At 44.8% G+C, this 121,896-nt stretch overlaps 1 pseudogene; it reads right to left on the bottom strand.

The window, feature by feature from the left end:
- Window positions 1-1,420: 1,420 nt before the first annotated feature.
- On the bottom strand, window positions 1,421-86,990 carry LOC141145430 (granzyme A-like; annotated as a pseudogene).
- Window positions 86,991-121,896: the final 34,906 nt, after the last annotated feature.

Genomic DNA, 121,896 nt, shown 5'->3' with positions numbered 1-121,896 from the left:
TTCTACACTGTTTTTTGCTGTGCGTAAAGTACAGTATAGAGCGCCCCATTGCGAGGTAAAGAAAACTAGTTGCCATTAAAAGTCCCCACTACAGTTCTCAGATCAGCAGATGACCTTGCTCAAGAGCACCATAGTTGGCTGATCAGAACTCCCCCAGTGCTGCCACGGATCCCATCCCCCCCCCCCCCGCACTGCCACTCATCCCATTCCCCCTACCAAGGAGTAAGACAAGGAATAAAAATAGAGAATTCATGGAAGGGAGAGGAAGGAGGGAAAGAAACAAAGAAAAAGGATGAGAAAGAAGGTGTTAGGTGGCATGGATAACAAGTTCAAGGCATGAAAAGTTCATAGCTGTTTTTCAAGTTAAATTCAAGGAAAAGGGCACATTTTTTGGGTTATTATTATATACAATTACCTTTCACTTGTTCAAGTATTTTATTAAAGATTATCAGAGAACATCGCATATATGAGTAACGAGAGAAATTTTATTTCATAACATTAAGATAAACTTATTACAGGAAAATATATCTCTAGTCGCATATGACATCATATAATTGTTTAGTTAAGAATTAAATTAAGACAGATCAATGCAGTCAATTAATAGTTATCTATCTAAACAAGAATCCACCTTGTATATACAAATTTATGTAGAGTCGCCAGTATATTTGGTGCTCTTTTCAGTAGTGGAACATTATTGTTAATCTACCACTGATTTGGGGCCTAATATCAGCATAATATTATGGCATGTCAACGAACTATAGTGGCGTTTACCTGAGTTAAAAAGGTAGTATGAATAATAAGCAGGAGAAGGGGTTTACAATTACCTTTCTAACTGTTAACTAAGACTCCTTTCACACTGGGGCTGCATTCGCGTTAAAGCAGCGCTCGCTATAGCGCCGCTTTACTGCTGTTTGCGCCGCTTTTCGGCCTCTAGCGGGGCGCTTTTAACCCCCCAAAAATGTTAAAAACTGCTGTGTTGCAGCGCTTCTGAAGCACTTCTCAGCCGCTTCAGAAACGCTGCCTATTAATTGCAATGGGGGGGGGGGGAGTTTTGTGAGCGCTGTATACAGCGCTCCCAACCCGCCCCAAAGATGCTAATTGCAGGACTTTTTTTTCTGTCCTGCAAGCACACCACTTGGGTGTGAAAGCACAAGTTGCACAGAATGGAAGGCCTAAAAACTTCCTCAGTGTGAAAGGGGTCTAAGTGAACAAATCTTCACTTTCTGAATTCACATTCATCTAAAAATGTATTCATTATATAGAAGAATGAAACATTAGAATATTGTTTATCATATTTATCATACTTTTTTTTTAAATCTTATCAAATAACTAATAAAGACACGAAATACAGCATTTGAATATGTTGAGGAAGTTGATGAGTGAAATAGAAGAAAACATAAAAACTGAAGCCATATAAATGTATGGCATGCAGTTATAGGGCATGCATGCAGTCACAGGTAATTTAAGGGCCACCCCGTAGTTTTTTCTTTATCCAGGTTTTGATTTCCCTGTTGAGATAACTGTACACACTTCAAATAAAAATATATGTGGCGCTATCCTATCCTTGTGTACCAACTCCAAATCTGTGAACTAGATGATCACAGAGTGCTAAAAAATGTATCCTAATCATAAAAGTGCAATGTGCATATACAATTAGGGTGAATAATCAAGTGCACTACGATAATGCCCCGTGATCACAACATGAAGTCTATCACAATATATGGACTATGACTGATCAACATGAATCCAAATAATAATAATACATCAAAATGTCATGTATTGCGATACCTATTGCTCATATATTCAAATTCTTCTAAACTAATACACATAAAAAACGAATAAAGTGTCAAGTGCGCAGTTGATAAACTGGTGCAAAAAATGCAGCTCCTAGTGCGACTGCTGTGACGTAGACATAAAAGTGAAAATGTGTGCAAAATGACCGCAAGGTGCATACATGCGACTGATAATGCAACTTGAGGTCTCACATAAAACCATTAAGCAATAAAAAACATTAACAAATTGACAATAGTGCAATAAAGTTCAGAAAAATTGAAAAATTCCAGTACAGTGCGACTCCTAATGTGACAGCAATGTCCGCAAGGGGGCATCTTCTATTAAAAAAGTGCAGATACAGTGGTGGCAAGTGTCTTGTGATAAATGCATCCGATTCTGTTCCGGTGCGTGACGGTTGTTTCCCCCAGCCTCTCACCTGAAGTAGCGGCCCCCAATGGGCCGAGTCAAACGAAAATACACAGGTGGATGATGCTATGTGCAGAGGATGGGTCTTCAAAGATAGTCACAGCTCCCGGGAGGATGTCCGTGGATATGGTTAACTGCAACTCTCACCACCGCTCACAATGGCAATCCCAGGATGAAGGTAGAGAAGAAGAAATAACCTCCATGGTGTAGGATTTCGAATAAAATTTATTAAACAAACGTAGCAACTTACATATGAAAAAAGCAGCAAACAGTAAGGAACGGAAAACTTCCGGGTTCGGCCGTACCCGGAAGCGACGGCACCTGGCTCCTCCTACTCTGACGCGTTGCGTCACACCACGTGACTTTTTCAAAGGGATGAGGAGTCCGATGCCTGGTCGTCAGTATAAATAATAGCCGCTGTCATGGCAACAGCACTAAACAAACACTAACAGACGATCCCTGTGCATACTAGGGAATAGATGATATCTTCAATGAATATGCTAGATGTCAATTTTTTCAAGACGAGTAAAGCATAAAAAATAGGTCAATTCTAATCCTCTCTTAAGGATGTAGTATCAAAGTAAAATGTATAAGATATATTAAAAACATAAAATGCAAGTGTTTAAAATTGACGAGACAAATGTCGCAACACCTACGCCATCTAGTGGTGAGTAAGAAACAAGCACCTATTGAGCAGGATATATCTAGGGAAAGGACTGAAAACGCCATCCCATGGTATAACAGAAAGTGCTTAAAATTCCAACTCCTCGACTCTCTGCTGGCACCAAATGGGCCCACAATGTCAAATAAGAAATATATAAAATATGTTGAAAGAAATAATGTAGATATTTAAAATAATTAAAATAAACAAGACAAATCTCACAACACCTACGCCATCTAGTGGTACATAAGGATGAAGCAACTACTGAGTAGAATGTATCTAAAGAAAGGAAAAAAATATTATATATCTGTCTTGGAGACTCTCCAATGGTATATCAGAGAGTACTTTATATTCAAACTCCTAGAATCTCTGCTGGCATCTAATGGACCCACAATATGGCTGAAAGAAACATTCCTTGAACAAGCAAAATTGATCGGGGAGAGGTTTGTCCAGAAGGGTTACGATGCAAAGTTTATTAAAGAGAAAATAAATGACGTCACACTACTTGATAGAGGAAAATTAATACAAGATGGGGAAAAAAATCCAACCCAACAAGATAATGTACCTATTATTATGGATTATAATATCCGACATAAACAAATTGAAAAAATTATTAGAAGACACTGGGACATTATTAAAACAGATCGTCATTTAGGTACCATTCTGTCGAATCAACCGAAATTCGTATATAGAAGAGCCCCCACTCTAAGGGATCGCTTGGCAAAAAATGTTTTAGACCCCCCCAAGAAAGAAAAAAATGTCCTTCTTTGAAGGTAAGGGGTTTTATCCGTGCAAAAATTGTTACACCTGCAGGCATACGAAAGAAGATAAAAAGAAGAAAATAAGTTTTACTTTGTGGGCGTGGCCTGACCTGGCTTGAAGATGGCTGCTTAAACCAGTAGCTCCTGCTATCCAAGACCTGCTACCTATCTATCGGTGGTTTTAACGCCCTTTACTCGGCCAAAACATGGGGACTGCGTCCCGGAACACCTCGACCTCTCGGTCCCGCTCACACAGAGAGCAACCGGGCAACGCTGGACACAATATCCCAGAAATGTTCCGGACAGGCAGGGGCAACATGGTGCCTTCCCCCCTCAGCAACTCAGAGGCCGCACCTTCCTCACAAACGGGAGCTCCAACACACAATCTCCCGCTCGCCCAGGCAAACGGAACCGAGGACCGGACACCACCTCAACGAAACATCCAAGACCTGCGGATAAAAGCCGCAGACATCAAAGATACCCTGTCAGCAGCGATCTCAGAGCTCCGTATCGACATCCGCGCCCTCTCTGACAGAGTGCAGGCGGCTGAAAAAATGGCGGATCGTCAGGACCTACAACTGCGCAAAACGACTATGCATGTCGGCACTCACACGCTCCAGATGAGAGACATGCAAAGACACCTTGAGGACCTTGACAACCGTGGCAGACGCCACAATCTGCGGATCAGAGGACTGCCCGAATCAATAGAAGGCGAACAGGTTGAGCATTCTGCCATAAGCCTGTTTAATGGTCTTCTCCACAGACCACTCCAGACACCTATTAAATTAGAAAGGATCCATAGGGCACTGCGACCTAAAGGCAAAGACACAGATCCACCGAGGGATATCATCTGCTGTCTCACAGATTTTCGGATCAAGGAAGAAATACTCAAACAAGCCAGAGCTGTCCCACAAATAGTGCACGAAGGAAAAACTGTCCAAATCTATCAAGACCTATCAGGCATAACCCTTCAACACCGTAGGGACCTGAAACCCCTGCTGGACACTCTGCGCGCTAAAAGTATTACCTACAAATGGAAATTCCCTTTTTGTTTAGCCGCTACCTCACAAGGCCGCACGGCTTTTCTTAGAGTACCTGAAGATCTACCTCTCTTCTGTGACACCCTGCACATCCCGAGGATAGAAGTACCCAACTGGTATGCGGAATTCCGCCGCTCCGCAGTGCGCAGAGAACACCCACCTGAAGAACCCATGGAGGCTTCTCATACAAGCCAAAGGAGGAGAAGATCCCCGTCCATCACACCACCTCATGAAGCACACCGCACTAACCGCCACAACCACAGTCCGAACTCTCCCAACTCAAGGAGGGCCAGGCGGGAACGCTAACACTAACCGCACGCGTTAGTGATTTTCGGGATACGGTATCTCTGTTTTTGCCAGGTCAGACTTTCAAACCTACTGGCCCGGACAAAGTTACTTTTATTTCGGTTATGTTTCTGTTTCAACTGTTTATACACGCTGAAGATTTCGCCTGACCACCACCAAGCGGCAAACACAGACTGTGAAATAGCTGTTGTAAATTACATCTACAGGATGCTTGCAGACAGTTATCACCTTCCTATACATGGATTCCAGAAAGTTGCTGAGTATACTACAATCCCCAGAATGCAAGGCGACAGCTCCCTGGATACAAGTAATTGATCTCCACAACAACGCAGCCTGCTCCCGGCATTCCACATTCTGATACTATCGGTGCGCCGGAAACAGCAAGTAAAGAATGTACTCCAACGTCATCAAATAGCGTCCTCCAGCCCAACAGAAGACGCCTTCAGGGATCGCTCCGATAGTACGGAACTCACGGTTGTAGTCGGATACTTGTCGGCACAGGATGCCAAGCGGTAACACATCTCGATCGGCCTCCCCCGGGTTAAGCGATCCCCGGAGAATCTTCCATGGACCGGAGGCTCGCCTACGTCTCTTGCAATGGAATGACTACGAGAAGAGCGCACTCATTCTTCAGAACAAGGAATCGCAGACGAGACTGACAAAGAACCCGAGACCAATACCTGCAGGAACATATAGACTCCGGCTGTTTTAGAATCCACGAATAACTACGGGAGGTATAATACAGCCGATTCTTCATCCCGCTCAGGTATTTTCCTTCTGCAGCCTGCAGCCAATACTTGGCTTCCCGGTTATAGTTTCGCTGGGTTAAGCATCAATGACTCACCCTTTCTATATACATATCTGTAAAACTGCTATGCTTGTCCAGATACTCAGTGTTGTTATATATACGCATTGGTTCATATTTGGCAAATATATGGTTTTCATGGTTCAAGTTCATGCATAACTAAACAGATAATTTCATGACTGTAATGATCTGATGTTTAATCTGATAGATCTCCTTCTAACTATGCAACCTAGAACGTACTGTTTTCTCGCTTTGCACTCTGGATCCTCTACTGCACCTCCAGGGGGATGCGGTGAGGTTTTCGGAGAGCCGAGAATACTTCTCTATGAGTGTGGCTTGGTGGCTGGACCTCAAGCCGCTCTCATACAGGCATACAGTTCGTGCATATTCGGTCACTTTACATATAAGCTTATTTTCAGTAAAGTGGCCTTCACTTCGACACTCTATTCGTATGGGCTCACGACCTGCCCTGCCATGTCATACCCAACACTCACTACATTATCCTCCTCGCCGAGAAATTATAAATTATAAACTTGCGCACACCACCTTAATCAGAGACCAATAGTCGCAGGATAGTAGGACACACAGGTTTCATTACTTCTCCACACCACAAACTAACTCGTGTCAAGTCTTCACCAACCCTCACACAGCTGCAGTGCAGTGTAACAACCCGGGCTTCTCGGATTGGGGACTGTTATTGCGCTGTATCTTACAGATTTTTCCATTAGTAACGAGACAGCAGGATTGATCAATATCACTGCTACCTCATCGGTCTACTACGTGAACGCTACACACCTTACCATAAGCCACCATCATACACACTTAGCGCACTTTCCCAGAACTTCTTCACCTGATACGTTACCTTCCCCCGACCCTGACGGAGGTCATGGATCCCACTAACTTATCTAATACAAAGACTTCAACATACTCAGCTCTTAACCTACGCTCCATGAACATCCGCGGCCTAAACACACCTGAAAAACGTTCTCTCTTGCTTGCTTCATTACAAAAAAACCAAAACCCACATTGCACTTATCCAAGAGACACACTTTAGATCAGATGCAATCCCCAAACTACAGAACAAACACTTTCCAACTATAGGACTCCTCAGTCTGGGAAGGAGACAGGACTTCTCTGCTAGAGATAAAGACCTTCAGGACAGGTTCCGGGCCCCCCATGCAAGGAGGATACCTTCCGGTGCACAACCCATCTTTACACTGTCATTCATGGTGAGACAGTACAAGCTCTTTTGACTCACCGCCCACGGCTTGTGAGTCCACCGAAGTTGGTAAGAGTATTCTACCTTTCACTTTGATTTGGAGTCTCTTTACTGTGAGGATATCTGCCTTGGGTTCCATTTTGTTTCAACTGCACTATGCAACATATGGACTAAATTATTAAGTCTTTATTATTCACTTGGGATTTACACTTCCCCACCATCATTGTGGACATTTTTTATATTTCTTCACTATCAAAAATGTGGACTTTTGAGAATAGTATTTGTTGATATATTTCACTTTATTTTCACTTTCATGTATATCTGCATCTTTCCTAAAAGAAAGAGCATTGCACCTTTTTATTTAGGTGGTGATATTGTTTGTTTACACACCTATTTGGTTTTGGCCTGGATGGGGTTACGTGCCACTTCAAATGTGGATTGACCTCCCCCTGCTCTAAAACCCCTTTTTTCCACAGCATATACTTTAGCGCTACACTTTTTTGTTTATTTTTTCCAACTATATACCATGCATCCGATACTGAAGCCAAATCGAAAGGTGTATGCATCCTTGTATCAAAGCACTGCCCAATGGTCGAAACTGATGTAAAACAAGACCCTCAGTGTAGATTCCTTTTCATCAAAGGCTCTATCCACAAACAAACATTCACCATCGCCAATCTATACGCGCCAAACACACATCAGGTGACCTTCTTTCGAAACACACTGCAACTTCTCATGACTTTTAGCGCAGGCACTCTTATAGTAGGTGGTGATTTCAATAACCCTCTCAATCCTCCCCTCAATACATCAATAGGGGTTCTCATCCTCTACTTATAGGGCACTACGCCCTATAAAACACAACTCAGAGACTTATTATTACACGACACATGGCGCACACTTAACCCAAATGGCAAAGACTTTACCTTTTTCTCCCCACCGCACTCCAAATACTCACGCATAGATTACTTCTTTATCTCTCAAAATGACCTGCCAATGCTTCAGACGTCCACTATTGACCCGATGATACTCTCAGACCACAACCCTATCACCATGACCCTACACATTCCCAACATGAGAAAACACTCTCCCATCTAGCGTTTAGATACCTCGCTACTGACAGACACTGAAATCGTGCACACCATTTCCCAACAACTGAATAACTATTTCACTGAAAACGGACAGAGCGAATCCTCTCCAGAGGTAGTATGGGCTGCACATAAATGTGTTATAAGAGGAACGTTCTTGTCCCAGGCCGCCCATAGAAACAGACAAAGGAAAGCGAGACTGGAGGTACTGACTAACCGCATATCACAACTGGAACGGAAACACAAAGCATCTCTGGCCTCAGACACCTTGGCTGAACTGACGCAATTGAGAAACGACCTCTTAGATGAATTACACAAAAACGTTAAACGCAAATATATGCTGACAAAAAAATGCTTCTACGAGTTTGGTAACAAGTCAGGAAAGATGCTAGCCAGAGCATTACAGGCTAAAAAGGCTGCCCACACTATTCACTCAATTGTAGACCCCTCGGGTAAAACAATAGTCGCGTCAGAAGACATAGCGAAACAATTTGTACGCTACTTCACAGACCTATACAATCTTCACACCCACCAGACTTCTCCTACCCTAACAGATAGGAATACTGCAATTCAAAATTTCCTATCCCAATACTCTCCCTCACCCCTCAAGGCTGAAGAGGCGGCATCTCTAGATACACCTCTGACAACGGAAGAGATAACACTGGCTTTAAAACATATGAAACAGGGCAAAAGCCCCGGTCCGGATGGACTACCAGTCGGTTACTACAAAGCCTTCCCTGAACTGCTAACACCTCACCTTGTCAAGGCGTTTAACAACCTTACGCCCACTAGTACAACTTCCAAGGACATATTAGAAGCACATATTACTCTCATCCCCAAACCAGGAAAAGATAACAAGATGGTCTCTAATTACCGCCCCATTTCTCTAGTAAATGTAGACATAAAATTATATGCCAAAGCCATAGCCAACTGTCTTTTACCCCTGATTCCTAATTTAATTGCCACTGACCAAGTAGGTTTTGTCCCTGGTAGAGAAGCTAAAGACAACACTTCTAAAGCTTTAAGCATACACTATTGGTTAACCTCCAATGCTACTCAGGGCTTCTTTCTGTCGTTGGACGCTGAGAAGGCGTTCGACAGGGTGGCTTGGGACTTTATGGAAGCAACCCTGCACTCAATAGGCCTTCCGACACGATTAATCAAAATGATTTTGACTCTCTATTCCTCTCCCACAGCCAAAGTAAGAGTAAATGGTGGCTTGTCGGACGCCTTCTCCGTGTCCAACGGAACTAGACAGGGATGCCCTCTATCCCCCCTGATCTTTATCCTGACTATGGAACCCATGCTGCGCAGAATTAGAGAGAACCCAGATATCAAAGGCATTGCAATTAACCAAAAACAATACAAAGTAGCGGCATACACGGACAACGTCTTACTCTTTCTTAAGGAACCGATCACTGCCATCCCGAACCTTCTTAGAGACTTCGCACTCTTCAAAACCCTTTCAAACTTACAAATACATTTTTCTAAATCCAAAGCCCTTAATGTATCGCTACCTAATGAGACAGTTACACAATGCAAACAAAACTTCCCGTTTGGTTGGGAATCACAGGCCATAACGTACCTAGGCATCAAAATCCCAACCAAATTAACGGATTTATTCCGGCTAAACTTCCTACTCATTTTACAAACCATCCAGACTGACCTGCAGAAATGGCAAGCTGGTCCATTTTCGTGGTTCGGGAGGATAGCTATTTTAAAAATGAACGTATTACCTAGGTTACTATACCTACTCCAAACCAACCCGATACTGCTCCCACTCTCTTTCTTCGCTACTTACAAAAAGATCTGTAGGAAGTTCATCTGGCTCTCCAAACAGCCCAGATTGAACTGGCACAGACTGACGATCCCCAAAATACAAGGAGGATTACAGGTTCCGGACTTACAAACATATTACCGGGTTTGCCACCTAGCCAGAATTGTTGACTGGCACGTACACAGCAAAGAAAAAGAGTGGGTACATATTGAAAATGCTTTTACCAAGATCCCGTTGAAACTTCTTCCTTGGATTAACCCAAAACATATCCCGAAAACAGCCACATTAAATCCCCTGATTAACTCCACACTCTTAAATTTTAAAGCGGCGTGCAAAATACTGAAGCTACAACCCACACCAGGACCAATGACCCCTATAGAAGATAACCCGGACTTTAAGCCAAGAGTGTCACTACTCCACCCGACAAATGACCCACAAAGACCCCGTCTCACAGCACAACACATGTTCCTACAAGGATCCCTCCTGACACACCAGGCTATGAATAACAAATTCCCAGAATATAACATTCCTTTCTACAAATACCTTCAGATCCATCACTTTATCCATGGCCTCCAACCCACCGCAAATTTACACAGGGAACTCTCACCCTTCGAACTCCTATGCAACAGTCATGAACCCCAAAGACACCTCATCTCAACCATTCATACACTCTTTTACTCATCATATGACATCAAAGGGGATAAATTACTAAAACAATGGGAAACGGAATTGAACCAAGTCTTTACTCCGGACGAGTGGAGAAATGTACACAATCACATCCATAAAGGTTCAATCAATGTAGCGATACAGGAGTGCAAATTCAAAATATACACAAAATGGTATAGGACTCCCGACAAAATTAACAAATTTATACCAAACATATCCCCTAAATGCTGGAGATGTAACGCAGCTAGAGGCACACTCCTCCACATTTGGTGGGAATGTCCCCTCATTCAACCCTATTGGGCTGATATACATCACTTAATCACTCAAATTACAACATATACCCCAGACTTTACCCCGGCACAATTTCTACTTCATCACACATCCATTCCTCAACGCTTATACAAGAAGTCTTTAGTTCTCCATCTCATAAATGCAGCAAAATTGTGCATCCCCGTTCATTGGAGAAGCACGTCCCCTCCCTCAATCACAGAATGGATTCGGAGAGTGGACAGAGTGGCCGAGATAGAAAATCTCATAACATCAAACTTCTGACACAACATCTAAATTTAGAGAAACTTGGGCCTGTTGGAATCATTTTAAGGAATCACAACTGAAGCAAACACAGGACAATCCTTCCATCTTGGACTCTGAGGGTAATGTAGGCTCGCTCTTGAATGATCATATAACTGTATGAATATATGCCCCATCCTAAACCTCCGTCTTCCCATCATTCCCCTCTCTCCCAATCGCAACTTCCCGGCAAAGTACAGATCCCAAGCACGTAAAGCTCGCAATAGTTCTTGGCGAGAGAGGTACCCCACCATATCCTACATCTAGAGCCGACATGCCACACAATTACACTAATGTATACACTCTCACTGGGCACAGATAGTACCCATTAGGGGTGCCCAGGGGAGAGGGTTGAACTACTATGGTTGGCATTAACAATGAATATTGCACCTACCCCTTATTACTTTACTTTTCTATGTGATAAGTGAAGTACAACCTCACATGGTTAGTCACAAGATCAATGTTATCTTATTCTGCACGGTTTACATGACAATCCTAGCTAACAACTATAAGTGTTTTCACCGTATTCCGAAACTTCTCAAATCAAATGAAAAGAAATGCTAATAACCAAAATGTGGTATTAAAAACATTCTTCAGTTCTGTTCTTTAATAATTTCTCAAAGATACCGTGTTGCTCATTTTTTGAGATAAATGTCTACTATGGATAACACTTTTCTGTATCAATACACTGAGCTTTGTATATCTGTGAAAATTCAATAAAAATATTTAAAAAAAAAAAAAAAAACGTTTTACTTCAACTGTAACTTCACAAAACTATCTAGTAGAAGACTTTATTTCATGCCAGAGTGAAGGGGTGGTCTATCTATTGGAGTGCCCCTGCCACATTCAATATATTGGTAGGACAAAGAGAGCACTATGGATGAGATTAAAAGAACATGTACGAAACATCAAAAAAAGCTTTGATAAGCATAGTCTATCAAAACACTATGCAGAGCATCATAATAGCGACCCTTCGTCACTGAAAGTCTGTGGTATAGAAAAGTATAAACCCCATTGGAGGGGCGATAATAAAATCATTAAGATTAATCAAGCAGAATCAAGATGGATCCACGAATTACGTACTTTATCGCCTCTAGGACATAACGTAGAATTTGACCTGAATTGTTTTATTTCTAATTTGTAAATATTTTGCTAATTGGTTATTTGAGGCTTAGTATACCATTGTGTTTTAAATACCCCCAATAAGAATTCTATGTTGGTTAGCTGGTGCGTACTATTAGTCGGATTGTGTTTTTCTCCCCTTCTATGTAGAATTGGATTATATCATATTATTTTAGATGTTATTAATTTGTTCGAGAAACACCTAGATTCATCTCCGTTTCCCCTGGACACTGGTTCAGCCATATTGTGGGTCCATTAGATGCCAGCAGAGATTCTAGGAGTTTGAATATAAAGTACTCTCTGATATACCATTGGAGAGTCTCCAAGACAGATATATAATATTTTTTTCCTTTCTTTAGATACATTCTACTCAGTAATTGCTTCATCCTTATGCACCACTAGATGGCGTAGGTGTTGTGAGATTTGTCTCGTTTATTTTAATTATTTTAAATATCTACATTATTTCTTTCAACATATTTTATATATTTCTTATTTGACATTGTGGGCCCATTTGGTGCCAACAGAGAGTCGAGGAGTTGGAATATTAAGCACTTTCTGTTATACCATGGGATGGCGTTTTCAGTCCTTTCCTTAGCTATATCCTGCTCAATAGGTGCTTGTTTATTACTCACCACTAGATGACGTAGGTGTTGCAACATTTGTCTCGTCAATTTTAAACACTTGCATTTTATGTTTTTAATATATCTTATACATTTTACTTTGATACTACATCCTTAAGAGATGATTAGAATTGACCTATTTTTTATGCTTTACTCGTCTTGAAAAAATTGACATCTAGCATATTCACTGAAGATATCGTCTATTGCCTAGTATGCACAGGGATCGTCTGTTAGTGTTTGTTTAGTGCTGTTGCCATGACAGCGGCTATTATTTATACTGACGACCAGGCACCGGACTCCTCATCCCTTTGAAAAACTCACGTGGTGTGACGCAATGCTTCATTGTAGGAGGAGCCAGGTGCCGCCGCTTCTGGGTACAGCCGAACCCGGAAGTTTTCCGTTCCTTACTGTTTGCTGCTTTTTTCATATGTAAGTTGCTACGTTTGTTTAATAAATTTTATTCGAAATCCTACACCATGGAGGTTATTTCTTCTTCTCTACCTTCATCCTGGGATTACCATTGTGAGCGGTGGTGAGAGTTGCAGTTAACCGTATCCATGGACATCCTCCCGGGAGCTGTGACTATCTTTGAAGACCCATCCTCTGCACATAGCATCATCCACCTGTGTATTTTCGTTTGACTCGGCCCATTGGGGGCCGCTACTTCAGGTGAGAGGCTGGGGGAAACAACCGTCACGCACCGGAACAGAATCGGATGCATTTATCACAAGACACTTGCCACCACTGTATCTGCACTTTTTTAATAGAAGATCCCCCCTTGCAGACATTGCTGTCACATTAGGAGTTGCACTGTACTGGAATTTTTCCATTTTTCTGAACATTATTGCACTATTGTCACTTTGTTAATGTTTTTTATTGCTTAATGGTTTTATGCGAGACCTCAAGTTGCATTATCAGTCGCATGTATGCACCTTGCGGTCATTTTGCACACATTTTCACTTTTATGTCTATGTCACAGCAGTCGCACTAGGAGCTGCATTTTTTGCACCAGTTTATCAACTGCACACTTGACACTTTATTCTTTTTTATGTGTATTAGTTTAGAAGAATTTGAATATATGAGCAATAGGCATCGCAATACATGACATTTTGATGTATTATTATTATTTGGATTCATGTTGATCAGTCATAGTCCATATATTGTGATAGACTTCATGTTGTGATCACGGGGCATTATCGTATGGCACTTGATTATTCGCCCTAATTGTATATGCACATTGCACTTTTATGATTAGGATACATTTTTTAGCACTTTGTGATCATCTTAGTTCACAGATTTGGAGTTGGTACACAAGGATAGGATAGCGCCACATATATTTTTATTTGATTTATTCTCTGTCAGGGTTGTGTGAGTACACTGATTTATGTTGGCAGCTCCTTATCTGGTACAACTAGTAGTGTGGTTTTTGCGCATTAGTTCTCACTCATTTTGCATCTTTTTGTTTATTCTCACCTTCACTAGTGCTGCACACCATGGAAGTTTTTCATTTCTTAGATAATAGAACTCTAGACATAGATCTAGTTTTTTCCAAACAGGAAACTAACCAGGTAGGAGACATTGAGAATGGTTTCAGAAAGATAGGACACCTAATGGAGAAAAAAAATTAATGCATGGTGGGACATGGTAACACATGAAAAGTACATTAAAGATAAAATAGTACCCAGGAGACTCCGCTGGGATGTACCCATAAATGATGGCTTAGTAGATAAAGAATCTACAGACGAATGGTTCCATTTCTTCAATGGTAAAGGCCTAGAGCTACTTGAGTTCCTTAGAAAAAGAAAACAAAAAAAGATTAGACTTTTGAACAAAACCATTGAAGAAATTAAGGCTACTCTGGAACCTTCTAAAGAACTACCAGAATTCATTGCATTATCCAAACAACTAAACCGTGATATGGAATAAAGGGATAAAGAAACAGCTGCACAAAAAAGAAAACAATATCAGAGAGATATAAAAGATTTTAATGATGACCTTGTTTTTAAATGGCAAAATAAAATTGAAGAGACAATCATCAATTCCAACAATAGTACCCCTGTAAAAGAAGTAAAGATGATTGAGAATTGAAATGAAAGAAAAATTGAGGGGACTCTGCCAGTAAACAGGACCCAAGGAAATGATAACACCTATAATACTCCCCATCAAAAACAGAGGTGGAAAGGTAACAACTGGAAAAAACCCTTCTGGAGGAATAATGGATATACCAACAATTATCAAGGAAGACTCTACCATCAGCGGTAGAAGATCGCCCCATCCCATTTGGAAGGACTATGTGAATAATGGAGAGAGAAACAACTACTATTCAGATAGAATAAGAAGAGATGAAAGACCATTCAGAGATGACAGATATTTCCAATATGATGATAGGAGAGGAAGGTCTCCCCCATACAATGATCATTATACTGTCCCGACACAAAATAGATTTGAACAGCTACGAAGATATGATGATGGAGGGAGATCTCCCTGGCATCCAAAACATCAACCTGACAGATATGAACGAGAAAGAACACCTCATCGTTTTTTAGAACAACACCATCAGGATTCTCCGAGACGTCAATATCGAGAAGATCCTCTGCGGAGACATGACAGACGTACCTCAAACCCCAGTCCGGACAGAAGAAGAAGGGAGGACAAGAAACAAGAAGGACAGAGGGACCAAGACAGGGGGGGATATCAAAGAAATACACCGAGAAGATCTGTAGAAAAAAGGAAAGGAAAAAAACGAAAAACGAGAAGAGGATGCCGAGCAGGAATCAAAAAACAAAAGGAAAAGAGAACACTAGGTGAAGGTATCATTAATATCAGTGGGATGGAACTAACACAGGAAGAAATCAAAGTGTTGGATAAGGGATTCAAATTTGCCCCAAAGAAGAATCTTAATAAATTGAATGCATATGTGGATATTAATAAATTCATCAGGAGTCTTAACATAAAAAAATATATGCTCAGCAACCCAGGAGAAAGAAGAAGAAGTGCAAATATGTCTGAAAACAATGGGATTTTATTTAGTAATTTGCGGAACAAATCTCTTTTTAATCCACCTACTGGGAAGGATGGACATATAGAAGTTTTTAAAAAAATGATTTTAAGAGATTTACAAGATTTAAAAATAAAAAACGTATGTGATTCAAGAAGTATAAAAAGTGGGATAAAAAATTAGAAGCAAGAAAAAGACATCGTAATAAGACAAGCGGATAAGGGAGGAGCCATAGTTATCCAATCCAAAGTCGACTATAATGAAGAACTTAATCGACAATTAAATGATATTGGAACATACCAGCTACTACCAAGTGATCCAACGTTAAGAGACAAAAAAGAATTGGCTAAGGTAAAGAAAGGATTTGACAAAGGCCCCCTGAATAAAAAAAGAAGCCACATATCTACAGCCGAAAACCTGTAAGGTACCTATGATCTATACGCTACCAAAGATCCATAAGGATAAGTGCAAACCCCCAGGGAGGCCCATAGTGAATGGCATCAACTCGGTGGGGGCACGAATTGGAGAATATATTGACTGTTTTTTACAACCAGTAGTGAAGACTACGAGATCATACTTGAGAGACACTAAACATCTCATCCAACTCCTCAATGACGTTACCCTGGGTGATGGTCCCGTATATCTGGCAACCGCCGATGTCTCATCCCTGTATACAATCATCAATCACGATGAAGCTGTACAGGCAACTAAATGGGCTCTAAGAAATCTGAGCAATCTGAAATGCAAACAAAGGAGATTCATATTAGATTGTCTAAGATACAGCCTAGACTCTAACTATTTCTGGCATAATAACAACTACTACAAACAAATCTGTGGAATTGCGATGGGCGCGGAGTATTTGCCCAGTGTCGCTAATCTGTATATGTAGAAATGGGAGGAGGAAGCACTTTACAATAATCTACCACACCAGCTGACATTTTTTAAATGTTTTATAGATGATATTTTTATAATCTAGAGTGGAAATAGAGAAAGCCTCACTGATTTTTGTTTTAATCTGAACACTAATAATACAAATATTAAATTAACCTGGGAAATTAGTGATGAGAAAATCAATTTTTTAGATCTCCTAATAAAGAAAGAAGGAACAAAGTTATCCACCCAGACTTATTTTAAATCTGTAGACAGGAACAGCTATCTGCCTTTGGATAGCTGTCACCACTCGGTGTAGTTAGATAATATAACAAAAAGGCAACTAATTAGACTAAGGCGAAACTGTACCAAGAAAGAAACATTCCTTGAACAAGCAAAAATGATCGGGGAGAGGTTTGTCCAGAAGGGTTACGATGTGAAGTTTATTGAAGAGAAAATAAATGACGTCGCACTACTTGATAGAGGAAAATTAATACAAGATGGGGAAAAAATCCAACCCAACAAGATAATGTACCTATTATTATGGATTATAATATCCAACATAAACAAATTGAAAAAATTATTAGAAGACACTGGGACATTATTAAAACAGATCGTCATTTAGGTACCATTCTGTCGAATCAACCGAAATTCGTATATAGAAGAGCCCCCACTCTAAGGGATCGCTTGGCAAAAAATGTTTTAGACCCCCCAAGAAAGAAAAAATTTTCCTTCTTTGAAGGTAAGGGGTTTTATCCGTGCAAAAATTGTTACACCTGCAGGCATACGAAAGAAGATAAAAAGAAGAAAATAAGTTTTACTTCAACTGTAACATCACAAAACTATCTAATATAAGACTTTATTTCATGCCGGAGTGAAGGAGTGGTCTATCTATTGGAGTGCCCCTGCCACATTCAATATATTAGTAGGACAAAGAGAGCACTATGGATGAGATTAAAAGAACATGTACAGAACATCAAAAAAAGCTTTGATAAGCATAGTCTATCAAAACACTATGCAGAGCATCATAATAGCGACCCTTCGTCACTGAAAGTCTGCGGTATAGAAAAGTATAAACCCCATTGGAGGGGCGATAATAAAATCATTAAGATTAGTCAAGCAGAATCAAGATGGATCCATGAATTTCGTACTTTATCGCCTCTAGGACATAACGTAGAATTTGACCTGAACTGTTTTATTTCTAATTTGTAAATATTTTGCTAATTGGTTATTTGAGGCTTAGTATACCATTGTGTTTTAAATACCCCCAATAAGAATTCTATGTTGGTTAGCTGGTGCGTACTATTAGTCGGATTGTGTTTTTCTCCCCTTCTATGTAGAATTGGATTATATCATATTATTTTAGATGTTATTAATTTGTTCGAGAAACACCTAGATTCATCTCCGTTTCCCCTGGACACTGGTTCAGCCATATTGTGGGTCCATTAGATGCCAGCAGTGATTCTAGGAGTTTGAATATAAAGTACTCTCTGATATACCATTGGAGAGTCTCCAAGACAGATATATAATATTTTTTTCCTTTCTTTAGATACATTCTACTCAGTAGTTGCTTCATCTTTATGCACCACTAGATGGCGTAGGTGTTGTGAGATTTGTCTCATTTATTTTAATTATTTTAAATATCTACATTATTTCTTTCAACATATTTTATATATTTCTTATTTGACATTGTGGGCCCATTTGGTGCCAGCAGAGAGTCGAGGAGTTGGAATATTAAGCACTTTCTGTTATACCATGGGATGGCGTTTTCAGTCCTTTCCTTAGATATATCCTGCTCAATAGGTGCTTGTTTATTACTCACCACTAGATGGCGTAGGTGTTGCAACATTTGTCTCGTCAATTTTAAACACTTGCATTTTATGTTTTTAATATATCTTATACATTTTACTTTGATACTACATCCTTAAGAGATGATTAGAATTGACCTATTTTTTATGCTTTACTCGTCTTGAAAAAATTTACATCTAGCATATTCACTGAAGATATCGTCTATTGCCTAGTATGCACAGGGATCGTCTGTTGGTGTTTGTTTAGTGCTGTTGTCATGACAGCGGCTATTATTTATACTGACGACCAGGCACCGGACTCCTCATCCCTTGAAAAAGTCACGTGATGTGACGCAACGCGTCAGAGTAGGAGAAGCCAGGTGCCGTTGCTTCCCAGTACGGCCAAACCCTGAAGTTTTCCGTTCTTTACTGTTTGCTGCTTTTTTCATATGTAAGTTGCTACGTTGGTTTAATAAATTTTATTCAAAATACTACACCATGGAGGTTATTCCTTCTTCTCTACCTTCAAACTGGGATTACCATTGTGAGCGGTGGTGAGAGTTGCAGTTAACCATATCCACAGACATCCTCCCGGGAGCTGTGACTATCTTTGAAGACCCATCCTCTGCACATAGCATCATCCACCTGTGTATTTTCATTTGACTCGGCCCATTGGGGGCCGCTACATCAGGTGAGAGGCTGGGGGAAACAACCGTCACGCACCGGAACAGAATCGGATGCATTTATCACAAAACACTTGCCACCACTGTATCTGCACTTTTTTTAATAGAAGATCCCCCTTGCGGACATTGCTGTCACAATAGGAGTCGCACTGTACTGGATTTTTTCAATTTTTCTGAACTTTATTGCACTATTGTCACTTTGTTAATGTTTTTATATTGCTTAATGGTTTTATGCGAGACCTCAAATTGCATTATCAGTCACATGTATGCACCTTGCGGTCATTTTGCACACATTTTCACTTTTATGTCTATGTCACAGCAGTTGCACTAGGAGCTGCATTTTTTGCACCAGTTTATCAACTGCACACTTGACACTTTATTCGTTTTTTATGTGTATTAGTTTAGAAGAATTTGAATATATGAGCAATAGGTATCGCAATACATGACATTTTGATGTATTATTATTATTTGGATTCATGTTGATCAGTCATAGTTCATATATTGTGATAGACTTCATGTTGTGATCACGGGGCATTATCGTAGTGCACTTGATTATTCGCCCTAATTGTATATGCACATTGCACTTTTATGATTAGGATACATTTTTTAGCACTTTGTGATCATCTTAGTTCACAGATTTGGAGTTGGTACACAAGGATAGGATAGCGCCACATATATTTTTATTTGATTTATTCTCTGTCAGGGTTGTGTGAGTACACTGATTTATGTTGGCAGCTCCTTATCTGGTACAACTAGTAGTGTGGTTTTTGCGCATTAGTTCTCACTCATTTTGCAACTGTACACACTTGCATCTCCAGGAACACCACATTCAGCTGCACCAAAAGATGTTACTCCTCTGACTGTTCCATTGCAGACTAATGGTCCACCAGAATCTCCCTGAAAAACATTATTTAAAACATTGTATAAACTTCAAAAAGGAACTCAGAGGAGAAGAGTATAAACCATTGGGAATTTTGTAAAGAAGGTAAAACAAAACAAAAGGATCAGTCATTAAAAATGATGAATGTCTTATTCGTCAAAAGTCTGACATTTGCTGAAAGTGAAATAAAGTATAGATGTAGAACTGTAACTGATTTTAGGATTCAGTAAGAAGATACTGCAAACTAGAAGCGAACTTAAATTCTCCTCCAGGCTTAGCAGTGACTAAAATGTTAAAAAATACTTTCAATTGAAGAAATAATGACAAATACACAGATCTTCACAGGTTACACTGTAGTAAAGCTCTTTGTGCCTCTCATGCTGCATCTTTACTTAGCCTTCCCTATCTCTATCCTTTCTTTACAAGGGACTTGGTTCTCCACCCTTCTTTGTATCACACTGATTGTTCCCTTCCCTCTCTCCCTTTAGATTGCTTTTAGTAGGCCTGTTCTAATTTGTATCTCCCTTTCCCTGCATTTAAAAATTAGAGCATAATCTTCTTCAACCCCCCAACTGTGAACTGGTTGATCTTGGTTGAACACACTATGTTTGTCTGTCATTTCTGCCCTGAGATCAAGAATTATTTATCCCTGACGTCAGCATTTATCTTACAAACACTTCTGTTTTTTGATGACCACTTTTTCTGTTGGTCTAAGTTTTTCCTTCATACCTTTTTCCCTGTGGTGTTTGCTGGGTTGTCCTTCACATTTTTTTGTTGAGGTCCATTATGATTTCAGATAACAGTTTTCCTCTAGTGGTGGTATTTGTCCTGCTTTAGAATGCATTTCTGGTACTTTTCCTTATAGCAGAATATTTCTGTATTGCTCCCTATTTTCTCATTGGCTTTTAAACTGGCCAATAATTTCTTTAGGTATGCTTCTACTAAGATTTCCACTTTTGTGGGGTCTCTCAGTAGCTGTTTCCCAACCCTCAGTTGCATGCTTTTGGATGCTCCAGTCATCTAAGATTTACTATATCCCTGTGTCCCTTAATCGAAAATTAAGAAAATAAGAATTTTGTAGCTAGGTTTAGAACAAATTTTACATGTTCGGAGTTTGGCAAATGGCTGGAGTCAAACCTCCAGAGGCAGTGGAAAGTGAATCCTTTAGGACAAGTATTACTATCACTGCTACACGTGACAACCTCCCCGCAGGCTGGTTTAATAAAGCCTAGGATTTTTTGTTTACTTTTAGTGGCAAGGGCCCTGGGAGATGTCACTTAGGAAGAGCGGATTACATCGATGGTCACTGGATTTTTTACTTTCATCAGGAGTCATTCTATGATTGATGTGGATCTTCATTGCTGGATAACTTAATTGATGATGGGTTTACATTGTGGGCCTTTTTTTTTCTTTCTTTCTTTATTTTTAGCTCTTATTTACCTCTTATTTAAAACTGTCAAAAATTGTCAGTGTTTATTTACTTTTTACCTCTTACTCATTCACATGGGGAAGTATACTATTCCTCTAAGCCCTCCACCTGCAGACCCCCACAATCACTGGTCCAGGATTATGGGTAGGGATGAGCCGAACACCCCCCTGTTCGGTTCGCACCAGAACATGCGAACAGGAAAAAAGTTTGTTCGAACATGCGAACACCGTTAAAGTCTATGGGACACGAACATGAATAATCAAAAGTGCTAATTTTAAAGGCTTATATAAAGTTATTGTCATAAAAAGTGTTTGGGGACCTGGGTCCTGCCCCAGGGGACATGGATCAATGCAAAAAAAAGTTTTAAAAACGGCCATTTTTTCAGGAGCAGTGATTTTAATAATGCTTAAAGTCAAACAATAAAAGTGTAATATCCCTTTAAATTTCGTACCTGGGGGGTGTCTATAGTATGCCTGTAAAGGGGCGCATGTTTCCTGTGTTTAGAACAGTCTGACAGCAAAATGACATTTTGAAGGAAAAAACTCATTTAAAACTACTCGCGGCTATTGCATTGCCGACAATACACATAGAAGTTCATTGATAAAAACGGCATGGGAATTCCCCAAAGGGGAACCCCGAACCAAAATTAAAAAAAAAAAAAAAAGAACGTGGGAGTCCCCCTAAATTCCATACCAGGCCCTTCAGGTCTGGTATGGATATTAAGGGGAACCCCGGCCAAAATTAAAAAAAAAAAATGACGTGGGGTTCCCCCTAAATTCCATACCAGACCCTTCAGGTCTGGTATGGATTTTAAGGGGAACCCCGCACCAAAAAAAAAAAAAAAAACGGCGTGGGGTCCCCCCAAAAATCCATACCAGACCCTTATCCGAGCACGCAACCTGGCAGGCCGCAGGAAAAGAGGGGGGGACGAGAGTGCGGCCCCCCCTCCCTCCTGAACCGTACCAGACCACATGCCCTCAACATTGGGAGGGTGCTTTGGGGTAGCCCCCCAAAACACCTTGTCCCCATGTTGATGAGGACAAGGGCCTCATCCCCACAACCCTGGCCGGTGGTTGTGGGGGTCTGCGGGCGGGGGGCTTATCGGAATCTGGAAGCCCCCTTTAACAAGGTGACCCCCAGATCCCAGCCCCCCCCCTGTGTGAAATGGTAAGGGGGTACATAAGTACCCCTACCATTTCACGAAGAAAGTGTCAAAAATGTTAAAAATGACAAGAGACAGTTTTTGACAATTCCTTTATTTAAATGCTTCTTCTTTCTTCTATCTTCCTTCATCTTCTGGTTCTTCTGGTTCTTCTGGCTCTTCTGGTTCTTCCTCCGGCGTTCTCGTCCAGCATCTCCTCCGCGGCGTCTTCTGTCTTCTTCTCCTCGGGCCGCTCCGCACCCATGGCATGGGGGGGAGGCTCCCGCTCTTCTCTTCTTCTTTTCTTCTCTTCTCTTCTTCATTTTCTTCTCCGGGCCGCTCCGCAATCCATGCTGGCATGGAGGGAGGCTCCCGCTGTGTGACGGCGCTCCTCGTCTGACAGTTCTTAAATAAGGGGGGGGGGCGGGGCCACCCGGTGACCCCGCCCCCCTCTGACGCACGGTGACTTGACGGGACTTCCCTGTGGCATTCCCCGTGACGTCACAGGGAAGTCCCGTCAAGTCACCGTGCGTCAGAGGGGGGCGGGGTCACCGGGTGGCCCCGCCCCCCCCTTATTTAAGAACTGTCAGACGAGGAGCGCCGTCACACAGCGGGAGCCTCCCTCCATGCCAGCATGGATTGCGGAGCGGCCCGGAGAAGAAAAGAAGAAAAGAAGAAGAGAAGAAGAGAAGAAAAGAAGAAGAGAAGAGCGGGAGCCTCCCCCCTATGCCATGGGTGCAGAGCGGCCCGAGGAGAAGAAGATAGAAGACGCCGCGGAGGAGATGCTGGACGAGAACGCCGGAGGAAGAACCAGAAGAGCCAGAAGAACCAGAAGAACCAGAAGATGAAGGAAGATAGAAGAAAGAAGAAGCATTTAAATAAAGGAATTGTCAAAAACTGTCTCTTGTCATTTTTAACATTTTTGACACTTTTTTCGTGAAATGGTAGGGGTACTTATGTACCCCCTTACCATTTCACACAGGGGGGGGGCCGGGATCTGGGGGTCACCTTGTTAAAGGGGGCTTCCAGATTCCGATAAGCCCTCCGCCCGCAGACCCCCACAACCACCGGCCAGGGTTGTGGGGATGAGGCCCTTGTCCTCATCAACATGGGGACAAGGTGTTTTGGGGGGCTACCCCAAAGCACCCTCCCAATGTTGAGGGCATGTGGCCTGGTACGGTTCAGGAGGGAGGGGGGGCCGCACTCTCGTCCCCCCCTCTTTTCCTGCGGCCTGCCAGGTTGCGTGCTCGGATAAGGGTCTGGTATGGATTTTTGGGGGGACCCCACGCCGTTTTTTTTTTTTTTTTTGGCGCGGGGTTCCCCTTAAAATCCATACCAGACCTGAAGGGTCTGGTATGGAATTTAGGGGGAACCCCACGTCATTTTTTTAAAAAAATTTTGGCCGGGGTTCCCCTTAATATCCATACCAGACCTGAAGGGCCTGGTATGGAATTTAGGGGGACTCCCACGTCATTTTTTTTTTTTAATTTTGGTTCGGGGTTCCCCTTTGGGGAATTCCCATGCCGTTTTTATCAATGAACTTCTATGTGTATTGTCGGCAATGCAATAGCCGCGAGTAGTTTTAAATGAGTTTTTTTCCTTCAAAATGTCATTTTGCTGTCAGACTGTTCTAAACACAGGAAACATGCGCCCCTTTACAGGCACACTATAGACACCCCCCAGGTACGAAATTTAAAGGGATATTACACTTTTATTGATTGACTTTAAGCATTATTAAAATCACTGCTCCTGAAAAAACGGCCGTTTTTAAAACTTTTTTTTGCATTGATCCATGTCCCCTGGGGCAGGACCCAGGTCCCCAAACACTTTTTATGACAATAACTTGCATATTAGCCTTTAAAATTAGCACTTTTGATTTCTCCCATAGACTTTTAAAGGGTGTTCCGCGGCATTTGAATTTGCCGCGAACACCCCAAATTGTTCGCTGTTCGGTGAACTTGCGAACAGCCAATGTTCGAGTCGAACATGAGTTCGACTCGAACTCGAAGCTCATCACTAATTATGGGGAAAAGGCTTTTGTGCTCATCAACATAGGGCTAAGGTATCTCCCAAATTGAGGGCATGTGGCCTGGTATGGTTTGGGGGATGGGCACACACTGGTCCCCCCTCTTCCCCAGCCTACCAGACCGAATGATAAGATATGTGTCTGATATTGGGGGGTGGACCTCATACTTTTTTTCTTGTTTTTTTGTATTGGCCTTTGAAATTCATACCAGATCCAAAGGTTATCAACAGATGCTTTGTTTACAAACAGAAGGAAGCAGATGGGAGTTATCATTTGCTGGCAATTTAAATGCCATTTTTATTTTCTTTGTGAATGTCAGTTTTGCTATAGTAGGTTCATGCACTGTACAGATGCGCCACTTTACCAGCAGGTTCAGGGCATCCCTCAGTCATGTTATTTAGAGAAATTATGAATTTTTAATGTTTCAGTATTATTAAAATTGTTGCTCATCACCAAATGGAATTTGAGAAAAATATTTTGCTTTGGTACATGTTCCAAAGAGCAGTGCCCAGCCCTCTATATAATTTTTTTGCCTATTAGCTTAGAAAATGGCCTTTCTGCTCCTATTGACTTCAGTATGGTTCGGATTCGGCACTTAACCGCTTCAATACTGGGCACTTTTTCAGGCCAATTAAGCGGTCATGCAACGCTGTATCCAAATTAAATTTGTATCATTTTTTTCACACAAATAGAGCTTTCTTTTGGTGGTATTAAATCACAGCTGGGTTTTTTATTTTTTGCTAAAAAAAATGAAAAATGGGCAAAAAATATTTTTTCTTAGTTTCTTTCAGAAACTTTTGTAAATAAGTAATTTTTCTCCTTCACTGATGTGCGCTGATGAGGTAGCACTGATGGGCACTGATGGGGTGGCACTTATGGGCACTGATGAAATGGCACTGAAGGGCACACTGATGGACACTTATGGATGGCAATGATGGGCACTGATGGTGCACTGATGAGCAGGCACTGAAAGGCAGCACTGATGGGCACAAATTTACATCACAGATGGTCACTGACTGACATCACTCCTGGGGCTTCACTGATAGGGAACTTCCTGTACAGGTCTCCCCTGCGAGGAGATGCCGCTGATCGGCTGTCCTCTCCTTGCCTCACACTCTGTCAGTGAGAGGCGGGGTGAGCTGATAAGCGGCACTTCCGTGTTTACATGTGATCAGCTGTTATTGGACACAGCCGATCACATGGGTAAAGAGCCGCATCATCAGCTCTTTACGGAGATCAGGGTTGCGCCATATCCTAGGGATGCGGCGTACCCGCGATTTCCGTGATGTGCGCCCCCCACAGGAGCAGTGACGCTGGGGAGACGTCATATGACGTCGTCCCCGAATGAGAGGGGATCCTGCTCACCATCATTTTACTATATGGCTGGTGGTAGATGGTTAATCTTTAGCAATATTTGCCAAACCCACCTGGAGCCGAACCCGGTTACATTCAGCTCATCTTTTTTTTTTTTCACTAGCTGAAATACTTTCTGTCTACCAGTTCCAGTTAGAGAAACTATAGCCCAAGAGTACACTATTACAAACCAAAAACTCTTTTTTTCTAATGGCAACTAAAATTGAACAAGTGCTCTTTTACTCACTCAGGAAACCTTATGCTGAAGCTGTTAAGTTTTTTATTTGTGGCAGCCCACATTCTGAAACAGATGGGCAAAATGTGCTCTATAGATTTGCTGTGTAAATGCTAATATGACATGTTGTGCTGTCTGATGAGGTTTTAGGGACCCCACATTTTCTGCCATCTGACTGACTAAGTGACATGCTCAGCAAGTTCATTTTAAAAGTATAAACTTCAGAGGATTTTCTGTGAAAAAAAAAAACTTCAGAGGACATGTCCTGACAAGATAGGATATCTGCAGGAAATAGTTGGTCTGAGTGAGATTTACAGAAAACATGTAAGGTTTGGACTTCACCAGCAATGAGATGCAAACCACAACTTTACAGGAAACCTAGAAATATGCACAGTTCTCATTACTGCACCAGGATGGAAATATTGCTCTGTTGTCCATGACAAAATTATAACCCAGGGACTATTTAATATAATGAATTTGCGAATGGGTGTAACATTCAAAACAGGGAGGGGTAGGAAATACTGTAGTTTATTGCAGGTTGATGGATGGATTAGGGTTAGGTGAACATGGCAGTTATAGGGTAGGCAGAGGACACTCACATTTTAATGTCACACCTAACTTACAGGTAAAGGTCTCTGCGTGTTCCCCTAGTATGGATCGGAATGAAAATCCCTTTTTACAGTTTCATTTTGCATAGAATGGGGAAGCATTAACATTTTCTTGCAGATACAGTAACTTAATTCCTGAACTTATTTGTTTTTGGTGTCTTTGTATGTATGGATTACATGGGTTGTTAGCGAGATGTGGTAAAAATGTCATGTCAATAGCACCTTTAGAAATATATTTACCTAGAAAAATGGTGACGTGCTCAATACTTATTTTACCCGCTGTAACTATTGCTTAATGAATTTGGCATATACTGTATGCACGCTCACCTGTTGTAGTAAACTATGTTTTGAAAATAATATATTTATATAGGATTGTTTTTATGTATGTTAAGGGAGGACCCAGCCTATTTAAAAAAATGTAAATAGGAATTTTAGCTCCTTAGCCCTATTGGTAAAGATCATATACTGTTTAGTTATATTCAACCCATTTTATTTATGTACAAAGGATATTTAAATACACACTTATGTAGCACCCTGCTAGATAGGTGCTAGGTTATGTAAATTAGTTCTTAGCTCACTGTAATCAGATGAGCTGTGTGTGATTATTTTGGTCTGTGTTTCAGTGGCTGCATGGTTGACTGCTCTCCCCTGTCTGTCTGGAAGAAGTCTAGAAGATAGTGGGCTGAAAGAGTCAAACCAGCAGCTGCATATGTTTGCAGCCATGGCCAATCTCTGGGAAGAGTGTGCCTGGGTGGTGGCTGGGAGGGTGTATAAATACTCTGAGACCTGGAGCAGAGGGGTCTTGTCCTAGAGAAGGAGATCTCAGCCCTGAGGTTGTGAACTGTTTGCCCTCCTGGGCAGGTCGGCCATATGACTGCTGATCAGTAAGGTCCCAGCTAGGCTAGCTGGGGGCCTATTCTGCTTAAAGTTGCTGGAGCTGACTGAGGGACTGTCATCTGGGGATCTGGTCTGGTATTACTGGAGAGGTGTCTGGAAGATATTGGAAGGAGGCATCCAATTATCCAAGGACATTAGTGAGTGCAGACGATACAAGTGAAGAATCCCTCTTGTGCTAGAGTCAGCGTGGGTCAAAGGGGACATTGTTTATGGTGTCCTGGTATAGCTCAGTCCTATATTTGCTTGTGCAACAACTTTTTTTTAGATTTCTAGGAGGAAGATTATTGTCTTTAAGTTGCTGTTAAAGTTACTGGAGTATCCCACAGTTACCCTGAACCAACGCTGTATCTTGGCCTAGACCGACAAGGCCCAGGCCTAGGGCAGCACTTTGCAGGGGGGCAGCACGGAAAGAGTCCCCGCCAGCTGTTAGTGTAGCGCCAGTCTTATGGGGCGGACTGGGCTGAGAGGCAAATTAGTCTAGCGCCCCCATAAAGCGGCCACACTGCTTCCGGTATGCGGGCCGCCGGCAATCCGCAACTGGGGAGGGGGGGCACCGCTTCTATTTTTGACTGTCCTATCATCCTGGACCACAAACCTTCCTTACTGTGCTATATGTTTTCTGCTGCATCATTGGCAAGGTTATATCTTCTTAGTCCTCTCCATAAAATTATCAGAAATGTATGCTTAAAGTAGAACTATGGGCAACACTTTTTTTTTTCATTTTGGAAAGAGTAAGGGAGGGTTAAAGCCCCTGTCAGTTTATTTTTTTACCATCCCTGTCCCATTGGAGAGATTTCCCTTTACTTCCTGCTCCATAACCAAACAGGAAGTGAGAGGAAATCTATGCAAATTAAGGGAATCCATTGCCCCTCCCCCCAGGCCCTCAGAACTAGTGTACCCACTCAAAAATTTCAGAGCAGGTCTTAAACAGCAAGGGGTGGGTCATATTTAAATTAGGGGTGCACGAGTTTAGTCAGGCCTGGGGCAGCACAAAGCCTGAATACACTACTGCCCTGAACCTATCCAAGTTCAAGTTCTGCAATAAAGCATTAGAAAAGCATGCCCCTAGACTGTTCATTGAGCCAAAGGAGTGACTGTGAGGGTGTTCCTGGCTGTGGGTACAACTAAGGGGACCCTAAACTGTGGGCTCCTGCGGGAGTGAGCACGACATCAATCCATTTGAATAAAATATATTGTACTGTAATTGTTAATATTTTAATACTGATATATCAACAAGACCCTGCTGCAACTCAGATGCTAAGGCTTTCACTTAATCTCTAAGGTGTGTTGCTTTAAAGCATTTTTTCCCCATTAAAATGTGCTGTTTTAGGCAGCCCTTTCAAAATGAATGAGCTGCCAATGCACCTCAACAACCCAAAGAAAATGTGCTTGTGCCTTTGCTTGCAGTGCACAACACCACTAGGCATGTTAGTCCATCAGAATGACTGGAACCACATTGCACCAACACAAGTAGAGTGCTGTGCTGTGCAATGCGGGAATGTGGAGGGGACACCTGTGTTCTTGCAACACAAAATGTGAATGCAGCTATATGTTGCATGCATGCAATATCGTGCCACATTTTTACAAGTTTGCGTGAGTTCTTTCAGCATTTGTATAGGGCAGCTTATTGATTTCAATGAACTGCCCTATATACAACAAGCACAACAAAGTAGCTCATGTACCTTTTTGACTGTCAAGCTTTGTGCATTTTTTTACCCTGTGTTGACACATGTTTTTTTCATGTGAAAAAAAAACACTTTTTATGCCCTGTGTGGGAGCAACACAAGAACAACAGGCATTTTTAAACATTTCATAAATGTAAAAATGTGAATTGAGGCTATCCTGGAAACTCGCACTTGTTATCTGCTGGCTAACGTGGTATGCAAATAATAATTATTTATATTTAATAGGTCACATTTAGCTGGCTAAAAATAAATAACACAAACACAGAAAATCCAAAGCAGCTCTGTATGCTGTCAAGCCAAATTCCAAACCCTGTATGCTCCTAGAGATTGTATAACAATAAGAAAAAAACTCACCCCACAGGTTCCCTTGCTGGTCTCCTCTTGGGTGCAGATCAAATTGCGAGTTATGTTTGTACTTTCTTCTTTTTTCATTTGCCAGATATGAGCACATGCTCGTCTGCCCATGACTGTTACATTGACTTCCATTAATTTGTCTGACATTTTGTTATCACAATTTGATGTAAAACCCCAACCAGCTGTTTAACAAATACTCCTAGGTCTTAAAAATGTCTGCTTTTTAGGCAATGGCAAGACATTCACATATGTTCCAAATTTTGCTTTTTCGGTTAACTGAAAAAATAGGTAATAACAATTGTAGCAATAAATTATCTTTGTAAATACATCAGAATCAAATAGCTTAAAAGGTAACTCCACTTGCATTGAAAAAATTATAGCAAATAAAAAAAAAATAATACAGCATATGCAATTGCGATACAAGGCATATTGAATGTTATTAAAAATTACCTTTCCTTTTCAATCTGCAGAGCTGTAGTTTACTATAAAATGCAATGCAATATGGCAACCTGGCAGTGTTCTGTACACAGAATGTGTACAGAACACCCCCCAAATATGTAATTTCCTGCTTGTGTGATTGGCTCACTGATTTTCCCAGAAGTCTGCATTATTATTATTATTATTATTATTATTATTATTATTATTATTATTATAATACAGGATTTATATAGCGCCAACAGTTTGTGCAGCGCTTTACAACGTTAGGGCAGACAGTACAGTTACAATACAAATATAAGATACAAGTCAGATTTTTGGCATTCCTGCACCAAAAAGTAATTTTTGGTGAGATATTCCCAATAGGAAATCATGTCTAAATGGATGCAGATCCTGCCACTTTCCTTATTAGAGCCCTGCAAGTGCAGCAGCTGATTGATCATTATAAAACCACTCCCATTATATTGCACATGGACACAGACAAACAAACATCTCTTTCTTTAGAATAACAAAAGGTAGGACTCTGCAACAAAGTTTGTTAACATGCTTGAAATGTATATAGATCACCCAGAGGGGAATGTTTCTTTCTCAACAAAAGTGGAGTTACTCTTTAAATGGATACAGCAGTAAAGCAGAAAAATGTATTTATTGTGACCGCTGTGTTTAGTTTTTTTTCTCTTGAAAAAACAAACTCCCATTCATTAAGGACACAATGAAGTTTGACCTACCTGTCTCAGCCATTTCAAATGTTTGTGTCCTGAGCACCTTTTTCTACCAAAAGCTCAGTGCATACAGTAGAGAAAGCTAGTTCGACAGCTTGGCCAATGTCTCATGGCCAATGTTTTGGCAAAAGCTCAGATGGTGTGTTGAGGAGTAGGGGTGAGCTCAGGGATGTTTATACATTTATTTCAGGTACTTTACATATACATTGTACATTGACATAAGTCCCTACTCTCAAGGAGTTTACAATCTAAAGTCCCTAACTCACACTCATACATACTAGGGCCAATTTAGACAGGATCCAATTAACCTACCAGCATGTCTTTGGAGTGTGGGAGGAAACCGGAGTACCCGGAGAAAACCCACGCAGGCACAGGGAGAACATACAAACTCCAGACAGGTAGTGTTGTGGTTGGGATTTGAACCAACGACCCTTTTGCTGCTAGGAGAAATGTTTGAACAGTAACCCAAACCCATCTGAGATATGCCGCCATGAAGCTGTCACTGTGGACCACCAATCATAAGCTTTGAAGACATTCCCTGCTCTATACCTGCATGTATACAAGGGACATGTATTCACTAAGCTGCAAGGTGGGCAATACCACCGCCGCTTATGACTGGTGGTCCACAATGACAGAAGATAGCTCAGGCAGGGTAGGACCAGCATCCAAACACATTTGAGCTTATACCTACTAAGGATTAGTGAGATGGTGTGTTCAGGGTGATGTGCCGTGTTAGTTGTCTGCCACACATAGCGTTTTGCTTTTAGGCCAAAAAGTTTGATTTTGGACTCATCTGACCAAAGCACCTTCCACGTGGCTTCTTGCAAACTGCAAACAGGACTCCTTATGGCTTTCTTTCATCAATGGCTTTCTTCTTGCCACTCTTCCATAAAGGCCAGATTTGTGGAGTGCACAACTAATAGTTGTCCTGTGGACAGATTCTCCCACCTGAGCTGTGGATCTCTACTGCTCCTCCAGAGTTACCATGGGCCTCTTGGCTGCTTCTCTGAATAATGCTCTCCTTGTCTGACCTGTCAGTTTAGGTGGCCGGCCATGTCTTGGTAGGTTTGCAGTTGCGCCATACTCTTTCCATTTTTGGATGATGGGTTGAACAGTGCTCTGTGAGGAGAGATGGTGTGTTCTGGGGAGATGGTGTGTTCAGGGTGATGTGCCATGTTAGTTGTCTGCCACACATAGCGTTTTGCTTTTAGGCCAAAAAGTTTGATTTTTGGACTCATCTGACCAAAGCAACCTTCAACGTGGCTTCTTGCAAACTGCAAACGGGACTCCTTATGGCTTTCTTTCAACAATGGCTTTCTTCTTGCCACTCTTCCATAAAGGCCAGATTTGTGGAGTGCACGACTAAGTGCAGTTGTCCTGTGGACAGATTCTCCCACCTGAGCTGTGGATCTCTACTGCTCCTCCAGAGTTACCATGGGCCTCTTGGCTGCTTCTCTGAATAATGCTCTCCTTGTTGGACCTGTCAGTTTAGGTAACCGCCCATGTCTTGGTAGGTTTGCAGTTGCGCCATACTCTTTCCATTTTTGGATGTTGGATTGAACAGTGCTCTGTGAGATGTTCAAAGCTTGGAATATTATTTTATAACCTAAAAAATGCTTTAAACTTCTCCTCAACTTTATCCCTGACCTGTCTGGTGTGTTCCTTGGCCTTCATGATGCTGTTTGTTCACTAAGGTTCTCTAAAAAACCTATGAGGGACTCACGGAACAGCTGTATTTATACTGAGATTAAATTACACACAGGTGGACTCTATTTACTAATTAGGTGTTTTCTGAAGGCAATTGGTTCCACTAGATTTATGTTAGGGGTATCAGAATACAGGGGGCTGCATACAAATGCACCCCCCACTTTCCAGATATTTATTTGTAGAAAATTTTGATAATAATTTATTATATTCCTTATACTTCACAACTGTGTGCCACTTTGTTTTGGTCTATCACATAAAATCCCAATAAAATACATTTACGTTCTTGGTTGGAACATGACAAAATGTGAAACATTTCAAAGGGTATGAATACTTTTTAAGGCACCTTATTTTTGGATATTTCTTTTTCCATATCTGTTCCTCTCCAATGCGGGATTATTTTTTTCTATCCCATAAAATTTTAAAACACTCAAGTCTCTATTATGTTTTAATTTAACATGCCTTGATATGCTATGATTTTTCTAGAAATTTATTAATATTATTGACATGCTCCCCAATATATTGCTTGTAGCAAGGACATTCCAAAATGTATACTACACCAGTGGAATCGCATGTAATACATTGTTTTATGTCATATTCTTTACCTGACTGTGTGGATGTAAATTTCATTTTCTTTTTCTCTTTTTTTGTTAACTTACAAACTTTACACCATTACACCTATGAAAACCATTTAATTTAAAAAACATTTTTGGATTTTGGGGTGCTCTATGACATTGTGTACTATCTTGTTTCTTAAAGTTCTGTTTTTAAGTGTTCTTGCATAGCAAGACCACTTACTGTTATCTCACATATATATTATTCTTATTATTATAGCCAAATTTACCACCCTAACTCCTCCCACAGTTTTTACACTACATAGACAAGTAATATACCGAAACGTGCGGATTGTTCCCGAATGGTGTGCTATTACTTTGTGGAACGTTTCGCCGAATGGTTCACGAAATATCGTCGTTTTTGCGGCGAAATTGGTCCCATAGGAATGAATGGGGAAACTAGAGTGGGAGATGACAAAAGCTGGAAAATCAGAACATGATTTCTAAACTGCCGCCACTCCCTCATTTTCAAGCCCACCTACACAAATCTTATATCAAAACGTTCAGCTATCCCTGCTGCCACTAAACATGTCCACGGCTAAGCCATAGACCTGATAGTTTTCACAATATGACCATTTGTTTGCAACTCACGCCGTCCATTGACATTCATTGAAACTACACTCTAGCCCCCTCCAAATTTGAAGGGCAATTTCTAAACTGCGACTGTGCCTTCATTTTTAATATTTCAGAGACATACTATGTATCAAAATCTAGGTCTGGGTCTTGTGATTCTCACAATATAAAGATCTTCACTGTAGGATGTATAGTTTTTAAAATACGGCCATTTGTTTAGAGGTCATTTCAGGAAATTTTAGCCATTAATCAGAGTGTACTGTTAGTGTTTGTTTTGTTGCCATGGTTACCAAAGCTTCTGTTATACACAGGGGGGAAGGTGGCTGGAGCATCTCAGCTGATTACAGAGCCTGGGGGAGGGGACAGACACACCATGTACAGATTTATAATAGAGGAATATGATGGGACAGTTTTGATGGGGTAATTCTGATGGGGCAGTTTTGATGAAGCAGTATTTGGGAAGCATAAACAGGGCATGAGCGTTGCTAGGAAACAGTGGTTGTAAACACAAGATGCTGAGACACTCCAAATGCATGTGACTTCATCTGCTAGACTTGATAATGCTTGTAGACCCCTCCCACAGTTTTCACACTACAGAGACAAATAATATACCGAAACGAGCGGATTGTTCCCGATTGGTGTGTTATTACTTTGTGGAATGTTTTGCCGAATGGTCCACGAAATGACGTTTTTGCGGCGAAATTGGTCCCATAGGAATGAATGGCTAAATGTTCAAAACTAGAGTGGGAAGTGACAAAAGCTGACAACCCCATGATCAGCCAAAACATTATGACCACCCCATGATCAGCCAAAACATTATGACCGCCCCATGTAAAAAAAAAAATATTTTTGAAAAAAAAAAATATTTTTGAAAAAAGTAAAAAAATTATTTTTGAAAAAAGTAAAAAAATAATTTTTGAAAAAAAAAAAAAATATTTTTGAAAAAAAAAATATTTTTGAAAAAAAAAAATTATTTTTGAAAAAAAAAATATTTTTGAAAAAAAAATTACTTTTAAAAAAAAAATTATTTTTGAAAAAAAAATATATTTGAAAAAAAAAAATATTTTTGAAAAAAAAAATTATTTTTGAAAAAAAAATTACTTTAAAAAAATAATAATTTCGAAAAAAAAAATATTTTTGAAATAAAAAAATTCATTTTTGAAAAAAAAAATTACCTTTGAAAAAAAAAATTACTTTTGAAAAAAAAAATCATTTTTGAAGAAAAAAAAATCTTTTGATTAAAAAAAATTCATTTTTGAAAAAAAAAAATTACTTTTGAAAAAAAATGTTCAGCTCTTTCAGCGAATGATGGAACTTTTTTACTACTATTTATACTTTTTACAATATTAAGCTTTTTAACACTTTTCACAGTTACTCAAGCCACTCCACCCCACCCAGTTACCCCGCCCACTCCAGTTGTAGAGGCAAGAACACTTTCACAATTTCCCCAGAAATTGTACCTTTTCTAGTTTCTATATGTAATACCAGGTTGGGCAGGCAAAATCTTTTTCAGTACTTTATCCTTCAAAATAATTGGCCAATATTTTTTCAGCATTTCTCTACTTGTTTATATTCTATAATTTAGTTATAGCAACTTTTTAATTTTAATCTTTGAATATGCACTGTCGCTCTGAATATTCTGCTATGTTGAGACACATGTATTTTAAAAAAAAATAATGACAAAACACGAACTTAATGAGGTATGAAATAGGAGATAAGTATTTTAATGTATACAGTATATGAGAAGGTTTTTGTGGGTTATGAATAGCCAAGAGAAAGCAGACTGTATTTAGAGCTGTAGTAAAAGCCGCCTGGTAATTTTTACCTACAGGTAAGCCTATGATAAGACTTACCTGTAGGTAAATGAATACCTCCTAAACGTGCACCATTTAGGATATATTCACCCTGTATGCAGCCAGTGACATCACCGATGCATGCTCCCTGAAGGTCCTGTATACCTTGCTGGAACTTCAGAGCTGTGTGCCGGAAATGGAGTGCTCCCACGCGCATGTGCAGGAGATACGTCATAGCGGCTCCGGCCAATCATATAGCTGTATGAAGCTGCACATTGGAACATACTTGAACATTCCAAAATGACAATGATCCAAAACACAAGGCCAAGTCGACCTGTCATTGGCTACAGCAGAATAAAGTGAAGGTATTGGAGAGGCCATCTCAGTCTCCTGACCTCAATATCATTGAGCCACTCTGGGGAGATCTCAAATGTGCAGTTCATGCAAGACAGACCAAGAATTTACAAGAACTGGAGGATTTTTGCCAAGAGGAATGGGCAGCTTTACCATCTGAGAAGATAAAGAGCCTCATCCACAATTACCACAAAAGACTTCAAGCTGTTATTGATGTTATAGGGCGCAATAAACGGTATTAAGAACTGGGTTGTGCAAACTTTTGATCAGGGTCATATGGGTAGTTTCTGTTGTGAATATGATTTAAAAAAGAGTAAACACAGTTGATTGATAATAAAGGGCTTCAGCCAAACACTAACCATGAGTGAAAAGAAAGGTTTTTGTGTTATTGTTCTGTCCACCAGATGTTTTATACTGGCTATTTGTACCTGTGTTGTTAAATTTACATGAAAAATGTGTAATTTACTTAAGACAATCATATGTGGTGTGCAGGCTTCATCTAGCGTTTCTTTTTGGTATTGCTGCAGTTCTGTTTATTTCTTTAATGTATGTGTAATTAAGGAAGTTGTCAGCAAGTAGGGAATTTTGGGTAGAATCTTAACAGGAAGTGAACCAGCCACTATTCTTTCCAGCACATTGCAGGAAGCAAATCATGTCTTTCTCAATCTATCGTCATCACCCCTTCGAGAACTTAAAAAGTGAGTTTTTATTATCTCATCTTGTACTGTATATCGTTGTTTATCGTTGCAATGTATGCAATGTATGCTGTATTGTATTTGATATTGTACTTATTGAAGTCTATTTCTGTTATTTTGTAGTTTCACCTGGCTTGTTCTAATAAAATTGAGATCAAAGAGATATGGTATCTGAAGTTATTAGGATAGGAAGGTTTATCTATCTGTCCAGAGACAGAACATTCATATTCTCTGAAAAATGGGCAAGAAATCATAAATTCTGCCATGATATGTAAACTTATGAGCACAACTGTGTATGTATATATATGTATATATACATATATATATATATATATATATATATATATAGATATATATCTATATATATAGATCTATATATATATATACATATATAGATTTAGATATAGATATATATATATATCTATAGCTATGTATATATAGATAGATATATATTTACACAATCATACAGTATATATATATATATATATATATATTTTTTTTTTTTGAGGAGTCTACACTATATTCACCATTTTTGATATCATCAAATAACATAATGATTTAACTTGCTTAGCACTTTAGCACTTTAAAATGAAAGAGGCTCTGTACTTTGCAGGGGGAGGGGGCTTTGTAATGTAAAGGGGGCTGTGTACTGTGCAGAGAAAGGGGTCTGTGTAATGTAAAGGGTGGTGCAAAATGTGCAGGGGGTCTGTGTAATGTGCAGGGGGTCTGTGTAATGTGCAGGGGATCTGTTTAATGTAAAGGGGGCTGCGTAATGTGCAGGGGGTCTGTGTAATGTAAAGGGGGCTGCATAATGTAAAGGGGGTCTGTGTAATGTGCAGGAGGTCTGTGTAATGTAAAGGGGGCTGTGTAATATGCAGGGGTCTGTGTAATGTGCAGGGAGCTGTGTAATGTGCAGGGGGTCAGTGTAATGCACAAGGGGTCTGTGTAATGTGCAAGGTGTTTGTGTAATGTGGAGGGGGGTCTGTGTAAAGGGGGCTGTGTAATGTGCAGGGGGGCTGTGTAATGTAAAGGGGGTTGTGTAATGTGCTGGGGGTTGTGTAATGTGCAGGGGCTGTGTAATGTGCAGGGGTCAGTGTAATGTGAAGGGGACTGTGTAATGTGCAGGGGGTCAGTGTAATGTGCAGGGGGCTGTGGACATTTTTTCTGAAACCTCCCTCCTAAAATTAATAATAGTGCGTGTTATACGCCGATAAATACAGGGTCATTTTTGGTTTTGAATTTAATACCACTTTGAGCTGAATTTTATCTGTTTGCCTAGACTTGAAAGTAATCAGTGGACCATGAGCTAGTAGCCTCACCTGTAACAGCTGGATGTCATAATCAAATGTCATTGCATTAAAAAGCTCATGCATGCTCATGACATTTAGAACACCAAACTTCTGTTTTTTCTGGTTCAGCGTTCCTAATGGAATGGGCTCCAAGAGTCACTTTTGCTTTACTATTACTGGAAATAAAATGCATATACATAAATGTAAACATTATATGTTATGTTACTTAACTAGAACAGTATTGCATATTAATAATGCATTCTTCATTTGAGGTATAAGGGCAGCTTCACACTACCGCACTTGACTTTGGGCAAAGAGCAGCTAACCCACAGTTTTCGTGTGGATCAGTTGCACTTTCCTGTAGATTTTACCTATGTCCCGTGGTTTTGGTGTCTATGGGAAAGCGCAGCTAACCCGCATAAAAAACATGGGTTATCTGCGCTTTGGCCAAAACACAGTGGGGCAGTGTGAAGCCGTCCTTATGCCGCGTACACACGACCGGTTTTACCGTCGGAATAAACTCTGAAGGTTTCTCCGACGGAACTCCGACGGAATTCCATTCAAGCGGTCTTGCCTACACACGGTCAAACCAAAGTCGACCGTCCAGAACGAGGTGATGTAAAACATGTATGACGGGACTAGAAAAAGGACGTTCAATAGCCAGTAGGCAATAGCTTACATCTCGTACTTGCTTCAGAGCATGCGTCTTTTTGGTCCATCGGAACAGCATACAGACGAGCGGTTTTCCCGATAAGAATTGGTTCCGTCAGAAATATTTAGAACATGTTCCATTTCTAGGTCCGTCAGAACACACGATCAGAATAGACGATGAAAAGACTCCGTCTGACTTTTTCTGCCAGACATCCCGCTCGTATGTACACGGCTTAAGACATCTTTGGACAAATAAAGCTGAGCATACTTTCAAATTAAATTCAAATTAATTGCATCAGATTTTAATTCAGCATACTACAAACTTCAAATTTGTTAATGAAAACTGAATACTGTGCAGAAAAATTAGACAATCAGATTCAAGGCTACACTACGCTGTTAATTAAAAATCACATATCTTAGCCGCCCTAATTGTGCCCTTACATATCTTGTTGCATTCTTTGTAAAGTCTGAATGCTTATGATGATCCCTCAGCCTTGTATTTTTTTGAAGGCCTTCTCTTTTGCTTTTATATGAATTTTTACATTAGAGTTAAGCCATCCAGGACTTTTGTTCGCTCTTTTAAATTTATTTCCCAATGGGATGCACTGGCTAATGCCCTTATTTAATATGCTCTTAAAGCAAACCCATCTCTCCTCCGTGTTCTTTGTTTCTAAGATTTCATCCTAATTTATATCTTCTAGCAAGGTTCATAGTTTAGGGAAGTTGGCTCTTTTGAAATTCAGTGTCTTTGTGTTCCCCTTGTGTTTCCTATTTGTGTGATTTATACTGAAGCCAATTGACCTGTGATAGCTGTTTCCTAAATTGCCCCGTATTTCCACATCCATGATCAGGTCTGTATTGTTGGTAATCAGTAGATCTAGAAATGCCTTGTTTCTAGTTGGTGCGTCTACCATCTGGCCCATGAAATTGTCCTGCAAGACATTTAGGAACTGGCGAAACTTAGACGAATGCGTGGTTCCCTACGCTCAGTCTGGATAATTAAAATCCCCCATTATGATAACACTTCCCATCCTTGCTGCTAATCCAAATTGTGATAAGAGGTCCATCTCCCCCACTCCCCCAGGTTAGGGAGCCCTATAGCATAATCCCAGTATTATTTTCCCCTGAGCTTCAACCCTTTGGAGCTCTACCCATAAGGATTCCACTGTAAGGTACCTGGTAGGAGAGCCTGACTGTAGGAGAAGACCTCTCATACAACGCTGGTTCAAGAGCCACTGGAGTGGGGACAGTGGTCTCCTGAGCGCAGTGGGGTAGGAGTGCCTGTATAGTCTCTGATGTGGAGGCAGAGATCCCTCCTGGGATGGCCGAGCTGCAGGTGAGTGGAGACTGGAATAGCAGTAACTTGACTCACTGGGTTGCAGGTGAGAGGAGACTGGAACGGCAGCAGGCTTGACACACTGGATGGCTGAGTTGCAGGTGAGAGCAGACTGGAGCGGCAGCAGGCTTGACACGCTGGAGGGAGAGATCACTGAAGCTGAAGCTGAAGGTGCAACAGCAAGTGAACAGTAGGCACAAGCAGAGTCAGACAGTCCGGGTCGGCAGGTAGCTGGCACAGGTAATAACGGCAGACTAGGCAGAGTCGGTGAACAGGCAGGGTTCGGCAACGGTAGCAAATACGGACAGAAGAGTAGTCAGACAAGCCGGATCGGGATAGGAGCAGGTCGGGTGGTCAAACAAGCCGGGTCAAGATCAGGTAGCAGACAATCAGGATACGGGTCAACAGATTCACAGAGCTGAGACGAAGCAGCGACGTCCTCATGGAACAGGGGAACTTTTATGTGCTAAGATGGCGCCAAACCGGCGCTAACGCGAACGCGCGCGCGCCCGCGCACGTGCACGCGCGCACGCGCGCGCACCCGCGCCGCGCACCCGCGCGCGCCCGAGCGCCGTGCTGATGCACAGCAGTTTGATGCTGTGTCCGAATGGGAGCGCGCCGACGCATAGGCGAACGCAAGTGTGCTGGACTGGTGCTGGTGGATCCCTGACATTGCCCCCCCCAAGGGGCAGCCTCCGGATGCCCAACAACCTCTTCTTCTCAGGATGAGTAGAAAAATAAGCGCGCACTAGACGCCTGGCATGCACATTACTGTCCGGTTCCCATGAGTTACTTTCTGGGCCGTAGCCCTTCCACTTGATTAAGAACTGGTTTTGCCCTTGCCTTCTTCTACAATCAAGGATAGCCTCGACCTCAAATTCCTCACTGCCATCAACTACAACAGGTTCAGGGGGTCTTGTGCCCCTAGCAGGAAAGGGATCAGGTACAGCAGGTTTAAGCAGAGATACATGGAATACTGGATGAATTTTAAATGAATCAGGTAACGTCAACTCATAAGATACCTCATTGATTTTCCTTCTGACTGGAAAAGGTCCCATGAATCTAGGTGCCAACTTCTTGGAAGGACATGCTAATTTGATGTTAACAGTAGAAAGCCATACCTGGTCGCCAATTTGCAAGTTCAGCTCCCCCCTTCTTTTCCGGTCGAAGATTCTCTTACCATCAGCCTGAGCCTTGGATACCGTTTCCTGTAGCAACCGGCTGTTGTGACTGAGGAACTCCACCGTACTTTGTACTGCTGGAACCGAAGACTCTGAAAGGAAATCAGGTAGAAAGGTTAGGTGAAAGCCATAATTGGCGTAAAAGGGAGATTGACCGGTGGCAGAATGTTTGGCATTGTTATAGGCAAATTCTGCTAAGGGTAATAGAGATACCCAATCATCTTGTGTGAATGATGTGAAGCATCTGATGTATTGTTCCAGGGTCTGATTAGTCCTCTCTGTCTGACCGTTTGTCTGAGGATGGTATGCCGAGGACAAAGCCAATTCAATCTTTAAGGTTTCACACAGGGATCTCCAGAAACGTGAAGTGAATTGAACCCCTCTATCAGAAACTATGTTTGCCGGTACTCCATGAAGTCTGATGATCTCCTTGGTAAATATGCGAGCAGTTTCGGAGGCAGACGGGGTTCCCCTTAAAGGTAGAAAATGAGCCATTTTGGTTAGACGGTCTACAACTACAAAGATAGCTGAACATCCTTCGGAACATGGAAGTTCCACAATAAAGTCCATAGAAATCATTTTCCACGGTCTGTCGGGTACGGGCAATGGTTTCAATAGACCCCAAGCTCGATTCCTGGACGACTTATTCTGGATACAGGTGGGACAGGAACTAACATACTTTTCGCAAAAGTCTTTCAGATTGGGCCACCAGAAAGTACGCTGCACTAGTTCCAAGGTCTTGCGGACCCCAAAGTGGCCTGCCAATGGGTGGTCGTGGAGAAGTGTTAAAACCCTGACCCGAATGTCTTCAGGAACAAAAATTTGGCTTCCTTTCCAGAACAGACCATCTCTACTTACTAAAGAAATTCCAGTAGGCCTGGCTGATTCAGAGGATGCTTCCTTAATCAGGGAAAGTAAATCTTTTTGCAGCAGTAAAAAACTGTTTGAGGGTAATATGGTGTCCGGAGTGGATAAGTCCTTAGGATTGTCATGCATACGTGATAATGCATCTGGTTTGATATTTTTAGAGCCTGGACGGTACGTGATGTGGAAGGAGAAACGTGAGAAAAACAGAGCCCAGCGGGCTTGTCGAGGCTTCAGACGTTTGGCAGATCGTAAGTACTCTAGGTTTTTATGGTCAGTATAAATTAGTACTGGATGCATAGCCCCTTCCAACAGGTACCTCCATTCTTCTAGAGCAGCTTTTATAGCGAGAAGTTCACGGTCACCGACGTCATAATTCTTCTCCGCGGGGGAGAGTTTACGGGAGAAGAACCCTACAGGATGCATTATCTCTTTGCTACCTTTGCGCTGTGAAAGAATCGCACCTACCGCAATCTCGGAGGCATCAACCTCTAAAATAAACGGTAGGGATGGTTCAGGATGACTGAGGATAGGTGCTGAAGTAAACAGCTTCTTGAGATTTTCGAAGGCATCTTGGGCAAGTTGGTTCCAGGAAAAACGGATATTTTGTTTGGTTAACTGCGTGATGGGTGCAATTATGGCTGAGAACCCCCTGATGAATTTCCTGTAGAAGTTTGCAAACCCCACAAACCGTTGAACTCCTTTCTTGTCCAAGGGTACCGGCCAGTCCAGCACAGCGGACACTTTTTGTGGGTCCATCTTGATGCCTGTTGCGGAGATGATTAACCCCAAGAATTGGATGCTCTGTTGTTCAAACTCACATTTCTCCGCTTTCGCGTACAGACTGTGTAAGCGAAGACGACCCAACACCCTGCGGACATGTTCCTGATGCAATTCACGGGACTCCGAAAAAATCAAGATATCGTCCAGGTATGCAATTACAAACACATCTAGAAAGTCCCTGAGGACGTCGTTAATCAGGTGTTGAAAAGTTGCAGGGGCGTTGCAGAGCCCAAAGGGCATGACCCGGTATTCATAATGCCCGAATCGGGTTCGGAATGCTGTCTTCCACTCATGTCCAGCCCGGATGCGGACTAGATTATATGCCCCTCTTAGGTCAAGCTTGGTGAAGATGACGGCAGTCCTTAATTTTTGAAAAAGTTCAGGTATCAAGGGTAGGGGATACCGATTTTTGACCGTGATCTTGTTTAGCTCACGATAATCGATACACGGCCGGAGCGACTTGTCCTTTTTGGTCACAAAAAATATTCCGGCACCAGCTGGAGAGGTAGAGTGACGTATAAAACCTTTGGCCAGATTCTCATCTATATATGTTTTTAGTACTTCCTGTTCCTTCTCGGATAAAGGAAAAATGCGTCCGAATGGTATCTCGGATCCAGGCAGCAAATCAATGGGGCAATCGTAGGGCCGATGAGGTGGAAGAGAGTCTGCCCCCTTTTTACTAAAAACATCGATGAATTCATGATATTGTTTAGGTATGACCTGGCAGAGTTTCTGGTCGGTGTCTAGACAAAGTAGAGTAGATGAAGAATCCGAATCTTCCTTTACACAGTGTTCAAGACAGTAAGAAGATGAGAATTTCACTTCTCCAGATGTCCAATGAATGTAAGGGTTGTGGGCCTGCAGCCAAGGAATGCCCAGGATGATGGGAAACATAGGGGAGGAGATGACATCAAGAACCAGCAGTTCCTTGTGTAGGGAGGAAGTAGAAGCAGGCAGAGGCAGGGTTTCTTGGGTTACTTGTCCCGATCTGATGCGGGAACCATCAGCTAGAAACACAGCGAGTCCATGGGTCTTGGTTTGTAATGGAATGTTATGCTGGCTGGCAAAGTTTGAGTCAATAAAGCAGCTGCATGCTCCGGAATCAATGATGGCGTTGGTCGTTATTGTCCCTTCTTGCAGCTGTAAAGACAGAGGAATGGCAATGTGGGTAGAGTTCGCAGACAGAGCAGAAAGACTGGTATACACAGAGAATGGGCACTTACTTAATTTGACTGGACAGTTCAGGACATAGTGCCCAGTCCCACCACAGTAGAGGCACAGATTGAGTTGCCGGCGCCGGGCCCGTTCTTCAGGCGATAAGGCGGGTCGCATCAGTCCCAATTGCATAGGCTCCACAGGATCAGGCATAGCATTAGCTGGATTAGAGCTGGATGGGGGTAAGTAGCGTGTTGCCGGGAGTGGTGCTCTGGCTGTCATCCACATCGGGCGGGATTGTAAAGTGGATCGTTCAGAACGACGTTCCCGGATTCGCCGGTCAATTTGGATAGTCAGATTAATTAATGCTTCAAGAGTGTCTGGTACACCCACTCGGGCAAGTTCATCCTTTAAACCTTCAGACAGACCTAAGCGGAACTGATGACGCAGAGCCGCGTCATTCCACTGAGTGTCTGCACTCCAACGTCTAAAGTTCATGACATAATCTTCCGCAGGTCTGCCACCTTGCTGGAGCGTGAGCAGTGCTGATTCAGCTGTTGCAGTCTGTTGAGGGTCCTCATAAATTTGTGCCATGGCTTCAAAGAAAGAGGATAAAGACTGGGTTAGGACGGAGTCCCCCTCAAGTAGCCGATGAGCCCAGATCTGAGGTTCCCCTTGTAGGAGGGAGATCACAAACCCCACTTTGGTGGCCTCCAGTGAAAAGGTTCGGGGCTGTAACGCAAAGAAGAGCTTGCAGGCGTTGCGAAAGGCCCGGAACTTGGACCGGTCTCCAGAGAATCTATCAGGAGTAGGAACCTTTGGTTCAGGTGGAAGCATTACAACAGAAGGTCCAGGAGCCGTCTGTGCTGGGGTTGTGGCTGAAGAGGAGGCCAAGGGGTTAGGGCCTGCTAGGTTCTGGACTTGTCCCTCCAATCTGTTGTAGTTATCCTGAAGGGATTGTACGGCTTGAGTGAGGGCCGCAAGGTGGGTGCATATTTCTTTCAAAGGAGAGGTATCTCCTGCAGGCTCAGTCATGGCTGCTTCGTACTGTAAGGTACCTGGTAGGAGAGCCTGACTGTAGGAGAAGACCTCTCATACAACGCTGGTTCAGGAGCCACTGGAGTGGGGACAGTGGTCTCCTGAGCGCAGTGGGGTAGGAGTGCCTGTATAGTCTCTGATGTGGAGGCAGAGATCCCTCCTGGGATGGCCGAGCTGCAGGTGAGTGGAGACTGGAATAGCAGTAACTTGACTCACTGGGTTGCAGGTGAGAGGAGACTGTAACGGCAGCAGGCTTGACACACTGGATGGCTGAGTTGCAGGTGAGAGCAGACTGGAGCGGCAGCAGGCTTGACACGCTGGAGGGAGAGATCACTGAAGCTGAAGCTGAAGGTGCAACAGCAAGTGAACAGTAGGCACAAGCAGAGTCAGACAGTCCGGGTCGGCAGGTAGCTGGCACAGGTAATAACGGCAGACTAGGCAGAGTCGGTGAACAGGCAGGGTTCGGCAACGGTAGCAAATACGGACAGAAGAGTAATCAGACAAGCCGGATCGGGATAGGAGCAGGTCGGGTGGTCAAACAAGCCGGGTCAAGATCAGGTAGCAGACAATCATGATACGGGTCAACAGATTCACAGAGCTGAGACGAAGCAGCGACGTCCTCATGGAACAGGGGAACTTTTATGTGCTAAGATGGCGCCAAACCGGCGCTAACGCGAACGCGCGCGCGCCCGCGCACGTGCACGCGCGCACGCGCGCGCGCACCCGCGGCGCGCGCCCGAGCGCCGCGCTGATGCACAGCAGTTTGATGCTGTGTCCGATTGGGAGCGCGCCGACGCATAGGCGAACGCAAGTGTGCTGGACTGGTGCTGGTGGATCCCTGACATCCACATCCTCCCTAGCTCCCTTATTGATGTCATCTCTCACATTCACTTGTACATTATCCTTGATATATAGGCATACCCCTCTCCCTTTTTTACCCTCTCTATCCCTGTGATAAAGGGAATACCCTTGAATGGTTGCCAACCAATCATGAGAGCTGCTGAACCAGGTCTCTGAAATTCCCACGTCTAAATCCTCTTCTTTCAACAGTATCTCTAGTTCACCCATCTTGTCTACCAGGCTCCTGGCATTGGTGAACATGCCATGTAGTTTAGACCGGTCGCATACTGTCCTTTTATTGGGTGTTATCTGTCAGAAACCTTGAAATCGGACCGAGACAGAAGTACAGTTAAATCACACTTGTTTAATAATAAAAGTAAAAAGTACAAACGTAGTCAAAACATAGCCAAAGTTCAGTAACCGGAACGGATCATCAGCCAAGCCAGGAGTCAGGGATCAAAGTAGTGGAACAGCAAGCAAGATCTGTAGCCTGAAGGGATGTCAGCAAAACCAGTCTTTAAACAGGAACGCAGGAGATAATTTCTTGTGATGTGACCAAGGGGGAGGCAGAGCTCCTCTGGATTGGACAGCTTAAGTAGGCAGGACTGACGAGCAGGATCAACAACAGCTGGGTAACTGTGGAGAGAGATGGGAGGACCACCAGGCTTGGGGGGAAACGTCTTTGGAAATCACAGAGGAAGACAGGGGCATGTACATCCGAGGATGAGACCCAAAAGCGTTCTGCCAGACTGTACCCTTTCCAATGCACTAGGTACTGTATGCGCTCATGGAACCTACGGGAGTCAACAATGGACTGTAGTTCATACTCCTCATGGTTCTCAACCTGTACAGGGTGAGGACATGGCACCGAGGTGGTAAAGTGGTTGCAGATCAAAGGTTTTAATAAGGAGACATGAAATATATTCGAAATACGCATATTAGAAGGAAGGTCTAATGCGTAAGCCACTGGATTAATCCTGCAAAGAATACGGAAAGGCCCAATAAACCGAGGTGCGAACTTCAGTGAGGGAACACGAAGTCGAAGGTTGCAAGATGACAGCCAGGCCCTGTCCCCAACCTGGTAGGAAGGCACAGGCAGGCGTGTCATGTACCAGATAAGACCAGAACTGTGTGGACTGCAACAGAGGAAACCCAGACGTGTATAAGTGAAAAGATAAATGATTTATTAAGGATAAGTGAATAAATATAACACAACCACCTCCAATATCACTTAGTGCACAACATCCAATACCAAACAGAACCCCACAAATAATAATTATAACAGAACAAATATATACAAGTAAGGGAAATACCGAGATCATAAACAGAGTCAGGCCAGGGTCATCAACGGGAGGTCAGCAGCTGGGGAAGGGAAACAAACAGGACAAAGAGAGGATGGATGGCTCACAGGAGGCATGGGTCAGATACAAGGCTCAGGGTCCAGGGTTCATTAAACAGACAGGGAACAGAATAAACAGGTTCCAGGAATCAGTAACCCCCCTTGAAGGAGCGACCTCCGGACGCTCCAACTAGCCGTTGCTGGGGAAAGTCCATGGTGCCCAACCAGGCAGCGCGCACTTCAAGCTGGACAGCGGGCACTTCAAGCTGGGCAGCAGACAGCGGCACATCAGGCTGGATAGCAGACTGGAACACACCAGGCTGGGCAGCGGACAGGAACACATCAGGCTGGGCAGCGGACAGGAAAACACCAGGATGGGCAACAGATAGGAACACATCAGGCTGGACAGCAGACAGGAACACACCAAGCTGGGCAGCAGACAGGAACACATCAGGCTGGGCAGCAGACAGGAACACATCAGGCTGGGCAGCAGACAGGAACATGTCAGGCTCAGTAGCAGACAGGAACACGTCAGGCTGGGCAGCGGACAGGAACACGTCAGGCTGAGTAGTGGACAGGAACCCGTCAGGCTGGGCAGCGGACAGGAACACGTCAGGCTGGGCAGCGGACAGGAACACGTCAGGCTGGGCAGCGGACAGGAACGCGTCAGGCTGGAAGGTGGGCACATCAGGCTGGAAGGCGGGCACATCAGGCTGGAAAGCGGCCCATTAGGCTGAAAGGCGGGCACATCAGGCTGAAAAGCGGGCACATCAGGCTGAAAAGCGGGCACATCGGGCTAGAAGGCGGGCACATCGGGCTGGAAAGCGGGCACATCAGGCTGGAAAGCGGGCAAATCAGACTGGAAGGTAGGCACTGGCTCTTCGGGCTGGAACACTGGCACCTCCGGCTGGAACTCTGGCACCTCCGGCTGGAACTCTGGCACCTCAGGCTGGAACACTGGTATCTCAGGCTGGAACTCTGGCACCTCAGGCTGGAACTCTGGCACTTCAGGCTGGAACTCTGGCACTTCAGGCTGGATAGCAGACAGGAACACACCAGGCTGAGCAGCGGACAGGAACACATTAGGCTGGGCAGCGGACAGGAACACACCAGGATGGGCAACGGATAGGAACACATAAGGCTGGACAGCAGACAGGAACACACCAAGCTGGGCAGCAGACAGGAACGCATCAGGCTGGGCAGCAGATAGGAACACATCAGGCTGGGCAGCAGACAGGAACACGTCAGGCTCGGCAGCAGACAGGAACACATCAGGCTGGGCAGCGGACAGGAACACGTCAGGCTGGGCAGCGGACAGGAACACGTCAGGCTGGGCAGCGGACAGGAACACATCAGGCTGGGCAGCGGACAGGAACACGTCAGGCTGGGCAGCGGACAGGAACACATCAGGCTGGGCAGCAGAAAGGAACACGTCAGGCTGGGCAGCAGACAGGAACATGTCAGGCTCAGTAGCAGACAGGAACACGTCAGGCTGGGCAGCGGACAGGAACACGTCAGGCTGAGTAGTGGACAGGAACCCGTCAGGCTGGGCAGCGGACAGGAACACGTCAGGCTGGGCAGCGGACAGGAACACGTCAGGCTGGGCAGCGGACAGGAACACGTCAGGCTGGAAGGTGGGCACATCAGGCTGGAAGGCGGGCACATCAGGCTGGAAAGCGGCCCATTAGGCTGAAAGGCGGGCACATCAGGCTGAAAAGTGGGCACATCAGGCTGAAAAGCGGGCACATCAGGTTGAAAAGCGGGCACATCGGGCTAGAAGGCGGGCACATCGGGCTGGAAAGCGGGCACATCAGGCTGGAAAGCGGGCAAATCAGACTGGAAGGTAGGCACTGGCTCTTCGGGCTGGAACACTGGCACCTCCGGCTGGAACTCTGGCACCTCCGGCTGGAACTCTGGCACCTCAGGCTGGAACACTGGTATCTCAGGCTGGAACTCTGGCACCTCAGGCTGGAACTCTGGCACTTCAGGCTGGAACTCTGGCACTTCAGGCTGGATAGCAGACAGGAACACACCAGGCTGAGCAGCGGACAGGAACACATTAGGCTGGGCAGCGGACAGGAACACACCAGGATGGGCAACGGATAGGAACACATAAGGCTGGACAGCAGACAGGAACACACCAAGCTGGGCAGCAGACAGGAACGCATCAGGCTGGGCAGCAGACAGGAACACATCAGGCTGGGCAGCAGACAGGAACACGTCAGGCTCGGCAGCAGACAGGAACACATCAGGCTGGGCAGCGGACAGGAACACGTCAGGCTGGGCAGCGGACAGGAACATGTCAGGCTGGGCAGCGGACAGGAACACATCAGGCTGGGCAGCGGACAGGAACACGTCAGGCTGGGCAGCGGACAGGAACACATCAGGCTGGGCAGCAGACAGGAACACGTCAGGCTGGAAGGCGGGCACATCAGGCTGGAAAGCGGGCACATCAGGCTGGAAAGCGGGCCCATCAGGCTAAAAGGCGGGCACATCAGGCTGAAAAGCGGACACATCAGGCTGAAAAGTGGGCACATCAGGCTGGAAGGCGGGCACAGCAGGCTGGAAAGCAGGCACATCAGACTGGAAGGTAGGCACTGGCTCTTCAGGCTGGAACACTGGCACCTCCGGCTGGAACTCTGGCACCTCCGGCTGGAACTCTGGCACCTCCAGCTGGAACTCTGGCACCTCAGGCTGGAACACTGGTATCTCAGGCTGGAACTCTGGCACCTCAGGCTGGAACTCTGGCACTTCAGGCTGGAACTCTGGCACTTCAGGCTGGATAGCAGACAGGAACACACCAGGCTGGGCAGCGGACAGGAACACATCAGGCTGGGCAGTGGACAGGAACACACCAGGATGGGCAACGGATAGGAACACATCAGGCTGGACAGCAGACAGGAACACACCAGGCTGGACAGCAGACAGGAACACACCAAGCTGGGCAGCAGACAGGAACACATCAGGCTGGGCATTAGACAGGAACACGTCAGGCTTGGCAGCAGACAGGAACACGTCAGGCTGGGCAGCGGACAGGAACACGTCAGGCTGGGCAGCGGACAGGAACACATCAGGCTGGGCAGCGGACAGGAACAAGTCATGCTGGGCAGCGGACAGGAACACATCAGGCTGGGCAGCAGACAGGAACACGTCAGGCTGGAAGGCGGGCACATCAGGCTGGAAAGCGGGCACATCAGGCTGGAAAGCGGGCCCATCAGGCTGAAAGGCGGGCACATCAGGCTGAAAAGCGGGCACATCAAGCTGAAAAGCGGGCACATCTGGCTGGAAGGCGGGCACATCGGGCTGGAAAGCGGGCACATCAGGCTGGAAAGCGGGCACATCAGACTGGAAGGTAGGCACTGGCTCTTCAGGCTGGAACACTGGCACCTCCAACTGGAACTCTGGTACCTCCGGCTGGAACTCTGGCACCTGCGGCTGGACCACTGGTATCTCAGGCTGGAACTCTGGCACCTCAGGCTGGAACTCTGGCATCTCAGGCTGGAACTCTGGCACTTCAGGCTGGAACTCTGGCATTTCAGGCTGGGACAGATTTGTGGGTATGGAGGCAGGTTGGGTTAATGGCAGGATCGCCTTGGTTGGGAAAAACTTTCATTTTTTCTTGGGTTTAGTCACTGAGGCTCTGTAGGTGGGGGGTGCAGCAGGTTGGAAAGGAGGATTGGGATATGGCAGAGAAGAGGTAACAGTAGCTGGGGGAAGTTTTTGTGGATTAGTGGGCAGCTGAGAAGAGGCAGGTGGATGGAATGCAGGATAGGTACAGGGAGCAGAGATCGCATATGAGTATCTGGTTGGGAGCAATGTATACTGAGCTGCAACTGAGTTTGGCATGGGTAATGGGGAGACAGACTTGTGGGTAGGTAGGTGTCTGATGGCAGAGGTGGTTTGTTGTGGATTGGTTGGGGCTGGTTTTAACATATCAGACCATGCTGAAAGTATTGGTTGGACAAAGGACGGATCACATGCTACCTGTCTAACAAGGGTCTGTACTGAGTGAATACACTCCAAAAGCTTCTGCTTAGAACAGATGGAATAGTGCTCAAAAAAGCATACGGAATCATCCTCTAACAGCCACAGCCACACCAGAGACTCCAATTGATCAGCACTGAAAGGGGGAGAAAAATCATCACTGGTCTTAGGAACACAGGACAGGGCTAGCTCAGCACATATTTGGATCAAAGGCTGCACATCCCTAAACAACATACAGCCCTGGTCAACCATTGAGTGGGCCAAACGGATGATCTCAAGCAGCTGGTCATTGGTCCACTCTTTTAGTGTCTGGTGGAGATACTCGCCACTTTCTGACGCCAGCAGAGCATAGTATAGAATCACATTGGGATTCATTCCAGCAAAGCCAGCAGAACCAAGATGGTTCCCCTGCGCAGCCACTTCTGGTCAGGGATGGCCTTGGTATTATGTCATGTATCAGATAAGACCAGAACTGTGTGGACTGCAACAGAGGAAACCCAGACATGTATATGTGAAAAGATAAATGATTTGTTAAGGATAAGTGAAAAAATATAACACAACCACCTCCAATATCACTCAGTGCACAACAACCAATACCAAACAGAACCCCACAAATAATAATTATAACAGAACAAATGTATACAAGTAAGGGAAATACCGAGATCATAAACAGAGCCAGGCCAGGGTCGTCAAGGGGAGGTCAGCAGCTGGGGAAGGGAAACAAACAGGACAAAGAGAGGATGGATGGATCACAGGAGGGATGGGTCAGATACAAGGCTCAGGGTCCAGGGTTCAGGAAACAGACAGGGAACAGGATAAACAGGTTCCAGGAATCAGGTTTCAGGTACAGGAATCAGGTTTTCAGGATCAGGGTAACAGGATGCAGGCTGCAGGTCAGGGCTCAAGGACAATACCAAAGCAAGATGTGTGTGCACTTGCCAGGTATTTATACTACAGCTGCTAATTAAAGTCAGGTGATGCCTGTCTGCAGAGGGTAATACCTGCTCCATACTGCCCGGATCCCTCCGCTTGTGGACGCCAGTATTGCGGCCCAAAGATGACAAAATACCAACAGGAAAAAAGCTCTCCTGACAGCTCCAAACTGCCAGGAGACACCTGCTGGTGGACCTCAGTACTGCACGCCAAATGATCGATATTACCAGCGGAGGGGACCTTTCCTGACAAGGCGTCTGCGGTCAGCGAAGAGTCTGTACCTATCATTAGCATGGCGCAAAGCCTCCTGGATTTGTGCGCAAGTGAAACGAAGACCACGGAGATGCTCCTCTAACGCAGGAATACTCTGCGGAGCAAACAAGTCAGGCAACATGAAAGGTTGGAAACCTTGCCCCTGTTCAAATCATTAGTAAGACCTCATCTGGAATATGCAGTTCAGTTTTGGGCACCAGTTCTCAAAAAGGATACCGGGGAACTGGAGAAAGTGCAAAGAAGGGCAACCAAACTGATAAGAGGCATGGGGGAGCTCAGCTATGAGGAAAGATTAGAGGAACTGAATTTGTTCACTCTTGAGAAGAGGAGAATAAGGGGGGATATGATCAACATGTTCAAATATATAAGGTGTCCATATAGTGAACTTGGTGTTGAGTTATTCACTTTACGGTCAACACAGAGGACAAGGGGGCACTCTTTACGACTGGAGGAAAAGAGATTTCATCTCCAAATACGGAAAGGTTTCTTCACAGTAAGAGCTGTGAAAATGTGGAATAGACTCCCTCCAGAGGTGGTTCTGGCCAGCTCAGTAGATTGCTTTAAGAAAGGCCTGGATACTTTCCTAAATGTACATAATATAACTGGATACTGACATTTATAGATAAAGTTGATCCAGGGAAAATCCGATTGCCTCTCTGGGATCAGGAAGGAATTTTTTCCCCTGCTGTAGCAAATTGGAGCATGCTCTGCTGGGGTTTTTTGCCTTCCTCTGGATCAACTGTGGGTATAGTATTGGGTATATTGGATTGTACGATTTTTTTTTTTATGGTTGAACTGGATGGACTTGTGTCTTTTTTCAACCTGACTAACTATGTAACCATGTAACTATTATTCACCATAAACAGGGACAATCGGGAAGCAGAATTCAAGGCACTGTTATGAGCAAACTCTGCCCACAGTAATAGGTCTGACCAGTTGTTATGATAACCAAGAAAATCCCGGACTGCTGCACTCTGAAGAACGATCCTCTTTATTCCATGATAAAATCAACAAGAGTCATCAAATGCAGACAGGAGATAGCAATAGCTAACGCGTTTCACATGCAGAGATGCTTACTCATAGCTATGAGTAAGCATCTCTGCATGTGAAACGCATTAGTATTGCTATCTCCCATCTGCATTTGATGACTCTTGTTGATTTTATCATGGAATAAAGAGGATCGTTCTTCAGAGTGCAGCAGTCCGGGATTTTCTTGGTTACATAGACTTGTGCACAATCTGCACCTGATTTTCATCAAGGGTGGAAGAACCTCTAATCCTTGGTCCGCAGGGCTTGAAGAGCGGCATTCCCTTTGCAGTTGTTATGATGGTCAGAAATATAGCAATGTAGGAATTGCTCCAAGAACTGATTGGCTCGTTCTGTGGCCTCATTAGACTGCGGGGGATACGCAGAGGAGAAAGCAAGCTGAATTCCCAACTGTGCGCAAAAGGCTCGCCAGAACCGGGACACTGACTACCCCTGTCCGAGACAATCACCTTGGGTAGCCCATGTAAGCGAAAGATCTCCCGAGCAAAAATGGAAGCCAGTTCCTTAGAAGTGGGCAACTTAAGTGGAATGCAATGACATATCTTTGAGAACCGGTCAACCACCATAAGTATAACAGTGTTGCTTTGGGAGTTGGGTAACTGCACAATGAAATCCATAGACAAGTGTGTCCAGGGCCTCTCTCCATTGGGTATAGCAAAAAGGGGCACAAGGGGAAGGAACGGGATAGGATACCAGTTCCGCCCAAGGAAAAAGAATTCTTCAACAAGGAACCAGCAAAGTAGCAAAAATATAAATGAATTTATTTTAGAAAAATAGCTCCACATATACACCAAACAAAGAATCAAATAATATGACAATAAGTGAACCAGCAGAGGCCTTTCTTTCTCTCCCAAATCAGGGATGAATGAGTTTGAAGTATATAAGGACATCTCCCTTTACCTCAGAAAAGTAATCTTTAGATATTGGCACTCATCTAAACACACTGAAATTACCGTATTTATCGGCATATAACACGCACAGGCGTATAACACGCACATTCATTTTAAGAGGGAAGTTTCAGGAAAAAACTTAAATATTAAATAAGGAACTTTGAAGCAAAATAAGGGTCAGTGCCCATCTGCAGCCTCACCATTGCCATCAATGCAGCCTGATTAATGCCCACCTGCAGCCTCACAAGTGCCATCAATGCAGCCTTATTAGTCCACATCAATACAGCCTCACTATTGCCATCAACGCAACAGCCTCGCCATTGCCATAAATGCAGCAGCCTCGCCATTGCCATAAATGCAGAAGCCTCGCCATTGCCATCTATTGACTTCCTATTACAGAGGCCGCCAAGTAAACAGGAGATTCTCACTGTATGTAATCTGACGGCGCCCCGCCCCCCCCCCCCCGTTGCCTCCGAGGCAGCTGAAATTGAAGTATTGGCATATAACACGCACACGCTATTTGCACTCGATTTTCATGGTGAAAAAGTGAGTGTTATACGCCAATAAATACAGTAATCAAAATGCACAAAATAAAGAAGAACTGGAGGCCCTAGATGCACTTATCTCTCTTTTACAAGAGAATGAGGACTCCGATTTGGATACAGAGATGCCCTCTGAGCAAACTGCATCGACACGCTCAGCTAATCTGTCCATTAAATCAGTCAAAATGCCCCCGTTATCCAAACACAAGTCTATTGAATTCTTCTTGGCGCAAGTCAAGAGAGATCTGTCTAAGGTTAACTGGAAGTACAGGGGCATAGATAACCTCTCTAAGGAAGAAAGAAAGGCCCTTAAAGAACTAGAGGAGACTCCCGGTATTGTAATCAAGGGTAGTGATAAGGGAGGTAACTTGGTTCTCCTTACTGAGGACCAGTATGGAAATGAAGTACTTAGACTTCTTGGTGACAAATCCACTTATCGCAAACTTGATTCAAACCCATTTCCAGATATTGTTAATGAATTAAAAAATTAATCAACAGAAAGGAGTTTAACTTCCTACGGATATCTCAGTTTAACACACCTACCTTCTATATCATTCCGAAACTCCATAAATCTTTACAAAATCCGCCTGGTAGACCCATTGTGTCCGCGGTGAATGGTCCACTTGAAAAAAACGGCAAGTTTATTGATGCACTAATTAAGGAGCTGGTCCATGACCTGCCTTCCTATGTGCAGGACACAGGGGATGTATTGTCCCAAGTGGACACCATGGCTCTACCGGAAGGATCCCTTATGGTGGGTATAGATGTTGAATCTTTATATACATCGATTCCCCACCGATGGGGGCTTAAAGCTGTCCAATTTTTTCTTGAGAAGAAATTCCCACTCCTTGGGCATCAAAATGAGTTCATAGGCGATGTACTTACCTTTTTGCTGGAACATAATTGCTTCCAGTTTATGGGGACCTACTACCAACAAATCAGGGGTACTTCAATGGGGGCACCCTCGTATGCCTGCCTTCATCTGGGCATGTGGGAGGAGGAATCTGTCTATCGGTCGCCAATGTACCTCCGCCACAGTCACCTGTGGCTGAGGTACATTGATGACGTGCTTATGATTTGGGGGGGCACGGAGCAGGAGTTAGTGCTGTTCATGGATGAACTTAATACAAATGACCGTAACATCAAGCTTACCTACACTGTCCACCAGCATACCCTCTCCTTTTTAGACTTGACCCTGATTGCTGATAATGGGAAGATCAGTACCAAAACTCATAGGAAGCCTACGGCAGCGAATAAACTCCTCCAGGCCACAAGTGACCATCCAAGATCCCTAATTAGAGGTATACCCGTAGGCCAGTTCCTCCGTATTCGTAGGAACTGCTCTAGACAACAAGATTTCGATACGGAAGCTAGGGACCTATATGGAAGGTTTAGGGATAGAGGTTACTCCCACTCATCTATTAGAACGGCTAAGAAAAGAGCTTTCCAGACAGAGCGTCAGCAACTTCTTATTAGAAGGGATCCCACGGCTTCCAAAGATAAACATGAACCCCCCCAGGATTATTACCAAATATGGTGCCCAATGGGAACAGATTAGGACCATTCTCAACAACCACTGGCATATCCTTTCTGGCTCCCCTGCTCTCGGTGAGATAGTGGGAGAACGCCCTCTTCTCACCGCTTGACGTTCTCGGAATCTTAGGGATCATTTGATCCATTCCGAATTCCCAAAGATCCCCTACCCACAATTGGCTTACCCAACTTCCACCCCTGAAGGGTATGTTTAAATGTGGTAGATGCGCGATTTGCAAGTATGTTGAGCACACGGACGTGTTCACCGATTCTGACGGTAAGCGACAGTTTAAAATCTACAATTTTATTAACTGCAACACCACACGAGTAGTTTATATGCTCACATGCCCATGTGGCAAAAAATATGTGGGTAAGACTAAAAGGAAACTCAAGATCAGAATCGGTGAACACGTCCAAAGCATTCTCAGTAAAGATGACGAGCGCCCTATCCCCTTACATTTTCTTAAATTCCATGGTGGGGATCCCACTGGGCTTACTGTCAAGGGTATCTACAGGTTGAATCTTCGTCTTAGAAGGGGTGATTTTGACAGAATTCTCTGCCAGAAAGAAAAAATGTGGATATATATACCCTTGACAGTATGTCCCCCCATAGGTTAAACAACGAATGTAACCTGTCAGTGTTTTTAACACCCTAGATCCCCATGAAGATTTCCTATGTCTCCCTGTCTTCACCAATGTGGCGGAATGTTTGTTTATGCCTGATCCCTCTATTTATCCAAATTCCTTATTGCTTTATTCCAGTACTGCTTTCCACTTTACTCTAATTTCCTTTTTTTCATCTTTATATAATTTCTGCATGACTCTGAGAGGGTGGTGCACCCACGGACGGGCCTGTTCTACCTATATTTTCTGTTGTCTTATGGTATGAATGGCAGTCTATTTGTTGCGCTGTTGCCTGGACAACCGTTAGCCGGCGTATCCACGTCTGTAAGTGGGAGGGCTATATAAGTTGTCTGCTCTGGCTATGGCGCATGCTCGGAAGAAATCCCTGTGACGGATGAAACGCGTCAGTATGACGCTATCACGCTCAACCTAGCATACACACAGATTCACCCACAAGCCCTGGGTATCCCGTCCGCCCGTTTGTGAAGCCCCTCTGTATGGAACCAGGAAGTGGATGATGACCTACACCGCACACAGGCGGTACGCCTCAACACGCCTCCACTTCCCATAATCCTTGCTGGTATCTGATTACACAGACCCACGAGTCACATCAAGTCGGCCTGAGAAGGACCCAGCTGTCCTGCACAGCCTGAGATGGTTTGAGTAGGATCGGATTACCCTGCATGCCTGTCGTACATCGGTGTCCATGGATTGGTGAGACTGTATCTGTTTATTATTTCTTCAATTCGTGACCGCTGCCACTACAGCAGCTCAGCAATCACGCTGTGACTAATACCGATGCAGGCACGCTCCCATCTTCATTTACGCACAGCCTCTACATAGCATCTAACCCACACTAGCAGCTACTGCGGGGTATTTAGCTGCTAGTGCTATAATCAGCTACCCTCATGGCCCATACCACAAGACTCACCTAAGGTCTGTTACTGGCACCCTGCAAGGCGGACTCCCATCATCTACGGCTGCATACACTTACCCCCTGGCCCCTACTTTTTCAGATACATACTTATGAGACTGTACTTTTTTGTTTCTTTCCAATTACTGATTCAGCCGGGTGTATGTGTGTTTCTAGTGGTGGCCATCCGTGTGTTGTTCTGTTTTTGGACAACATTGTCTATTTTATCTTTTCAGTGGTGGTTTTTGGTTCACTTATTGTCATATTATTTAATTCTTTGTTTGGTGTATATGTGGAGCTATTTTTCTAAAATAAATTCATTTATATTTTTGCTACTTTGCTGGTTCCTTGTTGAAGAATTCTTTTTCCTTGGGCGGAACTGGTATCCTATCCCGTTCCTTCCCCTTGTGCCCCTTTTTGATATGCTTCTTAATTCAGAGGAACACACCCTTCTGTGATTAATAGATCCCCTGGGTGTTCGCAATTAGCTTTATGTGTATACAGATGCTGCAAGGGTATTTCCTTTACCTGTTGTTACTTACATTGAATTAAGCAAAGCCTTTTGGTTCATAAGTTCTCTCTTGTTTATTTACTTAATCCATTGGGTATAGGTTGTAGGAGCCCAATGGAAGGTGTCGTGGAGTCTTACTCTGAGCACACATGGAACAGACAGCTATGAAGGCAGTTACATCAGCACGTAGGCTAGGCCACCAGAATTGTTGGGAAATGGCCCAAATGAGTTGATTCTTCCCAGGGTGGCCAGCTGCCTTGGGAGAATGGTAAGTCTGGAGCACGGTAGTATGGAGACTCTCTGGGACAAAGCAGCAGTCACAAGATTTCTCAGGAGGAGCATGGACCTGAGCAGCAAGAATTTTGTCAGCCAAAGGAGAAGTGAGACTGGTGCGAACCATAGCCGGAATACGATCAGGAAAAATCATAGGAACCGAAACCGACTCGAACTTGGAAGTGGAGGAAAATTGTTGTGACAAGGCGTCAGCCCTTACATTCTTAGTACCGGGTAAGAATGAGACAATGTAATTGAAACTTGACAAGAAAAGAGCCCATCGCGCCCTTCTGGGAGGGAGGCGTTTAGCCTTAGACAAGAATGTGAGATTCTTATGGTCAGTAAGAATGAGAACTGGCACAGTGGTACCTTCGAGGAGATGTCTCCATCCTTTCAGGGCTAAAATGATCGCCAACAGCTCTCTGTCACCAATCTCGTAATTGCACTCCGCAGGTGACAATCTCTTGGAAAAGTAGCCACAAGGATGCATAGAGCTCTGAGGTACGACGTTGAGACAGAAGGGCGCCAACACCAGTCTCAGAAGCACCAACCTCAAGGATAAAAGGTAACATAGGATCAGGATGTGCCTTTAATGGACTCCATAGACCAACTCTGTGGGTTACCATCCTTTCTGGTCATATCAGTCAGGGGCTTGACCAGAGACGAGAAGTTACGAATAAACTTCCGATAATAGTTGGCAAAGCCCAGGAAAAACTGCAGAGGATATAAAACTCACAGGTTGAGGCCACTGTAGGACTGGCGGAAGTTTCTCTGGATCCATCGAATAACCAGCAGTGGAAATGACAGGAATGTATGTGTAGTCTAAAGAAATAGGGGATTGGCGCTGTTCACTAATAGAGAATGATAATGAATAAATCAATAAACTATATAAACTGCTAACAAAAGGAAAACATAACCCCTCAATGTTGGGTGGATAAAAAGTGTAACAGAATACAAATAATTATTGAAAATTGTGCTAAGAATGGTCAAAGGATGTGCAGAATACCTAAGTTGCAAAAATTGTTATCACAAAATGAAGTTGGTAAAATAAAACACCAAGCATTAATAAAGGTGAATGATCAATCAGGTAAAAAAAAAAAAAAAAAAAAAATTTTTTTGTGTGCAATGAAAGATATGGGTGGGTATACCTAAAAAAGGGCAAAACACCGTGTTGCCCACTAGAAATAAATATGTATACTGGTAAAGCTGAATCGTGTTGGAAAATTTATATGTGAAAAAATGTGAAAAAATGTAAGAATATATATAAAAATGTGAAAATATGTATAAAAAGAAAAAACAATCGGCATGTGATGTGCAGACAATCTGAGTGCACAAAACATGCTCATTACCCCTGCAGGGGTTGGGCACTCTGGTGAGTGGGGGCACTAGAGGGGACTCCACACGGGACAACATATATTTATTGGGATAGACCTATCCGCAACCTTTGAAGATATATCTGCTGGCTGCATAAGAACTGTTTTTTATTCACGGATATAAAGACTTTCTATATATATTTTTTAATAATTGATCTGGTTGCTGGGACTCTTATTTTCCTTTTGGTTTTTTCACTTTTTTGTTTTTTGTGCACTCAGATTGTCTGCACATCACATGCCGATTGTTTTTTCTTTTTATACATATTTTCACATTTTTATATATATTCTTACATTTTTTCACATTTTTTCACATATAAATTTTCCAACACGATTCAGCTTTACCAGTATACATATTTATTTCTAGTGGGCAACACGGTGTTTTGCCCTTTTTTAGGTATACCCACCCATATCTTTCATTGCACACAAAAAATTTTTTTTTTTTTTTTTTTTACCTGATTGATCATTCACCTTTATTAATGCTTGGTGTTTTATTTTACCAACTTCATTTTGTGATAACAATTTTTGCAACTTAGGTATTCTGCACATCCTTTGACCATTCTTAGCACAATTTTCAATAATTATTTGTATTCTGTTACACTTTTTATCCACCCAACATTGAGGGGTTATGTTTACCTTTTGTTAGCAGTTTATATAGTTTATTGATTTATTCATTATCATTCTCTATTAGTGAACAGCGCCAATCCCCTATTTCTTTAGACTACACAATTATTGGATTGCACCATTGGTGCTTTCTCTTTTAGGGGGGCTGCAGTTCGGTTATAAGCCCGTCCTAAGCGCGGAACACTATTATATATATAAATGACAGGAATGTAACCTGTTCACGATGGAACTCGCACTTCTCCAGTTTACAATAAAGATTGTTCTCTCTTAGTTTCTGAAGCACATGGCAGACATCTGTGTGGTGGCTCTCCAGGGACTTGGAAAATATGAGGATATCATTGAAATAAACCACCACACATAACTGCAACAAATCTCGGAGAACATCGTTAATAAATTCCTGGAAAACTGCCGGGGTGTTACAAAGGCCAAAAAGCATTACGAGGTACTCATAATGGCTTGTTCTGGTATTAAACGCAGTTTTCCACTCATCGCCCTCCTTAATCTTCATGAGATTGTATGCCCCTCTCAAGTCAAGCTTTCTTGAGGCGGTCAAACAACTCTGTAATCAACGGAATCGGATAGGCATTCTCAATCGCGAAACGATTGAGACCCCTATAATCAATACAAGGTCTCAGTTCACCGCTCTTCTTCTTCAAAAAGAAGAAACCAGCACCAGCAGGAGACAAGATTTTGCAGATTAAACCTCGAGAAAGTGCGTCTGCAACATACTCCTCCATGGGCTTATCCTCCAAGACTGACAAAGGGTAAACCCGGCCACAAGGAGGTATGGCACCAGGTTGAAGGTCAATTGCGCAATCATACGGCCTGTGTGGAGGCAAACTACCGGCTTGACCTTTGTCAAGACATTGCTAAAATTGCGGTAATCCTCCGGCAGGGAGGAGAGTGAAGAGGTGCACAAGACCTTGGCTACTTTCTGGAAGCATGTCTCACTGCATTGTGGTGACCAGGAGAGAACCTCATCACAGAGCCAATCAAAATAGCGGTTGTGCCTCTGTAACCGAGGATAACCAATAACCAGCGGAAACTTAGGTGAGGAAATAACTTGGAATTGGATTATCTCATGGTGAAGAGCCCCTACGGCCATGGACAATGGAACCGACTCATGAGTCACATGGGCAGGCTGTAGAGGTCTCCCGTCAAGAGCCTCAATGGCAAGTGGAGCGTCATGCAGCTGCAGCGGAATCTAGTGCTTCTATACAAAGGCAGCATCAATGAACAGGCCTGCAGCCCCAGAGTCGATTAGAGCCTGTATCTCAATGGATGACTCAGCCCAAGAAAGGGTGACCTTCTGGATTGCTGGGGATGAAACAACACCCCCTAAGGTCTGTCGGTGACAGGACCTCAAGGTTCGGGCACTCCCTGGACGGGTAGGACAAGACTTCAAAAAGTGACCTACCTGTTCACAATAAAGGCACAATCTCTCCCTCCTCCTAAAGGTTCTCTCATCTGCAGAGAGACGCGTGAAGCCCAAGTGCATGGATTCAACTTCACTGACCGATTCGGTACCAGTAGGCATGGGAGGTGAGGGAGGCAAACGTACAGGAGGCTTCTGCAAGCTCTTCTTAAAAGAGAGTCTTTCTCTGAGTCTGGAGTCAATGAGGATGGCAAACGTGACCAACTTCTCCAGCTCAGTGGGTATATCTCTGGCTGCTATCTCATCCTTGATGGAATCCGAGAGACCATGAGAAAAAGCAGCCACGAGGGCCTCATTGTTCCAAACAACCTCTGCTGCCAGAGTACGGAATTCAATGGCGTAGTCGGCAACATTTCTCGTACTCTGTTTGATCAATATGAGGCACTTGGAAGCAGAAGCGGAGTGTGCAGGAATGTCAAATACCCTTTTAAAGGAGGCCACAAACTCAGGGTAACTCAAGACAACAGGTTTTTGTGTCTCCCATAGAGGGTTTGCCCAGGCCAAGGCTCTCTCAGAAAGCAAAGATATCACAAAACCTACTTTGCTTCTGTCCGTGAGAAACGCCTGGGGGAGCATCTCAAAGTATATCTCTACCTGGTTGAGAAACCCTCTGCATTGAACTGGATCGCCCCCAAATAGCTGGGGAAGCGGAGCGGAACCAGACATACCTCTTATAGAGGTAATACTCGAGGCAGGTACTTGCACAGGGACTGGCACAGCAGCAGGGATGGCCTGCAACTCAGGTTGTACCGGAGCAGCCACAGTGGGAGATTCCAGGTGAGCCGTGCGACTCAGGAGCGTTTGTAACGCTATAGCAAACTGATCTATGCGGTGATCTTGCTCATCCAATCTGGAAAAAATATTACCAACGAGTAGATTGACTGTATCTTTTGAATTCATGGCCTTCGCCTACTGTCAGAAACCATGAAATCAGACTGAGACAGAAGTACAGTTAAATCACATTTGTTTAATAATAAAAGTAAAAAGACCAAACGTAGTCAAAACATAGCCAAAGTTCAGTAACCGGAATGGATCGGCAGCCAAGCCAGGAGTCAGGGATCAAAGTAGTGGAACAGCAAGCAGGATCTGTAGCCTGAAGGGATGTCAGCAAAACCAGTCTTTAAACAGGAACGCAGGCGATAGTTTCTTGTGATGTGACCAAGGCGAAGGCAGAGCTCCTCTGGACTGGACAGCTTAAGTAGGCAGGACTGATGAGCAGGATCAGCAACAGCTGGGTAACTGTGGAGAGAGATGGGAGCTGGCAATTAGTCAACAGCTGAGTGGCCAGCTCTGAGAAGGAAGGGCTGAGCCCAGCCCTGACATTACCAGATTGCAAATAGGACTTGTTACTATACTTACCTCAGGTTTATGTGCTTTAGTCAACCTACCACTAATGCCCCAAATACTACCCTCTGGAATATGTTCATTGCTGACTATCTCTAACTCTGGACCCTCCCCTCTGTCACCTAGTTTAAAAAACCCTCCTCATTGTATGTAAAGACATCAGAATGAAGTGTGAGAGGAGAAGGCTGTGGAGCGAGGAATAAGGTAAGTAGTAGTAGTAATAAAGTAAGATCTTTTTTTCTGGTACTCGAGGCAAAATGAGAATCTAATCCTAGCAGTGCCAAGGTAGTTAAAAGCAAAATCTTAAAAGTAGATTATTGCACTACATAGTTGTTGGAAGAGCTAAAAAAATTGGACAGCCAGATTGTAGAATGTTTGGTGATTTTAACTGCATACAGTCAATTTATTGACCTCTGCCGAGTTAGCCCCTCCATATCAAAATTTTAGAAAAAATCTTATGCAGTTTGTCAGATCTTTGTTAGATCAGGTTAGATCAACCGTTGTTTGCGTTAGATCTCACACAGAAGAAGCAATATTAACAGTTATTTGCTGGGGGGGCTAACCCGTCATCAGCCCCCCCTTATCAAAAATTTGACCAAACAGTTAGTTATTTTGGAAGCTATTTGTTAGATCCTGTAAGATCAAGTGGTTTTAACGTTAGATCTCACATAATTAGAGACTTATTAAGTGATTAATGAGGGGGGCTGGCCCCCCCTTATCAAGTTTTCTGGTCAAAAATCATTCATATTCCACATCAAAATAGAGATATTAGGTGGTACATATGGACAGGTTAGCCCCCCCATGCAATTTTCTGGCCAAAAATCATTCAGACTAATAGATATTTGTTAGATCCAGTAAGATCATATGGTTTTAACTTTAGATCTCACATAATTTCAGAGATATTCCATAAAAATAGAGATATTAGGTGGTACAGAAGGTACATCCATCTTCAACCGTCTCTGGATGGTCTCTGGAACCTTCTTTGCATGGTTCTTCAGCGGGTGCCTGTAGTCTCTCATTACACCTCTGTTCTCCTCCCTGCCTCATGGTGATCTCTCCTCAGACCAACAAGCTTAAGTCTTTAGCTAGCCCCCCTTCTTGCAAAGCAGGCTGGGCTTGGTAGTTCCACCCCCTGTAGAAATCAATGGGGCTGTATTGTGGGCTGTGGTCCTCTGCTGCTGCTTGATTGGCTTCCTCTCCCTGCCAATTGGGACACAGGAAAAGGAGAGGGAGGGGAGAAATCCCCCACAGGGACTGACAGGTGTGCTCTCCCTCAGTGAGTGCCTGTGTCAGTGTCTATTCAGTCCGGCGGCCACTGGCAGGAATGGCGGGAGGTGCGGGAGCATAGGTAATAGAGTAGCCCCCACTACACACTCCCCCCACCAAAGAACCTTTGGTCAACCAAAGGAGGTAAAGAGTCTATGACCTGTTACATGCTTTTGATATACACAGGGAAAAAAAAACAGGTTAGTGTGCACAGGAAACCATACAATTTACATCTGCATAAAACCCTAGCAAAGGAACATCCCAACAATTAGCATAGGAGGGGAGGTTAACTGGAATGGCCCAGCTAGATGTGCCAGGGGCTGAGTGTCAGAAACCAAGAAATCAGGCCGAGACAGAAGTACAGTTAAATCACACTTGTTTAATAATAAAAGTAAAAAGAACAAACGTAGTCAAAACATAGCCAAAGTTCAGTAACCGGAACGGATAGTCAGCCAAGCCAGAAGTCAGGGATCAATGTAGTGGAACAGCAAGCAGGATCTGGAGCCAGAAGGGATGTCAGCAAAGCAGGTCTTGAACAGGATCGCAGGAGATTGTTTCTGTGATGTTGACCAAGGTGAAGGCAGAGATCCTCTGGACTGGATGGCTTATGCAGGCAGGACTGACGAGCAGGATATCATCAACAGCTGAGTAACTGTGGAGAGATAGGAGCAGGCAATTATCCGACAGATGAGTGGCCAGCTCAGAGAAGAAAGGGCTGAGCCCAGCCCTGACAGTGAGTTGGGATTGTCCACCACCAAATCTGCAGTGGAAGGGTCAGTTTCTTCAAGAGTCCTTTTTGCAATGAGAACGACCTCCTCCCTCAGAGCTTTCACCCAAAATATCATATATTAGTCTTTCGGGAGGGTGAATAACCCTTCGCTCTCGCTGTTCTTTAGGTTTTGGGGTTGCAGGCACACTGGTCTCTTCTTCTTCTTGCATATCAGATTCAGCTTCCTCAATGAAGGATGGAAAGTCTTAGGGGTCTGTTGTCAGCAGGGAAGATTGAGGGTCTTCCAACTCTTCAAAAGGTGGACTTTGAGGTACAAACTCAGGAGCCTCTGGCCTGAGAGTCACCTCAGTCACCTTGGGAGGAGAAGAAAGGGGGGCTGGCAGGCCCTGGCATTTGAGATGGCCACAGACAATCTTTCTCTTCATCTTCAGCAAGGGGTACAGAGTGAGATCTAGTCACTGGCTGGGATCTTTGAGAGGCCGTGGGTGTGGACTGTAAATCTGGCTGTGGTGGCACATGAACTGCTTCTGACAGAGGCAACAGATGATTGTGATGCTAAGTCTTCAGCAGACCTGTTCTTCCCTCTGGCCGGATTTGATATACTGGGTGTCTGGGCAGATGCTTGCAAATGACATAGGGCTGCGACTTTCAGCAGTTAGCCAACTTGTGCTTCCCAGGGACACCCAGATTTCTCAGCAGTACCTTGTCATCCGGCTGTAGGTCCTGCACTCGTACCCTAAGGTCAAAGTTTATTTTGTTTGTCTGTCCTCAGGCATATGAGGCAGCTTGAGCCTTATAGGTGGTTTTCAGACGTCTCTGCAGGCGATCCACAAACCCTCTGTGGAAAGTTGCTAAGGTATGGTCGAGGGATGTGCCGAAGGCCAAGTCTACTGGCAGCCAGGCCTACGGTCTGAACATCAAACTATAGGGAGAGTAACCTGTAGCATCATTGGCGGTGCTGTTATAAGCATGCACAATAGCCACTATACTATGCTTGCTCCAGTGCTGCTTTTGTTCTGAACTTAGAGTTCCAAGTATATTCAGGAGGGTTCAATTGAATCTCTCTGGTTGAGGATCTCCTTGAGGATGATACACGGTGGTTTTAGACTTCCTGATGCCCAACAGGTCTGAAAGTCTCTTGATGAGACTACTCTTGAAATCTCTCCCTTGGTCAGAGTGGATGCGTTGGGACAGACCATAGTGCACAAAGAATTTCTCCGCCAAGATCTTGGCCACCATGGATGCTTGTTGGTCCCTCGTGGAAAACGCCTGGGCATAGCGAGTGAAATGGTCAGTCACTACCAGGATATTTCCCTGCCCGCTCAGATCAGGCTCCAAGCACAGAATGTCAATGCACACCAGCTCCATGGGTCCTTGACTCTGAAGATGGTCCATTGGGGCAGCTCGGTGAGGCAAAGTCTTCCTTTGGATACATCTGATGCAGGAGTGGCAATAGTCCTCAAATTCAGCCTGCATGCAGGGCCAGTAGAACCGGTCCCTCACCAGGAGAAAAGTCCTCTTGGGCCCTAGGTGGCCATGGTTGTCATGTAGGTGTCAGGGCTGGGCTCAGCCCTTCCTTCTCTGAGCTGGCCGCTCAGCTGTCGGCTAATTGCCAGCTCCCATTTTTCTCCACAGTTACCCAGCAAGTCGTCCAGCTCACTTGATTTCTGCCTTCACCTTTGTCAACATCACAGAGTCTTTCTCCTGCTTTCCCGTTGAAGACTTGCTAGGCTGACGTTCCTTCTGGCTCCTGATCCTGCTTGCTGTAATACTACGTTTATCTCTGGCTCTCTGACATTTGCTTGGCTGACTACCCGATCCAGTTACTGAACTCTGGCTTGTTTTGACTACGCTTACTCTGTTTACATTATTATTATTATTATTATTATTATTATTATTAAAGAAGTGTGATTTAACTATACTTCTGTCTCGGTCTGATTCATGGTTCCTGATAGTAGGACAGTTAATACTGTCTCCGTATGTTTTTCAGGTAGGAATAGCTGCCATTTTTCTTCAGAATCGTCAGAGGGGCCCCTTCGGTAGACCAACCCTCTGTGCACCTGAAACCGATCCTGCTCTTGGTGCAGCAGATGGGTTTTCTTCGGACTCAGTGAGGAGCAAGTCAGGGCATTGGCTCTCCAAGGCCTTGAATGCCAAGCTACAGGGAGGGTCCTCCAACTGGTCCCTCCGCAGGTCTTTGACAGCTTGGGCAGACCTTCAGCCCCGACTTGGGCGACATTGCAATAACATCTGGGGACACCAACGGCTCCGACCTCTCTGTCCTGGATCCTACTCCAGGTTGATGTTCTGCTCCTTGACATAAGGTACCTGTACCCTTCAGGTGTCAATTGGGCCTATTCTTCTGGAGGGTCTCTGGAACAATGGGGCTTTCTTGACAAAGCATCAGCGTCTTATTTCCTGACCCCGGTCGATACTTCAGGCTGAAAATAAACCCTGATAGAGCAGCCAACCATCTGTGACCCGTGGCGTCCAACTTGGCGGTAGTGAGGATGTAGGTGAGAGCATTGTTGTCGGTCTTGATCGCGAACTCCGCTTCATACAGGTAATCCCTTAGCTTATCCACCCACTTCAAGGCCAGGAACTCAAGTTTGTGCATGGGATAGTTCTTCTCGGTGGGGGCCAAGTTCCGACTCACGTAGGCAACAGGCCGTAGATGGCAGTCATGTTCTTGATATAGCACCCCACCTAATCCATCTCGACTGGCGTCAAAGTGTAGCTCGTATGGCCTGGTTGGATCTTCATAGGCCACGACTGGAGCGGTTGTTGGGCTTCACTTCAGCTGCCTAAAACCTCTTCACACTTCAGAGTCAATTGTTCCTGAATGGACTCTCTGGGTTTTCTGGGCCCTCCAGCTGGTCTGACAGGCTTCGCCAGATCAGGGTCAGCGTCTTAGTGAATCCCTTGACAACTCTTCTGTAATAAGAGCAGAATCCCAGAAATTACCTAAGCTCAGTCACGTTGGTAGGCCTCGGCCAGGAGGTCAGTGGCCACTTCATCAGCAGACACAATGTGACCAAGGTAGTTGACCGAGGGTTGATAAAACTAGCACTTTTACAGAGACAGCTTCAACTCCCTCACCATGGAGTCTCTTAAAGACCTTCTGCAGAAACTCTTCGTGCTCTTCCAGGGTCTTGCTGAAAACGATGATGTTGTCTAAGTACACCAACACCTCGAACAGTTTCATGTCACCCACGGTCTTCTCCATTAGCCTTTGGAAGGTGGCTGGGGCACCAGACAGGCCTTGATGCATACGGTCAAATCCAAAGATCCCCTGCGGGGTAATGAAAATGGTCTTCTCCCGATCCTTAGGGTGCATGGGGATTTGGTAATACCCACTCTTCAAATCCAGCATGCTGAACCACTTCGCTCCTGACAGGCTCTGCAAGGCATCTTCTATCCTTGGGGTGGTATATTGGTCGGGAATGGTCCTTAAGTTCAGCATCCGGTAGTCAATACCCAGCCTCAGTGACCCATTCTTCTTCTGTGCCACCACTGTTGGGGAAGCGTATAGACTTTGGGACTTGGATGATACCTGCCCTCTTCAACTCTGCCAGTTGTTCATGCAGATCCTCCAAGTCCCCTAAAGGAATCCATCAAACTCTTTCCCTGAATGGCTTATGCACTCGAAGAGATGGATCTGGTATTGGGCACTTTTTGTACACCCCACATAAAATTCACTCTTGGAGTATGCAGCCTGCCATCTCAGGAGCTGAGTCTTGGCCCTTTCTTTCCATTCAGGCAAAAGGGGAGTATTTTTTGGATAGAGCTCCTCCACAGAGATCCCATCCTTTGCTCCCCCCACCAAATCAGACGGCGGGACTGGGGTGGCCAGATTCACTTGTCCCAGCAACATCTGACCCTGGATCTTCACTGGCGAGGCTGTTATGTTGCGGACACTAACCAAGATCTTCCCGTGACTTCTTTGCAACCACCTCGGGAATGGTTGAAAACCACCTCGGGAATTATCTCCACTCCTATCTCTTCTCTCTGTCCGTCTGATTCAAGGACAATGAAAGGGCCTGCTTGCTTCCAATTTAGCTTGACAGATGCTCGTAAATAGGCCACTCTACCAGGCTGTAACACCTTCTCACACTGGCCCAAGCACCAGATCTTTCCCTTCTGTTTTTGTACCAGGTGCTGGTAGGTTTGTCTCAGCATGGGGTGCAAACTTGTAGTTGAAGTGCCCGGCTCCAGAACAAGAGGTGTCAACAGCCTTCTGACAAGATCAGTATTGGTCTCTATGATGGGAGTACTCTTACTGGCCCCTGGTGGGTGAGGACAGACCACTACCTGAGTTTCAAAAGTCTCGGCTTTACCAGCCATGGAGGGATCGAAGGTCAGCTTGACTGATAGATAGCCATCATAGGGGAAGTTCTGAGTCACAATGCCTCATATCTGCAGCTCTTCCAACTTCTGCAAAGGCAGGTGCTTGAGGTGCCTGTCATAGAAGTCTCTGTAGAGAAGAGTCACTTAAGCTCCAGTATCCAGAAGTGCCTTGGTGTAGACTCCCTTTACTTGGATGGGAACAACAGGAGAAGGTCCCACCAGCTTGTCAGGGAGCATGGAGGAAGTGGTGGCCCTGGCCTGTTCGGTGGTTTGTATCCGCGCTCCTCTCTGTGAGGTTCTGATTGGGCTTAAGTCTGTGCTAAGTTCTGGGAGTCTGGTGTGCATTGACTCTCCGACACCAGGCAGCATTTGTCAAAAGAAACAGGACACTGGGTTGCTTGGAGGCAACAACGGGGGGCCCTCTGCAAGGGTTTGGACTTTCGCTGCTGTTTATTCGTGTCATTGGTTTTGAGCCAGCTACCGTAGATGGGCACATGGTTGATTCCTTCACCAGAGCCTTCCGAAGTTTCCCTCTGGCTTCTGGCACTGTGCTTCAGGCTTCACTGGGCTTGGACACACCTGTCGATTAATGTCCCACATAATTTCAGCATACCTCGGTATGCTCAATGGCACTCCTCACTGGTACATGTGAAAATGCTCATCACCTCCTTCGATATAGACACTAGTATGGATATACGTGCATCGTTACCAAATATCCATAATATTCCTGTAATTATGGATAATCAAACATTAAAATCACTTGATCTTACCGGATCTAATGAATATCAATTAGCCGGGGTGATTTTTTGGCCAGAAAATTTAATAAGAGAGGGCCCCCCTCATTACTCACTTAACCACTTGCCGACCGCCTCACGTCTATATACGTGAGCAGAGCGGCACGGGCAGGCAAAATCACGTATCTGGTACGTGATTGCCTTCCCGCGGGCGGGGGGTCCGATCGGACCCGCCCCCCGGTGCCATCGGCGGTCGGCATTTGGTTGGGAGCGATGAGAGACGAGGGGGAGACCATCCGATCGTGGCCCCCCCCTCGCGATCGCTCCCAGCCAATGAGAAACATCCCCTGCCTCTGTATAGTACACAGAGGCAGAGGATGTGATGTCATCTCTCCTCGGCTCGGCAGTTTCCGTTCCAGCGCCGAGGAGAGAAGACATGTAAGTGCACCAACACACACACACAACACAGTAGAACATGCCAGGCACACTAAACACCCCCGATCCCCCCCCGATCGCCCCCCGATCACCCCCCAATCACCCCCCCCAGTCACAAACTGACACCAAGCAGGTTTTTTTTTTTTTTTTCCTGATTACTGCATAGTGTCAGTTTGTGACAGTTAGCAGTGGTAGGACAGTGAGTGTTAGCCCCCTGTAGGTCTAGGGTACCCCCCTAACCCCCCCTAATAAAGTTTTAACCCCTTGATCACCCCCTGTCACCAGTGTCGCTAAGCGATCATTTTTCTGATCGCTGTATTAGTGTCACTGGTGACGCTAGTTAGGAACGTAAATATTTAGGTTCGCTGTCAGCGTTTTATAGCGACAGGGACCCCCATATACTACCTAATAAATGTTTTAACCCCTTGATGGCCCCCTAGTTAACCCTTTCACCACTGATCACCGTATAACTGTTACAGGTGACGCTGGTTAGTTCGTTTATTTTTTATAGTGTCAGGGCACCCGCCGTTTATTACCAAATAAAGGTTTAGCCCCCTGATCGCCCGGCGGTGATATGCATCGCCCCAGGCAGCGTCAGATTAGCGCCAGTACCGCGAACACCCACGCATGCACCGTACACGCACCGTACACCTCCCTTAGTGGTATAGTATCTGAACGCATCAATATCTGATCCGATCAGATCTATACTAGCGTCCCCAGCAGTTTAGGGTTCCCAAAAACGCAGTGTTAGCGGGATCAGCCCAGATACCTGCTAACACCTGCGTTTTTCCCCTCCGCTCGGCCCGGCCCAGCCCACCCAAGTGCAGTATCGATCGATCACTGTCACTTACAAAACACTAAACGCATAACTGCAGCGTTCGCAGAGTCAGGCCTGATCCCTGCGATCACTAACAGTTTTTTTGGTAGCATTTTGGTGAACTGGCAAGCACCAGCCCCAGGCAGCGTCAGATTAGCGCCAGTACCGCTAACACCCACACACGCAGCATACACCTCCCTTAGTGGTATAGTATCTGATCGGATCAATATCTGATCCGATCAGATCTATACTAGCGTCCCCAGCAGTTTAGGGTTCCCAAAAACGCAGTGTTAGTGGGATCAGCCCAGATACCTGCTAGCACCTGCGTTTTGCCCCTCCGCCCGGCCCAACCCAGCCCACCCAAGTGCAGTATCGATCGATCACTGTCACTTTTTTTTGTAGCGTTTTGGTGAACTGGCAAGCACCAGCGGCCTAGTACACCCCGGTCGTGGTCATACCAGCACTGCAGTAACACTTGGTGACGTGGCGAGTCCCATAAGTGCAGTTCAAGCTGGTGAGGTGGCAAGCACAAGTAGTGTCCCGCTGCCACCAAAAAGACAAACACAGGCCTGTCGTGCCCATAATGCCCTTCCTGCTGCATTCGCCAATCCTAATTGGGAACCCACCGCTTCTGCAGCGCCCGTACTTCCCCCATTCACATCCCCAACCAAATGCAGTCGGCTGCATGAGAGGCATTTTCTTTATGTCCTCCCGCGTACCCCTACCCAACGAACCCCCCCAAAAAAGATGTTGTGTCTGCAGCAAGCACGGATATAGGCATGACACCCGCTATTATTGTCCCTCCTGTCCTGACAATCCTGGTTTTTGCATTGGTGAATGTTTTGAACGCTACCATTCACTAGTTGAGTATTAGCGTAGGGTACAGCATTGCACAGACTAGGCACACTTTCACAGGGTCTCCCAAGATGCCATCGCATTTTGAGAGACCCGAACCTGGAACCGGTTACAGTTATAAAAGTTACAGTTACAAAAAAAGTGTAAAAAAAAAAAAAAAACACTAACAAAAATAAAAAAAAATTGTTGTCGTTTCATTGTTCTCTCTCTCTCTATTCTCTCTCTATTGTTCTGCTCTTTTTTACTGTATTCTGTTCTGCAATGTTTTATTGTTATTATGTTTTATCATGTTTGCTTTTCAGGTATGCAATTTTTTATACTTTACCGTTTACTGTGCTTTATTGTTAACCATTTTTTTGTCTTCAGGTACGCCATTCACGACTTTGAGTGGTTATACCAGAATGATGCCTGCAGGTTTAGGTATCATCTTGGTATCATTCTTTTTAGCCAGCGGTCGGCTTTCATGTAAAAGCAATCCTAGTGGCTAATTAGCCTCTAGACTGCTTTTACAATCAGTGGGAGGGAATGCACCCCCCCCCACCGTCTTCCGTGTTTTTCTCTGGCTCTCCTGTCTCAACAGTGAACCTGAGAATGCAGCCGGTGATTCAGCCAGCTGACCATAGAGCTGATCAGAGACCAGAGTGGCTCCAAACATCTCTATGGCCTAAGAAACCGGAAGCTACGAGCATTTTATGACTTAGATTTCGCCGGATGTAAACAGCGCCATTGGGAAATTGGGGAAGCATTTTATCACACCGATCTTGGTGTGGTCAGATGCTTTGAGGGCAGAGGAGAGATCTAGGGTCTAATAGACCCCAATTTTTTTAAAAAAGAGTACCTGTCACTACCTATTGCTATCATAGGGGATATTTACATTCCCTGAGATAACAATAAAAATGATTTAAAAAAAAAAAAAATGAAAGGAACAGTTTAAAAATAAGATAAAAAATCAAAAAAAAATAAAGAAAAAAAAAAAAAAAAAAAAAAAAAGCACCCCTGTCCCCCCTGCTCTCGCGCTAAGGCGAACGCAAGCGTCGGTCTGGCGTCAAATGTAAACAGCAATTGCACCATGCATGTGAGGTATCACCGCGAAGGTCAGATCGAGGGCAGTAATTTTTGCAGTAAATCTAAAGTGGTAACCTGTAAAGGCTTTTAAAGGCTTTTAAAAATGTATTAATTTTGTTGCCACTGCACGTGTGTGCGCAATTTTAAAGCATGTCATGTTTGGTATCCATGTACTCGGCCTAAGATCATCTTTTTTATTTCATCAAACATTTGGGCAATATAGTGTGTTTTAGTGCATTAAAATTTTAAAAAGTGTGTTTTTTCCACAAAAAATGCGTTTGAAAAATCGCTGCGCAATTACTGTGTGAAAAAAAAAAATGAAACACCCACCATTTTAATCTGTAGGGCATTTGCTTTAAAATAATATATAATGTTTGGCGGTTCAAAGTAATTTTCTTGCAAAAAAAAAAAATTTTTTCATGTAATCAAAAAGTGTCAGAAAGGGCTTTGTCTTCAAGTGGTTAGAAGAGTGGGTGATGTGTGACATAAGCTTCTAAATGTTGTGCATAAAATGCCAGGACAGTTCAAACCCCCCCAAATGACCCCATTTTGGAAAGTAGACACCCCAAGCTATTTGCTGAGAGTCATGTCGAGTCCATGGAATATTTTATATTGTGACACAAGTTGCGGGAAAGAGACAAATTTTTTTTTTTTTTTTGCACAAAGTTGTCACTAAATGTTATATTGCTCAAACATGCCATGGGGATTTGTGAAATTACACCCCAAAATAAATTCTGTTGCTTCTCCTGAGTACGGGGATATCACATGTGTGGGACTTTTTGGGAGCCTAGCCGCGCACGGGACCCCGAAAACCAAGCACCGCCTTCAGGCTTTCTAAGGCCGTAAATTTTTGATTTCACTCTTCACTGCCTATCACAGTTTCGGAGGCCATGGAATGCCCAGGTGGCACAAAACCCCCCCAAATGACCCAATTTTGGAAAGTAGACACCCCAAGCTATTTGCTGAGAGGTATAGTGAGTATTTTGCAGACCTCACTTTTTGTCACAAAGTTTTGAAAATTGAAAAAAGAAAAAAAAAAAATGTTTTTTCTGGTCTTTCTTCATTTTCAAAAACAAATGAGAGCTGCAAAATACTCACCATGCCTCTCAGCAAATAGCTTGGGGTGTCTACTTTCCAAAATGGGGTCATTTGGGGGGGGGTTTGTGCCATCTGGGCATTTTATGGCCTTCAAAACTGTGATAGGTAGTGAGGAGTGAAATCAAAAATGTATGCCCTTAGAAATCCTGAAGGTGGTGCTGGGTTTTCGGGGCCCCGTACGCGGCTAGGCTCCCAAAAAGTGCCACACATGTGGTATCCCCGTACTCAGGAGAAGCAGCTGAATGTATTTTGGGGTGCAATTCCACATATGCCCATGGCCTGTGTGAGCAATATATCATTTAGTGACAACTTTTTGTAAATTTTTTTTTTTTTTGTCATTATTCAATCACTTGGGACAAAAAAAATAAATATTCAATGGGCTCAACATGCCTCTCAGCAATTTCCTTGGGGTGTCTACCTTCCAAAATGGGGTCATTTGGGGGGGGTTTGTACTGCCCTGCCATTTTAGCACCTCAAGAAATGACATAGGCAGTCATAAACTAAAAGCTGTGTAAATTCCAGAAAATGTACCCTAGTTTGTAGACCCTATAACTTTTGCGCAAACCAATAAATATACGCTTATTGACATTTTTTTTACCAAAGACATGTGGCCGAATACATTTTGGCCTAAATGTATGACTAAAATTTAGTTTATTGGATTTTTTTTATAACAAAAAGTAGAAAATATCATTTTTTTTCAAAATTTTCAGTCTTTTTCCGTTTATAGCGCAAAAAATAAAAACGGCAGAGGTGATCAAATACCATCAAAAGAAAGCTCTATTTGTGGGAAGAAAAGGACGCAAATTTCGTTTGGGTACAGCATTGCATGACCGCGCAATTAGCAGTTAAATCGACGCAGTGCCGAATTGTAAAAAGTGCTCTGGTCAGGAAGGGGGTAAATCCTTCCGGGGCTGAAGTGGTTAATAAGTCTCTAAATATGTGAGATCTAATCTCATCCTTACGTACTACCACCTAATATCTCTAAGGTTAAAACCACTTGATCTTTCCGGATCTAACGAATATCTATTAGCCTAGATGATTTTTGGCCAGAAAATTGCATGTGGGAGGGCTAACCCGTCCACATGTACCACCTAATATTTCTATTTTGATGTGGAATATCTCTGAAATGATGTGAGATCTAACGTTAAAACCACTTGATCTTACCGGATCTAACGAATATCTATTAGCCTGAATGATTTTTGGCCAGAAAATTTGATAAGGGGGGCTAACCCATCCATATGTACCACCTAATATCTCTATTTTTATGTGGAATATCTCTGAAATGATGTGAGATCTAACATTAAAAATACTTGATCTTACCGGATCTAACAAATATCTATTAGCCTGAATGATTTTTGGCCAGAAAATTTGATAAAGGGGGGCCAGCTCTCCTCATTAATCACTTAATAAGTCTCTAATTATGTGAGATCTAACGTTAAAACCACTTGATCTTACCGAATCTAATGAATATCTATTAGCTTGAATGATTTTTGGCCAGAAAATTTGATAAGGGGGGGCCAGCCCCCCCTCATTAATCACTTAATAAGTCTCTAATTATGTGAGATCTTACCGGATCTAACAAATTACTTCCAAAATAGCTAACTGTTTGGTCAATTGTTTGATAAGGGGGGCTGATGATGGGTTAGCCCTCCTAGCAAATAACTGTTAATATTGCTTCTTCTGTGTGAGATCTAACTCAAACAACGGTTGATCTAACCTGATCGAACAAAGATCTAACAAACTGCATAAGATTTTTTCAAAATTTTTGATATGGGGGGGCTAACCCGGCAGAGGTAATTTATTGAGCTTCACCTACTCTGAAATTAGCACCATACATTTTTTAAAGGACACACCATTAGTAAATTACATTATTGAAACACAATTATAAGTAACCAGTTCACTACCAGTTCATGTACATACATTGGACAATGAGCAGCAGTTAGTACCCAGTTTAATCTAATTAAAGTGCCACCACATATTCCTTTTTCTGTAGTCCTTATAAATGCCATGTATGGCCGAGAATGGGGTATGGCCTCCCTTCCCCCAATGATGTCCAAGCACACATCTAAAGTCATACAATTAAGAAAGAAGAACAGTGTTAAACATTTAACAGCATATGTACCTATAAATGCACAGTATTAGAAAATAAACCTAAAATAAGAACCAAATGATAGCTAACTGGTCAGTATTTCTGACCTAGAATCATGTGTTCAATGCCCACCAGGTATACTTCATTAACCACTTACCAACCGGCCCATAGCCGAATGACGGCTGCAGGGCGGTTGGATAACTCTGGGAGGACGTACTATGACGTCCTCCCAGAATTCCCCTCTCGCGCGCCCCCTGGGGCGCGCACCCGAACACATCCGTGACCGCCGGGTCCAGAGGACCCGGCGCATCACGGATCCCGGTAAATGGCCGCTGATCGCGGCCGTTTACCATGTGATCGCGCCGTCAAATGACGGCGCGATCACATGTAAACAGACCGGCGTCATCTGATGACGCCGGTTCCTCTCCTCCCCTTCTGTGTACCGATCGGTACACTGCGGAGGAGAGGGAGATGGATGGCTGGCTGCAGCGCTGTGGGCTGGATGTGTAGTGCCCACAGCGCTGCACAGAGACATCCAGCCATCCATCCATCCATGCTCAGCCATCCCTACTACTATGCAATGCTGTGCAATACTCTGCAATGCCCCCACAATACTCTGCAATGCTGTGCAATACTCTGCAATGCTGTGCAATACTCTGCAATGCTGTGCAATACTCTGCAATGCCCCCACAATACTCTGCAATGCTGTGCAATACTCTGCAATGCCCCCACAATACTCTGCAATGCTGTGCAATACTCTGCAATGCTGTGCAATACTCTGCAATACCCCCACAATACTCTGCAATGCTGTGCAATACTCTGCAATGCCCCCACAATACTCTGCAATGCTGTGCAATACTCTGCAATGCCCCCACAATACTCTGCAATGCCCCCACAATACTCTGCAATGCTGTGCAATACTCTGCAATGCCCCCACAATACTCTGCAATGCCCCCACAATACTCTGCAATGCTGTGCAATACTCTGCAATGCTGTGCAATACTCTGCAATGCCCCCACAATACTCTGCAATGCCCCGACAATACTCTGCAATGCCCCCGCCATACTCTGCCATGCCCCCGCCATACTCTGCCATGCCCCCGCCATACTCTGCCATGCCCCCACTATACTCTGCCATGCCCCCGCCATACTCCGCAATACCCCGCCATACTCCGCCATACCCCGCCATACCCCGCAATACCCTGCCATACCCCGCCATACTCTGCAATACCCCACCATACTCCGCAATACCCCACCATACTCCGCAATACCCCGCCATACTCCGCAATACCCCGCCATACCCTGCCATGCTGAGCCATGCTCAGCTGTACTCGGCCTCTGTATGTGGCCAGGCTGTGGAAGTCTCACACATGTGGTATCGCCGTACTCAGGAGGAGGAGGAGAATCTATTTTGGGGTGTCATTTTTGGTATGTACATGTTATGTGGTAGAAATATTGTGTAAATGGACAACTTTGTGTTAAAAAAAAAAAAAAGCGTTTTAACCACTTCCCGCCCGTCGGCCATCATACAACATCCTTGACTTTGTGCGGGGATATCTGAATGATGGCTGAAGCTACAGGCATCATTCAGATATCATCCTTTTCAGCCGGCGATTCCCTACACCATGAGAATGATCATAGCAGCTGTTCCACTGCTTGATCATTCTTACGGGAGGCGAGAGGGGATGTCCCCCCCTCCCGCGCTTCTACCGACTCACCACTACGATCGAAGCCAGGATCGTTTTTTTTTTTTTTTTTTTATTTCAGGCTTCCCAGCCTAGAGGTGAGATGTGGGGTCTTACTGACCCCATATCTCACTGTAAAGAGGACCTGTCATGCCATATTCCTATTACAAGGATGTTTATATTCCTTGTAATAGGAATAAAAGTGGTCCAAAATTTTTTTTTTGGAAAAAAAGCATCAAACTAAAATAAATAAAGTAAAATGAACAATAAAAAAAAAAAAAAAATTTTAAAGCGCCCCTGTCCCTGTGTGCTCGCATGCAGAAGCGAACGCATACGTAAGTCCAGCCCACATATGAAAACGGTATTCAAACCACACATGTGAGGTATCGCTGCGATTGGTAGAGTGAGAGCAATAATTTTGGCCCTAGACCTCCTCTGTAACTCAAAACATGTAACCAGTAAAAAATTTTAAAGCGTCGCCTATGGGGATTTTTGAGTAGCAAAGTTTGGCGCCATTCCACAAGCGCGTGCAATTTTGAAAGGTGACATGTTGGGTATCTATTTACTCGGCGTAACTTCATCTTTCACATTATGCAAAAACATTAGGCTAACTTTACTGTTTTGGTTTTTGTAAAGCACAAAACAGTTTTTTTTTCCAAAAAAAAGCGTTAAAAAAATTGCTGCGCAAATACCGTGCGAGATAAAAAGTTGCAACGACCGCCATTGTATTCTCTAGGGTCTTTGCTAAAAAAAGATATATATAATGTTTTGGGGTTCTATGTAATTTTCTAGCTAATAAATGATGATTTTTACATGTAGGAGAGAAATGTCAGAATTGGCCTGGGCACTCCAGAACGCCTGAAGGTGCTCCCCTGCATGTTGGGCCTCTGTATGTGGCCACGCTGTGTAAAAGTCTCACACATGTGGTATCGCCATACTCGGGAGTAATAGCAGAATGTGTTTTGGGGTGTAATTTGTGGTATGCATATGCTGTGTGTGACAAATAACCTGCTAATACGTGGGGAAAAAAAAAAGTAAAAAAAAAACCTTGATTTTGCAAAGAATTGTGGGAAAAAATGACAACTTCAAAAAACTCACCATGCATCTTTCTAAATACCTTGGAATGTCTTCTTTCCAAAAAGGGGTCATTTGGGGGGTATTTGTACTTTTCTGGAATGTTAGGGTCTCAAGAAATTAGATAGGCCGTCAGTACTTCAGGTGTGATCAATTTTCAGATATTCGCACCATAGCTTTTGGACTCTATAACTTTCACAAAGACCAAATAATATCCACCGATTTGGGTTAATTTTACCAAAGCTATGTAGCGGTATAAATTTTGGCCAAAATATATGAAGAAAAATTACTAATTTGCAAAATATTATAACAGAAATGAAGAAAAATGTATTTTTTTACAGATTTTTCGGTCTTTTTTCTTTTACGGCGCAAAAAATAAAGAACCCAGCGGTGATTAAATACCACCAAAAGAAAGCTCCATTTGTGTGAAAAAAAGGACAAAAATTTCATATAGATACAGTGCTGCATGACTGAGTAATTGTCATTCAAAATGTGAGAGCACCAAAAGCTGAAAATTGGTCTGGTTAGGAACGGGGTTTAAGTGCCCAGTTGTCAAGTGGTTAAGGACTCTGGATGACCGGTGCTGCATTTGCCAACAGTAAAATTGTAGTTCTGGCTGCCCATTGCCTGGCAGAGTGATATACTGCTGCTGCCTCACTCCTGCTCTCTCAGTAAATTCTGAGGTCAGAGTGCAGGGCTCTAAGAGCGGGATTAGAGAGGTCGGTAGCGGGTGGGCACACAAACTAGTGACACCAGTCCAGACTAGACAGTGCACTTTTTTATGGCAAGAATCAATCTGGAAGTAGACAGTATCGCACTGTATACTATTATATGCCTTTCACACTGTTGCGCTTTTGCAGTGCATCGAAAGCACACCTTCTATAGAAATCAATCGCAATGCACCAAAAATGCATAAAAAATGCACTGCATTGCTATTTTGGTGAGCTTTTTGAGGTCACATGTCAAATTGTTAAATACTTGGCACCCAACGGCACCCTAACAACCAGTGATTCATCCCTGCTCTCAACAACAGGCATAAGTAATTGGTTGTTAAGGAGCTGGTACCTGCCCACATCCTAACCACCAATGACTCATCCCTGTTGAAGGCTGGGTAATCTCCAGCTGACAGCAGGGATGAGTCATTAGTTGTTAGGATGCCAGCAGGTACCAGCTCCTTAACAGGGATGGGCCGAATGACCCCCTGTTAGGTACGCACCAGAACTTTCGAACATTGTGAAAGTTCGGAACCGAATAATGAACCCCATTGAATTCTATGGGACCCGAACTGGAAAAATCAAAAGTGTTATTTGTGAAGGCTTATATGCAAGTAATTGGGCATACAATAGTTATCGGGGTCTGGGTACTGCCCAGCACACCCTTCCCAGCACACCCAGGCACACCCAGGACACCCGGCTCGCATGCCTATGGTTGCAAGGTACTCGGTTTCTTAATATCCGATAGTTGAAAAAGTGTTTCGTATTGGTTCAATAGATTCTGTACCGAGTACTAGACATGTGCGGTTCATTTCGTTCCAAATTAAAACTCGGACAAATTTTCATTTTTCGGAAATTCGGATGAATCCGAATTTCCAAATTAAGATAGTTAGAATAGTTTTCAAATTCAAATTTGAAAACTTTTCGAATTCGAATAGTTTTCCAATTTCCAAAGAAAATAAAATAGAATAGAAAATAAAGGAATAAAATAGAAAAAAAAAAATATTTTTTTTCTATTCTATTTCTTTATTCCAGCAATGCTACTCTTAAACTCAGGGGTGTACCTAAAGCATTTGGCAGATCCTATATCTGGCACCCCCCCAACAAAATCGCAACGTGCGAAGCTTATCGCTCATAAAGGAGCAGGAGCTCCTTTTGGGCATCAGTGTCACACGTTGCAATTTACCACCATTGCAGCATGATTTATCATGAGAAAACTGCGGCAAAATTGCACCACGATTGGGGAGCCATTAGGAGTAATGACATCGCAAATGCATCCTGCATTTTGCCATGATTCTGGCAATAATACACCACCAGAGGGTTGGTACTGTGGGTGTATAGACAATGGTAAAAAGTGCCACATCCTAGTAACTGAAATTGGATACATAGAGAGAAATCGTGGATTTTATAGGCACCAATATATTAAAAAAAACAATTTTTTATTATAAAACATTTACAAAATATCTTAAAAGCATATAAAAAGTGAAAACAGACTTATACAAACAATAGTCAACATAACCAACTCTAACCGCTGGGCCAGGGTTGATAGATGTAACAACCACTGGGAGTATCCCTTAGCAGAGTGGAAGCTTTTAAGATATTTTGTAAATGTTTTATAGTAAAAATACATTTTTTTTAATATATTGATGCCTATAAAATCCATGATTTCTCTCTATGTATCCAATTGCATCTGATGGTGCCCGCCTAGTTCTGGGCCAACGCCACTTGGCAGAATCAGTGACATGACACCCAACATTTTTCTATGATGGCTGATCTGCTTACCAATGACTACTGCTGAATTGGTAATAGCAGGGGTTCTCCAGATTGGCTCAAGGTTTGAGAAAGGCTAATCTAAGAAAAAAGGAGAAGGAGATCAGCTCCACGCAACAATCACCTTTGCTTTAGAGCAGGGGTGTCAAACTCAATTTCATTGTGGGCCGCATCAGCATTATGACTGTCCTCAAAAGGGCCGGTTGTATTTGTAAGATTAGATGTCCAGCGCATCCCCTCCCCTTACATTAGATGTCAAGAGCCACTCCACCATCAGAAGTTGAGTTTCCTACTCTCCCTAACATCACAGTGCACCCCCTTTCCGTATGCTGCTGCTGGGAAGAAGCTGGATGCATTGCTTGAAAGCAGAAAGTAGGGGACTGGAGGAGAACCAGAGGAGGGCTGGAGCTCTCCTGCAGCTGCAGGAGAGGTGCGAGGGCCACATGAAATGGCCTGGAGGGCCGGATTCGGCCCGCGGGCCTTGTGTTTGACACCTGTGCTTTAGAGTATGTGGCTGGGGGGACTATGCACGAGGGTGATTTTTTAGGAAAAACATAGACCTCCCCAGGACCTGATGACTTCAAAGAAGCAGTGTGGCTATGGGCACTCATTGTTCACAGATAGACTGATCTACAGAAGACAGTTATAAGAGAGACCTTACAAGTGTGAAGTTTATGTAGCTCCAAGCATTAGCAATCATTTGCACACCCCCCGGGGCTGCAATGCAGGGGGGTGGTGGTGCATAATGTGCTCTCACCTGATCGCCCTTATTGGGGTGCTGCTGTCCCCCATATCTACAGTCAGTCTGGGTACATACTTCCAAGGAAGGATAAATACATTGCGCTGTCCAAAGAAAAGCCAGCTCCAGCGTGTCAGGTCCTCTTCATGCACCAAGAAACATCCTGCACATGTCAACCAGCAGCGATCTCCAAAATAGCAATCCAGGCAGATTAAGTGTAGTATGGAGGGTAGTACTAACCAAGGGTAGTGAGGGGGAGTAGTCGATGATCACACACAGGCTCCAATGTATGGGGGGCACTCTTCCCGCTCTGCGATCTTCTCTCCGGATTATCCCACACTCCACATCCCTGGGTTGACACCCCTAAGCGGTGCCGGCCTGACACCCCCCCCAATGTGTGGCACCCGTGGTGGAACCCCCCATCCATTGGTATGCCACTGTTTCAACTGATAGTCAATTTAAGTACATTTTTTTGGTTTGTTTTATTATGCTTTAAAGTAATACTAAAGGAATAAAAAAATGTTGTATTTACCTGCTCCATGTAATAGTTTTGCACAGAGCAGCCCTGATCCTCCTTTTCTCAGGTTCCACAGTGGCACTCTGGGCTCATCCCCCCTGCTGAGTGCCTCCATAGCAAGCTGCTTGCTATGGGGGCACTCATGCATGCTCACTCCCGAGCCCTACTTTATGTCCATTGACACACAGAATGGGACACAGCCCCACCCTCGCTCCCCCTTGTTGACTGTGATTGACAGCAGAGTGAGCCCATGGCTCCTATTGCTGTGTTTAAACCAATGAGGAGGGAGAGAGCCAGGAGAGCAGCTGCCCTCATACATATCGCTGGATCGAGATCCGGCTCAGGTAAGTTTTAGAGGGGGCTGGGGGGAGCTGCACACAAAGTTTTTTACCTTCATGTATAAAATGCATGAAGGTAAAATACTTTCAGCCTTTAGTACCACTTTACCTATATTAAACTGCCCTGTACATTGGAGATACTACTGCACAGACAATTACTGTTCTCCACTCAACAAAGCTCATTTGCAGAATTGTTGATTGGAGGACTGCTCGGGGTGCATGTCAGACCACCTGAGATCCAGACCACAGTAGACTATGTGGGAGTAGCAGTTTAGATATCCAGTGTGTGGCTGGCAAAGGGCAATCCAATATGATGCTAAAGCACTAACACATTTAAAAAACCCTGATATTTAAGCCAGACTGTCTGCATTGTACTATTAAAATATAAAGTCTCAATTGGGCTTTAACAACATAAAACAGCACAAACGCCAATAATATGCAGTAAAACTCAGTGGTGGCTGATGCCCAAATGTTTTTTTTTGGGGGGGAGGGCGCAAACAAACGAAAAAATTCTGAAAAAAAAACATCAATTGCAGCCTCACTGTGCCATCAAACGCAGCCACTGTGCCCATCAATTGCCGCCACTGTGCCCATCAAACGAAGCCACTGTGCCATCGAACGCAGCCACTGTACCATCAAACACAGCCCCTTTTCCCATCAATAGCCACCACTGTACCATCAAACGCAGCCACTCTGCCCATCAAACGCAGCCACTGTGCCCATCAAAAGCAGCCACTGTGCCCATCAAAAGCAGCCACTGTGCCATATCAAATGCTCCCACTGTGCCAACAAATGCTGCCACTGTGCCCCATCTAATACAGCTACTATGCCCATCTTATGCAGCCACCGTGCCCATCTTATGCAGCCACTGTGCTCCATAAAATGCAGCCACTGTGCAGCATCGAATGCAGCCACTGTGCCCATCATATGCAGCCACTATGACATCATATGCAGCCACTGTGCCCATCAAATGCAGTCACAGTGCCGCGGTGGGACAGCTCCTCAATGTCTTCTTTCGTCCTCTCTTCCCGTCCTCTGCTATGATTGGACACCTGATAGGCGTCCAATCACAGCGCCTGTTGTTTCAGCCAATTAGGTGACAGGTAACAGATCCAAGCACCTGATTGGCAGAGAGGAAGTTTAGTGTTAGGAACGCAAATATTCATTTGCTTTTCTAACACAGCATGGCGCTCGCAGGTCACCTTTTTTTACGCCTATTAGAGCCTATGGCTCTAATCAGGTGCTTAAAAAAAAAACCCTGCCGCTGTAATTCAGGCGCCCGGCGACCGAAAAGGGGCCGAGCGCCTGAATAGGGGGTGGCAGCGGCAGCCATAGATAGATTCATGCAATGCATGAATCTATCTATGGCTGCTAGAGGGGTGGCTGGAGAGAGGGGGTGGCGTCTGTGCGCCCTTATGGACACACTGTCACTGGTAAAACCACCACAAAAGTTCACTTTTTTTGCATAATAGATTTAAAAAGCTAGAGTTAATAAATGCAGCTACTGTATGCATGAACAGAACGTTTTCTTGTAAATGGTTTTAATATTAAACTTTTTTCAGCATTACCACCTTTATCATGGAGTAACTGATACAAGGAAACAGCTTTTCATTGTACAGGAGTCCCCGGGTTACATACATCTGACTTACATACGACTCATACTTACAAATGGAGGGAGACAACAGGAAGTGAGAGGAAATCTACCCCTAGGAAGGGAAATTCACTTCTGTAAAAAAGTGGAGGTTATTTACTAAAGGAAAATCCACTTTGCACTGCAAGTGCACATGAAAGTAAAGTCGCTGTAGATCCGAAGGGGACATGCAAGGAAAATAAAAAACAGCATTTTAGCTTGCACATGATTGGATGATAAAATAAACAGAGCTTCCACTCATTTCAGATCTACACCTTAGATTTAGAGCGACTGCACTTCCAAATGCACTTTCAAGTGCACTTGCAGAGCAAAGTGGAGTTGCGTTTCGTAAATAACCCCCAGTGTCTCCACTGAAGCTTTATCACCAATCCTTCTTTCCACAACAACCCAAAATTTTCAAAATCCAATTGTCATTCAGACAAAAAGTGAGGTGAAATCTTCTGAACAGGGGCACAGACAGGAAAACAAATTTTACAGGGGTGTTCCCTACGCTATCCAAAAAACTTAAAAATATATTTTTTGCCTGGAGCTACACCTAAAAAAGTTACCTGTTTCAACCTACATACAAATTCAACTTAAAGTGGAGTTCCACCCACTTTTACAACTCTTCAGCATCCCTCACTAAACTGTGCACTGTAAACGAATTGGATATTTTTTTATTTTTTTTCTCAGCACTTACTGTATATCTGCTGTATTAATTTTTCACTTCCTCCTCCCTGGCCGCGGCCCATCGCATCATTTCCTGTTTGCAATGCCTTCTGGGAAGGGGCGGCAACTTCCTCTGAAACTGCCGTTGCTATGGAAACCTGACCTGAAACCTATTACACTGCTTGTGCTGCACTGAGCATGTGCGAGATCTGCAAGGATGAGATCCAGGAAGAAATGCAGTATGGCTTCAGATGCCCAGACTTAAGATGGCCACGGCCTGCTATAAGTTTATAAAATAACAAACTACTGCTATAAACTAACAAAACAGACCTTAGTTTACAGACTAACTTTACTAGAATACATTAAGCTTGTGTATTATAGGGGTATTTTTATTTAAAAAGTATAATTTCGGCCGGAACACCACTTTAAGAACAAACCTACAGGACCTATCTTGTTTGTAACCCGGGGACTGTCTGTATATGTATCATCCTCCTTTTTTCCTGTATTTATCAAAATCATCTCATATAAGGTTATTTACACCTTGACACATAAATAATGTAAATAACATATAATAAGACAGGTTAGGACAAGTAAAATGAAGGTAATGGTTGTGTGTATACAGACTCCAATGATGAAAATATGGCCTTGTCGTTACACTTATTAAATTAAAAAAACATATTTAAATGCACTTATGTAAATCTTGACTTTCTTCTGATATTTCCATTTTTGTAATTTCATATATGCAGCACGCATAACTACTTACAAACCAGTTTATTGCTCATATCTCTATTGCACATGATTTTGATACAATAATAATGACTGACGTTTACGGCCATGAATGAACAAGATAAAGTAAAAGCAGACAGTGACAGGAAAAGTTTCATGATGACTAGATTGATGCTTTTCTGGTGTGGTTAGTGCACACAGAAGAAGAAGAAGCCTTTTAAGTCTCTTACAACTCTGCCTACCACAAAGGAACATGATACATTTGCAATGATTGGTCATTTAAAATAATGGCATAGCTAAGCAATATGTTCAGCTGAATTTAAAAGAGAAGGATAAAAATGTTTCCTTTGTTCAGTGCTATATAGGCTTATGTCAAGGTCTAGGACCCAGGTTTAGAAAGAGCGGCAAACATGCTTTTCTTGACCATTGTATAACAGATGTACTATACTTCCATACTGCCTGACCAACCCTTGCTACAGCCCCCATACCATTTCCAACTAATAGAGACCACACCAAGTTGGTGTAAATTTTGGCCGTAGCAGCCCCTTTATTAATCAATAAATTTAAATGAACATAACCATAAACATCTGATATTCACGTTGGTCTTTGCAGGCACTCCACATACCATCTGTTTCATAATATTGCACTGCAGTATCTTTTATATATGATAATAGGCCTCTAGCCGACATACTGGCTCGGAGACAACCAACTGACTGCAGTGCACCCTTTAACCAAATTCCAGCTAAACCACGTCAGCTGGAATACCACCATCGGGACCCATACCGCCGATGGGTCCCGAACTCTCCTTATCCGAGGTTTCTTCATTCACACGCAAAGACCAACACCCGCCAGCTGCAACGACATCCTGAGTACACACCGATCTGTGGAAAAAAGACATATTTAACAAAGATAACCAACAGGGAGTGTGGGTGGGAAGCTTATTCCTGTACGCTGCACTGATGCCGGGGGGAGGGGCCAGCTCCTGTTTACTCTCCTGTCCCCTCCTCCCAAAGCTACTCCAATGAGGTAAGACCTCTTCTGTCTGTACCCTGTTAATCCTGTCATGCCAGCCCTGCGCTATTTCTTCATTTTATTTCTTTTTCGCTCCGGGCTTTCCTTGACCATTGTATAACAGATGTACTATACTTCCATACTGCCTGACCAACCCTTGCTACAGCCCCTATACCTTTTCCAATTAATAGAGACCACACCAAGTTAGAGTAAATCTTGGCCGTAGCAGCCCCTTTATTAATCAATAAATTTAAATGAACATAACCAGAAACATCTGATATTCACATTGGTCTTTGCAGGCACTCCACATACCATCTGTTTACCCCCTTCCTGACCAGTGCATTTTTTGCGATTCGGCACTTCATCGCTTTGACTGACAATTGCGCGGTCGTGCAACGTGGCTCCCAAACAAAATTGACGTCCTTTATTTCCCACAAATAGGGCTTTCTTTTGGTGGTATTTGATCATCTCTGCGGTTTTTATTTTTTGCGCTATAAACAAAAAAATAACCACAATTTAAAAAAAAAAATGCATTATTTTTAACTTTTTGCTATAATAAATATCCCCAAAAAATAATTAAAAAAACATTTTTTTTCTCAGTTTAGGCCGATACGTATTCTTCTACATATTTTTGGTAAAAAAAATTGCAATAAGCGTGTATTGATTGGTTTGCGCAAAAGTTATAGCGTTTACAAAATAGGGGATAGTTTTATGGCATTTTTATTAATAATTTTTTTTTACTAGTAGCGATCAGCGGCGATCAGCGATTTTTATTGTGACTGCGACCTTATGGCGGACACATCGGACATTTTTGACACATTTTTGGCACCATTGTCATTTATACAGCAATCAGTGCTATAAAAATGCACTGATTCCTGTGTAAATGACACTGGCAGTGAAGGGGTTAACCACTAAGGGGCAGGGAGGGGTTAAATCAGTACTAGGGATGTGTTCTTACTGTAGGGGGGATGGGCTGTGTGTGACACGTCACTGATCTCTGCTCCCGATGACAGGGAGCAGAGATCAGTGACACTGTCACTAGGCAGAACGGGGAGATGCTGTTTGCATCAGCATCTCCCCGTTCGTCCTCTCTGCGAGGCGATCACGGGTATCCCTGCGTCGATCAAGTCCACAGGACCCGCGATCCGACTCACGGAGCTCCCGGCCGGCGCGCACGCAATGGCACAGCGGGAAATTCAATGGACTTACCTGTACGCCCATTTGCCCAGCCATGCCATTCTGCCGGTGTACATCGGCGTGCGCCGGTCAGGAAGTGGATAATAATGCACTGCGGTACCTTTTATATATGATAATAGGCCTCTAGCCGACATACTGGCTCGGAGACAAGCAACTGACTGCAGTGCACCCGTTAACCAAATTTCAGCTAAACCACGTTAGCTGGAATACCACCATCGGGACCCATACCACCAATGGGTCCCTAACTCTTCTTATCCGAGGTTTCTTCATTCACCCACAAACACCAACACCGGCTACAGCGCCCAAGGGGAAAACCTTCCCCTTGGGTGCCCCGCCAACCCCAACGCTCTCTAGATGCCACCGGCAAACCCAGGGCCCACATATTAATCACCCCAGCATAGAGGTAAACTCCATCCCCCGAAAGCACCTTCCAGTATCCAGTTCCATCTCTAAATGCCCACTGACCAGCCTCACCATTCCTAACCCAACATCAGCTGACATCCCCATTAACCTTGTTGGTAGCTATTTCCATCCCCTCTACCGATCGGTCCAATCTCCAAATCATCCGAGCAATGATGGTGGACCCCACCATCAGCATCCCCAGGAAAGCCCTGCAGATGTGCCTAACTCCACCTTCATAACCCTCGTTATGTCCCACCTGGACTTTAAGCCCACATGATTGCTGCCGACATGTGACTAACAACGGCCAGCAGCCCCCCATCCAGTCGTGCCATGCTATGCACTCCCGGCACCATCCTGCTCCCCATCACACCCGGCACTCTTACCTACCGAGCCCAGGCTTCTCGTCTAGCAATGCCTCATCGTGACCCCTCATACCCACTACCTGCTTCACTTGTCCCCCTCAACCCATATGAGGGCCCTATCTCCAGCTCAGGCCTTGTGTTCCCCCTGAAATAGAAGAAAAACCCCACCGGCCATAACAAACCGACATGCAAAAATAAACAGGCATACCCCCCAACAAAAACACCCACCAGCATCCCCGCTCCTGTAATCATGCAACAGGTGGGGATGACCATACCACTTGAACCTACACGGTTCCCCCTGGAAATGCGCTTAACTGGCTCTGAACCCAACCCACACCTGGCCGCCTACAAACTGACGAAATAGTATGAAAATGTATTTTCCCCCACACCTAACACCCTTAAACCTTTCAACCAAACTGCCTTGAAATCTGGACGTAGCGGACCAGTCCAAATGTCGCCACAGCGACCCCCCACCTTCAGGCTCACCGTTAAAAACCCATTATTGTCCCTCCTGAGCCTTACCCCCCGTGTACCTCTTGGTAGAGCAAACCCGCTCGCCGATCCTACCAGTCCTAACAGAAACACCAGGGAGAAAGCCATTGTGAACAAAGAAACTTCCTCGGCAACACCAGGGAGAAAGCCATTGTGAACAAAGAAACTTCCTCGGCAACACCAGGGAGAAAGCCATTGTGAACAAAGAAACTTCCTCGGCCGATAAAACCCGACAAACCCAATGGGCTAAAAAACATTCCGCCGAATCTACAACGACACAGTGCGCTCCGTGTCCCGGCGCTTACAAGAGAACTGATACCCTTTCTAGAGGTCACCGATATATCGGCCGATATTTGGTGTTTTTTACTTAATCGGCATCGGCCAATTGTGCTGATAAAAAAGGCCGATATAACTTCAGCGGGACTTGCAAATGACTTATGTTTAACCATTTAAAGACTAAATCTTTTCTGACATTTGTTGCTTACAAGTAAAAATCCTGTATTTTCTGCTAGAAAATCACTAGAACCCCCAAACATTATATATATATATTTTTTTAGCAGAGACCCTAGGGAATAAAATAGCGGTTGTTGCAATATTTTATGTCACACGGTATTTGCGCAGCGGTCTTTCAAATGCAATTTTTTAAAAAAAAATACACTAAAAAATTTAAAAAAAAAACTAAGCAGTAAAATTAGCCCATTTTTTTTCGTCCAAAAGTTTTGACTGCCTGTTTTTGTGTATTTAATATTTAAGATATAGTTTTTTTGGGGTTTTTTTTGTTTTTTTTTAATCTAAATTCTACATACAAGTGAACTGATTGGAGGTTTGTTTTGTTTAATAAATGTTTAAATGTAAAAAATTTTCTGTATCACTTAAGGTTGCTTCCACACTGGAGCGGGCATGCGTTGACGGTAAAACGCTGCTAGTTTTAGCAGTGCTTTACCGTCATTTTAGCGGCGCTATTCGGCTGCTAGCGGGGCGCTTATAACCCAGCTAGCAGCCGAGGAAGGGGTTAAATGCACCCCTGAAGCGCCGCTGCCGAAACGCTTTGCAGGTGCTTCGGCAGCGGTGCGCATTCATTTCAATGGGCAGGAGCGGTGGTATACACCGCTCCAAAGATGCTGCTTGCAGGACTTTTTTTTAACATCCTGCCAGAGCATCGCCTCAGTGTAAAAACACTCGGGCTTTCACACTGAGACTGCAGGGGAGCCGTTTTACAGGCACTTTACAGGTGCTATTTTTAGCCCAAAAGCGCCTGAAAAACGCCCCAGTGTGAAAGGGGTCTAATTGTTAGATTTTATGAGATGAAGGGAAAAAATAAAAAATAAAAAAAAAAATCAGCCTAATATATCGGCCCAAAAAAATCGGCATCACTTATCGGCCATCGGCCACCGCAATTTCTAAATATCGGCATCGGCATCGGCCAGAGAAAAACCCATATCGGGCGACCTCTAACCCTTTCAGTGCTTGCCCTAAAACTTGTAAAGAAGTACCAGCAATCCTGTGATTTAAAGGAAAAATGCCCAACTTACTAAATCAGGGTCCGCGAAACCCAGTACAGAACCAGCAACCCTCCCCCGGGTCCTCCTGTTCCAACTCTGCTTGATGCACCAATGACAGGCATTCATGCTAAACCACACAGGATGCAGCCCAAGTCCCATGCCTTACTGCCTTTCCGAGCCCTCCAGAACTGACCCCCAGGCAATCCACCCCCGGCATACGGGACAATGAACCCCCTCGTTGCTCCGGCGCCAGAACCCCACTCCCGGGATGCATCCCTACCACAAGCTAGACCAAGCGTTATTATGCACCCTCGAGAGGTGGACAGCACCACTAAACCAATGACTGCAGATCTCTAAACCCCAAATGACGGAGCAGCCTAACCCCCGGCTGAGACGAGGCTGCAACCGTATGGTGACCAGTATCACCCTTATGATGTTCCCGTGGAAGCGCCTGACAGAACCCCAACATACTCACCCCTCCCTCCACGGCCAGCACCACTGGAAACAATACCATTGATATACATTATATATCCCACCGGCGTACTTCACGAATGCAGAAGGGAACCCTACTCCACTGGCCTAGGAAGGAAGCCCCACAGCCTGTCGAGCCAGTCGCATACCCGTAAAACGCTTTATCGCCATCACCAACCTGCCCGAACACCCCCCAATGAGCCTTTTATTACAAACCAATAAATCCCACATTCACAAGAAAACAAGTTTAATACAGATAATGTAGTCAATGCATAACAACTAAACCCCCTCAGCTTGTGCCCTATCTAAGGTATATGCAGGCCTATATACTGTACTCGTGATTGTATAATTAACTACTTACCAGATACTTACTTTATACCCTGATGTTACTACTGCGATTGTATAATTAACTACTTACGTACTTACCAGATACTTACTTGATACCCCGATGTCACCACCGTAATGTCAGGAAGGGACACCCATACCTCAGATGGGCCCAACCCACAGTTTTCCACAGTTAGGAAGGGACACCCATACCTCCGATGGGCCCAACCAACATTTTTCCATAGTTAGGAAGGGACACCCATACCTCTGATGGGCCGAACCAACATTTTTCCACCGTTATGGGCCCAGCCAACATTTTTCCACGGTCAGGAAGGGACACCCATACCTCCGATGGGCCCAACTCTGATGTCACCACCGTAATGTCAGGAAGGGACATCCATACCTCAGATGGGCCCAACCCACAGTTTTCCACAGTTAGGAAGGGACACCCTTACCTCCGATAGGCCCAACCAACATTTTTCCACCATTAGGAAGGGACACCCATACCTCCGATGGGCCCAGGCAATATTTTTCCACAGTCAGGAAGGGACACCCATACCTCCGATGGGCCCAACCAACATTTTTCCACAGTTGATAAGGGACACCCATACCGCAGATGGGCCCCAACCCACAGTTTTCCACACTTAGGAAGGGATCCCCATCCTCAGATGGGCCTGACCCACAGCTATCCACAGTTAGGAAGGGACACCCATACATCAGATGGGTCCAACCCCACTATTTTCACAGTTAGAAAGGAAAACCCATACCTCAGATGGGCCCAACCCCACTATTTTCACAGTTAGGAAGGAAACCCCATACCTCAGATGGGCCCAACCCCACTATTTTCTCCTAGTTAGGAAGAGACCCCTATACCTCAGACGGGCCCCAACCCACCGTTTTCCACAGTTAGAAAGTAAACCCCCATACCTCAAATAGGCCCCACCCACTATTTTCCCCAGTTAGGAAGGGACACCCAAACTCAGATGGGCCCAACCCACCGTTTTCCCCAGGTAGGAAGGGACACCCATACCTCAGCTGGGCCCAACCCACTATATTCCACAGGTAGGACAGGACACCCATACCTCAGGGGGGCACAGCCCTACATTTTTTCCATGTGGCCCCCTGCACCTGTCCCGGGGTAGATGCTCACCGGCCCCCTTTCTTTGCAAATAACAGAAACGATTTTGGGCCCGCGCCTAGTACAGAAACCGGCACCCCACCTACTGTCCTTGTAATCCCACCTCAAGGACGCGTAACGCTCCCATCTGCTGGAAAAGCTTGTCCCCCTCCGCCCGGCAGTGTCCCTGTAGACTCTTCTGTGGGCCCCACCAACTGCTTCCAGTAACCGAAGAGCGCCGAACAATGTTCGGGGTTCTTTTTCCCCACTCACCCCCACCATAATAGCTAAAGCCCGTAACCAGTCAGGGAAAAAAAATTCCGCAAGATCCGTCCCTACCGCCTCATCCCCTCGTCCTCCATTGTGCTCCACACTCGCTTGGCCCCCAGCTGTCTTGCAACGTGTCCACGGCCTCAGGGAGAACAGTTCCCCAGATCCACCTTCCATAGCTGTCCCCCAGACCCTGGTGTAAGGTGCGCCCCTAGCGGCCCTTCACCAACACTTACCCTTCCCGTTGTGTTTGAAGCAACTAAACTAACAGCCACCTGTGCGCTAGCAGCCTCCCCCCGCCGTCCCAGCCCTGTCCAACCCATCTGCAGAGACCAGGCTGCTGATGGGCCTATTTGCATCTTCCCCCCAACCATGAAACCTCCGCACTCCCGCATCGACCCTGGCAGCGGCGTGACCGCGGGCCAAAAGAACCTGGGGGAACCCCTGCGGCAAACATGATCGCTTTTCCCTCCCCACTTGCTATGGCCTCGGCCCACCCCTACTAACCACCTACTATCCCTACATTGACACTAATGTAAAGATTAATGGTGGTCACTAGGGATGAGCCGAACACCCCCGGTTCGGTTCGCACCAAAACCTGGGAATGGACCGAAAGTTCGCACCAACTTTAGAACCCCAATAAAGTCTATGGGGCTCGAATGTTCGAAATCAAAAGTGCTAATTTTAAAGGCTAATATGCAAGTTATTGTCCTAAAAAAGATTTTGGGACCCAGGTCCTGCCCCAGGGGACATGTATCAATGCAAAAAAAAGTTTTAAAAACGGACGTTTTTTCGGGAGCAGTGATTTTAATGATGCTTAAAGTGAAAAAGAAAAGTGAAATATTCCTTTAAATATCGTACCTGTAAAGTGGCGCATGTTTCCCATGCTTAGAACAGTCCCTGCACAAAATGACATTTTTAAAGGAATAAAAGTCATTTAAAACTGCTTGCGGCTTTAATGTAATGTCGGGTCCCGGCAATATGGATGAAAATCAGTGAGACAAATGGCATGGGTACCCCCCAGTCCATTACCAGGCCCTTTGGGTCTTGTATGGATATTAAGGGGAATATACAGGCGGGAGTATACAGGCGGTGCAAACAAGACAGGGACTGTAGGTTTGTTGTTAAGTAGAATCTGTTTGTAATTTTGAACTGGTACATTTTTAAAGTGTAGCTCCAGCCAAAAAATCTATTTTTAAGCTTTTTGGAAAACATAGGGAAGGGTTATGACCCCTGTAACATTTGTTTTGCTGTCTGTGCACCTCTACAGAAGATTTCACCTCACTTTCTGTCCCAATGACAAATCTTTTTTGAAAATTTGGGGTTTTTAGTGAAACAAGTGTAGCGCTGACAACTTTTGTTTCTAGTCATATGTGTGTTGTAATGGTAAAAAGTTGATATAGCACCATCTAGTGGCCAACTATAGAGATACAATGTTTTATTTTCATCATTTTGAGAAGTGACATGGAAGTGATTGATTGTTTACTTCTGCACATTAACTATGACCTACCCACAATGCTCATGGACCATAGGAGAACCGAACTGCATTGTAGGGAGGATATAAGAGGGCTGGGAGCGGCCATCTTAGGCCTCTTGTTCCTGGGACGTGTGGCCTGCCAGCAGAACTCTGTGGGTGTGTGTGTCCCACAGGGTTGCGGCCTACTTTGTGAAGGAGCGGAGCAGCAGCAAGGATCCTGCCATTGATCACAGTGTGCTGGAGAAGCAGAAGTGATTGCCCTGGAGACCCGTGGAGGAGATAACCGAAGACTCCTGGTCGTTAGTGAGCGGAGTGACAGCGTGGTTGTGGCTCCATATGGACTGAGAACTGCTGAAACGGAGACATCCATCTGTTCGGGTCCTGTGTGGTGAGAGGGCTAACGCCCAGAAGTTTGTTTAACATTACACACATTTACAGCTGTTACAGAGTGTTGCTGAGACTGATAGTCCCACGGAACAATTAAATTGGGAAGCATTACATTTAGACAGACTTCAATATCCAGGAACTGATACTATGTGTCTGTCTTCTTCAAGTAAGAACACTTAAACAATTTGCTGGATTATAATTGCCTTTATGTATCACCTTGCACTGCGCAACACTCCAGAAGAACTCTCTGTGGATTACAAATACTGATTTATAGCTAGCGAAGATTGAAGACGTCAGGACTATCTCTTCTATTGCAGGGCCCTGCATCTAGCTATAAAGGATAGTGACTTTACGGTTTAAAGCAGGGGGAGCTCCCTGGTATATATAGATATATATATATATATATATATCTATATATATATGTTGTGGGATATTCACATTTTTGTGTCTTTGCGCTTGCTACAGTGTGCTGGAGGTGGGAAGGTGTCCAAAGCTAAGACAATCTCACTTTGAACACTGGTCCCACCTGGAGACACATCAATAAGGAGACTTTTCAGGAAGGTTCTGTGTGTATATATATTTAGGTATATCTGTGTATGTGTACAAAGACTGTCATAACTATTTACTATACTGTCGCACTACGTTGGTGTGATAGCATAGCTACTGTAATAACTTTTATATATTATCTAAGTAAAAAGAAGTTATTTTGATTATTACAGAAGTTTGCGTGCAGTGTTTTTCTCCTGCAGGTGGAGTTACAAGCACCCAGTATATATATATATATATATATATATATATATATATATATATATATATATATATATATATATGTGTATATTGTGAGCTAAAGTTGGTATTAGTGTCACTACAACACTGCACTACAGTTGTGTCAAGGGGATTGAACAAATTAAGAGGGATGAAGAGATCAGAGGACAGGCCCGTTCTAAATCAGCAGCTCCACTGTGAGTTATTGCTACACAAGGATTGGTGATAAAGCATCAGTGAAGAGGAGACACGTTTTTCCCATATTAACTCTTACAGGAGAGAATTTCCCTTCCAAGGGGTAGATTTCATCTCACTTCCTGTTGTCTCCTTCCGTTTGCAAGTAGGAGTCGTTTGTAAGTTGGATGTTTGAAAGTAGGGGCCTGCCCTATATACTCTGCAGAAATTGGGGCCTTAGGTGTTGGTGTTGCCACAACACTGTAAGCCCTCACAGTTACTCTTGGTGGGCGCAGGAACGGGTACTGCTGTGAAATATTAGATCAAGAATTGTAATTACATGCCATTGTTAAAAAGTGGTAGAAAAATTGGGCCTTTGGTGGTGGTGGTGGTGCTGGTGCCACAACACTGTAAGTCCTCACAGTTACTCTTGGTGGGCGCTGGAACGGGCCCTGCTGTGAAATATTATATCAAGAATTGTAATTACATGCACCTGTTGAACAGGGGCAGAAAAATTGGGTCTTTGGTGGTGGTGGTGTTGCCACAACACCGTAAGCCCTCACAGTTACTCTTGGTGGGTGCAGGAATGGGCCCTGCTGTGAAATATTCGATCAAGAATTGTAATTACATGAACAGGGGCAGAAAAATTGGGCCTTAGGCACTGGTGCCACAACACTGCAACCCCTCACAGATGCTATAGTTGGAGCACAGGAATGAGCCCTGCTGCAAAGTATTGCATAAAAAATTGTAATTATACGCCCTTGTTAAACAGGGGCTGAAAAATTGGGTCTTGGGCATTGGTGCTGGTGTCACAACACTGCAACCCCTCACAGATACTATAGTTGGAGCGCAGGAATGAGCCCTGCTGCAAAGTATTGCATCAAAAATTGTAATTGTTAAACAGGGCAGAAAAATTGGGCCTTGGCCACTGGTGGCAGTGCCCAGAACCAAAAATGTTCTTACAAGCTATCAGCATGAAAATTGAGGAGGAAGAGGATTGTGACTCAGCATAACAGGATAGTCACTCAGCATCAGCATAGGCAGTCTTGAAGGGATCTCACATTAAAAAAAAAATCAATCAGTTACATCCGCATCAAGTGCTTGGTAGCTGGTGATCCAAGACTGATTCATTTTTATGAAGGTCAGCCGATCGACCGATTCGATGGACAGGCGCACCCTGTGATCGGTTATAAAGCCTCCAGCAGCACTGAATGTGCTTTCCGAAAGAATGCTGGATGCAGGACAGGCCAGTAGCTCAATTGCAAACTGTGCAAGCTCTGGCCAGTGATCCATCCTCAAGACCCAGTAACCCAGAGGATTTTTGGTGGGAAAGGTGTCCAAGTCTGATCTTGCCCCTAGGTAATCCTGCATCATGTGAATCAGATGCTGCCGATGGTTGCTGGAATCGATCAGACCTTGGGGCTGTGGACTAAAAATTTGTCTGAACGCATCGGTCAGACAGCCACCTTCTCCACTGCTCCTTCTGTGACTGACCGAAGCCTCAGCAACACGTTGTACAGGAGGACCAGGAAATTGTAACCTCCCAGGCTCTGGAAACGCATTGCACAAACCTTTCTGCAAGGCCTCCCGAAGATGTTTCATCCTCTGCTCCCTCTGTAAAGGCAAGATAACCCTTGTAACGTGGATCAAGGAGGGTTGCCAGCCAGTAATCATCCCTCCCCTTGATACCACGAACGCGAGGATCCTTCCACAGGCTTTGCAGGATCAGGGAGGCCATGCAGTGTAGGTTTGCTGAGGCATTCGGTCCAGAGTCCTCTGGGTCACTAAGGACGACATGATCCGCAGCCACCTCCTCCCAGCCACGTACAAGTCCATGGGTTTCTTGGGATTGTAAATGATCCCTTGAAGACTGCTGCTGATGCTGAGTGCCAGACTCCACCTCCATGCTGACACAATCCTCCTCCTCCTCTTCCTGTGTGATCGGCGGGCACGTAGGAACACTGTCTGGATAAAGGGGGCCTTGGGAGGTAAGGAAGTCCTCCTCTTCCTCCCTCTGTTCTGCCTCAAGTGCCCTGTCCATTATTCCACGCAGCGTGTGCTCCAACAGGTGGACAAGGGGGACAGTGTCACTGATGCATGCACTGTCACTGCTCACCATCCTCATGGCCTCCTCAAATGGTGACAGGACAGTGCATGCATCCCTGATCATAGCCCACTGGCGTGAGGAAAAAAAACAAGGTCTCCTGACCCTGTCCTGGTGCTATAGTCGCATAGGAACTCATTGATGGCCCTCTGCTGCATGTGCAGCCGCTGCAGCATGGCCAACGTTGAGTTCCACCTGGTGGGCATGTCACAGATTAGGCGGTTCTTGGGCTGGTTAAATGCTTTTTGGAGGTCAGCCAGCCGAGCACTGGCATTATATGACCTGCGGAAATGCACACAGACTTCCCTGGCCTGCCTCAGGACATCCTGTAAGCCCGGGTACCTGCCCAAAAACCGCTGCACCACCAAGTTAAGTACGTGAGCCAAACATGGCACATGGGTCAGTTGTCCCTGTCGGAGGGCGGAGAGGAGGTTGGTGCCATTGTCGCAAACCACCATTCCTGCCTTAAGTTGGCATGGCGTCAACCACCTCTGAACCTGCCCCTGCAGAGCTGACAGAATCTCTGCCCCAGTGTGGCTCCTGTCCCCCAAGCACACCAGCTCAAGCACCACATGGCATCTTTTTGCCTGCGTACTTGCATAGCCCCTTGAATGCCTACAGAGCACCGCTGGTTCCGAGGACAAATCAGCACAGGAAGAGGCCATGGAGGAAGAAGAAGAGGAGGGGGTGGAGGAGAGAGGTGTGGCAGAATCACCACTAGTAGAATTTTGGAGGCGTGGTGGCGGAATAACCTCCAACACTACTGCACCCTGTCCTGCATCCTTCCCAGCTTTCAGAAGAGTCACCCAGTGCACGGTGAAAGATAGGTAATGTCCCTGTCCATGCCTGCTGGACCATGAATCAGCGGTAATATGCTCCTTACCGCTTACCGCCCTGTCCAGCGAGGCCAAGACATTGCCTTCCACATGCCGATAGAGAGCCGGAATCGCCTTCCGTGAGAAAAAGTGGCGTTTGGGAAACTGCCACTGAGGAACCGCACATTCCACAAACTCAAGGAAGGGGGCAGAGTCTACCAACTGAAAAGGCAGCAGTTGAAGTGCTAGCAATTTAGTCAAGATAGCATTCAACCGTTGGGAATGTGGATGGCTGGGAGTGAACTTCTTTCGGCGGTGCAACAGCTGGGGCAGGGAAGTTTGCCTGGTACAATCTGATGTCGGTGTACCGATAGCAGATTGCCCGCAAGTACTTGGCTGTGACACACCTAATTCTACACCTTCATTCCTCTCAGTGCAGGTTTCAGAGAGGACTGAAGGTATAGTGGGGTTGGAGATCCCAGCTGATGAGGAGCAAGGAGAGGTCCGCTTTGTTCTTTGGCGTGGGTCTTTTAGGTACGCTTGCCAACGAACTGCCTGGCAGGTCGACATATGTCTGGTCAAGCATGTGGTGCCCAAGCGGGTGATGTTTTGGCCACGCGATATACGCTTGAGACATATGTTGCAAATAGCAGCGGTGGGATCTGATGCACTCGTCTCAAAAAAGGCCCACACCAAAGAACTTTTGGAATAACGTGCAGAGACAGCAGCGCCCTGCACATGCAGAGCTCTGCGATGTGATGCAGTTGGTGTGCTGCCCTTAAGCTGGCCCCTGGAGGGCATCCTGCCTCGTCAGAGATGTGCCTCCACCTCCTCCTACCTTCTATCAGGCACCCACGTGGAGTCAGTGACCTCATCATCCCCTCCCTCCTCATCATTGGAGCAAAGCTGGCAGTATGCTGCAGCTGGGGGAACAGGACTGCCAGATTGCTGTCCTTCTTGGGCACCCCCTCTCTCTGGGCTCACGTTACTGCCTTCCTGTAGCTGGGTGCCATCATCGGAGCCTTCAAAACGCTGGGCATTCTCCTGGAGCTTGTACCCAACACTGTGGTCAAACAGTTCGGGGGGCTCCTCAGGAGGACATGGTGGGGCTAGGGAAGGAGTGACTGATGCCATTGAGCCGAGGGAAGAGGCCCTGTTGGCAGCTGCTTTGCCAGACAAAGTACCCTGAGCCTGGGTGAGAGAGGATGAGGAGGATGAGGACGGGTTCATCCACTCTACCAAGTCTTCCGCATGTTGCGGCTCAACATGGCCAGCTGCCGAAAAAAAGGACAAGCGTGTCCCACGGCCACGTGCTGATGAGGATGCACTGTCTCCACGACCAGCACTGTTGCTTCTAGACACATAGTCTGCTTGCCCTCTTTTATTGGATTGTGACTGTCTGCCTCTCCTTGTTGGTCTTCCAGACATACTAATGACCTGCGGTGAGATGTAGCTACACAAAGCTGGGATGTATATATATACTGTTATTGCAGCTAGCAGAATCAACTGCCTGCCTGTGGTACTAATAGGATCAGAAGAACACCACCAATTTTCTTCAGGTAGCTTTAGGTGCACACTGTGCAGAGGACACAGTACACTAACTGTAAATACTGTAGCTGCCTGCCTGTGGTATTAATAGGAGCAGAACAATTGCAATTGTTTTCAGGTAGCTTTAGGTGCACACTGTGCAGAGGACACAGTACACTAACTGTAAATACTGTAGCTGTCTGCCTGTGGTATTAATAGGAGCAGAACAACAGCAGTTGTCTTCAGGTAGCTTTAGGTGCACACTGTGCATAAGATGCAGTACACTAACTTGTAAATACTACAGCTGCCTGTGGTACTAATAGGATCAGAAGAACACCACCAATTTTCTTCAGGCAGCTTTAGGTGCACACTGTGCAGAGGACACAGTACACTAACTGTGTAAATACTGTAGCTGCCTGCCTGTGGTATTAATAGGAGCAGAACAACAGCAGTTGTCTTCAGGTAGCTTTAGGTGCACACTGTGCAGAGGACGCACTACACTCACTTGTAAATACTACAGCTGCCTGCGGTACTAATAGGATCAGAAGAACACCACCAATTTTCTTCAGGCAGCTTTAGGTGCACACTGTGCAGAAGACACAGTACACTAACTGTAAATACTGCAGCTGCCTGCCTGTGGTACTAATAGGATCAGAAGAACACCACCAATTTTCTTCAGGTAGCTTTAGGTGCACACTGTGCAGAGGACACAGTACACTAACTGTAAATACTGTAGCTGCCTGCCTGTGGTATTAATAGGAGCAGAACAACAGCAGTTGTCTTCAGGTAGCTTTAGGTGCACACTGTGCAGAGGACGCATTACACTAACTTGTAAATACTACAGCTGCCTGCGGTACTAATAGGATCAGAGGAACACCACCAATTTTCTTCAGGTAGCTTTAGGTGCACACTGTGCAGAGGACACAGTACACTAACTGTAAATACTGTAGCTGCCTGCCTGAGGTATTAATAGGAGCAGAACAACAGCAATTGTCTTCAGTAGGGATGAGCTTCGTGTTCATGTCGAACCCATGTTCGACTCGAACATCATCCGTTTGCCCGTTCGCCGAATTGCGAAAGATATGGGCCGTTTGCGCCAAATTCGTGTGGCGCATCAAGGCCCATAATTCACTGTGGCATTGCAGTGCATTGCTGGCTGATGGTTGGCCAAGCATGCACTATGACCCGCATGCTTGGCCAGTCACAGCTCTCTCTGTAGAGAGAGCTGTAATTGGCCAAAGCCAGGGTGGCTTTGGCCATTTATGGCTCAGGGGGTTTAGTACACGCCCCACACTATATAAGGCCGCCTGCCTGTTCCGGCGTTGAGAGACAGAGAGACATTGTCATTTAATTTAAGTTAGATAGATTAGGCAGGACAGTCAATGAGTTAGCTGCACTTACAGTGTATTGTGTATATATATGCATCCCAGGTGTTGTATATATACGTATATATGTTATATATATATATATACACACTGTATTCAGTTTAGCTAGATCCGTTCCTGTTATTATCTTCCTGCTGACAGGCAGGCTTGTGTTGTTACAGTATTTACAGCTACCTGAAGAAAATTGCTGGTGTTAATCTGATCCTATTAGAACCACAGTCAGGCAGCTAGACTATTTACAGTTAGTGTACTGCGTCCTCCTCAGAGTGTTCAGCTAAAGCTACAAGTTAGTTTAGTGTGACCTCTGCACAGTGTTCAGCTAAAGCTACAACTTAGTGTAGTGCGTCCTCCTCACAGTGTTCAGCTAAAGCTACAAGTTAGTGTAGTGCGTCCTCCTCACAGTGTTCAGCTAAAGGTACAAGTTAGTGTAGTGCAAACTCTGAACAGTGTTCAGCTAAAGCTACAAGTCAGTGTAGTGCACAGTGTTCAGCTAAAGCTACAAGTTAGTGTAGTGCACAGTGTTCAGCTGAAGCAACAAGTTAGTGTAGTGCGTCCTCCTCACAGTGTTCAGCTAAAGCTACAAGTTAGTGTAGTGCATCCTCCTCACAGTGTTCAGCTAAAGCTACAAGTTAGTGTAGTGGGACCTCTGCACAGTGTTCAGCTAAAGCTACAAGTTAGTGTAGTGCGTCCTCCTCACAGTGTTCAGCTAAAGCTACAAGTTAGTGTAGTGCGTCCTCCTCAGTGTTCAGCTAAAGCTACAAGTTAGTGTAGAGTGACCTCTGCACAGTGTTCAGCTAAAGCTACAAGTTAATTTAGTGCGTCCTCTGAACAGTGTTCAGCTAAAGCTACAAGTTAGTGTAGTGCGACCTCTGCACAGTGTTCAGCTAAAGCTACCTGTAGAAGGTTGGTGGTGTTTTCCTGATCCTATCACTACCGCAGGCAGCTACATTATTTTAACATTAGTGTAGTGCGTCCTCTGCACAGTGTTCAGCTAAAGCTATCTTTAGAAGGTTGGTGGTGTTTTCCTGATCCTATCACTACCGCAGGCAGCTACATTATTTTAACATTGGTGTAGTGCGTCTTCTGCACAGTGTTCAGCTAAAGCTACAAGTTAGTGTAGTGTGACCTCTGCACAGTGTTCATCTAAAGCTACCTGTAGAAGATTGGTGGTGTTCTTATACTACAGGCAGGCAGTTGATTTTGCTAGCTGCAGTATCAGCATATATATATATATATATATATATATATATATATATATATATATATATATATATATATACCCCAGCTTAGTGCAGCTACATCTCACTGCAGGCCATTAGTATGTCTGGAAGACCAACAAGGAGAGGCAGACAGTCACAAGCCAATAAAAGAGGGCAAGCAGGCTCTGTGTCTTGAGGCAACAGTGCTGGTCATGGAGACGGTGCATCCTCATCAGCACGTGGCCGTGGGACACGCTTGGCCTTTTTTTCGGCAGCTGGCCATGTTGAGCCGCAACATGCGGAAGACTTGGTCGAGTGGATTACCAAGCCATCCTCATCCTCTTCATCCTCTCTCACCCATGCTCAGGGTACTTTGCCTGGCAAAGCAGCTGCCAACGCGGCCTCTTCCCTCGGCTCAATGGCATCAGTGAATCCTTCCATAGCCCCACCATGTCCTCCTGAGGAGTCCCTCGAACTGTTTGATCACAGAGTTGGGTACATGTTCCAGGAGGATGCCCAGCGTTTAGAAGGCTCTGATGATGATACTGAGCTAGATGAAGGCAGTAACATGAGCACGGACAGAGGGGTGCCCAAGAAGGACAGCAATCTGGCAGTCATGCTCCTCCTGCTGCAGCATACTGCCAGGTTTGCTCCAGTGATGAGGAGGGAGGGGATGATGAGGTCACTGACTCAATGTGGGTGCCTGATAGGAGAGAGGAGGAGGAGGCACATCACCAACGAGGCAGGATGCCCTCCAGGGGCCAGCCTAAGGGCAGCACACTGACTGCATCACACCTCAAAGCTCCGCATGTGCAGGGCGCTGCTGTCTCTGCACGTTATTCCAAAAGTTCTTTGGTGTGGGCTTTTTTTGAGACATGTGCATCAGATCGCACTGCTGCTATTTGCAACATATGTCTCAAGCGTATCTCACGTGGCCAAAACATCTCCCACTTGGGAACCACATGCTTGACCAGACATATGTTGACCTGCCATGCAGTACGTTGGCAAGCGTATCTAAAAGACCCACACCAAAGAACAAAGAGGACCTCTCCTCATCAGCTGAGATCTCCAACCCCACTATACCTTTAGTCCTCTCTGAGACCTGCACTGAGAGATATGAAGGTGTAGAATTAGGTGTGTCACAACCAAGTACTTGTGGGCAATCTGCTTTCGGTACACCGACGTCAGATTGTACCAGGCAAATTTCCTTGCCCCAGCTGCTGCACCGCCGAAAGAAGTTCGCTCCCAGCCATCCACATGCCCAGCGGTTGAATGCTAGCTTAGCAAAATTGCTAGCACTTCAACTGCTACCTTTTCAGTTGGTTGATTCTGCCCCCTTCTGTGAGTTTGTGGAATGTGCGGTTCCTCAGTGGCAGGTACCCAAACGCCACTTTTTCTCACGGAAGGCGATTCCGGCTCTCTACCAGCATGTGGAAGGCAATGTCCATGCCTCGCTGGACAGAGCGGTCAGCGGTAAGGTGCATATTACCACTGACTCATGGTCCAGCAGGCATGGACAGGGACGTTACCTAAGTTTCACCGCGCATTGGGTGACTCTGCTGGCAGCTGGGAAGGATGCAGGACAAGGTGCAGTAGTGTTGGAGGTTGTTCCGCCACCACGCCTCCAAAATGCCACTACTAATGATTGTGACACACCTCTCTCCTCCACCCCCTCCTCTTCTTCTTCCTCCATGGCCTCTTCCTGTGCTTTGTCCTCGGAACCAGCGGTGCTCCGTAGGCGTTCAAGGGGCTACGCAGGTATGCAGGCCAAAAGATGCCATGCGGTGCTTGAGCTTGTGTGCTTGGGGGACAGGAGCCACACTGGGGCAGAGGTTCTGTCAGCTCTGCAGGGGCAGGTTCAGAGGTGGTTGATGCCATGCCAACTTAAGGCAGGAATGGTGGTTTGCGACAATGGCACCAACCTCCTCTCCGCCCTCCGACAGGGACAACTGACCCATGTGCCCTGTTTGGCTCACGTACTTAACTTGGTGGTGCAGCAGTTCTTGGGCAGGTACCCGGGCTTACAGGATGTCCTGAGGCAGGCCAGGAAAGTCTGTGTGCATTTCCGCCGGTCATATAATGCCAGTGCTCGGCTGGCAGACCTCCAAAAGGAATTTAACCAGCCCAAGAAACGCCTAATCTGTGACATGCCCACCAGGTGGAACTCAAAGTTGGCCAGGCTGCAGCGGCTGCACACGCAGCAGAGGGCCATCAATGAGTACCTGTGCGACTATGGAACCAGGACAGGGTCAGAGGAGCTTGTTTTTTTTTCCCCACACCAGTGGGCCATGATCAGGGATGCATGCACTGTCCTGTCACCATTTGAGGAGGCCACGAGGATGGTGAGCAGTGACAGTGCATGCATCAGTGACACTGTCCCCCTTGTCCACCTGTTGGAGCACACGCTGCGTGGAATAATGGACAGGGCACTTGAGGCAGAACAGAGGCAGGAAGAGGAGGACTTCCTTAGCTCTCAAGGCCCCCTTTATCCAGACAGTGTTCCTGCATGCCCGTCGATCACACAGGAAGAGGACGAGGAGGAGGATTGTGTCAGTATGGAGGTGGAGCCTGGCACTCAGCATCAGCAGCAGTCTTTAAGGGATCATTTACAGTCTCAAGAAACACATGGACTTGTATGTGGCTGGGAGGAGGTGGCTGCAGATCATGTCGCCCTTAGTGACCCAGAGGACTCCGGACTGAATGCCTCAGCAAAACTACGCTGCATGGACTCCCTGATCCTGCAAAACCTGTGGAAGAATCCTCGTATTCGTAGTATCAAGGAGAAGGACCAATACTGGCTGGCAACCCTCCTTGATCCGCGTTACAAGGGTAAGGTTGCAGACCTTATCTTGCCGTTGCAGAGGGAGCAGAGGATGAAACATCTTCAGGAGGCCTTACAGAAAGGTCTGTGCAACGCGTTCCCAGAGACTAGGAGGTTACAAACTCCTGTTTCTGGACAACATGTTGCTGAGGCTTTGGTCAGTCAAAGAAGGAGCGGTGGAGAAGGTTGCCGTCTGACCGATGCGTTCAGACAATTTTTTAGTCCGCAGCCCCAAGGTATGATCGGTTCCAGCAACCATCGCCAGCGTCTGTTTTACATGGTACAGGAATACCTAGGGGCAAGATCTGACTTGGACACCTTTCCCACCGAAAATCCTCTGGGTTACTGGGTCTTGAGGATGGATCACTGGCCATAGCTTGCACAGTAGGCAATTGAGCTACTGGCCTGTCCTGCATCCAGCGTTCTTTCGGAATGCACATTCAGTGCTACTGGAGGCTTTGTAACCGATCACAGGGTGCGTCTGTCCACCGACTCGGTCGATCGACTGACCTTCATAAAATTAATCAGTCTTGGATCACCACCAGCTACCAAGCACCTGATGCTGATGTAACCGAATACATTTTTTTGAAATGTCAGATCCCTTCAAAGACTGCCTATGCTGATGCTGAGTGACTATCCTGTTATACTGAGTAATTATCCTCTTCCTCCTCAATGATCATGATAGCTTGTAAGAACATTTTTGGTTCTTTGCGCCGCCAGTCCCGCCACCAGTGCCTAAGGCTCAATTTTTTAGCAGCAGGGCTAGTTCCTGAGCTCCAACTAGAGTATCTGTGAGGGGTTGCATTGTTGTGGCACCAGCACCAGTGCCTAAGGCCCATTTTTTCAGCCCCTGTTTAACAGGGGCGTGTAATTACAATTTTTGATGCAATTCTTTGCAGCAGGGCTAGTTCCTGCGCTCCAACTAGGGTATCTGTGAGGGGTTGCAGTGTTGTGGCACCAGCACCAGTGCCTAAGGCCCAATTTTTCAGCCCCTGTTTAACAGGGGCGTGTAATTACAATGTTTGATGCAATTCTTTGCAGCAGGGCTAGTTCCTGCACTCCAACTAGAGCATCTGTGAGGGGTTCCAGTGTTGTGGCACCAACACCAGTGCCTAAGGCCCAATTTTTCAGCCCCTGTTCAACAGGGGCATGTAATTACAATTCTTGATCTAATATTTCACAGCAGGGCCCGTTTCTGCGCCCACCAAGAGTATCTGTGAGGACTTACAGTGTTGTGGCACCAGCACCACCACCAAAGGCCCAATTTTTCTGCCCCTGTTCAACAGGGGCATGTAATTACAATTCTTGACCTAATATTTCACAGCAGGGCCCTGTGAGGGCTTACAGTGTTTTGGCCACAACAACACCTAAGCCCAAATTTCTGCTAAGTATATAGGCAGGGCCGGACTGGCCTACCGGGATACCAGGAAATATCCTGGTAGGCTGGCTGCACTAAGTACCGCTGGGGTCGCTCACTGCCTGTGTCAGCAATCCATAGAGCAGCAGCGGCGGCCGCCGCTGCCGCACTATGCAATGGCTGTGTCACTGGTCACTCACTGTCTGTGTCTCCTCCGTTCGGGCGCCCACCACACTCATCATGCCTCTGTCTGTGTGCCTGTGTGCCTGAGGGGGAGAAGCAGGAGAACGCCGTGCTGCTTCATTTTTGCCTTCATGACTCGTCCCGCGCGGCGCCAGCACCGCCCACTATCTGCACGAGGAGAGAATAGAAGTGAATGGCCGGCCGTGCAGCTGCTGCAGCACAAGAATTAAGGTATTAAAATCTCTCTCTCTCTCCCCCCCTCTCTCTCCCCCTCTCTCCCCCCCTCTCTCTCTCTCTCTCCCTCCCCCCCCCCCTCTCTCTCTCCCCCACTGCTGCCACTGTACCATCAAACGCAGCCACTGTACCATCAAACGCAGCCACTGTACCCATAAATTGCCACCACTGTGCCCATTAAACGCTGCCACTGTGCCCATCAAACGCAGCCACTGTACCATCAAACGCAGCCACTGTACCCATAAATTGCCACCACTGTGCCCATTAAACACAGCCACTGTGCCCATCAAACGCAGCCACTGTACCCATAAATTGCCGCCACTGTGCTCATTAAGCACTACCACTGTGCCCATCAAACGCAGCCACTGAGCTGTAACCATCAATTGCCGCCAGTTTGCCCCATCAATTGCCACCAGTTTGCCCATTAAATCCTGCCAGTGTCCCCCCCGCCCGGCACTTACCTGTCTCAGGTCAGCGCGTTGCTCCACGCTCCCTCCGATAGGCATCCAATCACAGCGCCTGTCGCTTCAGCCAATCAGGTGACAGGTAACCAGACCCAGTGCACCTGATTGGCTGAGAGGCGGGTCAGTGTTAGGGAAGCAATTTATTTGATTTCCTAACACAGCACTGTGTAAGCAGCGAACGCACAGCAGTGTGCCCGCTGTTTACCAATTTGGAAGCCTATTAGAGCCGACGGCTCTAATCAGGCACTTCTAAAAACACCCCCGCCGCTGTAATTCAGATGCCCGATGCCCGACAAGGGCGCCGGACACCTGAATAGGGGGCGGCAGCAGCGACAATAGATAGATTCATGCAATGCATGAATCTGTCTATTGAAGATTGACGGGTGCAATGGACGCACCGCCACTGCCCAGTTGTATTTCCCCTGGGTGGGGAAATCCACCATGTTTTACATTATACATTCCTATACACTGTGTGCCCTATAAAAAGGAGGTGGGCATTAAGGGACAGAGTGGTGTGCAGGCAATTTGTTTTATTTTTTGTGTGCATTACTGGGCACTTTCACCCCCTTCCTTCCCAGGCCAATTTTCACTGTCACACTTTCAATGACAATTGCGCGGTCACGCAACGCTGTTCACACAAATAGAACTTTCTTTTGGTGGTATTTATTCACGACTCAGTTTTTTATTTTTTGCGATATAAGCGGAAAAAAAGAGCGGAAATTTGGAAAAAAAAACAATATTTTCTTCTTTCTATTTTAAAAGAAATCCAATAAAATCTAATTTTGTCATAAATGTAAGCCAAAATGTATTCTGCTACATGTCTTTGGTAAAAAAAATCATGTTAAGTGTATAATAGTTGGTTTGTGTGATCACAGACATATGTACGCAGATGATCATTGAGACATATGATTTTATTGTTATATATGTGGGGGACAGGTGTTTTTACTGTGTGGGGACATGTGTGTGGGGACAGTGTTTTGGGGACTTTGTGTGTTTAAATTGTGTTGGGACATGTGTGGGGACAGTAGGCTGGTGATCAATGTGTAAAAAGCTGTAAAAAATAGCTCATACTCACTGATCACTGGCCGGTTGCAGAGATCCGCTCTCCTCTCCGACAACTTCCGTGTGAGGAGAGGAGAGCCAATTGCCTAGAAAACGGTTCTCTATTTACATCACATGACGGCTGTGATTCGACACAGCCGTCATGTGATCAGGAGGGCCAATCACAGAGCCCTGCGGCCGATCGGAGATGCGCCGTGTTCAGGTGACACAAGCACATCAGGATCGCGCCGCTGCGCGGGCACGCACGGGCACGCACGCACACGCACGATCCCCCCTTCTTCTGAGGGACGTTCCTGAACATCCACTCAGAAGGAGGAAGCGACCACCTGGCCGTATATGTGCAGTGGCCGGGTGGGATGTGGTTAAAGAGCAACTGTCATCTCTGTCCTGCAGCGGCTCCTCCTTTGACCCGCTGTTGACTCACTGACAGTCCCATTCACTTTAATGAGACGGCTGGTGATGCGGCAGTGACACAACAAGGTGAGGGACATGGCGGCAGCAGGTGAGTGGATGCCGCTAACAGGCGCTGCCATGATGGATCTGAAATGACAGGTGCTCTTTAAATGTAAGGAACCATTTTTGCTGGTAGTTAGAATCTTTGATATTTGCAAACAAAATGAAGGTTTCCTATTTAGAATAATAAGCTGTCAGGTTAGTAAAACAGCGATATCAGAACCGAAGTGGGGGAAGATGGTAGTTGCGCTGTGATGAAGGGGTTGGGGGGAGGGAAGCTACAAAGATGACTAAAGTGGCAAAGTGAACTAAAAAAGCAGAAACGGGCCAATGCATGAATAGATCCTACATGCTAAAAGAACATGGTGGGGATGCAGTGCAGTGCAACGTAGCTGATCAACATGACATGTTGCGGGCAGACAAAGCCTAATATATAAAGGTAATCGTGAAACAGTGACTGCTTGAATATAGCAAAACAAAAATGCATATACTAACACAAATAGGATGAATAATGACACAATGCAAAAAAAAATAAAAATAATGCAAGAAAAATATATGTGGGCTAGTTCCCCATTAGCAAAATTGTGCCAAATCCTGGTGAACTACAAGTGACAAATCCCTAGGACAAACATGAATATTAGTTCTATCATCCAGTCCAAAAAACAAAAACACGTGATGAGAAACACAAAACAAGTCCAATCGTGAAGGGAGGGGGGGATCTTCAGTGAGGACACCTCCGTGTTTGCAAGCCGCTTACCTTACAGCTGTAAGGTGTACAGCCTGTGTTGCAAATGACCCGCAGGTGTAGACATTCCGTGTATACAGGCAGTGACAATGATGAACATGCCAAGCAAAATATAAAAAATAAAAAGTATACAGCATGTAAAATAACTCTGCAACGACCACAGTGGAGGGGGGGCAAGACACACACAGGGGGAGGTTGCACTCACTTTCATGAAGTGAGTGTGGGCATCAATCCACGAGTGCCGAGCTCGTATGCCTCCAGGAGTGTCACCAATCTGGAATCTGTCCCCGTGCCTGGAAACTGGAATATGTCCCCCTGCCTCTCTCCTCAGTGTTCGTCAGGTAGAGTAGTGATGTACAGTGTGAGGGGGAAAGAGACGCACATAGCGTGATCCCATATAAAAGGTATATTTATTTAATAAAACAGAACCGAGTTAATCATACAGTTTGTAGTGTATATAGATATGCAAAACAATGGGATTAGTAATATTCCTGAATTTTGTTCATGGTTACTGTGACATCAATGCAGTGCATGTTATCTCAACTTGCAGAGTTTGGATTCATTGAATGAGTTTACCAAAAACGAAAATATTGCAGAATATACAGCCTCTTTTTTTTTTTTTCCTATTTCATCTTAAAGCGGGATTCCGCCCCTGAAAAAAAAAAATTAAAAGTCAGCAGCTGCTAACACTGTAGCTGCTGACTTTAAATAAGTACTTACCTGTCCTGGGTGCCCACGATGTCGGCCGCCCGAGGCCGACCCGTCCCTCGGCTTTCGGGTCCCGGCATCGCCATCCTAAGTAAGGGAAACAGGCAGTGGGGCCTTGCGGCTTCACTGCCAGTTTCCTACTGCGCACGCGCGAGCGGCGCGGCGCTTTGTGAAATGCATGGTTTTCCATTTCATGAACAAGAAAATAATGACGTTATGCTGTTGGGCTGGTATAATAATGCTATGGGGCTGGTATGACATTTTTTCCAGGGCTGGTTTTCATTCCCAGTCCGGCCCTGTATATAGGGCAGGCCCCTACTTTCAAACATCCCACTTACAAACGACTTCTACTTGCAAACGGAAGGAGACAACAGGAAGTGAGATGAAATCTACCCCTAGGAAGGGAAATTCTCTCTTGTAAGAGTTAATATGGGAAAAACTTTTCTCCTTTCCACTGATGCTTTATCACCAATCCTTGTTTCACTAAAACCCCCAAATTTTCAAAAAACATTTGTCATTGGGACAAAAAGTGAGGTGAAATCTTCTGAAGAGGAGCACAGACAGCAAAACAAATGTCACAGGGGTGATAACCCTTCCCTAGGTTTTCCAAAAAGCTTAAAATAGATTTTTTGGCTGGAGCTAAACATGTTAACCCCTTGCAGATGTGCGTACTCGGCTTTCCGGGGTTATACCGGGATGATGCCTGCAGCTGCAGGCATCATCCCAGTATCGTTGTTTAGAGCCGGCGATCGGCTATCCGAATATAACAACTGATGCGGCTAAAAACTCGCTCCGCTGTTATACTGGAGCAGCGGGAGGGGACGTCCCCCCCCTCCCTCCGCCTCCTGCTGATCTTACCGGGCCTCCCGTGCCATTGGGAGGCCCGGTGACCAATCGGGTGCCTCCGGCGGCTGGGGGTGGGCTGGAACGAAGCTGTGGGTGGCTTCGTTCCAGCCTTCTCATTGTAAATGTGGAAGCGACGTCATGACGTCACTCCGCATTTACTCGGCTGCCAATGCCGCCGGTTTTAAAAAGATACACAGTATTCAGAATCACCATTTTTTATTCAATTTTGCTGAATACTGTGAAGTGCAAAGGAGGGATCGGGGGTCTTTTAGACCCCCGATCCCTCCATAAAAAGTACCTGTCACCATCTATTACTGTCACAAAGGATGTTTACATTCCTTGTGACAGCAATAAAAGTGATCAAAAATTTTTTTTTTAAACACATTTTATAAAAATAAAAATAAATAAAATAAATAAGAAAAAAAAAAATTTTTAAAGCGCCCCCGTCCCCGTGAGCTTGCGCAGCAAAGAAAACGCATACGAAAGTCGCGCCCGCGTATGTAAATGGTGTTCAAATCACACATGTGAGGTATCGCCGCGATTGTCAGAGCTAGAGCAATAATTCTAGCACTAGACCTCCTCTGTAACTCTAACCTGGTAACCGTAAAAAATTTAAAGCGTCGCCTATGGAAATTCTTAGGTACTATAGTTTGTCGCCATTTCACGAGTGCGTGCAATTATAAAGCGTGACATGTGTGGTATCTATTTACTCGGCGTAACATTATACAAAAAAATTGGGGTAACTTTACTGTTTGGATTTTTTAAAATTCATGAAAGTGTCCCTTTTCCCAAATTGCATTTAAAACACTGCTGCACAAATGCCGTGTGATATAAAATATTGCAACAATCGCCATTTTATTCTCTAGATTCTCTGCTAAAAAAAATATATATAATGTTTAGGGGTTCTAAGTAATTTTCTAGCAAAAAATATGTTTTTTAACTTGTAAACACCAAATTTCAAAAATAGGCTTAGTCATGAAAGGGTTAAAAATGTACCAGTTCATAATTACAAACAGATTCTACTTAACAACAAACCTACAGTCCCTGTCTTGTTTGCACTGCCTGTATACTGCTGTTCGGAGTATATAGGGTCTGGGGGCCCCACACCTTTTCTTTTTTAATTTGGGTACGGGGTTCCCCTTAATATTCATACAAGACCCAAAGTACCTGGTAATGGACTTGGGGGTACTCATGCCGTTTGTCTCACTGATTTTCATCCATATTGCCAGGACCCGACATTACATTAAAGCCGCAAGCAGTTTTAAATTACTTCTTTTCCTTTAAAAATGACATTTTGTGCAGGGACTGTTCTAAGCACGGGAAACACACGCCCCTTTACAAGCATACTATAGACACCCCCCAGGTACGATATTTAAAGGAATATTTCACTTTTTTTTAAACTTTAAGCATCATTAAAATCACTGCTCCCGAAAAAACAGCCGTTTTTAAAACTTTTTTTTGCATTGATACATGTCCCCTGGGGCAGGACCCGGGTCCCCAAACCCTTTTTAGGACAATACCATGCAAATTAGCCTTTAAAATGAGCACTTTTGATTTCGAACATTCGAGTCCCATAGACAGCAATGGGGTTCTAATGTTCGTGCAAATTTTCGGTCCGTTCGCAGGTTCTGGTGTGAACCGAATCGGGGGGGGGGGGGGGGGGGTGTTCGTCTCATCCCTAGTCTTCAGGTAGCTTTAGGTGCACACTGTGCAGAGGACGCACTATTCTAACTTGTAAATACTACAGCTGCCTGCGGTACTAATAGGATCAGAAGAACACCACCAATTTTCTTCAGGTAGCTTTAGGTGCACACTGTGCAGAGGACGCACTACACTAACTTGTAAATACTGCAGCTGCCTGCGGTACTAATAGGATCAGAAGAACACCACCAATTTTCTTCAGGTAGCTTTAGGTGCACACGTGCAGAGGAGGCACTACACTAACTTGTAAATACTGCAGCTGCCTGCGGTACTAATAGGATCAGAAGAACACCACCAATTTTCTTCAGGTAGCTTTAGGTGCACACTGTGCAAAGGACGCACTACTCTAACTTGTAAATACTGTAGCTGCCTGCAGACTAATAGGATCAGAAGAGCACCACCAATTTTCTTCAGGTAGCTTTAGGTGCATACTGTGCAGAGGACGCACTACATTAACTTGTAAATACTACAGCAGCCTGCAGTACTAATAGGATCAGAAGAACACCACCAATTTTCTTCAGGTAGGTTTAGGTGAGCACTGTGCAGAGGACGCACTACACTAACTGTAAATACTGTAGCTAATAGGACTAATAGGATCAGAAGAACACCAGCAATTTTCTTCAGGTAGCTGTAAAAACACCTGCCTGTCAGTAGGGAGAGAATGGATCTAGCTAAACTGAATACAGTGTATATATATATATATATATATATATATACATACACAACACCTAGGATGCATATATATACACAGTGCACTGTAAGTGCAGCTAACTGACTCGCCTGCCTACTCTATCTAACTCAAATCAAATGACACTGTCTCTCTGTCTCTCTGTCTCTCTCTTTCTCTCTCTCTTTCTCTCTCTCTCTCTCTCTCTCTCTCTCTCTCTCTCTCTCAACGCCGTAACACATTACACAGGGCCGACGTGCAGGCGGCCTTATATAGTGTGGGATGTGTACTAAACCCCCTGAGCCATAATTGGCCAAAGCCACCCTGGTTTTGGCCAATTACGGCTCACTGTACAGACAGCGCTGTGATTGGCCAAGCAGGTGGGTCATAGTGCATGCTTGGCCAGTCATCAGCCAGCAATGCACTGCGATGCCGCAGTGAATTATGGGCTGTGACGCGCCACTCAAATTTGGCACGAACGGCCCATATCGTTCGCAGTTCGACGAACAGTTGAACATGCGATGTTCGAGTCAAACATGGGTTCAACTCGAACTCGAAGCTCATCCCTAGTGGTCGCACTACACTCACAATCACTGAACTATCCCTACAACACTAATGTAAGGATGAATGGTCGCACTACACTCACTGAACTATCCCTAGATGCACATAAACTGATATTCTACTGATGATAGAATCAGAATAGCACACTATAGCACACTGTCTTATAGCACTGAACAGAGCCCTGTTCTATCTCTCTCCACACTGCTATTACGCTACAAATAGCTGCTATAGAAAGAATACTTTTATAGTGTAAGGCAGGATTAAGAGCAATGAGCCATTATTGGATCCAGTCATCATGACAGCGTCCAATCATGGCTCTGACAGTGCTCTGTGCCCTGATTGGGTCAAGCTTTCATTGCTTCAGCCAATCAGGGCTTTCAATGCACTGTGCGGCAGCACAGTGCATTGAACTCATGCTCGGTCTGAACTGTTCGCTCATCCCTAGTTATAACCAGAAGCATGCCCTAACTGAATCTATGTTGGGAAACAGTTAAATCTTTGGGTCTAATTCCACTTTACAGCACAGGGAAAGAAAAGGTATAAGAGGTTGTATTTGCATAGTTGCTTGGTATAAATATATCAAAAGAACAAATGTATTTAACCTGTTTCCGCCCGCCCACCGTCATATGACGGCGGGGCTGTGCAGCTCTCGTTCTGAGCTGCCGTCATATGATAACATATCATATATCATAAACATGGCTGTTTACATCACGGCTGATCACAAATGGTAATCCCTTCGTAAGACCGTGCCTGCGCGCGATCGGGAGCATGCAGCGCGGTCATATCGGTGGCGGCATGTTCCCAGGAACACTACTCATCATTGACAAGGGTAAACAGCCAATGGCTGGCTGCTGTTTACCACGTGATCGGCTGTGATCCATTCACAACCGATCACTTAATGTAAACACAGAGCGGTTACTACCTGTTACCGGGTCTTCAATCCTCACACACCATTTCTAGTGTGAGGAGAGAAGAGCCAGGAGCAGTGAGTTACTGATTTTTTGTCGTGTCAGTGTCTGCACCAACACCACACTGTAAAGAGAACTTGTCACATTGCCCCCCCAATTGCATCTGTCACCCAACAGTCACCACATAAGTGCCCATCAGTGCTTATAAAAGTGCACCTGTCACCCATCAGTGCCCATAAAGTGCACTTGTCACCAATCAGGGCCCATAAAGTGCACCTGTCACGTCAGATACTGCAATCAGTGGTGCACCTGTCATCCATCAGTGACCATTGCCAGTAACCGTCATCAGTGACCCATCCGCGACCCTCATCTGTCACCTTTCATTTCCATAAAGTGCACCAGTCACCATCAGAGACTGCCATAAGTGACCTTCACCCATCACTTGTCACCCATCAGTGACCATCACCTGTCACCCATCAGTGACCATCACCCATCACCTGTCGCCCATCAGTGACCGATACCTGTCACCCATCACCTGTCAACTATCAGTGAACGTCACCTGCCATCCGTCACACAGCCCATTAGTGACCGTCACCTGCCACCCGTCGCACAGCCCATCAGAAAAATGTCCAAAAGAGTATATACCAGTGAGGAGGCATTCCAGATCCTCTCCATGACTGATGGGAGCAGCGGGGAGTTCTCATCAGATTCAAATGCCAATTCCGATTCTTAATCAAATTCGGCATTTGAACCGATCGATAGTAGTGGATCGGCAAATGAATCAGAGAAAGAATAGATCCTTCCTAAAAGGGCATTGCGTTCTGGAAACCAGGCAGCCACCAGCAACATACCCCAGGATCAAATTCCCAGTCCCAGTACCAGCGCTGCTGCTAGCGATAGACCCCAAGAACAAAGGCCCAGTACCAGAGCTGCCGCCAGTGATAGACCCCAAAACCAAAGACCCATTACCAGCGCTGCTGCCATCGAAAGACTACAAGAAATGCCCAGTACCAGCGCTGCCACAGCATCACGCCCGAATGCCAGCATAGGAACTTCAAATACGCCTTCAAAATCAAAACTACCAGCACTGGAATGCCACGTTCCCCAAGAGCCAGGGCCGCTACACATCTTCCAGCTGGTCTTGCCAACCCAACATGGCTGCCTTCCGACTCAGGATCAGCAAGAATTCCCCCCTTCACCGCACAGCCAGGTGTGCGGGCCAATACCCAAAATTTTACAGAAATCGATTGTTTTTATTTATTTTTGCCTGGTACTTTGCTGCAATTCATCGTGGACCAGACCAATTTATATACCCAGCAGCATATTGCCAACAACCCCCAGTCATCATACGCTGGTCCTTTTGAGAGGAAGGATTTAACTCTGGAGGAGTTCAAAGTGTTTATGGGCCTCTTTATAAACATGGGGCTTACAAAAAAAAATTAAGGACATGCCTATTGGTCCACCAATCCCATCCAACACATGCCCATTTATTCTGCCATAATGCTCAGGTCCCGATATGAGATGATTATGCGCTTCCCTAATTTCAGCGACAAAACCCAGTGCAATCATCCAAATTACGATAAGTTATATGAAATACACACTCATAAATGTATTTTGCCAATGATTTGCAGAACTCTATGTCCCCGATCAGCATATATCTGTAGATGAGTCCCTAGTACCCTTTTCAGGCCGGCTAGGAATAAAGCAATACATTGCTAGCAAAAGGGCCAAATACAGAGTGAAATTTTATAAGCTTTGCAAGAGAGTCACGAGATATCGTTCTGTTCCGAATAAAGGAAGGAAGAGATTCCCAGCTCCAGCCCCCTGAGTGCCCGGCCTACATGGGCACAACTGGTAAAATTGTATGGGACCTGGCATACTCACTGTTGAAGAAAGGTTACCACATATACCTGGATAACTTCTACACCAGCCTGCCCCTTTTTAAACACCTATACCTCGCAGAAACCCCGGCCTGCAGAACCTCCAGAAAGAATAGGAAGGGCTTCCCACAAGCCATAGTAAATAAAAAACTGCGAAGGGAGGAAAGAGCAACTTTGAGATGCAACGAAGTGCTGGTCTTGAGGTGGAAGGATACAAGGAATGTGTACATGATGTCCACCATCCATGATGACACTACAATTGAAGTTCAGAGAAGACGAGGTCCCATTGAAAAGCCAACATGTGAACAAAATTACAATCTCTACAGGGGGGGGGGGTGGATTTCAATGACCAAATGCTTCAGCCCTATTTGTCAATAAGGAGGTCCCGTTTCTGATACAAGAAAGCAGCAATCTATTTAACCGCTTGCCAACCAGCCGCCGCAGTTGTACTGCGGCAACATGGCTTGGCTGCGCGAATCACTGTCATGTTATGTTGGTAACATATTCAGCCACTAGGGGGCGCGCGCCCCCTGCTCGCCCATGGAGCCAATGCGAGTGCCTGGCGGTCATGATCACCGCCGGGCTCCTGCGATCACTCGGGGCACGCGGAGAACCGAGATCTGTGTATGTAAACATACAGTTTCTGGTTCTCTGAGGGGAGAAGTGACAGATCGTCTGTTCATACAGAGTATGAACAGCGATCTATCTCTTCCCCTGCACTGTCCTCTTCAGTTAGAACACACATTAGGGAACACGTTAACCCCTTGATCGCCCCCTAGTGTTAACCTCTTCACTGCCAGTGACATTTTTACAGTAATCAATGCATTTTAATAGCACTGATCGCTGTATAAATGGCAATGGTCCCAAAAATGTGTCAAAATTGTCCGATGTGTCTGCAATAATGTCGCAGTCCCGATAAAAATCGCAGATCGCCGTCATTACTAGTAAAAAAAAAAATGGATAATAAAAATGCCATAAAACTATCCCCTATTTTGAAGACGCTATAACTTTTGCGCAAACCAATCAATATACGCTTATTGCGATTTTTTTTTTTTACCAAAAATATGTAGAAGAATACATATCAGCCTAAACTTAGGAAAAAAATATATTTTTTTTATATATTTTTGGGGGATTTTTATTATAAAGTAAAAAATAATGTGGGTTTTTTTCAAAATTGTGGCTTTTTTTTGTTTATAGCACAAAATATAAAAACCGCAGAGGTGATCAAATACCACCAAAAGAAAGCTCTATTTGTGGGGAAAAAAAGGACGTCAATTTTGTTTGGGTGCAACGGCGCACGACCGCGCAATTGTCAGTCGCAGTGCCGAATCGCAAAAAGTGCTCTGGTCAGGAAGGGGGTAAAATCTTCCGGGGCTGAAGCGGTTAATTCATTTGGCCATTTATAATGCCTGTATAATTCACACCAAATCCACGGAAAGCCCTGCCCACTTCCTAAAATTAATCAAAGAAGTTTTCATGTCCCCCATCTACCAACAAAGACCCCCCCCAGAAAAGCTTCACTCTAATGCTGTTAGCCGACTTCATGTGTACCACTTCCCGGACAACATTCCACCATCTGAAACAGGCCGAAGATGCCAAAAAGGATGTCGAGTATGCAGCAAAAGAGGATTTTGAAGAGATACCAGCTACCATTATCCCCAGTGTCCCTCCGAACTCTGCCTTTGCATTGGTGAATGCTTCCGACTGTATCACATATCCCTAAAATATTAGCCCATATTCTTAACCATTCCCCATTTTCATCATCTGTGCTGACCATTTCCCATGCTTCCTCAAATAACCATGCCACTGCCTGACACGTGAACTGACCCTGGCCTGTTTTTTGACTATGCCTCTGCCTACCGTTTGGACTGCTTCCACGTGAACTGACCCTGGTCTGCTTTATTAACTATGCTTCTGCCTACCGCTTGGATTGCTTGCATGTGAACTGACCCTGGCCTGTTTTATGGACTATGCTTTTGCCTACCGCTTGGACTGATCTGTTGCCCTGCTACTGAAGTACACAGGGGTCTCACATGTGAGGGGCTCCAGAAATGTTTTTCCGGATGGGTGAAGGCTCTACCCCTGTGCCCAGGTCTTACCTGATTGCAGCCTTCAGCCTGCTGCTGACATACTGTCATCATGCCTCTGGACTATGCAAATAATTAGCTGTAGCATGAGGCAGTATGTTTATGAAGGGCTGGAGAGCGGTGTAATAATGAGTGCAGGCAGGTAACGGTGTACCAGGACCAATATTATGGCTGTGCTGGCTGTCTCTGCCTGGACAATTTCTATGGACAAATGCTTTGGCTGTGCTGACGATATACTTGTGCTGACTATAGACAATATTCCTGCCTGCTTTCTGGATAATTACTATTGTTGTCGCTAAGCACATCCCTGCCTGCTGCCTGCTGCCTGGACCAATTCTCTCCTCTGTGGACACTGCTAAAACCACAGGTAATACTTTTTTATTTACCCTTTCCTCAATAGAATTTAATTTAGAGTGTAATTTTTGGTATGTTAATACTATGTGTTAGAAATATGAAGGACCTTCAAAAATGATAGGTTGTCAGGAAATTAGATGTGTGATTTATGTTTGTAGAATACCTGAAGGTGCTTCAATGGTGGACCTCTGTATGTGGTCAGGCTGTGTAAAAGTCTCACACATGTGGTATTGCCATACTCAGGAGGAGTGGCAGAATGTATTTTGGGGTGTCATTTTTGCTAGTAACATGCTATGTGTTGGAAATATCTTAAAAATGAACAACTTTGCGTTTTAATTTTTTTGCCACATTTTCCAAAAACTTCTGGAAAAAAATGAACCGTTCAAAAGACTCATTATGCCTCATAGATTATACGTTGGGGTATCTGCTTTCCAAAATGGGGTCATTTTGTGGGTGTTTCCATTGTCCTGCTGCTCCAGGGCCTTAAAAATTGTAATAGGCAGTTGAGAATTGAGATGTGTAATTTATGCTTGTAGAACGCCTGAAGGTACTACTTCAATGTTGGGCCTCTGTATGTGGCCAGGCTGTGTAAACATCTCACACATGTGGTATCGCCATACTCAGGAGGAGTAGCAGAATGTATTTTGGGGTGTCATTTTTGCTATGTACATGCTATGTGTTGGAAATATCTTAAAAATGGACAACTTTGTGGAAAAAAATGCGTTTTAATTTTTATTCCCACATTTTCCCAAAACTTCTGGAAAAAAATGTACCTCTCAAAAGACTCATTATGCCTCATAGATTATACATTGGGGTGTTTTCTTTCCAAAGTGGGGTCATTTTGTGGGCGTTTCCATTGTCCTGGTGCTCCAGGGCCTTCAAAAGTGTAATAGGTGGTTGTAGTGAGATGTGTAATTTATGCTTGTAGAACTCCTGAAGGTGCTACTTCAATTGTGAGCCTCTGTATGTGGCCAGGCTGTGTAAAAGTCTCACACATGTGGTAACGCCATACTCAGGAGGAGTAGCAGAATGTGTTTTGGTGTGTGGTTGCAAGCATGAATATGCTGTGTGAGAGAAATAACCTGTTAATGTGACAATTTTGTAAAAAAAAAAAAAAAAAAAACCTCAAATCTTCAGTTTGCAAAGAAT

This window comes from Aquarana catesbeiana, linkage group LG01 (genome assembly GCF_042186555.1).
Source record: "Aquarana catesbeiana isolate 2022-GZ linkage group LG01, ASM4218655v1, whole genome shotgun sequence".
NCBI classification, from domain to species: domain Eukaryota; kingdom Metazoa; phylum Chordata; class Amphibia; order Anura; family Ranidae; genus Aquarana; species Aquarana catesbeiana.
The sequence above is the reverse complement of the archived record's forward strand: the minus strand, read 5'-3'. Positions and strand labels throughout refer to the sequence as shown.